Below are 139662 nucleotides of genomic sequence, written 5' to 3'. Positions count from 1 at the left end.
AGCCGAGCAGCTCCTTGAGCTCCGGCGAACCAGAAGCTCGACTCGATCCAAGAGTCCCAATCTCAAAATCAAGCAAGAGATAAGACAGAGACTCAGAAACCTCGACCCCTACGACAGGATAAAGCTACAGGAGTACGAGATCGACGAAGGCAATGACATCGACTCGGACGAACCCTTAGCCTCGCAGACATACCCAAGCACCGGTCACGCCCCGCTCAACCAACGACCCAACGTCGACAAAACGCACAACAACCAAGAAGTACGCTTCTATGGTACAGAGGACGTTGACGCCAACAACAGACCTGAAGTTCAGATTCAGGAGAAACCCCTGTTTGGAGATGACGAACTACTTGAATTGACACACAAACGACACTACAGAATCTTCTGGGCAGACTGCATATACGACGAATGCAAGACTCACCTCCGCTCGAAAGAAGAATATGCCTTCTACCCCCGACGACAAGGACGAGAGCCTATCCCAAAGGCCTACCAAGACTCGGAACTCAACACATGGGAAGTCAAGGAATATCTCACTAAGTGGCTCTGCTTCCAGCCAAGCCCAAAGCATCCCATGCCTTGTGTCAATCATATCACCAAGCACTGGTCAGACTGCATGTTCGACAAATGCAAGTACCATTACGAAGGAAAAGCACAAGCCTGGAGAACACAGATCAAAGGAAAGAACTCCAGTAAGAAGTCAAAAAACTAGGGACGCCAACTGCAGAGGGACCGCAGACGGCGACACAACACAAGAAGTCCCTATGTGCCGCAACCAGGGAAGACGACAGACATCTCTTCCTGGAAGCCATCATCGATGGGCAGCCCACACAGGTCATGATCGACAGTGGAGCCCAAGCAAATTTCATGTCACCACGATTGATTAATCAACGAAAAATTGCATGGAGACTCAAGGACGAGCCATACGCTCTTCAGAATGTGGAAGGAGAAACGGTTGAGTACGACGGAGGCACCATCAGCAAGGAGACCGCGCAACTCTCTATGGTTATCCATGGTCGTCAAGAACAGCTGATCTTCGACATCACAAAGATAGGACAACTAGACGTTATCCTAGGAGTCCCATGGCTACGAAAACACGACCCAGACATCAGTTGGAAGGCCAACCAACTTCGATGGAGAGATTCAGCCACGGAAGCGCGTTGCATGCCGCAACCCCCGGGTGAACACAGACGACAGAGATACGTCGCCTACGTCAAACGGATCGAACCTATGAAAGATGAGCGATTCGAATCCTTTATCAACGATCAGCGGGAAGAGGAACGACTCTCCCCAATCCCCGCAGAATACCGCAGTTACAAGAAGCTGTTTGCCGAAGAACTGGAAACAGGCTTACCAGAACATGGTCCTTGGGACCATGAGATTCCCATCAAGGAAGGGGAACACCCGAAATTTCATAAGCTCTACGGACTTAATGAAAACCAGCGGGAAGAACTCGACAAGTACATCGACGAAAACCTCAGAAAAGGTTACATTCGACCATCGACATCCCCAGCAGGATACCCTATCCTGTTTGTACCCAAAAAGAACGGCAAGCTACGACTCTGTGTCGATTACCGACAGCTCAACGACATCACAATCAAGAATAGCTACCCGTTACCTCTCATCACAGAACTTCGAGATCTACTCTACGGAGCCAAATGGTTTACAGCCCTCGACCTTAAAGGAGCCTACAACCTGATCAGAATCAAGGAAGGGGAAGAATGGAAGACTTGCTTCCGCACACGAAGAGGCAATTACGAATACCTCGTCATGCCCTTCGGACTCACCAACGCCCCCGCCTCCTTTCAAACTATGATCAACCATGTCCTACGAGAATACCTGGATGTATTCGTTGTCGTTTACCTCGACGACATCCTCATCTTCTCGCCCACACTCGAAATTCACAAGGAACACGTTCACAAGGTACTACAGAAGCTGCAAGAAGCCAAGCTCCTGGTAGAACCCGAGAAAAGTGTATTTCACAGTCAACGAGTCGACTACCTCGGATTCACCATTACCCCTGGTGAAATCCGCATGGACGACAAGAAGATCGCGGCAGTCAAGGACTGGCCTCGACCCCAGAATGTCAAGGACATCCAATCATTCCTCGGATTCGTCAACTTCTATCGACGATTCCTCAAAGGATATTCCGACAAAATCAACCCCCTCATCAAGCTCACACGCAAAAACACCACTTTCGAATGGACTGACGAACAAGACAAAGCCTTCGAAGACATCAAGCAGCAAGTTCTATCCGAACCTGTCCTGATGATCCCAGACCCTAGGAAACCCTTCGAACTTGAGACCGACGCCTCGGACTACGCCATCGGTGGACAACTCGGACAACGCGACGAGGAAGGAAGACTGCACCCTTGCGGTTTCTTTTCCAAGAAACTCAGCGGACCCGAGCTCAACTACCAGATCCACGACAAAGAACTCATGGCAATTATCGAAGCCTTCAGAGAATGGAAACCTCAACTCTCTGGCACTAAGCATGAAGTCAAGGTCTACACCGATCACAAGAACCTAGCCCACTTCACGACATCGAAAGCCCTCAACAAGCGACAGATTAGATGGTCAGAATTCCTCTCGGAATTCAACTTTCGGATCATCTACGTCAAAGGAACAGAAAACGGCAGAGCTGATGCCCTGAGCCGAAGACCGGACCACGAAACCCCGGTACCAGACGAAACTCTTGTCATCTTGAAGCAAGACGACAAAGGCGACCTAGTGCCCGCACAGAAACTCATCATGATCGGCACCCGTGTCAATACCAGCACGACTGGCAGAATGACACCTGAACAGATCAGAGAAATTCACAGCGCCCGCGCACACGGACACCAAGGAGTTACGAAAACATTCAAGCGAATTCGACAACACTACGACAAGAAAGTCACACGAGCAGAAGTGGCTTCCGCAATCAAGGATTGCGAGATGTGCAAGAAAAGCAAGAACAGTCCGCACAAACCCTACGGACAGCTACAACCATTGCCAATCCCACCAGAAGCATGGCATTCGATCTCTTTGGACTTCATCGTCAAACTCCCAAAGTCAAGAGAACCACTCACGAAAACCTGGTATGACAGTATACTAGTTATCGTCGACCGACTTACAAAGTACGCCTACTTTATCCCGTACTTGGAATCAAGCACGGCAGAAGGCCTCGCGTACACATTTTTGAAATACATCATCAGCAACCACGGATTGCCGAAAGAAATTGTGTCAGACAGAGACAAACTGTTCACATCCAAGTTTTGGAAATCCCTGATTTCGCAACTAGGAGCTGATCACAAGCTGTCGACCGCTTTCCACCCGCAAACCGACGGACAGACCGAACGGATCAACCAGATCCTTGAACAATACCTACGATGTTATGTCAACTACGACCAAGACAATTGGGTACCACTGCTACCCATGGCCCAATTCGCCTACAACAGTGCTATCGGAGAAAGCACCCTTCACTCGCCCTTCTACCTCAACTACGGATTTCAACCCACCGCATATGGAGAACCTCGGCAAGGACCACGAGCCTTGAAAGCCGTGGCTGATTACAACAAGCTACGAGAACTCCAGGAAAACATCGCCAAAGACTTGGAATTTGTTAGGGCACGAATGAAGAAATACTCAGACCCATCAAGGATGACGGGACCATCCTTCGAAGAGGGAGATAGCGCGTACCTCATACGCCGAAACATCAAGACGAAGCGACCAAGCGACAAACTCGACTACAAAAAACTTGGACCCTTCGAAATCATCCAAAAAATCTCAGACGTCAACTTCAAGCTGAAGCTCCCCGACACGATGAAAATCCACCCAGTCTTCCACATCGCTCTACTCGAACCAGCACCACGCGGATCACACACAGAAGACTGCATCATCGTGGAAACCCACGAACCAGAGTACGAAGTCGAACGAATCATCGACCATAGGAACGAAAATGGTCATGACGAGTATCTCATAAAATGGAAAGGCTACGGACACGAAGACAACTCATGGGAACCAGTCAAGAACCTCCAACATTCCCAGCAGGCCCTTCAGCAGTACCACGAGAAGGACTCAAGGGACCTAGCTCCGCAAAGTCCGACCCTACGCCCAGAGAACTCCAGTCAAACACCTCGCCGGCACCCCAGGAGACGAGATCTTGCTCGACCCTAGCCTCGGCCTCCGCCACCTCCCGATCCTGAGCCTCCAACTCATCCAAAGATTGAAGACCCCGACGAATCAACTCGGACCCACGATCCTTCAGAAATCGCTTCTGCTTCCGCAAACGAGATAAACGACCCAGGGCAGTAGACAACTGCACCTGAAGAACCTCCATTTCCTCCTCCGCCTCACGTTCCTCTTTCTCAATCTTGCGCTGCTCCGACATACAGCGACTCACTACAGAAGTTAGCCAAAGACGACAAAATCAGGAAAGAAAAACTCACAGGCGTTCGCGACATTATTCCCATCGCACTGGCTGCGACCGGTACGGATGCACTCGCCGCATCGCGACGACTCTTCGGCCATTTTACAGACCTTGTTGGACTTGAAACAATGAGTGCAAGGCATGACGTCGACTCCGTGGCGCTCAACCGCTTCGGCAAGAGAACGACGCTCGCGTGTTTTCTGAGAAATTTCGGAATCAGCCTTTCTTTTAGCTACGCGACCGGACATGGTGTCAGCATCATTAAGGAAGCACGATTAACACCTCCCCAACCTGGGAGAGACGACCTACTTATAGCGGTCTGCGGGACTCAGACCTTTGAAGAGGAGACCTGGTGTTACGACCCGAATCCGGTTGGTGACTGTTGCAGCCTGGAACGACCCCTGGCGCGAACAGCAGGGCAGAGAGGCACTCATGTATGCAGGCGCACGGCGCAGGCCGAACGACGGAACGGAAGAACTAGGGAAGGTCACGTGATGGATCAGTCTGGATCACTGGTGATCCAACATGATCCTGCACCAAGGATCAGTGAGCCACTGAACTGATCCAACACCAAGGATCACCAACAACGAGAAGTGATCCAACAACAGGTCAATAGGATATAAGGACATTCATTCCACATAGATAGATTACCTTCCATAGCTCTTCAGCAATCAACTTCGTGATTCACTCTACCATAAGTGACTCTTAGATTATCCTTCTGTTGTGACTACGACAAGTTACCTACGCCTTGAGTATACGACTGATCACCGCATCCTCCCCAACAAGACCTCCAACAAGCCAGCAAGGCCCCAGCACTGTTCATTGAGTACTGACCTCAGCTATCTGTTAGCAGAAACACCACTGTCGGATATCTGACCGTAACAAGTATATATTTTACTAGTATTATACTATTTTTAAATTTATATAGTAAATAAGCTATTTATATAGGTAGATCTACTTTCTTTTAATATAAATATATACTATAATTAAAGTTATTTAAGTAGTTTTACTATAAGTAACGTACACGCATAGCGAGTCGGCCAACATAGCGAGCCGGCCACTCCTTATCGCTAGAAAAAGCCCCTTTTCTAACTATTTATTAAAAAGTAGATTCTTAACTAATAAAGACCTAGTTTTTAGCATTAGATAACGATAAGAGTTAGATTTTAAGAAATAATAGTATTAAAATTATTATCTCTTTCTAGCCTATATTACTAAGCTTACCTCTTATCTAGGCCTCTAGATAAGAGGATTACTAAGAACCTAGGGTTAGGAAGAGACAATAATTTCTACAATATTATTTCTTAAAATCTAACTCTTATCGTTATCTAATACTAAAAACTAGGTCTTTATTAGTTAAGAATCTACTTTTTAATAAATAGTTAGAAAAGGGGCTTTTTCTAGCGATAAGGAGTGGCCGGCTCGCTATGTTGGCCGACTCGCTATGCGTGTACGTTACTATAATTACTATATAATACTAAAATTTAAAATCTTAAAAATAGTATTAGAAAGTAGAGTTTTTACTTTATACTATAAACTAAGTATATTACTAAGCTATATAAAGTTAGAAAATACTATATATATAAAATAGAGATAAAAAACTATTTTATAAGACTTTTTATATTTATTTATCTATATTAGTTATTAATAAAAGGGTGTAGTGAAAAGTAGTACTTTTGGTGTAAAACCCCGGCCGAAATGGGGGGGTGGCCGAAAAGTGGGTGCTTTGACTTATCTCCCATAGTAGAGAGGATCCGACCTGTGAACTGCCTGACCTGCTCATGGGTTGGTGCAAGCCCGTGGGAGGCCTGGATTCACACCCACTCAACCAGCTTAGCCTCCTGACTTATATTAAGTCTCTGGAGGTCAGCAAAGCCTAGTGGTCTTGGTTGGCAGCCCTTGAGTCGACTGCAAGGTGGTTAACGTTGTACACCCTATTCAAAGGATGCTTACCGGAGAGACTGCCCATTGGCAATAGCCTCCAGAGTCTGAACAACCTCATTCTCGGTAAACGCGCTCTTGGGGTCAAGAAGAAGAAGGAAGCTATGAATCGAAGCTATTTGGAGAAGAACTGTGAATGTTGTGGTACTTGGAAAAAGGAGGAGATTAGTGGGTATTACATGTGGTATGAGGGATTTTTGGGTAGGCGAAAAGTGGGTGAGTTGGCTTACGCTGTAGAACGACCGGTTAGTCAGGGTGGCAAGCGGAATATGCATATGTGAGTGAATAGAAAAGAGTGTCTTATTCGTACTAATGAGTGGATGGGATAACCACAGGCTTGTAGGCCTAATGCTATCCTAATAAGTCTTACAGAGCTAGGGCTAGGTGAAAATAACAAGCTGGCCTGGTCAAGTACAGGCAGACCATTCTAGATGGCTTATGTTCATGACTCGCATAGAAGTGGGCAAGGATTCTGTCAATAAGCACAATTGTACTGCTTAGAGTGATCTGCTGGGCCTGCAGTCGATCTATATTCACGAGTGGCATTTATTCCTGTCCTGCCCGACTATGCCTTTTAGCGAGGATTGAGTGTATCGGGTCGTTTTTGCTAAAGGGAGGGTATCCCAGGTCCTGTCACCTGTGGTGATCCCATCCACACTTTAGTACGAATGAGACACTTTTTTCTGCTTACTCATGTATGCAAATTCCGCTGGCCGCCCTGACGAACCGTCAATCATGATGAATGGGGCCCAGCTGCACCCGAAAGTATGGCCAATAGGCTTTAGAGTTCTAGACACTTCAGACGACTTTTTCCCTAATTTATCTTCAATTCTCAGCCATTAAAGAGTTTACGTCGGACTGCTACGTAGGTCGAGCCGAATTTCTATGCTGTTGTGCCGGTTAATGTCGGCACTTATATGAGACTGCACTGAACCATTTGTTTCAGCTTTAGCTAGCTTGAACCTACTATGACATTTACACTCGCTGATTGAGTGCTACTGGTCAAGGTATACTGTATCTCCAAGCTGTTTAACGATATTAAACCCTCTCCACTTGTCATCTTTGGCCCCTCTCGGTTTCCCTTGTTGCCCATCTGATATTTAGTCTTTCATTGAAATGGTAACTGACGAATGTGTCTGTAGATGTCGACATCGACATCTTTAAGCATTGCCGCATTCCAACTGCTTCGATCCCCCGAAGAAGATGATTCAGACTCTGATGGAACTCACCGTAATAGTTAGGCCTCTTCTGAGACTCCTACTGAGGAGAGGATCACTTCAGGCTACGTCAGTCACTAACCAGGTTCGGGTCGTAACAGGGAGATAGCAGGGGCCTGTAAGTGTCTAGACTAAGTTGTTTCAACCTAACTAGTTCTACGCTAAGCACTAAGTTTTGTCAGGATGCCAAGATAGACCCACAACACAATTTAACTTCCACTCTTTAAACCCGGATGGTTTCTGAACCTGGTATTGGACCAATTAGCTCCGATGGGCTTCGGATCCTCCAGGCAGCTTCGGTCCAATGTACTTCTAATGTTCCGCTCTGTTGCAGGTTTCCATTTGTCTGTTACATGAACCAAGCTTAACTATCGTTTTTATCTGCCGAGTCACGTCGGTCTATATCTTAGACAACGCATTACATAGGTTTAACCCTGCTAGATCAACGCCTCTCTACAGATAACAGGTTGCTGAGACCGATCCGAGAGTAGTAGAGCCGATTACCTTCGGAATTTATCTTGTTGATTGCGGGGTCGGTTGTATCAAACTGCTAAGAGAGGAGTAAATCTAACAATGACGACAGCTAGCACCCCTGCCTGATGAATCTTCCATCGACCGATAAGACCATTTGTAGTATTTCTCTAATTACCTTTTTAAATCGAATACTGGAGTTTTCACGGGTTGATCATGTAATAGCATGAGGCTCGGTCTTTCGACCGAACATTGTGGTTTTTGGCCCGTTTTCTCAATGGTAGTAAAGCCAAGTCCTGTTGTTCCGCTACAAGGGCTAGAAAAATGACAATCGTAAAGGAACACGAACAGGTAAAGAATAACAGTCATAGAACGCATTTACATACGCAAGCATATAGGCTTAGGTTCGATTGCCTCCGTCCAAGGAATCTTTCGCCGAAGCAACGTCTGACAATAACTTCCAGAGGTGCGGTTGCTGACGTTGCCACGGCCCTACCACGTGCTGTGCCCGTAGGTAGTAACCCTGCAAGTCGTTTGCGCGGCAAAAAGCCCTGGAGCTCAATACAGCTTTACTAAGCGCCGAATTATAAGTCACTTGATGGTGGATCGAACCAGTTACCGCATCCATCGTCTGACAATGACGGACGCCGCTTGACGGTTGGGAGATCAGCCCACAGATTAGCTCAGCAACTCACTGGGATACAACCGGCTTACCGTCGTCTCGATCGGCCGGGCATGCCTTCTTGTCAACCAATCTCGTCTGATGTCTGTGGTATTCGTAGCTGTGCCTCTAAACGTCATGACTGCTGCGCATATGAAGGGTGAAAACATAACCGTGTTATGCAATCCTGTAGGTTTACCAGAGTGACAATAAGAAATAAGATGTGTTAATATTTAGGATGATAACCGTAGGCACCAACAAAACATGTAAGCCTAACGGTTGAATTTTTTGCTAGTGAGCCCGATACCTATCTCGGTGTCTATACCTAAGCCCAACCTCTCATCTGTCCGTGTTGTGCAGTAGTAGCCTCTGATTCAAGGCCTAATATCGGTAGCTAACAAAATAGGAAAAAAGTAGCCGTTTAGCGTTAAACCCCGCCCTTCTCCAGTACCCAGCCATCTTGTAGGGCTCTACCTTAATACTGCTACTTGGTTGCAGCTTTAAGCGCTTTTTGCATACCCTTCTTCTTCCCCTTACTATCCTTTTTCAGTTCAGTCATGGCATCTGCGACTGGAAGTGCGCGTGGCGGTTTGCGCCCTTCCAGGGAGGCATCGGTTCGGGTTCCGTGGCCAGATACTTTGCACTTAAACCAATGCACCGAGCCATCGTCAACGGAAAGAGCTACAATAGAGCTCCTAATGACGTCAACTCCAGCTTCCTCTTTGGCCTCGCGTACCACACAGTCTTCCATGTTTGAATCTTTGTCTGAATCATATCCACCCTTGGGTAGTATAAGTCCGTCGGCCTTAGAATGAACCATCCATACTTTGCCGTTTCCCTCGAACGCAACAACGCCACAGCGGGACCGGGAGCCGCCTTCATCAACTGCAGCACATCAGTCATGGTCAGTATCCCAACCTTGTTTGCAGGCCTATAATGTAAACTAACCTGAGCCGGGCTTGACCGGGTTTGCTCCAACCGCGAGGACGAAGCATGCAGCAAGGGATAGGAAGGATGGATGCATAGCTTGTTATAGCTACTTGAATGAAGCGTACGGCGGTTTATTCAAGCTTTCTAGGAGAATTTTGAAGTGCAGAACACAGAGATTGTAGGATGTTAGAAACGAATGTGGACAGATGTAGGAGTATTAAGGACTATTATATAGGAAGCCGCCAGGCGGTTTTGTCACCATTTAGCAGATGAACAGAACGTTAGTTCAAGAAAGAAAAACTTATGATTGTCGTTAGTTAAAAAATATGGAGAGAGCTACAAATCGGCATTATCGAGGTCAAAGTTTTTCAGACTGTAACTCAATAAGGAACAAGTAGGCAGCGGGGCTATAAAGCGGAATTAGACGAGAATTCTACACCAGAGTGAAACAAGTCTAGCTTAGGATCATTAACCTATTCAAGACTGTGTCAGAAGCATTCCACAAGGTTTATTGCATCTTTAGGCTTTTCTATTTGCACTAGCTGGTATTGTTAACAATATTTAGTAATGTAGTAATCATGAGTGTTGACCGAAATAACAATAAACCTTGAGCTACAAATTCTTTGTAGCGTATAAACCTTGCAATATAAACTTTTGAGACTTGGTTTTAGGCTGGGACTATGTCTACAACTGTTGTATAGGTTTTTAAGAAGGCTATTTAAATTAGCGTTACAGCACTATTAGTTTGCCACTCTTACACAGCCCTTCTAGCAAATATGAAATAAGGCAATACATCTCTTGTAGAAACCTAGAATAAAAAACATCCAAGGCATCCAAATTGTCGCACTCTAGCTGAAAGTTTACAACAGTTTCACTTACGTAAAATAACTGACTTTGCTCCTTCTAGACTCCACCTACAACATTTTCGGTATTTCCGATGCGCAAGATTACTTCAAATCGGTAGCTTGGTATAAAGTGTAATGACGTGTAAGCTAGGAAGACCACTGCAAGAAAACAATGAGGGGGTGATGCTGGCGGTAGTTAAAAAAGAGTAGAAACGGTTTAATATAAATACACTGAAGCAAACAGCAAGAAAAGAGTGAGCGAATAGAACAAGAATTCATCCTCCTTTTGTACCTCGCTTTCTTCTATCATTCTATCTTTGCTTTGTTTTCCGCATCTGACTCCGCCAAACCCCTTGAACGCACGAAACGAGAGTTTGTCAAAATGACTGGACATCAACGACTCCTTCATCTAGTTTGTTTTGCAACCCTCCTGTGGTCGTTTCTGTGTAACGGAGCCCCCTTCAATGCGGTATCCATCCGTCAGGAGCATAGCAGATCGCCTGCAGATAACAGCATTGCCGACGAGTTTCTCCAGGGCCACACCACATCTGAATCCCCATGCCTGGGCACCAACGGCCAAACGCTGTTGGATAGAACCTTTTGTTCTACGCTATTTAAGAAGGACCTGAAGAGGAAGCCTGGGTTTAGTTCTAATTTACTGAAGGTAAATCTACCCCTAAGAAACTTAGTACCTTACACTTACATTCTAAGGGTCTCCCTAAGCTGGCCACGAAGCGTCGCCCTCGTGTAGAGAAGAACAGCGATCAGTCATCTACTGAAGAGAGGTCTAAGAACAAGGGTTCGAAGAAGGGGTCTACTGACGAGGGGTCTGTTGATGAGGCCTCTGCTGATGAAGGGTCTAAGAAGAAGGCTTCGAAGAAGGGGTCTACTGACGAGGGGTCTGTTGATGAGGCCTCTGCTGATGAGGGGTCTAAGAACAAGGGTTCGAAGAAGGGGTCTACTGAAGAGGGGTCTGTTGATGAGGCCTCTGCTGATGAAGGGTCTAAGAAGAAGGCTTCGAAGAAGGGGTCTACTGACGAGGGGTCTGTTGATGAGGCCTCTGCTGATGAGGGGTCTAAGAACAAGGGTTCGAAGAAGGGGTCTACTGAAGAGGGGTCTATTGACGAGGCCTCTACCGAAGAGGGGTCTAAGAAGAAGGCTTCGAAGAAGGGGTCTACTGACGAGGGGTCTGTTGATGAGGCCTCTGCTGATGAGAGGTCTAAGAACAAGGGTTCGAAGAAGGGGTCTACTGACGAGGGGTCTGTTGATGAGGCCTCTGCTGAAGAGGCTTCAACCAAAGAGGGATCTACTGAAGATGCCCCTACTGAAAAGGGGTCCAACGAAGAGGCCCCTACTGAAGAGGCTTAAATTAAGAGGCTTAACTTAAGAGGAATTCTGTATCACAGTAACTTTAGGGGGATGTGCGAAAGTCAAGCGTATTCCTATTTTGTTATCCGTATTCTCTATAGATCTGCATCCACCCCGATTCGTACGGAGACAACTACAATTACTACGGATACCTGACACCTATCTCTGTGATTACACTTACTTTCTTGCGTACTGCTGCATAGTACTTTCCGTTATACTGGAGTCCTGCATGGCTATCAATTCAATCCTTCTGCCCGCGTTGCTTGACGATCCCACCATGTTTCTTCACGACCACGCGGTCCGCTAAATTAGCGCTACCTTCAAAACAAACGATTTAGTCAAATTAGAGCAATAAAATAAGCAAACACGACAGATCAGGGTTCTCAAATAAATAAACAGACTTGAGGGCTGTATTTGCTATATTTGCTGCATTTGATCAAAGGCATGCTTCTCGAAATGCCCCTCACTTGGGTTGTTCCAAGTTCCAGGCTGACTAACTCAATAGGTAATACTAGAAAGGATTTTAACTACAGGGAGTACTATGTCTAGGTAGGGTTACCCCTTGTTTCGGCGCTTTCTAATTGTAAACCCTCCTGACTTTTTTATTAGCTTGCCCATACCTGTTTCTCAGCTATACATACCCCTGAAACGGTTTGTCTCTTTGCCAACCAAGCTGGTAGACTAGATCGCTAAGGCTCTGCCCTCTAAAAACCTCTTCACCCTACGGCTGACCTGCAGGCGTATAGCATAGATGGCGTCTTGGTCTTGGTACACACGTAGGCGGGCCGGAGTGGTCCTGCTTTCAATCAGGGACTTCTGCAAACAAGGTTATTGAACCTGATAATGGACAACTAGATCCGGCAGGCTTCGGAACTTCGGATCCTTTAGACATACTCCCTCCCATGTATTCTCAACGTTCCATCCCTGTTACAGGGTTAATCTAGGCCTGTTGCATGGATTGAGCCAGATTTCCGTTTCTATTCGCCGAGTTTTGTCGGCTGTTATTTTCAACTAGGCATTACTTAGAGTAAAAACTGTTAGATTGACGCATGTGGGTGGATTAAAGATCTGTGATAACGGGTAGACACATAAGGCCCCAGAATCGTCACAAAAAGCCTTTCTCGAAATTTAAGAGGCATTCAGGATGTGTGAGACACAAACCAACTGGGCTCCAGGGCATCAAGGCAACAAGGGAACGAAGCAGCGGACAGCCTGGCTGAAGAGGAGACAACGCTCCCAGTCCACATAAGCCAAGTGACAACCCTTACGGGCATCAAACGGCTTGCGAAGGAAAACCTACGAATAGGCGACACAGCGATACGCGCAGCTGGGACTTAATGCGAATCTCTCCTGCCCCCCTGAATCGGCCCTACAACCGGCGACGCCTCATCATCTCCTGGCTGCTTCGTCGCGCTACGTAGACTTTGAACACTACTATCAGCGTTTTAACCACACTAAAGCCCTACTGACCTGCTCTTGCAGGGAAAAAAAGGACGCAGATTACCTGGTCTACTGCTAAATAACCTTAGCGAGGAGGCACTGGTGACTGACTCTTCGCCCTTCTGGCTCGCTCGAGCCCATAGGACCTATGGGATCTCCCGAGCGGTACTACAAGGGACTATTCACAGACCCGCGAGGTTTTGAGGCATTTCTTCGCGTGACAGACTTTTTCTAGAAGATCTGTCCGCAATACTAACACGCAGGCTATGGCACGGGGGCGAGCCAGACGGCACGCTCTGCTGAGGGAGAGAGTACCAACGAACGGAACTGGGGCACCAGTGGGAACCAGGGACAGACATAACACAGGCAATATTTGGAGTACGAGAGGGAAAGAAGATGTACTGTAAAATCGCTCATTGCATTAGGAGGTCAGCGGAAGTAGACAGAACAAAGCACAATTAGTCTCTTAGCCAAACATGACTGTGCGTGCCAGCGTACTCGACTATGAGCGCACAATGTAGACCACCTTAGTATTCTCCTTAATCCAAAAATGTTACAAACACCCTCAGTTACGAGGCCCATGTCCACATAACACTCATCGCACAACTCTCCGCTTGGGAGCTTTGTGGCTACAACTGCCATAATCTTAGCCATAAGCCATCATCAACGCGAATGAAGATAGTCCCTCAACTTAGCTCATTAACCAATGACTTCTAGGCATGGTCGCAGTTGAACGTCTGACCACCTGGCTGACCACCCGACTGACAGGCGACGTTGCGAGACTTGCAGTGGATACTGTCCGGCTTCACGTTGGATGCGCAGCAGAAGTCGCACATTGTCCCCTGGACGACGGCACCGCAGTTTGTGGGCTGGGCGCAGTGGCGGGCTACGAGGGGAAAGGAGGCGAAATTGGAAGATGGCATCGCGTAGGCCAGAGGAAGGAGGACAATGAGGCAGCGGAGGGCAATCATCCGGCCAGAGGTTTCGGGGTTTAGTTATAAGTAGAATAGATTTGAGGTAATTACAGGCTGTTGGAGCGTTAAAATTCGATAGGGGCGAGACTCTTGTTCAACTGGCGGGACGAGGCGATCTTTATCACTCCTTCACATTTCCGCTTTCCTAATTGTCATGTATCAAAAAGTGGCGGATTTCTAGAACCTGTGCTGCGTAGGTTATATTTTCTTAAATTGCTGACGCAAGAATAAATCTTCTTCGTGGTGCTGGTGGGACGACTTCCTTACGGTCAAGGCAGGCAGTGGTACGAATGATAAGGTTTGAGAATGTATGCGGAGATGATTGGATAAAGATGAGATTAGAAATATATTTAAATGTCTCCAAGCCGTACATTCGGTTGAGACGCTTTTGAAACGGCCCCGAACCGTCTGTAGTTCTGCTGCTCACGACATCAATGCATTGCAAATTTAAGATATGTTTTATCCCCTCCACCGCCAAAAGGCTACATTCTCCACCCAGTACACTGAAAAATAACCATCAAGAGCCCAATATAACGCCTCAGATGTACAATACTTCTATTTACAGCTATTTTTGCCCATGCCAAAGGTACCAGCATTCTCCCCCTTTGCAAAGGGCCACTTCACAAGTCAGGCAGCCGCGGCGGGATAATTTCCGCCGTGCCCGAGTGAGGTTATTCAGAGCCCCTGCCTCGACTAAGGCCCTCCAGTCTCGTGCCTTTACCCTACTGCAATAGGCGGAAGGCGAAACCTTGCCTCTTACCCCCTCTATATGGTCCTCGTTCGGAATCAAGTTATTCATCCCACCTGAAGGCTCTCAAGGCCTTGCTCTAAGTCGAACTTCTGCTGGTGTTGCAAATCTTTGAATAAGCTGGATAGAAATAGCTTCTCGCCATAGGTATTGGTTTCTGATAGAGGTCCAGCCTGGGTTGCCTAAGCCTTGAAGAATGAAGCTATTCACAAGTACGACTTGGAGGAGAAATTCCCAGGCAAGGGCCTGCCAGCCCCCTCGACGGATAGGGTTATGCCATTGGTAATAGGACCTCATCTGATCACTAATATCTACACCATTCATCCGGTGGGTAAACTGGTCAATAGGCACGGGCAGATCTTTCCGGGTATCCGGGCCGAGGACTGCCCGGGCTGCCTGCTTAGCGGGCGTTTCACCGGCAGGCCGGCGCCGGCAGCGGATAACTTCGTCCTCCGTACGGGCCTGGAAGACTGTTGTAAGGAGGAGCACAAGGGCAATATCCTTCCAGCTAAAATGGTTAACCTATGCCAGCAGAAACATATTGGTAGAGGTTACCTATAGAAAAGACGTTTTGTTACACAAACTAACCCTTCAGACGTCGGAATCGTGTGAATAGTGCCGCAAGGAGACAGTCATGTATGAAGTGATGATGATGATGATGATATTTAACGTCCAGAGTAAAAAGGGACGTGCCGGGCGATGCCGACATGGTCTATCCTAATCTAAACTATTTTACAGGCTGCCGTCTTCACCTAACGTTCCTGTTCAGTGACTTGGGCAGATTTCGGAAAAGAAATTGGTCGCCTCCATCCATTCGCACAGAAGAGAAGCTCCCTGCGTAGTACCTAGCAGAAAATCTATGCTTGCCTTCGCCATACGTCGGCGGAGATGCCGCGGGGTGGCCTTACGGCCACGCTTGCAGAAGTAGAAGTGTACTGGGGTTTTGCGTCTTCCGCAACTGCAGTGAAGCAGTGCGTCTTGGTGGGCGAATCTCTCGTGGTACGCTGCGAAGTCTCCATGATGCGATCTTGCCGCATATAGCCTTCCTAGCAAATGCCGAGGAAGGCGAAGTTCGGGGGGCTTGGGATGAGGACTTATCCCAAGGTCGGCATACTGCCGAGGGCAGATTGACGGCCATCTCCTGGCGAAAGCCTGGAGATCGGCTGCTCTGGACTCCCGCTTCAAGTGCGCCAATGTAGGCTGTGGCTGTGATTCTGGGATTTGTCTGCAGGCCTCCTTGGCAAGAGCGTCTGCTTCCTCGTTTCCTGCTATTCCCGTGTGTCCAGGGCACCACCAAATGTATACCCTGCCAGGCCTCGTCCAGCTCGTCCGTCCTCTCTGTGCCCAAGAGACGGAGAGCTCACTAAAGGCCCTAAACCTAGCCTGGCTGCTTCCTGGGCTCCGGGTGACGAGTCTGGCTGTGACTGCGAGGTTGTCGAGGCAGATGTGAACATTGTCTGCCATCCGCGCCGTGGGGGACCTCATGGCTTCCAGTAGGCCCCGAAAAGCGGCTTGCGCTTCTGCGTCAAAGACCTCCGTCTGGTGGCCGAGCGGCTCTGATCCTCGGAAGATCTGCCGTGTGGCCTGGTACCCGACCCAGCCTGCTCCAGCGGCTGTTCTGCTACCGTCCACCATTTGGGAACCGTCAGTATAGACAACAATGTCCCGCTTTGAGAGTGCTCCCAATCTGTCTGTAAAGGCGGTGGCCAGTTCATCCTTGGTCTTCCTTGGTTCATAGCCGACCATGCTCAGGGCTGTGTGCCAGTCGGCTGAGCGCTCCCAAGGCGGTAGCTCTAGCGGGTCGATGTATTCGGCATGTCTCTCGATAAGGCTTGCCATTCGCCGTAGTCTTGAGTCCGGTCCGGGCCTCTCTCCGAGCCTCGTTCGGAGGGGGTGTCGATCGTCAAGGCGATGGATCCTTACGGAGGCTTTATGGAGCTTCGCATCTAGCATCACCTCTGCTGGGGGCAGGGCAGCTTCACGCTGTAGGATCGATACAGGCGTCGTTCTATACACAGGAAGTGCGGCTCGAATAGCCTTGGCTTGCGTAATGTCGAGTTGGTTGAGTAGACCGTTGACCCCGTTCGAGGCGATGTGTCCGTTCTTGATCCGATTCCTGCCCGGCCACCATGCCTCTGACGCATAGTACTGAATGGGCAATACGCAGGAGGTAATAGCACGGCGCAGCAGGTGTGTCGGCGCGCCCCAGGCGGTGTTCCCTAGTCCCCGTAGTCCGTTGACCACTTGGCATGCTTTGGCGCAGTGGCCTTTCACATGGTTCTTGAAAGTGAGTCTCCGGTCGAAGTGGACCCCAAGCCACCGTAGGGAGGCCCCTTGATTGACAGCCTGAACTGTGTGCTGTCTCCCGTCCAGCAGTCTGACGGTGATTGGCGGGTTTCTATCTTTTGGTCTCTTGGTGAAGTGGATGAGCTCGGATTTATCGGTGTCGAAAGTGATTCCCTCTAACGCCCCCCATTCTTGGGCTTCTTCCCATTCTTTCGCTAGCAGGGCACAATTGTCCTCTAGTGAGGTTGAGCTTGCCATGATGGCAATGTCGTCGGCGTAGCCAAATCGAGATCGCTTCCTGCCTGGATGAACAGTGCCCAGCTTGAATAAGGGTTCGATGTGAAGCATGAAGAGGATGGGAGACACGGGCGAGCCCTGTGGTAGCCCACACTCAAGGTCGAAGACGTCCCCCATCTCTCCGTCTAGCCTTATTCTTGCTCTTCTCCCGAGGACGAAACTCGAGACCCACCGCACGAGGTTCTCCGGCCATCCTTGGCATCGGAGGCGTCGGATCAGCCTCCCTGGCAGCACAGCGTCGAAGGCCCCTTTGATGTCGAGCGTAAGCATAGAGGTGACACGACCTCTTTGCCAGGCACACTCGATATCGTGGATGGCAGCAGCGATGAGGTCGCTACACGAGCGGAGGGGGAGGGCCCCAAACTGTTGGTCGTGCAGTACCTGGAACTTGACTGTGATCCAGGCAAGCCTTCTTGCGACAAGTCTCTCCAAGCCTTTTCCAAGCACAGACAACAGCGCGATTGGCCTATACGAGCGCGGGAGCGCCCTGTCTCTCTTGCCCGGCTTAGGCAGGATGACTAGGATAGCTTCTTTGAAACAGGTGGGATGCCAGCCCTCGCATACGCATCCGCTGTAGAGCCGGAAGACGATGTCCTCGATAACGGGCCACGCTGTCTTGAGGACGGCCGTTGTGATTCCGTCGGACCCGGGGGTGGTGCTTCTCGCAGAGAAGATTGACGTTTGTACCTCGTCTTTTGTAACACGCGGGAAAGGAAGATTGGCCTCCAGGCGAGGTCCTGGGCTCTCTGCTGGTATGTCCGTGGAGATGGCAGCATTTCTGAGGAGGACGCGGGCGAACAGATCCCGCTTCTCCTTCGGTTGTGAGATGAGCGCGGTTGGATTGCTCCCATCCCGGAGTGGAGGGGTCTGGAAGGATCCCTTGGCCTTCTGCCACCCGACCATTTCAAACACATCTTTGCCAGTGGAGGCTGCGGCGATCTTTCCTCTCCAGTACGTGTCCTTAGAGCGCCGCAGCTGATGGAGAAAGTCCTGTTTCAGAGCGTCCTCCTCGTTTCGCTCCCATTGACAATCTATTCCCAAGGCGCAGAGTCTTGCCACAGTTGCTCTCTTGGTCGTGTAGGCTCGGTGTTTCCGCCTGCAGTTCTCGTCCCAGTATGGTCTCCCAGGTCCTCTGCCAAGCGCACGCCTTGTAGAAGCCGTAAGCGCTTCTACAAGGCAATCTGTGAGTTGCTGTGCTAGCATGTCCAGGGCCTGTGGGTCTCTTGCGTTGCTTGCAGTATGGCGCACGGGATGTATACTTCGCTGAAGGATGTCGAGGAAGAGCTTCTCGTCCATTGTGTCAAGCCGGAACCTCCCCGGGGTTGGGTCGACCGGATCGGTTAGGGCCAAGGGGACCCGGGTCAGCAGGCTTTCGTGGTCTGACGTTGTGTGTAGGGACGTTTCTATGCTGGTGGATGCCCCGTGGAGGCTGCCGGACGCCCAGCATAGGTCTAACGTGTTGCCGTCCTTATGTGTGGCTTCACCTATCGGCGACAGGAGGACAAGGCCAACGGTTTCTGTCCATTCCACCAGGTCATCAGCGTCCGAGGAGCTGGTCGCCTCGGGTTGCCAGGTCCAATGACGGAGGTTGAAATCCCCCGCGACCAACACACGTTCCTGGTGTCCGGGTTGCCAGGCTGTTATGATATCCCTAATCGCTTGGCCTGGTCGCAGCGAGCCACAAGGGGCGTTGTACACGTTGATGACTGTGAGAACTTTCCGCTTTCCCGCCAGGAGTTGTAGGAAGAGCAGGTCTGTGGATGGGCTGGGCAGCGGGCGTGTTTGTACGCCCCGTAGTCCCGTTCCTCTGCGGAGGTAGGTGAGCACCCTTGGTCTGTCTTCAATCCAGTTGTCTACTGGGGTGAAGATCTCGAAGCCCGGGTGGCATCTTGTGAGCCTTCTCTCTTCCGAGCGGATAGCGGGCTCTTGAAGTAGCAGTATGTCGACATGGGCCGCGTAGGCTAGATTCAGTGCCGTTTCGTGTGCGAGCGGTCGTCTGGCCACGTTCGCCTGCATGATCTGCAGGACTCTAGAGGGCCGCATTCTCCTGATGTCCCTCATTAGCTTGGTTGCAGTCCATCTCTTCTCCTCTTTCTCGGGATTGTTGATGCGACTGCTGGGTCGCAAGCCTCCACGATCTCTCTCCCTCGGCTCGGATGGCCCGTAGCTGTGCCTTGTTCCTCCTCTGGACTACGCCCCTCACCACTTTTGGTCTGATAGGGCAAGTCACGTCAAAGGCGGCATGGGGCCCGTTACACGACGGACACTTAAAGGGGCAGTCACAGCCATCGTGACCCTCAGTGCCGCCGCAAGGTGCCCGGTGTTGTTCGGTCGTGTGGGAAGGAGAGCTGCACTTGAGGCATCTCTTCCTTCTGGTACACGTTCGTTCGTTGTGAAAGCCGCCGCAGCGGTGGCATTGGGGAGACCTCTTCTCCTTCGGAAACTGCAGGTTGACGAAAACGCTGGCCCCCATCAAACGGAGGCGCCTTGGTAGTTGCCTTACGGCTTCCGCCTTGAACCAGGCTGTCACCGTGCCTAGCCTTTCGGCTTCGTCTTTTCTGGAAAAGTATGCTTTTTCGGGCTTGAGTTTCGTCGTGGCCTGGATCTCTTCAAGGAGCTCCTCGGTCGTGATTTCCAGCTCAGTGTTGGTGAGCAGGCAGTGTCTGGTGTAAGGGACGTTTGCGATATAGGCCCGGATCCAGGTGTCGCGCTGCTCGACCGCCTGTGCCTGGAGAAGGGCAGCAATCTGTTCTCTGTTCTCTAGCAGGACTTTTGCCCCATCTGCTGACGATGGTAGGAGTGCTAATCCTGTCTTGACATGGTCGATCCCCTTGAGGGCTTCTCGAGCTTGGGGACTTAGCTTTTCACGAACGAACGCGTAGATGTCGTAGGCTCTCTCGTTGCGGAGCGGGCTTTCAGGTGGCAGACGTGCGAAGATGCGAAGGTCTTTTGAAGCCGCCCGGTTTGCGGCTTGTTTTGCTGGAGTTGTTTCATGCAGTTGTCTGGTAAGTGGCTGGCTTGCCACCATCGCGTAGGACCGAACTTGGGGCGGCTGGTTCTGGGCTGTGTGTAAGGGATGCCCTTGGAGACTCTGGGCAGACTCGCTGGGTCCTGTGCTAACAGCATGCATGGACCTTGCTAGACCACGTTGGTGCCGGTCTGAATGCTGCTTCTCTTCCTGAAGCTCTTTCTCCAAGGATTCGATCTTCATCAAACAGTCTTTCAGGAACTGTTCCCTTTCGGCGTCCCGTCGTAGGAGATCCTGGACGAGGTTTGAGAGCTTGTTGATCTCGTCTTTAAGCTCCGCATTGTCTTGGTAGCTGACTTGCTCAACCACTCTGACCTTTGCGGTCGGTTTCCGGACACGTCCAGACCGTCGAGATGTACTGGCGTCCCCGTGAACCGTGATCGATGGCCCTGCGTCTAGAGAGACGGCCATGATGGTGAAATTCAGCTCACGTGGGCTGATGATGAGAAATGATAGTGCGGTGGGCCGGAGCCCTCTATGATCTTAACAGCTACTAACAGTGGATACTTTGTGAAGAGAAAGTTCGCGAAAGGTGATAACGCGGTGGTCCGCGCTCACGTCGTGATCAATCGTGCTCACGCATAATCAGTTGCTCACTCCCTTATCTCCACGTGACCTTGCACCATAGTTCTTCCGCGCCGGAGGAGTCACCTTTGTTTCCCGTGTCTGCTTGCTTATAACTTGTCCGTAACCGCCAGGCGCCCTGTGGGGGCGTCCCCTGGTCCTGTTATGTTTGACGGGTCGTAACAAGAGACTTGTAAAACATCATTGTGGGAAAAGGACCAAGTAAGAGGCTTTGTTGCTAGAAAGTGAGATAGTGATACTGAACAGATACTTATACAAATTCAAGGCAGTCTTACATTTTATTCATAGGTGTTCATCTAATACTAAAAGCATGTTACCCTCTTGATTTTTAGCATGTAGCTAGGGCCTGTGCTGCCCGGCGGGCGCAGTTGACTAAAAGTGCAAATGGCCTTCTACTCCAACAGCAGGACTAATTCTGCTGTCATAGAAGTGGTGGTATTAATTGTTATGTCTGTGCGAAAATGAATAGTTATTGGATGTATTATTACAGCGACTTATTTTACCGCCGCCGCCGCCACCTTTGTCCCGGTGGCGACCTGTTCCTCCCTGAGCAAGGGTGCCATCACCGGCATCGCCGTCTCTTATAAGCATAGGGACTTTTGTATAAGCAAGGTCCTAGCTAGAACCGGCGTCTTCCTTATTCAAGGGCTAAATAGATACATACAATCAACAGTTCACAACGCTGCTAGCCTAATTTAGCAGGCTTTCGCAGACATTTTGACAGAGCCTTGAGCAAATCCCTCGGTGGATTCCTCGTTAGCTCCTTCGGCAGATCCCTCGTCGCCTAGCCTGGCGACTGGGCTATTGGGCTAGGCGCTAGAATTGCCGTCTGAATACAGTCTTCTCTAATTACGTGTTTATTATACACGCTTTCCCTTTAACTTAAGGAATTGAAACCTACAGCTTCTAGACAATTTCGCTATGTGGAGAGTTCTACCTCCCTATACTATAGTTAAATGTGCCATCAATTACTCAAAATATGGAAAATTAGCGTAATACTCTGTGTGCTTTCGCATGTCTGTAGATCTTGTGTGAGAGATTTTTTTTACTTGCCCCTATTTCTAAGCAAACATGCTTAGGTAATTTTGATTTAAATCTAGCCTTGTAATTGGCCTAAATGCTAACTAAGGTGGGTCAACGAATCAACTATATCACTGCAAATTCCCATGACATTCCGTTATATTAATAGCTCCTTTCCTAAACCAATCTTTAGACACAAACATTGCTTCTACTTACTGGCACTATTCTCAACCATTCCATTCCCCCTAAATTACACAAATGCTTAAATCATGACGACTTCTTCATTGATTTCAGACGGCATGGAAGGCCTCGACTACAGTCGATCCCCGCAGTTAGTCGCCGAAGATAACAACGGGTCTTTTGGGCCCAGTCACGTCATACAGCCCAAGTCCGAGCACACCCACACTGCAATTATTTTACACGGACGCGGCAGTTGCGGTGAGGAGTTTCTTCAGGAACTTGTTGCATCAACTCTTTCCGATGACTGCACCCTCATAGACAAACTGCCCGGTTGGCGATGGGTATTCCCTTCCTCGAAGAAACTATGGAGCATTGCTTTTCAAGAATATATGCCTGCTTGGTTTGAAGCACACTCTCTAACAGACCCTACCGCGCGGCAAGATTTGCAAGTCGAAGGGCTTTGTGAGTCGATAGACTATATCTCTCAAGTTATGGAAGGGGAGGTTGCGCGACTTGGCGGCAACCAAAAAAGATTAGTCCTTGGCGGAATCAGCCAGGGTGCTGCGGTTGGGATGTGGGCTCTGTTCTGCCAGCGAGATCAAACTACAGGATTGGGGGGATTCTTTGCCGCTAGTACTTGGCTCCCATTTGCGGCTGATGTTGAAGAAATCCTGGCTGGTCAGAAGCCGCTGCCTAAAAAGGGTCCTGATACAGAAAACATGGCACCTAAGGATGTGTTACTTAGCATGATACCAACGGTGGCTGGACGTCTCCGTCTAGGCATTTTGGAACAAACTTCGATCTTCATGGGCCACGGCGTTGACGACGCATACGTGGACGTGAAATTGGGTCGACAGGCAGCACGTGTCCTGAAGCAAGGGGGAGGAAAGGTTGAATGGAAGGAGTACGAAGGGGCGGAGGAGGAGGGGCATTGGTTCAGGGTGCCAGACGAGATGGATGACATCAGTGATTTCCTTGTAGATAAAGTCGCGTCTAAGCAATCAGTAACTGACTGATTAGGGTTATCTAAGTAGCGTGCCCCCATGACCCCCGTGGCTTCAGGTTAGTGCTTGTGTTATTGTTGAATTCGAGGGTATTAGTGGTTGCGAGCCAAGGGCTGAATTAGGTCAACGGCAGTGTGGCATATGCGGAAACACAGGGTACAATGCGCGAACGTGTCAGTTTAATAAAAACATGTCTGAAGAAGAGGATTCTGAGTAGTTGTAATTGATTTAGTGTTGTTGATGTTGATGTATTAATCTTAGATTTGCGATGTGGTTGTAGTTAGGTGGCGCGCTCGCTTATCATTCACGTTAACCATTGTACAATAATTGTTGCAGATTGTGCAGAACACTGAGAAAAAAGGTTCACAAAATGACAATTAAAATTCGCAACAGCTACGTTTATAAGTGTAAGTTTCTCTTTCTTACTTTGAAGAACAGGACAGGTTAATTAAAGTTACATAGGAGTGCGACGTTAAGAGCAAATGCAAAAAGAATAAGAAGTTTAACCCCGCAGAAACCAATGAGGAACCGTCCAGGTAAAGTGCCAGTTTTATGTAATTGGAAGGGGCAAGTTCTAACACCAACAGCCCCTAGTGTGACCGGCTGAGCCCGTAGTGACCTTCCAGGTATCGCAGCTGAGGTAAGATCTACGCTTAGGCTAAAAACCTATGCGCCGGCATAACGATAACCTGATCTCCAATAGGGCTAGAAAGCATTGGTCCTGCTCTCAACTATGCTCTTTAATAGGGCCTATGGAGAGTATGCTATTCGGAGCACCCTTCGACGCCTTGGATATAGGCGATATGTGGCCAGGCAGAAGCCTCTGCTTTCTGAAGCAACCCGTCAGAAACGCCTGGCCTGGGCTCTGGCCCATGTCAACTGGCCCCTTGAGGAATGGAAAAGGATCCTCTGGACTGATGAGACTTGGGTCCTTGGCAGCCATGGGAAGGCCTATGTGACTAGGAGGCCTGAGGACGAGCTGGATCCGACCTGCATTATCTAGACGCCTAAGAGAAGGCAAGGCTGGATGTTCTGGGGGTCCTTTGCAGGCAGCATGAAGGGCCCAGGCATAGTATGGGATATGGAGAGCTGGGGGACTATCACTGCTGAGGCCTATCAGCAGCATATTGTCCCCCTCATCCATGGGTTCATTTCTCTGCTGGAGCAGGAGGGCAGTCTGAAGAGCAGGAGGATTATCCTTATGGAGGATGGTGCCCCCCCTCACTCTGCAGCTAGCACTCTAAAGGAGCTGGCCAGCAGGGGCATAGAGGTCATCGACTTCCCCCCGTACTCTCCAGATCTCAACCCTATGGAGCCATGCTGGAACTGGATGAAGGAGTATATCCAGCTTCACTATGGGCATCGTCAGTCATCTCGTGATATCCTCTATGGATGGGTACAGGAGGCATGGGACGCACTTCCAGAGGACTATTGCGGGCAGCTCCTAGAGAGTATGGGACAGAGATTCCAGGCAGTGATTGATGCGAATGGTGGGATTACTAGATTCTAACTTTTAGCTGGGCTAGACACCAAAAGAATAGGATGGAACATGTACTGTGATCAACTGCGTCATGGGTGTGTAAAAGAGGGTGGACATAACAGGGGGCTTTTACTTACCCCTATAACCCTGTAAGCTGAGCAACAGCAGCCTTAGTTGAGTGAGAGTCATGCTGCCCATACTATACGATGTGAGTCCCCTTGAGGCCGCGGCTGTCTTCTGACCCGGATCGGATTCAACAGGGTAATACTCCATACGCTATACGCTAGTGGAGCCGGCGAAAACATCCATCTTGGTTGCGGGGCAGTAACCTTCCTTGCCATCAGATCTCAGCTTGACTCAGTGTATCATACAGACGAAATCAAGTGGGTGAAGTCACTAAAGACTCCTGCGGGCCGGAAGCTACATAGCAGACTGATCCAGACTAAGCTATTATTGAGGTGTCTAGGGTGCTGGGTGTTTGAAACGGAAGCAATATGCACGAAGCCTCCATGCGGGTGAGTTGTTGGTAGAAATCTATGAATGGAACCAAAAGTGTAGGACGAGCATTGAGGTAAAAGCCGACAAGAGCATGGTTAAACCTAAGAAAGGTTGGTTTGCAGTGACAACTGATAATATACGCACTGCGTATATTCCCAGGTGCTTCGTCTTGTGTACTATTTAGGAGATAGTTAGGGAGAGAGAATACTACAAATGACTTGATCGGTCGATGCAGGTTTAGCCGTTAGAGGTGCTAGCTTACGCCCTTTATTACCTTTATTATGCCCTGAGCAAAACTGACGTAGCTGACCCCGCAATCCATGGCATAAATCCAAGGGTGATCTGTTCTACCAATCCCCCAGACTCATTCTCAGCAGCCTTTTAACCGGACTGAGGCGTTGATCTGACAGTGTTGAATCTAGGCGAAGCCCATCCTCAAATAACGCACAACATAACTCGGCAATAACAAACGGACGTTTAGCTTGATTCATGTAAGCAGCCTACATAAACCCTGCAACGGGGTGGAACGTTGGAAATGCATGGGGGCGAAGTTTTCCGGAGGATCCGAAGCTCCGAAGCCGATCGGAACTATACCATCCATTAGCAGGTGCAATTATCCATGTAGGTTGACAGAGTAGAAGTTGAAATGCCGGATGAGTCAAGAGTGGATGTGTCTCGGAGCCTTTGAAGGGGTCAAGTGCTTGGCGGATAATGATGCCGAAACGAGTTAGCTGGGCGTTTTGCAGGGACCTGCAAGCTTCTGTAGTGTTGTTAAAATAGCGTTTTTACCCGGACCATCAATTTGTTTACGCAGCGAAATTCTTTATGACAATGTCTTGGCGAATTATGAAACCTCATCAGTTTTAGTGTTTACTGAGGTCGTCCACAGTTGCTGGCTTTTAATAGGTCAACACACGCCCGTCCAAACAAAGTTTCACAGCTCCCTGTGAACATGACTAATCAATAAACGCACTACGCTCTCGAGCCAATAAGAGACACAACCTTGTCAAGGTTATTAACAGATTGACTGCGTAGTTACTTGTGCTGTAATGAGTGTTGGACAAGTTGATTAAATCATTCATGCCCATTCAATGCATACACCTAGGGTTCATTGATCAAAGAGTGATTATTGTGCTTAATTGAGGGATTTGTCAGATTGGCAAGGGTAACCGTGATGGGTCAATTGTGCGTATATTAAGTGTGTGTAGTGTGTAACTATTCTTGTGTGCTGCAGCTGCACCCTGCCGCCCGACTAGGCCTTTGGCAGCCCCTTTCTTAGGCGCCTAAGGCCACCACGAAGCCCACTGCCCGGGACGAAGCCTGTGGCAGGCCCTTCGTTGCCGCCGAGCGGCCGGTTATGCTGGCCGATAAGTCCTATCTCCGACGCCCTTCGTGGCGCCCTTCGTGTGCGTTACCCTCCAATTCAACAGGATTCTTCCTATCCCTGTCGAAGCGGGGTTCTGTATTGTACCTACCTGCTCTTACCAGTTCTTGCATCTTGTAAAAATGTAGATAAGCCAGTTTTAGCTGCCTTTTATCAAGATACAGGCGTCTACCTAACACTCACCCCTTACAACCCTGTAAATACTTAATATAATCAATCAGTAGTAAACGTAATTCTTAGCTCCGGACTACTTATACTAGTTAGTGTAAGAAACTCTATTCTAAAGCATAACAAAAGCTGATTAGCGGGGGGGGGGGCCTGCAGAAGTCCAGACTAACTCGTTTCAGCATTCTCATCCGCCAATCATTAAACCCATTCAAGGGAACTAAGATGTCTACTCTTGCGTCAAACAGCATTCCGATTTCCACTTAATAAACTATCTGATTTCTGGATCTGCTAATGGACGGACTAGTTCCGATTGATATCGGATTTTCAGCTCTCCAGACAGCTTCGCCCCCATGTTTTTCTAAAGTTCCACTCCGTTGCAGGTTTTAATTAGCCGATTACAAGAATCACGCTAAACTTCTGTTGTTGTTTGCCGAGTAATGTCGGCCCGTATAATAATGTTAGATTAACGCCTCTGTTTGAATAAATGGTTGCTGAGAAGCAGTAGAACCGACTACCTTCGGAACCTATCCCGGTAGGAATATGGGGCTGTTTCCGTCAATTTTGCCAAGGATGGAGTATTAAAGCTAGTAATGGCTGAAGCTAGCACCTCTGCATCGACCAATCGAGTCACTTGTAGTATTCTCTCGCTTTCTTGGGCTTAATTTCTCCCAAAGAGAGTCAGGAGTACTGTGTTCGTGTTGAGTCTGGATTCCGCTCTGAAGTGAGGGAGCTAGAATTTCTCGGGAGCAAATATGGATGCATGAGTGGAGGCCCAGTCTTCTGCTGTTCGGAGTACCTCTTGGACTTTCTGGCAGATTTCCTCTGTGCTGTCTCCCTAAGCTAGGATAGTTAAAGTATAAAGAGACATACCTTATTACATCTCCCTTTTACTTTTGCTTTGCCTTTACGTTCAGCTTCACTTGCTCCTTGCTTTCTTACACGCACCAGAAGACATTGGACAGAGCCCCGATGAATGAGAGAAAAGAGGAGTGTGATGTCACAGGCTGGGTTCGCACAGAGTGGTAGAGTCGCTGACGGGCGGGTAGGGGTCAGTCGGTTGTGTTATTTCGACCTGCCCCTCCTATCCAGGAGGGCAGAGTTCCCTGCCTTTTCTACCTAACCATCCCCTCCTCGGCCAAATGATCCTCCGGGCCCTTTTGTTGGGGCGCTACTGATCCCCCAGTGCCCCTCCGGTGACCCCCACCTGTAACGTGTGTCCCCCATACCCAACTTCACGGCTATAGGATACTAGCCCGGCCATTCGGCCCTGACATGTGACATGAGTCTGTCCTTACGATTCAGCTCGTTGTTGCACGGATACTGGACTGAGTAAGTTAAGACTGTGGGTTAGAGCTGTGAAAAGTGATGTGGTCAATCGGTGAGTATCGCATGTACGTAACTGGGAAGACCCTGCCAACTGTAAGCTTCCACGGCCGCGCAGGGGATAAAGTTCCCGTACCAGTCCCTGATAACCTCAGTAGATGCTCCATTAACACGTCTAGAGTCAATACGGCGACTTCTCTGGACCTTGATAGATGGGTTTCTCCTTATGAAGGCTTGGATCCATCCTTTCCCTAGAGGATCTGTGTCCCCCATAGCATGAAGGATCCTTTCTGCGAATACCTTCACTTGCTGATGGGTTGGGGCAAGGCCAAGGGCATGTTGAATCCGTACCCACTGGGCCAGCTTATCCTCCTGACTAATAGAGAGTCTTTGATGGTCTGCAAAGGCAAGAGGCCTTGCCTGGGCACCCTTTAATCGATCCTGAAGGGTAGTCCTTAGGATCCCATAGGTAAGGGCAGCCTTCCTTAGGCTGATGCCGTTGGTGCATGCTTCGATAGCTTGATTGATCTCATTTTCAGTATATCCAACCATAAGGTATAGAGGAAGATATGTGCGAGAAGTGAAGGTATTTGGATGAAGGTTGAAAATGTTGTGATGGTTAGAAAGTAGAGGGCAGTCATAGTGTTGAGGGGAAATGAGGCATTTTTGGGTGGCCGGAATGGGGGGGTGGCCGGGAAGTGGGTATGTTGACTTACTCTGTCTAATCTAAGATGGCCAAAGACCTACCTGTATTCAAAATATAAGCATTATCTATTCGAGTCGCGTCCTTCAATTGGCGCTTGAGTTGTAGCAACGATATCCCTTAGTACATAATAATCAACAATACGCTAACCGTATTTATACCTTGTTCTCTTTTCGTTTACAAGCTCCTCTTAAAACCCCTATCATCAAGGACCGTGCTGTTTCATTTAGCCCCAGTTTCAAACTTTAAGGACAATGGCTGACTTTGATTAATGTGTGACAGCCCAATCTCTTAATAAAAGTTACCCTCACGCCGGGCAGCTAGACACCATTTCGATCTCCCGCCCTAGCTTCTGTCCTGGCAAAGATGCGTCCGGCCTCACCTGCGTATTTGGCCTATCTGTTCCTACTCCGACAGTGGCCCTTCTTCGCTTCGTGCTTTGAGGTCCCCGATTCGTCCAACCTGTCTTCCTGGAGCCTGCCGTCCTGTTTTGTAAGCTTGCCGCTCCTGTTCATGCGCGTTGCTTTTGCGACGATCTCCACACTATTCCAGGCACGCATCCGGTTCGCTGACAAGCGCCGAACTCGCTAGGCACCATGCATGCGCACATGGTGCGGCATCTTTCTTGAGGGCGCTGATCTGATTAATAACACCGCGTGCATCTGCAACGAGACAGTCGGCAAAGTCTTTAACGATGTAACCAACACCTGTCTTCAAGACAAGTCGGATTGCAGCAGTCGGGAGTATTGGAGTGTGTTACTATCCCTCCCCGCATTCTCACACATATACGGCACCCTCTTGCATGCCATCACAACAAGTTCGCCTGTTTTGTGCCGCAGACTGACATCGAATCCATTCGACCTCAGCTGGGTACCGCATTGTACGTTTACTCCATGAAAAGTCGGGTTTCAAAACTTCAAATTCTCTAGTGGCTCTCATAATGAGGTACAAGAACGACTAACTTGACGTGATTGTAATCCAGTATGCCGATAAATGCGGTTTCGGGAAAGTGATCGAGGAGTTCAAAGATAACCCTAGCTACGTCCCGCACATTGCCACCATCGTGGGAGTCGAAACTATATGTTTGGGCGTCCGCCTAGCCTCCAAGGTCTATCGCTTTACGTCATGGGGCCTCGACGACTTCCTCATTGTGGCAGCTTACGTAGGAACCCAACCCTAGAAAAGAAGAATGGGACTTCAAGCTAATTCTGCTATCCCTTCTAGATCCCTTCCGTCGCTACCTTACCACTCACAATTATAAGTTCGTCCTCCTCAAGCCGATACACACGCAATCCCCTCTTTCAACTTCACATTGCTTTCCATAAACCCCTATATTTCGTCGACCACAGAAAATGAACCGACACGGATGCTAACCCCTATACAACATCAGAGGCTCGAGTCGGATACAATCCAAACTTCTGGACCCTCAAATTTGACAATATCACGCTCTTTAGCAAAGCAAATATTGCTTACAGCATACTTTGCACTGTATCGCTTGGCCTTACCAAACTATCATTTGTGTTGTTTCTGTTGCGTATATTTTCTACATGCAGTAAAAAGTACAAGTGGGTACTTTGGGGTACTATCATGCTCATAGTCTGCCTCACCCTGAGTTTCATACTCAACCAATTTCTTATGTGTAACCGCGCCTCGTGTTTGTGGGAAAACACAATGGAGCCGTTGCAGGGATGCAGGTGCCATGACGCGTGGGAAGGAACGGGGGGCTTTCCAGCCATGAATGCGGCGCTGGATGTTTGGTGTAGGTGTTTTTACCTACTGTTTCTTTCGCTCCAGAGAAACCATTCTTAACCTGGCCAACAGTGATAATCCTACCGGTGAGTCAGGTGGTTAGAACGGGATGGCACTGGAGGCAAAAGTGTCACGCTGCGGCTATATTCGGTCTTGGGTTCCTGTGAGACTTCTTCCCTGACAGCCATCGACACCGACTTTGGTGCCGGGGATTAGAAGGATCCTGCATGCTGACCTCGACCAGACCAGCAATTGCTGCAGTAATGCGAGTGGTGAGCGTACTTCTGCGCGATAATTCTGCAGGTATGCCCCCCGCCACCCCCCTGCAGCACAAGTAGCTGCTTGTTTTCATCCTCCTGAAGATCTTGTTCGTAAATAACCCTGGCAGGTTCGGATCCTTTGGACTTACAGCTGTGGTATGCTCTAGAGTCTGCTACAGCCTTCATTGTGTATGTTTGTCTTCCCTAAATCGCGTCCGAATGCCAATCCCCAGCTCTATCTAGGGCCTGCCCCTACCACTCTCGATAAGATTTCTTGCGACTCGTAAACGTCTTGCAACTGACATTTTTCTTCTGTCACACAACAGCGTATGTATGCCATCTATACGTTTGATGGTGGTACGGAAGATCATTCCACATCTGTGGCCACAACCTGTCACCCATGCCCTGCCGCCCAAAGAAAACAAAACCTCCCAGCGAAGCATGACCGGACTCAAGATACCTAGCAACATTGACACAGGCAAGGATCCAGTATCGTCACTACAAGAGGACAGTCTCCCACAGTTTGCAGACGTTGGCGGTCTTTTAATGAAAAGGAACGACGTTTATGAAGTCAGAGTATGCTCACCAAGCCACGCCAAGGCAGAATTGAGTAGGGAACAGCAATGTTTTAACTCCATTAGTACTTAATATTATTATGATTCTAATATAGGATATTGGTGAAGTGAGTCTTGAGCTACTAAGTCAACATACCCACTTCCTGGCCCCCCCCCCTTCCTGGCCCCCCCAGCCCCACCAAGCTACACCAAAAGGTACTACTTTTTAGTATACCCTTAATTAATTGCCTAAAAGAGCTACAAAAATAAAAAAAATATTATTTTAAAGATCTTAACTTAAATTATAAATAAAAAAATAAAAAGAATAAATTAATAGTAAGATAAGCTTGAAATAGTACTATAAAAATAAAAGTTAGATTTTCTATATAATTTACTACTATTACTTATTATACTATTATTTTAGTATAGTAGTATAAATTCTACTTTTACTTTACTATATAGATTTAAGGTAGACTATAGTTACTATATTAACTTAATAAAGCTTATTATATATATTAATAATAGTTTTAGTCTAACGTGGCTGATAAGCGAGTCGATCAGACAAGCGAGTCGATCACCCAACCGCGATCATACCATCTTCCCGCTTTCAACACACGTCCATCGACCATAAAGAATGTCGTCATCAAACAAAGAAGCGCAATTGATCCTAGCGGTTCAAGCGATTAAAAACACTCCAAATCTTAGTATTCGAGCTGCAGCACGGATCTATTCAGTACCCTTCACAACATTACGCGACCGACTTAATGGAAAACCTTCGCGACGCGACATCATGCCGAAATTACGGAATTTGACGCTGCTTGAAGAAGAGAAGCTAGTTAAGTACATTCTTGACCTAGATGCCCGATCGTTTCCTCCCCGGATCAGTGGTGTTGAAGAAATGGCCAATCACCTGCTTGCCGACCGTGGCGCGCGACCGGTTGGGAAGCGCTGGGCGTCGAACTTCATCAAACGACAACCACAGCTTCGGACGCGTTTTTTTCGCAAGTATGACTACAAGAGAGCCCAATGCGAAGATCCACAGGCTATTTGCAGCTGGTTTGCCCTTGTGAAGAACACAATCGTAAAGTACGGTATCCAAGAGTCTGATATCTACAACTTTGATGAGACTGGTTTCATGATGGGCCAGATCGCAGCTGGCATGGTTGTAACGAGTGCTGAAAGGCGATCAAACACGAAAATGGTGCAGCCTGGTAATCGGGAATGGGTTACAGTTATCCAAGCCATAAGTTCGTCAGGCTACAGCGTCCCGCCATACATCATCGTTGCAGGCCATTATCACCTCTCAACCTGGTACACTGAAACAGATCTCCCACACGACTGGGTTATCGCAACATCTGAAAACGGATGGACAACAAACGAGATAGGCCTAAATTGGGTCAAACACTTCGATTGTCATTCAAAGCCACGTGCAAGAGGTCCTCATCGCCTCCTCATCGTCGATGGGCATGAAAGCCACCACTCCGCAGGTTTTGAGCTATATTGTCAGGAGAGTAACATCGTCACACTCTGTATGCCGGCTCATTCATCTCATCTACTTCAGCCCTTAGATGTAGGATGCTTTGGGCCTCTCAAAACGGCGTACGGTCGACAAATTGAGGATAAGATGCGGCGAGGTGTAACCCATATTACGAAGGAAGACTTCTTTCCAGCGTTTCGTGAGGCCTTTACACAAGCACTTACGGGAAAGAATATCCAGGGAGGTTTCAGAGGCTCCGGGCTTGTCCCTCTGAGTGCAGAAAGTGTATTATCAAAGCTGGACGTCAAGTTACGCACTCCAACGCCTCCAGGATCACTTCCAACAACACCGCTCCCTTGGGTTTCCAGGACACCAAACAACCCAACAGAAGCAACTTCTCAGTCAACACTGATCAAGGATCGAATTGCCCGTCATCAAAATAGCTCCCCAACACCTATCAATAACGACGTTGACTATATTCTTAAAGGAACACTAGGAATAATGCATGAGAATGCATTCCTGAGGGCGGAGAACAAAACTCTTCGAGAGGAAAACAGCACACTAAGCCGACGTCGGAGAGCTAAGAAAACGCGTCTCCAGCAAGGAGGAAGTCTTACTGTAGCTGATGCAGAGGATATACAGTCGCAGAGGGACGCAACAGCACAGGTTTATGAGGAAACGCGTCGGAGGAGTGGTCGTAAGCCAAGGACTGAATCGGGTCAACGACGGTGTGGCGTGTGCGGAAACACAGGACACAATGCGCGAACGTGTCAGTTTGATGTAGAAACGACTGAGGAAGAGAATTCTTAGTAGCGTTAATTGATCTAGTGGTGTTGATATTGATGTCTTCTTGGGTTTGTAATGTAGTCGTGGTTGGGTGATCGACTCGCTTGTCTGATCGACTCGCTTATCAGCCACGTTATAATAAGTATTTTATAATAGTAAACTTTTACTAGTAAGATCTCTATTATAGAATAACTTTACTATTACTACTATTATAAAGCTATAAAGATAGCTTACTTTCTATATATAGTTTATATAAATATTATTTTAAATAATATAAATTCTATATAATTTATAATAGTATATATAGTAGTTAATACTTTAGTAGAAAATACTATATAAAACTTTATACTATTACTAATACTACTATTTCTAAGTAGTAAGTATACTATACTACTTAATTTATATATTTCTAACGTAGTTCACAAGTGAGTGAGCCACACAAGTGAGTGAGCCACTTTTCTACTACCCGTACAACAATGTGTAAGAGAAATCAACCACAACGCCTTAAATTAATTTAAACTATTTAGAATCCTCTTCTTCAGAGGTAGATTCAACTTTCTGACATGTGCGAGCATTATGTCCAGTCTCTCCGCAGATGCCACATCGTCGCGCGCGCGTTTCTGTCCTCCTCGCACGACCACTACTTTGACCTGTTTCTACCTGTAACTGCTCTGTTACATCAATTTGAGACTTTATATCTTTTGCCTGATTGATTGTAAGTGTTCCACCTTTCTGAAGCTGTTTTTTTTTCGTACGGCGACGGCGGCTCATACGCTCATTTGCCTCTTGATACTCAGTCATTTGTGCCTGCATCAAAACCTGGTTATGGGCTACCACCATAATTCCTTTCTTCAGCTGCTGCATATACCCAATAATTGACGTTGGGGAGCTATTCTGATGTCGTACGATGCGATTCGTAATAAAATCAGAATGTGAATCGAATTCAATTGGGTTGTTTGGCGTCTTTGGGACCCAAGCTGCTGGTAAGCCAGCAGAAGAACCTGGAGGTGATGGCGTACGAAGCTTCACATCTAGCTGTGAAATCACATGTTCCGGATCGTACGGGACAAGGCCAGTTGCTCTAAAGCCTGCTTGAATGTTTGATGTTGTCATTGCCTTGTCGTACGCCTTATAAAAGGCTGGGAGGAAGTCTTCCTTTGCAATATGCGTAATGTGCACCCGCATAAGGACCTCAATTTCTTGGCCGTACGCCCGTTTTAAGGGACTAAAGCACCCAACATCAAGCGGCTGGAGCTTGTGCGATGAATGAGGGGGCATACAGAGCGTAATAATGTTCTGCTCCTTGCAGTATAGCTCAAAATCGACAGAATGGTGGCTTTCGTGGCCATCAAGGATGAGGAGGCGGTAAGCACCCTTCGTACGACTCCTTGTATGGAAATCAAAGTGCTGTACCCATTCTAGGCCTTTCTCATTTGTCGTCCAACCATTTTCTGTAAGTGTAATTACCCAGTCGGGTGGGAGGGGGCTGTTGCACGTCCAGGAGTCAAGATGGACCTTGCCTGCAAAGATGATGTACGGCGGGATAGAATAGCCGCACGACCCAATGCCCTGGATTACTGTAACCCATTCCTGATTCCCTTGTTGTGCTCCTCTTGGCTTGCCACGTCGTTCAGAGGCTGTAACAACCATTTCAGAGGACATCTTGCCCATCGCAAACCCAGTCTCATCAAAGTTATAGATATCGGTATCGTCTATCCCGTACTTCGCAATTGTGTTTCGTACGAGGGAAAACCACGCGCGATACGCGTCCGGATCTTCGCAGAGGACTCTCTGATAGTCGATTCTTCGATTAAAACGCGTCTGGAGCTCAGGTCGTCGTCGTACGAAGTTTGAGGCCCAGTTTGTTCCGACGCGTCGCGCGCCGCGGTCGCGAAGCAGTCGATCGGCCATTTCTCGAACAGCACTAAGGCGTGGCGAAAATGCTCGCGAATCCAGGTCAACGATGTATCGTACAATGGTCTCCTCTTCGTACGAGGTTAAATTCTGGCAGGGTGGTCGGATATCGCGTCTGGCAGGTTGGCCATGGTATCGTCGTTGGAGGGTTGCACGAGATACTTTGTAGTGAGATGCAGCCTTTCGCACGCTTAATTTTGGGTCGGATCTGAGCGCATTTAGCGCTAGGACTAAATCGCTTTCATTTGAATGTTGTACCATAGTTGTAGGTGGAGAAAAATAAAGGGAAAAGTAGGTTGTACGAAATTCTAGAAAAGTGGCTCACTCACTTGTGTGGCTCACTCACTTGTGAACTACGTTATAAACTATACTTAAATATCTACTTATATATAGTTTTCTTTTTATTATAGTCTTTTTAGGTAATTAATTAAGGGTGTAGTAAAAAGTAGCACCTTTTGGTGTAGCTTGGTGGGGCTGGGGGGGCCAGGAAGGGGGGGGGGGGCAGGAAGTGGGTATGTTGACTTACCATGCTCTTGTTGTGTTTACCTACCAAGATTTTTTGCTTTCTAATTAAGAAGTGGAACCGTTTTTTCGGCTATTCTAAATAGTACAAGCACTAAAAATGGGTTGGAAAAAAAAAGATAGGACATTTTGAATAAAATGCAAGTTAAGGGGGATAAAAAAGTACGGAGAGATAAACAAAACCGCGTTTCTAGGTCAGAGGGGTAATAACAAATTTAAGAGACAAAGAATTATTGATGTACTTGCAAACATAAACTAAAGACGCTTTTGAGTCCTTACAGCTCAACGCCTCCGTCGTCCTAGGTCAAGAATATGTACCACTTCTGCTTGAAGGCTGTGGCAACGGACAATACATGTAGTGAGAACTGAGCTGCACGTTGTGGCATCAACAGGGACTGGGGCAGAACGTAATTATCAATCAGGAGACTGCCACATCGTGGTTTTGTTCCAAAATTGCCATGATTAGTAAAGGCCACGATGTGTACTATCCTCATACCTACGTTAGGGCCAAAGTCGTATCTCCATGTGGCGTCACGGATCATCACTTCAGCCCAAACAAATGCCTACAGCTACGGTTACGGCTGCGGTCGACAGGCACGGCGGCTAGCGGGGTGGGTCTCGAATGGGTCCCAGAAGCAAATGTTACCGCCTCTGTTCATGATTTTGATGCCGAAGGAATACTTGCGGTCTTTCATGCCGGCTATATACTGGTAGGTCTCTGTCGGGAGTTTTTAGGCGGTGTTGGCGAGGGGGGTTGGAAAGTGAGGCGAGATAAGGAGTATTTGTGTGTCATGAGGTGTTAATCGTTTTGTTTTCCTTGTCTTGGATTATTTACCGTGCCTGACAACCGACAAGCACTACCGTCAAAGGCGGAGGTGAGGCAGGTAGGGCCAGCAGAAACAGGAGTTCCAGGGAGCGCCTACCAAGAGGTAAAGATTTCATGAGCCAAAGACACAGACCGTCTTCGCCCAACCGAAAGGCCGTAGTCACAACGAGACGTGGAATGAAAGGCACGAAAGCCGGGTGGTTCATCCACTACCGGTGGGGGACGGGCCAAGATGCATGGTCTTTTGGAAGGACGGATCCAAGTGCAACGTCGGCTGTTGCCCCTGGGTCAGATCGAGACCTTGATTCGGATCGCCGTTCACCCCGTCCGGCCAGCCCACTGTCGTCATAGACCACATGTCAACGTAGACAGGTTGGCTGTTGGCCATCGACAGCGTTCCGTCCGGCATAGGCGGGACTAACACATGCGTGCCGTGCCGATTGGCATCCTGGTCCCATATGGGGAAGTACGCGTCCAGGCTCCCATCGAACATGGGGCACCCGGGTATACTCCTTGACAGCTTATTCACCGGCGCATCGATGTTCGCCAAGCGGGCCTCGTACTTGCGCCTGATGACTGCGAACATGACCTTGCTCGCTGACAGCACATCTATGCTCTTGGTCAACGGTGTCAGCTCCTCGTGGTGCGCACAGAGCTTGGCGAGGTACGAGTCGAACTGCAGCTGCTCTCGGGCCCGTGCGTGGTCCCACTCGGGGCACAGCGGCAGCGGGAAGGACAGGCGGATGGCGACGATGGTGGTCTGGATGAGGCGGCCCCAGTCGATGGAGTTTATCTCGAGGAGGGCGGCCTTGTCGAGGTTGACGATGAAGTTGAAGAGGCTGCGGAGGAGCGTCAGGCACCGCTCAAGGCGCGGCAAGGGGGTGGGCGGGCCAAGGTAGGCATCTCCCACTTTCGACGCCGAGGTGAGGCGGTAGACAGGACCGGCGAGGAGGAAGATTTCGGTGAACAGACTAGCAATTTTGATGGAGCCTATAAGTGAATGTTTAGCACAAGACACGCCTGCCTTCATATGAGCAGGGGAGGGGAACGTACTGACGTCAGCTGAACTGCTGGGTATCTGACTCTGCCAATCCCTCAACTGGTTCTCAAGCTTGAGCAATATGAAGTGGGCCTGCTGCTTCGCCTGCTCCGTGACTGGAACGATCTTCGTCGTCTCGAACGCCTCCTCCGTGATGTGCAGCAGCCTCACAAGCCACGCGAGGGTGTGGTCCCCCTCAAGGGCGGAGCCATGCTCGAGGATATCGCAGCATGTGGCTGTCCAGGAGGTATACGAGAGCGAAACCTGCGACATTCTGGCCCATGCCAAAGCTAAGCTGGAATCGGTCAGAGTCGTCTTGCGAAGATACTGCAGGAAAGGCAGCGCGTGCGCCGTAATCAGGTAGTAGCACGACAGATAGGCGCGGATCCCGTCCATCTGGTCCGGTGTCAATAGGACAGAAACACCCACGCTTTGGTAAGGCGGCTGGACCAATTCGAGATCATGGAGAATCTCGCCTGCCATGCGGATGTAGTGGAATGCTTGTCTGCTCTTAGGGCGGAGGTGGAAGGGGTACCTGCGGTCGTTAGGCGAGAGGAGGAGGAGGAGGAGGAGCGATCTGCATATTACCACGCCGTGTAGATGAGCAGGCCTTGGATAAGTTCCAGGGTTCGCTCGCCGGCGGCTACAAACTTGAGGCCCAGGACCTTGCGGAACTCCTCATCGTAGAGGATATGTCCCTGCAACGCACTGGATCCGGACGCCGTCGACAGAATGGCAAGTAGCAGAAACGGCTTGGTCTTGGATAATGACATGACGGTGGCGTCGGGCGGGAGCACCACACAGGGGAAGTGCTTCAGCATGATGCGGAAGGTCTGCAGCAGCTTCTCGGCGGAGTCGAGGTTGAACTGGGGCTTGAGGCCGAGGTTCGATATGGAGATGGACGGGCCTGAGCCTGAGCCCGAGCCGGATGACGGTGGCGATGATAGGGAGGAGTAGGGCCCGCTGCCGGGGTCATCAAGGCCAAACATCACGTCGATGGACTCCATGTCGGAAGAGGGTATAAAGTCCTCAAAGTACTGGTCATATCGTGCGGCGAGGCTCTCGATATCATCGGACTCGTCCAATGAAGACATCTCAAAGTTAAGGCTGAAGGTCTTGGACGGCCCCGGGGGCGGAGGGGGTCTGGGAGCGTCTTGGTTCCTGTTATCGCGTGAGTAAGGCTGCGAGGCATAGAAAAGGGTTGTGGAGGGAGGAAAGCCATCAAGGATAAACAAGGACAACACGACGAGCTTACAATTTAGACTGCCGCGGGCGGCGGGTTCTGGGACCGGTACGGAAGATGCATTCTCTCTTGAACTCGAGACACCTGATTCGTCCGGCAGACTGGTGAGCAAGCATGCAACTCGAATTATACGCCGAACCACGTCGGGGGGTATATGTCTTTGTACCGAGGGTAGGTACACTCAATAACTCACCTTCGACATATTCCGGGCTGCACGCTGGTCCGGCACTTGACCTTGGTCGCCCTGCATGCTTCGCAGGCGTTGGTCACTCTCCGTCGCAGGGGCGCGCCTGCGCCTAGTGCATCGGCATCGACAGCACTCTCCATTCTGAGACAACGGGGATCGAAAATGAGTCAATGAGGAGCGAGGAAACAGAGGCAGGGGCAATAACGAAGTCAACAATAGGGGAGTCAGGTATCTGGTATGGAAAGTTTGATTTTGAGGATTGCGTCTGTGACGGCCAGGTAGTCAGACAAAAAGTTCCCCGGATGCGGATGCGGCTTTGATGACCGCAAAAGACGGACCAAGACGGACCAAGGCGGCAAGTCGACGGTAAAGATTAAGCCCACTTCTCCACCTAATCCTGGCGCCCATGAAATGAAGAGTCGAACAAATGGAGGCAACCAATTTCTTTTCTATAATCTGCCCGACTCATTGAACCGGAACGTTAGGTGAAGACGGTGGCCTGTAACATAGTTTAGATTAGCATAGACCATGTCGGCACTGCGCCCGGGATGTCCCTTGGTACTCTGGACGTTAAAGACATCATCATTATCATCATCGGATGCAGCGAGTTAACAGCAACTTACTGAAACTTTAATGTATTAGTTAAACTCTTGACAGAACCTGGGATACCCTCGCTTTAGTAATAGTAATATCGACCCGATACATTCTTTACTTGCTAAAAGGCATCGTCGGGCCAGGATTTGTTAGATTGTCGATGTAGGAGAGGCTTGACCTTCTGAATTAGGTAGAGTGGGAGTGCTTTTATGAGCCTTGCGAGTATACTCCTATGCACGCTGACATGCAAGCCTTCATTTTGATGAACGACCGTGTATTGGATCGCCTTAACGATCAGAAGTACGCCCATAAGAAGCGCGGAGCGGATCTTGAGGAGAAGGACTGGCTAGAACTTGAAGATTCATATCTCGAATTGTGTGTGAATGCGCAGGGCAGGAAGGTCTGGATGGATGGTGTGATGGCCTCCACCAGTGGAGATTTTGAGTGGGAGGGTGTGTTACAGTCGACAGGTGATATATAGGGAGGGGGTTGGCACTGAGGTGGAATCAGATGTTTGAAGCTAAGATGGCAGAAGACCTAAACTAGGACCTTGAGAGCCTTATTACCTGTGTTGCCTAAAAACGGATTTGCACGGTACGTACTTGTATCTACAATTCCATTGTATCTACGTACAACGGCTAAAACATAGTACGTATTACGTACGTACGTGTATAAGAAATTGCATCACTAGTCTACTAAGCGGTTTAGTAGACAAACCTATAAGCGAAAGGGTTGAGGAAGTTAAATAGCGCAAAAACCTTAGGTATCAGTACAATACATCTCTAAAAGGTAATAAGTAGACGAGGATTCTCCACGAAACAAGGAGATTCAATGTTTAAGATGCCAACATAGAGTTCTCAGTTGCGACGACATGTTTCACTAATTTCAAAAGACGCTTGCTTAGGGCCTGCAAGCAGGGATATGTTAGGGTAGTCAAAACAGGCTACAAAAACCTTTTATAGGTTTCAAACATGAGCCGGAAAGGTACGCCAAGAGAGTTTTGCTCCCGGACTTTACAGGCCAAACATGCAATGCCGAGCATGAGTACCAACACTTGACGCTCCTACGGTATTGCCCAACGTCTACACCAAGGCGTGTTGGGGAGAAAAGGTCCCCAGATGACAAAAGTGAAGTTCTTCAGCTTCAATCGGAATGGCATCATTGATACATGGTAGGTATGCGATGAAACCACACTGCAGTGGCTGGCAGTGGGGTATTATTGTCGCGTGTAACGTAGTCAGAGCACCCACTTCCTGGCGCCCCCCCCCCCCCTCCCCCAACTTCCTGGCTACCCAAAAATCCCTCATTTCCCCTCAACACCATGACTGCCCCCCAGCTTCTAACTATCACAATATTTACAACCCTCATCCAAATCACTTCATTTTTTGCATCCGCCTTCCTTCATACCTTTTGGTCAGATGTTCCAAAGTTGAGCGCAATCAGGCGCTGGAGGCCATCAGCAATGGTCTCAGCCTAAGGAAGGCATCATTGCAGTAATTATGGCGTACCAAGGTCAACACTTCAGCTTCGATTGCAGGGCAGCCAGGCAAGGAGAATTGCCTTTTATGATCTTCAGAGGCTTTCCCCTAGTCAGGAGGCTAAGCTGGCTGAATGGGTGCGGATTCAGCATGCTCTTGGGCTCCCTCCTTCACATCAACAAGTCAAGGACTTCGCTGGAGGCATCCTCCATGCAATGGGGGATACAGAGCCTATAGGAAAAGGCTGGATAATAGCCTTCTTGAAGAGGAATTCATCAGTCAAGTTCCAGAGAAGTCGCCCTATCGATTCTAGGCGTGTTAATGGGCGTCTACTGAGATCGTCAGGGACTGGTTCAAACTCCTCGCCATGCCAAAGATCATCAGCATTAAACCAGGCAACAGATACAACATGGATGAGACTGGTATCCTTGAGGGACAGAGATCTAATGGGCTGGTGCTGGGCATTTCTGAGATGAAGTCTGTCCGCAAGAAACAGCCTGGGTCAAGGGCATGGGTATCCTGTCACAGGCTGGGTTCGCACAGAGTGGCAGAGTCGCTGACGGTCAGGTAGGGGTCAGTTGGTTGTGTTATTTCGACCTGCCCCCCCTCTATAGGTGGCGGCTGTGTCCTCTTTTCTATCAGAACCTCCCCCTCACGGACCAACGATCTTCCGTTCTTCGTTTGTTGGGGCGCTAGTGGGCACCCGGTGCCCCGCAACTGCACCCCAACCCTCGGCCTTCTAGTGTCAGGACTCGTCCGCAATCCGACCCTGACATATCCATTATTGAATGCATCTCTGCCCTGGGCCACAGACTTCATCCCCTTATTATATATAGGGGCAAGACAGTCCAGCAGCAGTGGTTTCCTCAAGATCTTAGCCCTTATGAAGGCTGGCAACTCACAGCAACAGAAAATGGCTGGACAACAGATGCTACTGCAGTTGATTGGCTGCAGAAGGTCTTCATCCCTCAGACTGTCCCTCAGGGCAAGGGGGATAAGGAGGAGGCTAGACTATTAATCCTGGATAGGCATAAGAGCCACACTACAACTGAATTTATGTAGTTGTGCTATATAAACAACATCCATCTATTGTTCTTACCGCCACCCATGTCCTCCAGCCACTTAATCAAGCAGTCTTCAGCCCTCTTAAGGCAGCCTATAGGAAGGAGCTTAGATACCTTAGTCTATAGAATAACTCTACTATTGTAGGCAAGAGGAACTTCCTAGGCTGTTATTTTAAGGCTGCCCTTGCAGGTATGACAATGCAGAACATCAGAAGTGGTTGGAAATAGACAGGGTTATGGCCTGTCTCTGAAGCGAAGCCTCTAATAAGCTCCCTCCCACTCCCAACAACACCAAAGCCATCAGCATCGTTAGATCAGGTCAGCAAAGGGCAGTCTGGAGGCAAGGAAGCTGAGGGATGGGCATCTGCGTCGTCTGCAGTGGCATGGTCGACGCCAAGGAAGATGAAGGATCTGTCTGGCCAACTGAAGCTATTCACAGAGTTGGATAATGATGCGCATACCCAACGCCTCCTTTTCATAAAGGTGAAAAAAGGTTTCAGCGAGCAGGCCTATGAGCTGGCCACTGCCCAGCATAAGCTGGAGCTTCTGCAGTCCCAAGTCACCAACACTGCAGTAAGGAAAAGGAAGGCAGTTCAGATCAACCCAAACACTAAGTTCGCCAACATCAAGGACATCCAGAAGGCTCAGGTTGAGGCTGGCGATAAAGAGGATACCACAGATGTTGAGGCTGAAAGCTGTATTGTGGTGGCATCTAGGTGCAGTCAATAGTTAATTGAACATACTGGTGTTGATGGGAATACCCTCATTTTTGGGTGGCCCATATGTAGGGGTGGCCCAAAAGTGAGTGCTTTGACTTAACGCTAATATCAGACTAACCGGAAAACAATAGGGGGCTAGCTACTGCGTTGGCTTTTAAGCTGCCTTCTGTAGCGTCTGTATGGTTGGTTGCTGGCATTTGTATCCTTATAGTCACAATCCTCCAAACCTTCCGAGCCTTTACTGAGGAGGTCTTTAAAGTCACTGTTATTATTAGTCTTAGTCGCACTTCTATAACTGTCATCATTACTGAGATCTTTAAATGAGCTATGTGAGATCCCAGCTCTGTTATGACCACCTGCTGGGAAGCTAGGAGTTTGAGCAGATGGCATCCCCCTTGTCCTCGTCCTTGTTGTCGTACGCATCACACGGCAGCTGTCTGCATCTGGTACATGTCTATAAGCTGAGGTAGTGCTGGTCTTGGTAGAATCAGCAGCCGCAACATCATCCAGGCATAAGGTGTCCCAGATTTCGTCCGACAATAGTGCCTCAAGCGCGCGCGATTGAGCGATGGTGAGGGATCTCCGGCACTGCCACAGCCGCGTCCCTAGGGGAAGACGCCACAGCCGCACACAGAAGCACAGAAGCCTTTTCACCAGGCGGCGGTACTTGTATGTGGTGGCCTGCCGGCTGACCAGCTCGAATGGGGCCTTGTACGGCCGGTAGGGCTCTGAGCTGCGGAGCCAGCAGCGCATGGAGACGTCCATAGACCGTATCGTATCCTCGCAACGGTCGAAGACGCCGTCCACGGCCGACATGATACGTTGTAACCGGGCTTCGTCCTCTGGGGTGCTTACATAGGGCATGTCGTCCTCGGCGTCCCGGGCGTCCGGGCCGACGGCCGGCAGCTCCGACATCTTCACGAGGAAGTCGCGGCGGGCACCGTTGAACATAAGATCCCAGCCGGTGCGACGCATCCAGCCTGTTTGGAACGCCCTATCGACAGGGCCCGTAGCGGCGGCGGTGGCGGTGGCGCGGAGACCGCTGGCGAGGTGAGCTCCTTCCGCATCATGCGCCGCGGCAAGCAGGGCCTGTTGGGCAGCGGGCGCGTCGTCAGCACCAGGCGTACCTGTCTCGCAGGGCGGCAGCGACCCTGTCGTGGTGGACTGGGCTATCCAGTAGCCCCGCGCACCATTCTGTGACCAGCTCTGGAGTAGGACACCGCTGTGGATCTGGTCCCGTTGCCAGCCGTCCGCCTTCCGCGAGTCCTTGATGCCGTGTGCCTTAGAGAGGTGGCGGCAGACCAGGTCATCGCTTGCCGTCCGATAGCTGCAGTGACGGCAGGCATGTCCGCGGGTGGCCGTTAGTGCTTCGTGCGGCGGGAGGCCGTCGGGACGGAGAGCAACGTCGTTCGGGTCCCCAAGCTGCAGGGACTTCACCAGCGCGCCCAGCCCACGGCGTTGCGTCTTAGGCACGTCGTGTTTCTCAGCCAGGTGGCGGCTTACGCGCTCCCCGAACGGCTTCAATGCGTAACCGCAAGGCTGGCAGATGAGGACCAGTTCAGGCTCGTTTAAGTAAAGTTGCAGGGCTTTAAGGCGCTGGCGCTGCTTGTCCGTCAAGCTGTGCGGCGTCATGGGCTGGGGCGGAGGGGGACACAAGAGAGCTATGTAGCTGTGTGGGAGTAGTGTCTAATTGATGTTCTTATTTGAGAAGATTAGAAACGGCTTGCTGTAGCTAAAGTTACTGACTTACTTCCCTTTGTAGGGCAATACGCAGTTAGGAGAAGAGGTTTGGGAACGCGTCGAGATTTTATTTGAAGTTGGAGACACTGAAGCAGCAAGTGGGGTATATCTGATATTGTTGGCCAATTAGAGGCCTAGGGAACGCGTCGAGATTTCCTAGTCAAGCAGGGGGGCATGGAGTGGGACGATGAATGGGTTCAGCCAATGGTTGTACACGGACGGCCGTATCTCGACGCGTTCCGACGGAGAATACTTGAGTAGGCAAAAAGACGCAACATACAGACAACAATTACAAGCTGCTGCGGGCTCCTGCAGCGCGCAATCGCTCTACGACCTCGATGTGACCACCCTCTGAAGCAGCTTGTAGAGCAGTCCGCCCATCATCTCGAGCAGGGTCTGCGTTGACGTTGGCTCCCGCAGAAAGCAATCGCTCCACGACCTCGATGTGACCACCACCTGAAGCTGCTTGTAGAGCAGTCCGCCCAGTATTCCAAGCAGGATCTGCGTTGACGTCGGCTCCTGCAGAAAGCAATCGCTCCACGACCTCGACGTGACCACCCTCTGAAGCTGCTTGTAGAGCAGTCCGCCCATCATCTCGAGCAGGGTCTGCGTTGACGTTGGCTCCCGCAGAAAGCAATCGCTCCACGACCTCGATGTGACCACCACCTGAAGCTGCTTGTAGAGCAGTCCACCTATTATCTCCAGCTGGGTCTGCGTTGACGTTGGCTCCCGCAGAAAGCAATCGCTCCACAACCTCGATGTGACCACCCTCTGAAGCTGCTTGTAGGACTGACGAGGCGATCTCAACCGCATGTTCACTCTCGAGTAGAGCGTCCACCATGTCTACATCACCATTAGTCGCAGAGCTTTGTAAGGCCTTGGCTTTCTCTGTATCAGGTATCTTGCCGAGACCTCCAAGGTATCGGATAAGAGCAAAATGACGGTTCGTAAAACTCCAAGACAAGATCTTGGAGTTTAGAGCTCTAGGCTGTTGTTGACTTGACCAAGGCATCCTGGCCAGACCATGTCCGCGACTGAGAACCTGTTGCCACATACTCCATGTGGAGGACTTATGACGCCTGAATTGAGTAGTGTGGGAAATCCAGTACACTGACGCGTAACTGAGAAAAGGATAATGGTCTTGTAGCGTGTCGATAGCTTCTTCATCATCCAACCTACTGTATGTAGCCAGCATTTTACTAACGTCACTCTCTTTCAGGACATTCTTGCGCTTGGTGACGATGGCGTCACTGATCGACTTTGGCAGCCTCCATGAGTTCCTTAATGCTGAATGGGCCATTCTAGCTGGGTCAACTTTGATTGGCTGTGGCCGTCGTGCGACAGTTGTCACAAAATCACTAAATTTGAGATAAGTGACGCAAATCTCGCCAGCGTTGTGGTCTGCGTCCTCTGACTTGAAGTGGAACTGAGCGAAGTCAGGTCCTGATAATCCTCCGACGATGAACTCGTGAACTGCCTTATGGGCAAACTCTGCAGTCCTCGATTCTTCGTCAACACGGACGAGATTTTCGCACCACGTAGGTAGACGGTCTATACCACTGACTAGTTGTCCAGGATTGGAGGAAGGTTGGCCGACTTTTGTAGAGATGGCTTCGCGGAGCTCATCTAGTGTCAAAGGGCGTTTCGCAATAGCAATCCATTGAAAGGCTTTGTTTGCGATTGAAGATTTGTCCCGCTTCATGATGCGATGGAGGGCTCTGCTCAGCGTCTCTGTCAGGTTCTTTGGAAGACGTCCGAGAGTGTCTTGAATATCATCGTCACAGGTTTGGGCACAAATTTCGTCCAGAAGGAAAGTGACCCAGAGAAACCTAATCCGTTAGTAGTCGGCATGGAAAACAGACGTTATCAACTTACATTCCGTCCGCGCGATTGATGAGAGCCCGCTTGATATGATCAACAATCGATTGTTCTCGAACCACAAGATCGCCGTTTTGCTGTTTTTCGTGAAGTGTCTCTTCAACAAAAATAGCAATGTCGGTCTTAGACCCAGCAGATGCCATCGACACTGTGTCAATGGTTGGAATTCTGTCTCTAAGTTCGCCTGATAAGCTTTCACGGCTCGAAATGAAAACTCTCAAGCGCGACCCGGAGACAACTGAGGCCAGAGAGTCAAGAAGGGCCCGTCATTCTACCGGTTCAAACTCATCCAGTGCGTCGATGAAGACGTAGAATGTGCCTGACTGGTCGATTATCTGTCGAAGAAGTGATGTTAATTCGACTAGCTCCGAGGAGGGGTTCCGATTCAGCTCTGTTAGACTGGCTTCCCAGTCGCTGGATAGTCTCACTGGGTCAAGTGACTGTCGGATAATCGACCGAAGTGTAGTTTCTGCGGATGGCGGTGTCTGATCGGCGAAATGAGGGAAGAAGAACGTGACATTTTCCCTAGCCCTACGCTCATGCGCATAGATATGTTCGATGGCACTTGCACTTAGAGTGGAGTCAATAGCTACCATAGATGGAGGATCTTCTGATAACAGCCTACTTACGTGAGGATCGTTTTACCAGATCCAACTATTTGGCGTTAGCGTAGTTGAGGTGAGGTAATCCTTTCACTGTAGTACTTTTGCCTGAACACCAGAGCCAAGGCGAGGCAATTCCTTCCTCCCATCGAGTAAAAGCGGTTAATCGGAAAAGCCATTCTGCAGTTCCGGGGTGCCTCAGTTTACAGGCTTTCTTGAACGGTGTAAGGTAGTCATAAGATGATAATGAGTCGAGAAGCTGGCGACGGCTTTCTTCTACAAGACTGTTATATCAGTGTGGTTCGTAGTGCAGTTCGCAGCTAAAAAAAAATAACTTACCCGCTCGACGAATGTCTCGCTGAAGCTGGTCATTCTTGATTGTATGGAGGTCACCTTCTACTCGTGAGAACAACTGTCTGACCTTGTGCCTCTCCTTAGACGCCGCTTTCCTCTCCATTTGCTGCAGTCTTTGGTCCTGGTGGTCGGCCTTCGCCTTTGCAAGCTTGATTTCCTGCTTGGCCTCAAGGCCACACCTTCGAATACTCTCTAGATCGGGGCTAAACTCCTGCTGGAACGACTGCAAGAACGCGTTTCGGAAATGTGTTTGCCCTGCATTGGATTAGCGATACTTAGTTAATGTATTGGAGGCTAGGGATGGGTTACTTACAAGGTCGTTGTATTGCTTCAACCACATGCTTGCAGCAATAGATTATTGAAGCGTTAAAATCGCAGACAGCCTTCTGCAGTTCAGGCGAGTTGGGAAACAGGGCCTGATACTCAGCAAATCGAGGACAATCTTTAGCAAACTGCATAAAGAGGTCTGAGACTCTTTCATAGTATGAAGTGAAGTTTAGTACCACCTAATTAAAGTTAAACAGTCTCTTATGAATAATAGGTAAGATCTTGTTTTACCTGGATTGTCAGCTTAACGCTTCCCCAGACTAGCGCAGCAATCTCTGGATGCGAGGATACAAAGGTATCAATGATAACAGAAGATTCCCGGACAAATTGCAGGACTGAAATAAGCCGGGTACCTTTGTTAGGACACTTTCGCTGAGTAGTAGAACTGTCTAGCTGAGCTGTGAAAACGAGCACAGCGTCAGCATCAGGGATAGCCTTGAGTTTGTTGAGGTCTGAACGCTGATCATCGGTCAAAGTCTTCTGGAACTCGTTGACTGCATCTTGTAGTCGTTTTGCAGGTGGTAACCGCGATTTAGTGGAAGAAGACGTTGAAGCTATTTCCATGGCAGTCGCTGGATTTCGATATGCGTAAGTTCACATTGGAGGTGGAGGTGGGAGGTGGGAGGTTTACGACACTTATCAGAGCGGGGTAATTGATGAGATGTGAAGGTTAGTCATCCAGCATATATGAGTGGGCAGAAAAGAGTGTCTATTCGTACTAGAGAGTGGATGGGATCACCACAGAATTGTGGGTCTAATGTTATCTAAAAAAGGTATTACAGAGCTAGAACCAGGTGGAATGACAGGCTGACCTGTTTTGATTATCATCAGACCATTCCGAATGGGCTGACTGTACTAAAATAGGCCAGCCTGACAAAACGCCTCATTCTGATTCCTTTGCTACCAGTAAATGGCTTGTTAAAATAGGACAGAAACGCTACGCTAGGCACCTTTAACCTCCACCACTTACTCAGGAATCTCGATCGCCTCCTTCGACTGTCCCTTGTCACAATGTATAGTTGCAAATCCAGCCAGCCTTGCCTTATTCTCATTTTGTTCTTGTCTCCTCTACCTGAAACGTTTTCCCAAGCACCTAGCAGCTTCCTTTGTTGGCCCATCTGTTCTGACGTGCCACCCACATGCACCTACACCATACAATTTGCAAATGGAGATAGTTAGGGAGTCTCAGAAGCTGCCAAGCTCTGATGGAGTAGCCTTGGGACGTGCTTGAGGACTTCCGCCACGCGAATCTCCTCTATCCAGCAGTCAAGAATCAGGAGACTTCAGATACTGTGGATACCGCCGCCATGTAGATCCATCAGCGTCAACCATGACGCAAGGAACTAGGTTCTACCCGGGGACAAAGCTCTCAGCGGCTGCGAGACTTCAGACGATAGCTCAATGACGGTGGAACTCGGGCCGGCCCGAATTAACAAACAGTGGAGGATAAGTTGCGGGAGGAGATGCGGGGTAGCTTGGGCTAAGCACGACGAGTCAAAGTCACGTGAGCATCAACCTAGCTGCTTTTGTCAAGCCCCAGGCCGATTTGCGGATGGCCACGTGTCGACTGCTGCTGCCTGCCGTGTCGACTTTCCCTATGAAAGACCTTAACAGCTTCGTGGCTATTCCACGACATCGGCCATCGCTCGTCCGTGTCAATTGCGATGATGGCCCTCACGGATTCTCCGTCCAGCTTTGACTGGGATACCAGGTCTGATATGGAGTCGATCCATAGAGCCAGCCCAGCGCCTGCCGCATTGTCCAGAGCAGCAACGTGGTAAGCTACTTCAGACGGCAGACTTACTCTGCTTCGACTAGATGAATGGAACGAGCTCTGCAATTATGACGAGCAGCCGCCAACCTGTATTTAATTCTGATTAGGACGAGCGCCTGTTTGGGAACGCGTATACAGTTTCATGAGATGTCCTGGTCTGCCCTGTCACTGCTGGGTTGATGACAACGGTTGGAAATACTCCAAGCTAGTAGCGTGCTACCTAACAGGCTTGATTGTCTGTCTTGAGGATAGCGGAAAGCTGTAAAGCCAAAGCGATGTCCTAAGCAGTATCCGTCAACTTCTGTATGCCGAGGACCAGCAGCGTGTGGAGCGTCAAGAGCGATCTAATACAACGACCTATTCGCCCATTGATATCACCAACGTCATGCCTGGATTTGATACATCTGCCGGGGAGCATGTAAGATAGATGTAAGAGCCCTTTATAGCTTAGCCACGACGCTATAAACTCAATGTTTGTATAGCTCTTTAGCAATCGACTATGTAATTATCCTACCGATACGCCTCTAGTTTTTGTACATGTTGCAAAGTAGTCCTGTAAGTAGGCTAATCTATCTTAGCTGTGGAAGACTATGCTGATAAAGTCGCCTAGCCTTTTTAAGGCTGCCTGCAAACCCTGGAGGACCTTTAGAAGCTCCTCCCGCGGACGGAGCTGCAGATTAGTGTTTTAGAGACTGTTGCGTTAGCTCTTTGACGTCACCCAGCCAAGCTCCTGGAGCGTTTGGTTACTGCAACCTTTGTGTTCTGATGCTGCTGCGTTAGTCTCTGGGATGCTGTTGCTGTATACATGCTACCTACTGATCTTTTTTGTCTTCTCCGCTACATTATGCGCTGTTCTGCCTAAGTTGTCGGCAAATGAAGGCTGATTCCGGCGTGATTAGGCATAGACCGAGGACGTCAAGGCGCTGACGTTCAGCCGCCGTCAGGACGTGTGGTTCCATGTAGTAATGTCTGTGGTTCTAGTGCGGTGTAGGGTGACCCTAGTTCTGCTCGAAGACTAGATAGATAGATATATAGATGATTACTTGCTTGGGGGAACGCATCGAGATCTCTGGGTGGGGCTGCGGATGGACAGGACCCCGTGCACGACATCAGCCAATGCCAGAGCGTGGAACGCATCGAGAAAGTCAAGAGCGCAAAAGTGGATCGATTGAGGAGTAGGCATGGCCTTCAATAGTTTTCAACTAGCTTAACCACTTCGATATAGCCGTCCTGTGACGCAAAATGTATTGGCGTCCGTCCATCGTTGTCAGTAACAGCGGCATCGGCCCCTTTCTCAAGAAGTAGCTTCACCACTTCAAGATGGCCATCCTGTGATGCCGCATGCATTGGAGTCCATCCATCTTCGACAGCGATGGTGGCATTGGTCCCATTTTCAAGAAGTATAGCTGCAATTTTTACAGCGCCATTAGAACACGCACAAACCAATGCCGATCTTCCCAAACCGCTGCTTTCATTTACGTCGTATCCCTTCTCTTTAATAAGGAAGCTGACCTCGCTTGTCAATTGATACCTCACAGCGTAGTACAATGGCCCCAGCGGATTGATCTCCACCAGTCTGTTTTCTTGTTTTGAATTTTCCAACTCTATCATTGTCCTCCACGATATCCATGTTTGATTTCTTACGTCCAAAAAATCCCTGACAACCTTTGACACTGCTGTGTTACTATGTAAGCCTAAGTTGATATGTTGGTGCCAGGATGTGGCCGCGTAGTTGCGGAGCGAGACGCCAACAGGGGATTTTGAATTGAGAGGGCTAATATCCCAACATCTCTGTGAGCTGATATAATGGATACATGCTTTTGCAAGAGATGTGTTCTGTAATTTCTCATGGGATGCATGCAGGTATTGGTTTTGCCTCAACCAGGTCGGCAGGGGAAGGTTGGGAAGAAGATATTCCCGGACAGTAAAGTGCACTAAACACACTGTCTGGTGGCCAATGTCTGAGCCTGACGACTCGCTCCGAACCATTAAGAGGGGGCTGCAAAGACCAACAATCTCGGTTTCAATGTAGTCGGCATCTAGGGCGTCCGGGAGTTCCTCCAACAGTAGGTCTTCAGAATCGTCGATAAGGGCAGCTTCAGTGATCTCGCAAACAGTAAGCGGCCGGAGTGCAAATGCTGCCCGACGCAAGAGGGAAAAGGCACGAGCTTTGTCCGGCTCTCCATATTGAGTAATTCTGGTCCAGGCGTGATCGTAGAGATGGTCAAGTCCAGTCGGGCTATTGTTGATGGCCTGCTGCAGCTGTTTTGTGTTCATGCCTTTTCTTAGAGCAGGCTCTTGCATTGTAAGCCAAAGAAACTGGCCGTCACATCGACTGGCCATTGCTTCGGATAGGGATGACCGGACATTATCGCCTTTGTTTGGCAGCTTCCTGTCGATGATCTCTCTTGAAACAACGGTCGTGTCTGGCCGCACGTCGTCAGGCGATATCTTGTGCTCAGTAAAGCTGTTGAGAGCGTTGTCTGTGACCGCGTATCGGATCCTCTGCTCATCGCGGCTTACTAGAAGGACTCTAGTGTTTGTTCCTAACATGGCATCTGCAACAGATCGAAAGAATGCCATGAGCGAGGAGTTTCCTGTATCTAAGGAAGTGCATTCATCTAGTCCATCAGCCACGCAGATGCAGTCAGGAACAATGTGGAGGAGCCGCTTGAAGATCGTCAGGGTAGTGGCACGCGTCACAACAGGATCGCAGTCCGCCTCCCACCTTTGACGGACGTATTCAAACGCATCTTCGTGAGAAGACACGATCTGAGAGACCCATGCTCGTATGATTGAGAAAGGGTCGTCACGGGTCTCGAGATCGGAGGAGAAGAAGTAGTGGGCGACGGGCGTTTGGAGTGTAGAAGACAGGTGCTCGACGATGCGGGCACAGAGGATCGTTTTTCCGAACCCTGGCGGCCCGTTGATCCACAGCAGTTTTGCGTTTGTATTTGACTCTAGGGAGAGCCATTGTGTGAATGCTGGTTGGGAAAGAATCCAGTCGCAGGTGCCCACTAGTCTCCGTTGAAGTGAGTCGTGATACCGGTCGTTTGGGAGGCGTTGACCAAGCCATGAGTGAATTTCTCGTCGCGTCTCAGCTTTGTGACGTTAGCCTAGGCCTATAAAGTACAAGCGCGGCCTTACCTCGAATCTCTCCTTCGATTCGTGCCAGGATCTGTCGCAGCTCGGCAGACAAACTGTTGTTTAAGGAAGTCCCTTGTCTCAATTAGATAAAAGCCTTAATTATACTTGGAGATCCTACCTGACGCATCTGTATGCGTGTCTGCCGGCCTAACGTCCGGGTTGTATATCTGCCGTGAACCCTTTGCGGTGCGTGGCGGCACAATATTATGCAATTCCTGGACTAACCTCTCAAACAGATTGACCTGCTCTGTGCGTTCTCCCTTACCCCAGAAAGCCCATGCCAGTTTACGTCTCCTTGGCTCGGACGACGGGCCGTTTCGAGCCCGCGACTGGTGCGACCCTAGCAAGTTGTCGCCCATCCCGGCGGCTTGGGTCGAGCGTCGAGAAGACGCATGGCTGTCGTCGCAGATGAACTTGATGATGAAGTGTAAGAGGTCACGCACAGATGTTGATATGCCTTTCTCGTCCAGCGCCGGGTGATGATCGTCCAGCAGTCTCCCTTGATCGATCCCTACGCCTCGTCCCCATTGCTCGAAGCGGACTTTGGCGGCATTGAACAAGGTATCTTGCACGTCTGCATCAGCCCGGGCTGAGCGATACGATTGCACCTTGTCGATGGCCTCAAGACAGGAGCTGAAGAGACCAGCGAGCCCGACAATGCCAACGGCGAAACTAGCAGGCTCCATTGTTGTGTGCTGTGACAAGTTGAGTCGGCGAAATGTCGCTTATCTTTTTGCATTCGGCGGGCTTTCTTCCTTTATTAGGCGGTGGGAAGCACTGTTGTAGGCAGCAGCGTGGCGCCTCGCAAGGTTGATTTGAGGGGTAGCGGGGTTTGCAGCCATAGTCGCCTTGGACGTTGTTATCGAACTCTTGCATATGCATGCTGACAGTCATCACTTGCGAGGCAGGGCTAGACAGGGCTTGTAGGGCAGTGTCAAGAGCCAACCAATGCTCTCTATTGGGTCGTGTTGGCGTCTCACGCCAGAGACAAGGAGCCATGTGTTTTTGTGGCCTCCCGTGCAGCCAAGGCGCTAGAAAGGCTGGCGAGTTTCCAACCCACTAAGCAGGTTGTGTGTTACTTTACGACTAAGAATAATGCTTTTGCACGGCCAGACCTGTTTGTGCAATCACGCACGGCCAAGATCGAACTCCGTTGGTGCGTCTTATACGACTGGAAGACTTGGCAGTCGACCATTAGTAGAGTGTCCCGCCAGTGGACAATGTTTGCTTGTCTGGGCGTTTGCCGGAGCCAATCCATATCAGGAACGAATAGGAACAGGTCAGGCGACTGACTTGCTGCCGTTCTCGTCTGCCTCCAGGGCCCACGTAGGGTGGGCTGGCTCGCCTGCCAACTCTGTCGGGAGACCCCACGAGCTTGCCTTGCAGACGAGGCCAAAGGCAATCAAGGCAGCTAGGGAATGGGCAGCGGACCTTATCAAGTAGTCCCTGCCAGCCGTGTTGGCAAGCGATAATTCGGCAGGAATGTCGGCTGCCACGAGACGGACGCCGATGCAGCTGGGATCGTGAGGGTAGTCGGTGTCGTTGAGAGCCTTGACGGCCTCGCCGAGGCCTCTGTGGAAGAAAGTGCGGTAGCAGCCGGCCATACTGGGCCCGCTGTTGAGTGGTGGGGAGGTGGTGGAAACGGTGACGGTGACGCAGCGGGAGTGCTGCACCCGCCGCCGCGGGGGGGCTGCAGCGCCATTTGCCACACAAGGCAGCCTGGGGACCGCTTCTGGTTGTTGGCCTCGTGCCGGCCTTGCCATCCTGACAGTCCTCCGGGTAGAGGCTGTATTTGTACACCTCGTAGCCCCGCCCCCCTGCGAAGATAGGTGAGCACCCTGGGTCTGTCTCTAGCCCAGTTATTTACCGGGGTGAACATCTCGAAAGCAGGGTGGTATCTCGTGAGCCTCCTTCTTTCTTCCGAGCAGATAAAGGGCGCTTGTAGTAGGAGTATGTCGATCTGGGCTGCGCAGGCCAGATTCAATGCGGTTTCGTATGCGAGAGGTCGTCTAGCCACGTTTGCCTGCATGATCTGCAGGGCTCTAGAGTGCTGCCTTCTTCTGTTGTCCCTCATTTGCTGGGTTGCAGTCAATCTCACCTCCTCTTTCTCGGGATTGTTGATGCGACTGCTGTGTCATAATTCTTCACGATCTCTCTCCCTCAGCCTGGATGGCTCGTAGCTGCGCCTTGTACCTCTTCTGGACTACGTCTCTTACCACGTTAGGTTTGGTAGGGTAAGCTGCATCGAAGGCGGCGTGGGGCCCGTTACACGACGGGCATTTAAAAGGGCAGTCACAGTCATTATGGCCCTCGGTGCCGCCGCAGGGCGCCTGGTGTTGATCGGTTGTGTGGGAAGGAGAGCTACACTTGAGGCATCTCTTCCTTCTGGTGCGCGTTCGTTCATTGTGAAAGCCGCCGCAGCGGTGGCATTGGGGAGACCTGTTTCCCTTCGGGAACTGCAGGTTCACAAAAACGCTGGCCCCCATCAGACGGGAGGCGTCTTGGTAGTTGTCCCACGGCTTCCGCCTTGAACCAGGCTGTCACCGTGCCTAGCCTTTCGACTTCGTCGTGAACTGGATCTCTTCGAGTAGCTCCTCGGACGAGGTTTCCAGCTCGTTGTTGGTTATCAGGCAATGCCTGGTGTAAGGGACGTTTGCGATATAGGCTCGGATCCAGGTATCGCGCTGCTCGACCGCTTGCGCCTGGAGAAGGGCAGCAATCTATTCTCTATTATCCAGCAAGACTTTTGCCCCATCTGCCGACGAAGGTCAGAGTGCCAATCCTGTCTTGACATGGTCAATCCCCTTCAGGGCTCCTCGAACCTGAGGACTGGGCTTCTCTCAAACGAAGGCATATATGTTGTAGGCTTTCTCGTTGAGAAGCGGGCTTCCAGGTCGCAGACGCGCAAAGATGCGCAGGTCTTTCAAGGCCGTCGCCGTCTTTGCAGCTTGTTTTGCGGCTTGTTTTGCTGGCGTTTGTTCATCCCGTTTTCTGGTCAGTGGCTGGCTCGCTACCGCCGCGTGCGTGCGGACTGGTACTGGCTGGTTTTGAGCTGTATGTAGGGAATGCTTTTGGGGACTTTGGGCGGTCTCGCTGGGTTCTGCGCCGACACCATGCATGGACCTTGCTAGGCCACGTTGGTTCCGGGCTGAACGCTGTTTCTTCTCCTGAAGCTCTCTCTCCAAGGACTCAATCTTCTTCAGACAGTCTTTCAGGAACTGTTCCCTCTCGGCGTCCCATCGTAGGAGATCCTGGACGACATTGGAGAGCTTGCTGATCTCATTTTTAGGCCTAGCATTGTCCTGGTGGTTGAATTGCTCAACCAATCTGACCTTCGTGGTCGGGTTCCGGACTCGTCCCGACCGTCGAGATGTACTGGCGTCCCCGTGAACCGTGACCGATGGCTCTACACCTAGGGAGACCGCCGTGATCGTGAAGTTCAGCTCGTGTGAGTTGACGATGGAAAACAATAGCGCGGTGGGCCGAAGCCCTCTGTAGTCTTAGTAGATACTAACAATGGGTACCTTGTGCCGATATTTTGGTTGTGTTCGAGTCCCTGCGATGATGTAGAGAAAACCGACCAAGTTTTTTACTCCCGTAAGCCAGTCACGTGCCGGTGAACGTTCGAAACGGGTCGATCAATGGGTCGATCAGCGGAGGTTGGTCGGAGTCATAAGGTTCGCGGGGCAACTACGCCAGATGGGCACATTATTAGCCATGAATCATTGGCTGGCTGGAAATCTAGGGACCAGGGTGGGGCTGCCTTCCGCCTAGCAGCAGATCCGAACCTACTAGTAAACAACCTGACGTGACGTGCCATCAACTCGTACAGTCGCCGAAAATGCCATGAATTCGAATCCGATCAGACGAGCGAACCCACCAGCTTCTTCTACACAAAAACGAAGCGCTCGCCATACACCCAAAACCGTCCTCCCCCCCACCAGTGTTCGCCATCTAGAGGGCGACAGCATGGGCAGTTGCAGTACCCATCGCATCCTCGATTGGTTGGCCTCGATTGAAGCCGGCTCGCTCTCCACCATCTTGGCCATCGAACCCCGCCGCCTACCGCCGCAAGATCCTTGCCCTCCCTCTCGCTCTCGCAAGCGTCCTCATCTTCTCCTCCGACCCGGCGCAGACTATCCTACACCAACGAAGCGATCTCGACCGTCCCTCCCATCTCCATCCACGTCCGCCTCCCAGACACACCAGCCCAATTTGTATCGATGCAAACCTGCCGACGACCCATCAGAAGCCTCGATGCAGGACCCGAGTACGCCAACTCGCGGCGGTCAAAAGCGACCTCTCGAAGCAGACGATGACGATCTGGACGCAAGCATGTCCACCGGTGGGCCCCAGACTCTCGACGCCCACGACATGACCACGCCCAGGCCTGCCTTTACCCTCCGTGACAGCCGTACCCAGTTGTCGCGGGACAACAGCCAGTCCTCTCTATCGCTACGGTCTGGAAGTACCAACCGATCCGGAAACCAGTCCCCGACCAAGCAGCTGAAAGGGGCCGCCCTCGATGAGTCGGGCTTCGTAGTCAAGACTTTCCTCGACACGTCGGTCTCTTTGCCGCCTTCGCTTATGCAATTGAAGCTGGACTTGGACAGGATCAGGTTCGGCATAGACCTGCTGCCGTCGCGATGCCGCACTGAGGTATGCGTACATACACAAAACAAACCCCCACCCAAACCCTTCACGCTGGCAACACCATGTCTAACCGGTTATCTCCTTATGAACAGCTCGGCCACCTGGTCTACCCCCATGAGCGATCTTCCATACCACCGCACGCGTTCCGCGCCGACACCCCGGACACACATTCAGCCAACCAAGACCAGCGCATCCCGTCCCTCGCGTGGGTGAACAAGACTGTGAAGGAGGCTGCCAAGTGCGAGACGCTTCTTGAGGCCGAGGCTGCCTGGAACAACAAGGTGCATGACAGGATACTCTCCTGGCTCTGCCGTGCCGACGACGCCGAGGAATTGCTGGACTATGCCTACTGGTACGGCTTCATACCCATATCTCGAAAATCAACTGTTGTGGAGCCCGGGCTAACATGTGATGCGTCCGGCTGTAGTCCCTCCTCGCACATATTGAAGAATTTCAAGCCCCTGTCAGCGCCATCAAAGATGATCGACTATTGCTTCATCATCCGACCCGACTACAATGTCCCCGATCTGAGCAGTCTTGTTGATGACGTTCGTCATGCCCGGCCCGGCAGATCAATCAACCACACCGACCTGGGCGAGCTGGACCGCAACCCGATAGCGCTCTCAATCGAGACTAAGCGTCTCCGGGAGGATTGGGGCAAGGCGACGCTGCAGATGGGGACGTGGCTGTCGGCCCAGTGGAGGAGCCTCGCCACGCTCGGGTGGCGGTCCACGTCGGCCATCCAGTTTCTCCCGGGCATCATCGTCCAGGGCCACTACTGGCACTTTGTGGCCAGCGTCCGCCAGGGCTCGCAAGTCTTTCTGTTGACTGATGTCTATATCGGCAGCACTGCGGACCATTACGGCGTTTACCAGATTACGTCATCTCTCCACATCCTCAAGCGGTGGTCTCTGGAAGTGTACTGGCAGGCTTTCAGGTCTGAACTGCTTCGTTTGTGAGTCCCCCTTGCACTCACACCCCTGTTCTATTCGAGCATCCAATCAGATAAGGTCACAGCAAATGGCCCATTCCGGCGTGCCCGGGAGCTGACGCAGTCAAGATAGCCGCAGTTGAGCCGGGGCATAGTCTTCTTGACGAGCTTCAAGAGCCGTAATTGGACTGGTAGCAATGCTCAGCAGAGGCCGTGATCAAAAAAAGGCACGGCACATCTTTACTGGCGCCTTACCTTGCCCGCAGACCATTTTGCGATTGCCAATGAGCCTTGGCATATCATGACCGTTTTTGGAGACGCCTAGGATCTTCAGGGTTGCGACCAGGTGCGTCCCCATCACGGCAAGCCAACACAGACCTTTCTCGCAACTTGGTGAATGCAACGAACCTATTTTTGCTGACCGTCCGGTTTTATCCTGTCCAGGTGGCCAGGTGCTAGGTACGCTACTGATGCGAGTGCCGCGACGTCAACAGCAAGGTGGTTTCCAGCGCGCCAGTAATTAAGCGCGTAGATATTAACGCCACATACCCACTTCCGACCACCCCCCCATTCCGACCACCCAAAAATGCCTCACCGCCACATCCAACGTCCCACCTCCTCCTACTTCTAACTATCACAACATTTTCACCACTTATCCAAATCACCTTATTTTTTGCATATGCTTTATTCTAACCCTAATGGGGCAGTATGCCGAGTATGAGATCAATCAGGCTGTTGAGGCTGTAGGAAAGGGTATGAGTCTAAGGAAGGCATCCATTGAGTAACGTCGTGCACCCACCTTTGGGCCACCCAAAAATGAGGGTATTCCCACCAACACCAGTGTGTTCAATTGATTACTGCCCCTATCTAGATGCCACTACAATACAGCTGCCAGCTTCACTAGGTAAATCAGAGTCGCTGGATTCAGCTGCGTTATCCACTTTTTCACCAGCCTTAATTTGCGCCTGCTGGATGTCCTTGATGTTGGCGAACTTAGTGTTTGGATCCAGCTGGACTGCCCTTCTTTTCCTTACTGCAGTGTTGGTGACTTGGGCCTGCAGAAGCTCCAGCTTCTGCTGGGCAGTTGCCAGCTTATATGCCTGCTCGCTGAAGCCTTTTTTCACCTTCATAAACAGGAGGCGTTGAGTACTGGCATCATTATCTAGCTCTGTGAATAGCTTCAGCTGGCCAGTCAGATCATTTGCCTTCCTTGGCGTCGACCATACTACTACAGACGACGCAGAAGCCCATCCCTCAGCTTTCTTGCCTCTAGACTGCCCTTTGCTGACCTGATGAGATGATGCTGATGGTATTAGAACTTGGTTAGGGCTAGCATTAGCGTAGTTGGATGGGGGTAAAGTCGAACAAGCTGAAGAGACTCTGGCGCGGATCGGGTCTATTATTAAAGTGAAATCCAGAGGGTATAGCAAGGAACAGTGGCTCGATAACCAGCAAGAGGGCCAGTGCTGAACAAGCTCATGGTGCTCCCGCAAGTGGCGACATGAAAAAAGTACTAATGACTATAGGACGGTGTATGGTTACTACAAAGGGCATTGGGAACCATGGAGCAGGTGGTCCCCTGCGATGGGAAGGATGGTTATTAATGCTTATCGTCAAGCAGTAGCTGGTGATTTAGGGGCGGCGCAGGTGTGGTTCGATATTTTACACGCTATGCAATCAGACGTTCAAGCTGTATGTACTGACGATAGTTGAGTTAGTTTAAGTAAGGCTAGGGAGATAGAAAAAGAGACCAACATCAAGAAGTGTGTCTAGTGGACGCGATTGTCAATTTTTGAGCACGCTTGCAAGTCGACTTACCCCCTTCTGGAACACCCGTTTTATGACATCTAGCACGCTCGTCTTAGCAACCCTATTTAGGCATGCATGTATTGGGGCTGTCAAGTCAGACCCTCTGCATCCTCCTCGATGTTTTTATCTATCATAGCTTGCGTAAAGGCCTTGTGAAACGCCGGGAAGAAGTCTTCCTTCGTGATGTAGGTATTAGTTACATCATACATGTCCACATTAGAAAGATCCATCCTCGGAGTGAGCTAGATCAGGGGTTCTCCCTGTCAGCGCTGTACAGCCTTTGCCACCTTGGGAGACTCCGCGTCGTTGGTCTCTATTGACCTTTTAGTGGCGCGGGTGCATGGTTTGGGCGAGCCGTTCGGGAAAGGATGCGAACGGCTGAAACTTTAGGCTGGTTGTTTGGATGACTAGACAGGCGGATGCGGGAGGGGTCGTACATGGGTGGGTGAACCTGTCAAGGGCGGCTGCAGGCACATGTGCCGTGTAGACGACAAGATAGTGCCGGTCCTCAGTACCTCCTACGAGGGCGTGGACCTGAGTAAAGAGTGTCTGTTAGCAAATGTGCACCAACGACTAGGGAGCATACACGTACATTGAAGCTCTTGGGCGCGGGACGGGCCTTGTGGCCATCACAGTAGCGGCGGCGCTGGGATTGGGCCAGAGCAATAAGCAGAGCAACGATATACGGATCCCGGACAGGTTCGGAGGGAGTGATGTGGTTGGGGCGGCGATGGTATAGACGCGCAGTGGCCTTGGAGCTACGCGGGAAGTAGATATGTTGGAGAGAGGCCTTGCGATGAGAGCGGAGGAGGCTCTGATCCAGATAAGCGATTGTGGGTACGCGGGATCCGTCGGTCGGCAGCAAGGACGAGCGAGGGTGGGCACGAGAAAACGCTGCAGGGCATGTGGATACTGTGAGATTCGAAGCAAAAGTAAAGACGCTTGCTGTACCCACGACAGCTGTCAGTCAGCGTCTGCGATCTAGGCCAACGAGTAGGCTAGGGATCTAAGGGCGACTCGCGTTTCGACTCGCGTTTCCTGGCGTCTCTATGCACTTAGTAATTGAAATTATTCCTCGAAGTTTTAGAATGCGTGTGGACGAAGGAAGCTGCTGCAGACACCGAAGCTATGGTTCTTACACATTGCTGCAATAGCCGTCTTAAGCACTAAGAAGGCGCTACTAAACGCCTGGGGTCACCAGCTGTCAGGGCCGGATGAGGGCCGGCCGACCGGGCCATTGGATCAGGCGGTAGGATGTAGGACAGGGGACATTAGCTCTTGCCCTCTCAAATTTCTCTGACATCAGCATCAAGCAGCGCAACATCTCTGCCACCCCGGTCGTGCCAGTACTCCGCTACCATGGCTGAGTTTCGGAACCGCGCAGAGCTTTCCGTTATTTCTGTCCTGCCCATGCTGCCCTCCCAAGAAACCTCGACCATTACTTTATTGCTCTTACGCCTGCCCGTTGTTGCTGTCGCAGTCCAGTGCGAGTGTATCGCCAGAAGGTGCCACTTGTTGCGCTGGTCTTCTCCCAAAGAAGCCCGATGATCAATTCTCGATGTATATGCCAGCCACGCTTCGAGGGCTTCAGTCTGGATCACTCGCTCTGGCTCCCACGACGTCGCATTGTCGCTCCACAGGATGCGCAGCTCATTTCGAGAGCTGTCACGTAGTGCGATCCTATGTCCAATAACGGACTTGATTTCTTGGTGTTTCTCGATCAGTTCCTTGCCTTCTATGGGCTCGGTCACGGCGGGAGCACTCTCACGATGCTTCGATGGGCTCGATCGTTTGGACCAGAATGCACTGCTCGACTGCTTGGAAGCGGCAAGAGAGCAATTGACGATTATCGTCTCGTTCGGTACAGCAGCGTGGGGAGCTCGGTTAGGTTCGAATTGTTCTCGTATGCTGGGAGACGCAGCATAAAGTCAGCGCGCAATTGTATCTAGCAGCAAGGGAGGAGAGACCTACGACTTCGAGACACTCCATAGGTTCTGAAGCACTTGACGCAGTAATCCGCTGCTTTTCCGGCTTCGGGTGCGTAAGTGTTTAGGGGGTGGCGCAGCTCTTTTGTGCACTCCCCAACGATGATGCATCGCTGTACGCCTGGATTCCGGTAGCAGTTGGTGACGAAGGGACGTCTTCGGAGCCTGGAAATAAAGCTGAAGGCTTCACCTGGAGGCCCAGTTCGTCGTAGCTCTCGGCAAAAAACGATCACATGCTTTGGGCCAATCAACAAATCGCAGGCACCCCTATTGTGGCACTGGGCACGCTAATGTGATACGTGGGAGACGGCTGTTACAGTTCAGTAATAACAACACAAATTCTCCTCAGTCGTACCTGGGTCGCTCACGTTTTTCCCCCAGTTATGCCTGTGGCTGTACAGTGATCAAAGCTTATGTAAGTAAGCGAATCAATTCTCTTTGACCACGAACCAATTTCCTTTGTCAGCGAATTGATTACCTTTGTTAGCGAATCGATTTCCTTTTAGAAGCCATTCAACACCTCTCTGTCCGCGAACCAGTATGGGCACCCTTGCTGGTTTCCCCGTATGCGTCTCAAGCTTTCTTGTGACACAAACTCAGACTTGTGCCGGAGCTTGAAGTACACACAAGACTGAGGAGGTAAGATGAAGTTGCTGTTTCTCTTGAAAATGCCAGCCAATCAACAACGTCTACAGGTCATAAATGTTTACGGGCAAACGAGCGGCAGGACCTGCACGTTTCCATCAATTGCTACTACTGAATAGCCTCTGGACAGATCCTCACTTGTTTAAGCTTAATAACCCAGTACTGAAACAATAGAACGCGGACGCTTTGCTGTTTGACGGCATCAGTGATGCATGGCCGTCACTTTGCAAGTCTTCTCTCATCCCGCCCCACATCCAGATGGACGAAGCCGCAGTCACAGCGAATAGTGCGGCTGATAGCAGGCCAACTATCATCGTACACTGGCAAAACGCCTTGCTGCATGCCAAACAGCAAGGCCAATTAGTCACTCTGTCATGGCACAACCCACAGGAATGACTGCAAGAGAGTGCCAAGTTCAGTGCGACGCAGGGATGGCAGCTGGACCGGATCATGAATCGTTTTACGAGGCAGAATCCATACTAAATGACTTGCCGAGAGTTTGCCGTGTCTAGGAGAGATTGTTGGGTCGCGGAGCCTTGTCGAATGAGGCCTTCTCTCACGGCGAAATGATCGGTGTTCAAGAGCTCATTGCCGCACGGACTGGGACAGGAGGAGTTTCTGAAGACCCAAGGACTAGTCTTCTGGCGTCTCGCCAGTCGACACTGTTCTTAACCAGGATACTTTACGTCAGGAAGCCGGGTAAGCCAACACGTAAGGATACGGAAGTCCAACCGTGCGCCAAGTAGACACTCAAGAATGCCTGTAGACCACAGATACCTCATGGGCATCTGCTTGCACATCCTTACCACTCACCTTATGAGGGCGTGCCTTTTCAACCAGATTCTTTGATCAGCTGGGGCGAGAAGCAGATGAGTGAGAGCTCGGCATTAGGTTAGACGAGATTGCTTTGCATGATAACGTCACATACCCACATTTCGGCCACCCAAAAAGAGGGCATTCCCACCAACACCAGTATGTTCAATTAACTACTAGCTGCACCTAGATGCCACTACAATACAGCTTTCAGCTTCACTAGGTAGATCAGACTCGCTGAATTCATCTGTGATATCCTTCTTTTCGCCAGCCTTAATTTGCGCCTGCTGGATATCCTCAATGTTGGCGAACTTGGTGTTTGGATCCAGCTGAACTGTCTTCCTTTCCTTATCTGCAGTGCTTGTAATCTTGGCCTGCAAAAGCTCCAGATTATGCTGGGCAGTAGCCAACTTATATGCCTACTCACTGAAGCCTTTTTCACCTTTTAAACAGAAGGCGTTGAGTAGAGGCATCATTATCTAGCTCTGTGAATAGCTTCAATTGGCCAGCCAGATCCTTCATCTTTTTTGGCATCGACCATGCCACTTCAGGCGACGCAGATAACCATCCTTCAGAATCTTTGCTTCCAGCCTGCCCTTGGCTGCCCTTAGACTGCCCTTCGCAGGCCTGATCTGCTGGCCCTGGTGTTAATAGAAGCAGCAATGGGCTCATAAGGGATTTGGCCATGGAGACAGGCCATAGGCCGGTATATTTTCAACCACTTTTGATGTTATCCATCGTCAAGCCTGCCAGACGAGCCTTCTGATAACAGCCTATGAAGTTCCTCTTGCCTACGATAGTAGAATTATTCTACTGACTGAGGTATCTAAGCTCCTTCCTATAGGCTGCCTTCACAGGGCTAAAGACTAACTGGTTAAGTGGCTGGAAGACATGGGAGGTGTCTGGTGGTAAGAACAACAGGTGGATGTTATTAATATAGCAGAGCCACATAAATTTAGTCGTCGTGTGACTTCGATGACGCTGCATAGGTCTATCTGTATTGGGCACCCGGGATTAGCGTCATTGTTGAGTCCGAATAGCCCCACGAAGAAGCAAAACTCTGGATGTCGTCGCTGCTCCGATTCGGCAACTCTAATTACGGCCCGTATTGCTGCCTGAAGGCGCTGCAATGCCGGCTCTTCAACTCTGCCGGCCTCTAGAGTCCTTTGCAGATTAGGCACCCAACCACACCCTTACGTGGTTGGTAAGGGTATAGGAGCCGTGGTACGTGATCATTTTCTTTGTCGACATTGGTCATATTGGGCAGGATACAGAGTCAGAAAGGATGACATGTGTTGCATGCGGTCAGTCTGAATGTCAACGGATGAGACGGAAATGCAAACCGAGAATTACTCAACTTGTTAACGTCAAAAAATGCCAACGGAGCTAGCCATATCCGGATTTACCAACCCCCAGGGTCGCACCTTAAGTTTGGGCAAACGCGTCACCCGAATCAGGCACTTGAAACTTCATCAATGTAACCTGACGCCTATCACGGCTCCCGAGACCACATTCCAACACGCTAGGCGTATCGCTGAGCTGCACGTGCCTCACATGGGGCGGCCTTGCCACTGACATGGGTCTGGTGCTTAACCGGAGAGAGCAACAACGGCCGAAGCCTGTACCAACAGACACCTACAGGATCATGCGTTCGCCCACGGGAACGTCGGAAGGGCAGCCGAATGGGGAGTCCTCGCGCATGCATCACCCTCATCTCTCGTTGTTGGGGTGATGGTACGCGAGTATTGGCTATTCGCCGATTCTGTGGCTATTAATGCAGTTTTGAGGCTGCCATCAGGGCGCCGCTCTCATGCGAGGTCCAGCGCATCACGCTGGCGCTTAATTAAACTATACCCAATGAGGCAAACATTACCCCGTGCACTTCCTTGCCTGCAGCTCTTTACATATATGGTTTGGCTCGATTCTCCTGACTCTGATGCGGGAACGTACCAGAGAAGTTCATCGCCTAGCTTATGTTGGCAAGTTTACTACATCATGGAGAAACTTCGCGACTCAATTTCGAATCTCATCGCCGCAGCCAAACCTATGGAAATCCGCCCGAGACTCATACGCGATTTCCTGCAGGAATCAGAATCATTCAACCAAGTCATACAGGATCCAACACTATATCAGATCACATCAGAACGCGAATGGGCTGCTTGTATCGCTTTATTCGATGGGCTTGCCTCCCGCCTCACAAACCAATCCACTCCATATCCCCAACAATTCCGAGAATGGGATTTGGCACAATACAAGTGGCTTGACATTGGCTATTGCACGCGCCTCCTGTACGAGCTTACACTATCCCTTCACGTTACTGCCCAAGAAAAACTACAGTTAGTTCCCCTAATGATCATGGATCTTATTAGTTCTAATTCTATCGCCCTCAAGACCTGTGCCTACCATCACGCAACAACACTTGCTGAAGTTCAGAGGCAAAATTTTGACGCATGTCGCGGACGATCTGCTCTATCTGCAGCATCAGATACGACATTTGTCCAGCTTGTCGGCGCCGACACTGGTAGCTGAGGATGCAAAAACGGACACGAGTATAGCATCAATCAATGAAGCCCAGCGCGTCCTATGCTAACGGTACTATAGGTGACGAGAATCTCGGGCAGTTGACTCACTGTATATTCGACGCCGGCCTCCATCCCACATCGTCCAATCCAGAAGTGCGGGAATTGCGGAAAGACTTCCTGTCAAAGGTCGCTCCTCCAAGATCGGCAGAATAGATTTACTGCCTAGCACTATGGATAAGGGGGCTTACAACAGTATCGAGGACTACAGGCAGCTGTCTCAAGAATATTTATCCCCTAGTTATGCTTCTGCTCAGCTTCCCTGAGCAAGCCTGGCATTTCCCAAACAGTGGTTCTAGGTTGATTAAAATATTTAATGGAAGTAAACGGTCTTAAAAGCCTGCATACTTATGCAATGGCATACACCACATCTAAAATCACGTCTCTCAAATTCATACTACATATCAGCCTATTAGATGGGGGATTCTCATCCTCTTGGTTGAGCATATTCGGAAGCAGGAAGCCAATCCCAGTGCAACCTCACTCATCTTCATTAATAGCCTCCTGTGCAATGATACTTCCCTGACTATCCAAATACCATGAGCCACAACCTCTGCATAAAAATACCTATCTTTACTCTTCGTCCGAAGCCCCTGAAGGTGAATTTGTCCCGACCTGCATAACCTAAAAGCCTATCCTCCGTCAAACCAAAATCTCGGCTCGATCATGGTCGGTAGCAACCGCGAATGCCCTCGCTGTATCCCCGGTTTTACCCTCAATTGGATCGTCTTCAGGGGAGGGTTCAAGACCTCAAAAGACGCAGACTCCGCTGCTACACACCTTAACATGGTCTGCCAGAAATGGAATGATCTTGACGTGGGCGTCAAGTCCGACTGGATCAAGAACCTAGCGGACAAAACTTTTACCTTGTGACACAGTGGGAGCCGAGGCGGTGTCTTAGCATCCGCATTCTTTCTCAATCCGAATGATATGAGCATGATGCTGGTATAAAGCGCGGCGTTCTCAATGCCCATGTGGAAGGCGAACTTGTGGAAGGTGTTTGCGCACGAGCTGGGCCACGTGATGGGATTGAGGCATGAATTTTCCCTCGATACGGGTCCGCAGACAGGAAAGGCCAAAGAGTTCATGAAGGCTGAGCAACCGGGGCTAATGAACAAGAACTCGGTTATGACGTATGGTAGGGTCCCCCGAGATCCAACAAGCCGAACAAGGCAGTGATTCAGCTTTTGACCTTGCCAAGCCGAAGCAAGCAGCGACTCTGCAGCGACTTCAATTGATCACTGGGAAGAGTTCTACAAGTCCTGGTATTCGATTATCAGCTCGTCATCTGAGGTGATTTTTGAAGAGCGTGTTTCTCAGTTTGAGAAACATTATCTTACTGACCATCTCGGAGAAGACGGCTATTTTACGTCCTTCTAGCTTAATCCATATAAGGAGAGGCTAGTGAGAATCTGGGTTGATCAGCGCATCCATCCATTTTGGCAATGTGACTACTTTGCGGGTTGAGGGCATCCATACCCTGCTCAAGCGCACTTGAAAAGATCCATCGATGTTGAATCTAATCGAAGCTTGGCGAGCGATGAAGCACGCGTTCCTTAATCAGCTGTCGGATCCCAGATCAAATCAAGTCAAAAAGCAAACACGGATACCGATTGAGCTTTTGGGGCCCATGTATGGCGCAGTGCTTGGTTGTGTATCGCAAGAAGCCCTGCGCAAGGTAGAAGAGCAACGGAAGCTGCTCACGAAGGATGATACAAACCAGTCCACGGTCTGTACGGGAGCCTTCTCTCGAGTGTACGGTTTGCCATGTTTAAACAAACTGAAAACTTTACAAGAACAGAATCTTGTTCTTCTACATGAGCACTTCCATGCACATTGGCATTTGAGGCGCGAAGGAGCGCCGCAGCTATTTCTGAAGCCTCGCCAGCGCATTGAGCCCAGGTTGCAATTGGAGAAGTCCAGTAATCCGAGATCAAACAATAGGCGAGAGCCAAGTGGGGTTGAAATCGTTGAAGTCGCGTCACGGACGCCAAACAAATGCAATCGGTGTCATGTGTGGTTGGCCATATAATGACTTCAAAGGCATGCCCTCGGCGATACTCGCAATTATTGCCTGAATCAGCACCTAGACCAGATCCAGTCTCAACATCGAGTGCAAGTTTTACCCCTACACCGAAAGACACTGAGGGCCTTCTGTTGAACGTCGTAATGTACAGTGCTGATTTTATGCCCTGGTCTCCACAAAGACCATAAGTGCTGTTTCCATTTCCTGCTTGCTACTCCGAATATGGGTTTCGCTGCGCATTCCTGTTGTGTAGTTGTTTAATTAGCCTGCCATCTTGAACCTAATCCCCAATTGTCCAACGTCCTATTTCCATACAGCAGTTGAATCACAACTGCGTTGTAAAAGCGGGGGCTCGCCTTGCCTGCAGTTTAACTTGGCCGAGTGCCTAACGCGCCAGAAAAGCCTACCTGAGCTTTTCAGAGTCAATCGTCCTTTGCGTTCCATTTTGCACCAGTCTCTTCACAGAAACAGGAAGATTGCGGGTCACAGTGTCTAGCTAGAATAGCCGAGGTACACTTTTCTGATGGTTTCTGCTTACGGTTAATTTCAACTCACGAACATCATACAGTTCTAATGGTTGAATATCAGGCGAAATGACGGTAACCAGCAAATATGGGCAAATAGGTATTTTGCCTACGAAGAGAGCGAATCTGATGACGGAACTCCTGATCCAAACATGACAGACAATGGGGGTTTCGTGGCCAAAAACAGATTTGTTGCAGCAGGAACTAGAGCATGCCTGATGTTCAGAATCCACAGTCACACGATCTATGATCGGTACAGTCCACCCGCCAGAGGTGTGTTGATGTTAAACCGGAATCAGCGTTTCCGAAGCTGCTGTTGTATCAAACTGAAGGGAATCTTCTTTTTATACTTATTGGGAGTAAGTTGATCTGTTGAGGAGTCAACGCCTGTGAAGAGAGTTCGGTTTAGCTGAACCAACTGACCCGCTTCTATAGATGTATTGATTTTTACCTTCTGAAGCAGGCTGTGGTATTGCGGGATAGAGAGGAAGCCCAGTATGCTTCTGCTTGGAACCCATCCTGCGACCAGGAGGTGATGTTTTGTGGCAAACGGGGTTTTGTGGAATTTCAAGTCGTCCGTGGTGCTGCCGTAGGCAATGCCAAGTCTTTGAAGAACGCGCAAATCGATGACCGCAACCTGCAGGGAGACTTCGGACCGTTGTGCGACAATTATATTCCATAGGCGTCGTGGGGATGTGCTGATGGATATATAATTTGTTGGGGCTTCTTTGCCGAGGATGTGGCTTCTGGCCCCCAAACGTGTAAAATTGTTGGTGATAGAGAACTCTCGCCAATTCCCACATCGAATATCTCCCCTTTTTTCAAAAAATCGGGCATGACTACCATCTTTGAACACTCTCAAGGCGATATCGTTGTCTGATGGATCCTGCAGTATACCTGTTTACTGTGAGATTCACACGCATCGTATAAGGTTTGATCCGTCTACCTGAGGTCAAGCAATGAATCATCGTAGTGAGAGTTTCCCATAAAAAGTCGATTCCCACAAGAGCATCTTCCAGACGACAGTCCAACACCTTCTCTTGAATTTCGTATGGTTGCTCATCGAAACATGTTGTAGGGGAAGCATCGTCATCCCTTGTTGACAAGTTTCCTAGGTCCGGTAAATCAGTGAACTGGATGAAAACCTGATCGATAACATGAAATCGCCGTACTATGTATGTACTGGATATACATCATTGCCCATAATCGCTCGCAGATTTCTTCGTTAATTTGCATGCTCTTTGCATAGAGACGGTACCTGACATTGTATTTGTCCTGATATTCTTGTTCCTTTTGAAGAAAGCTTGTGTCTGGCTCTCGGCTTTTGTCGAACCAAACTGGTAAGCATCTTGTAGGGCGATCGTAACACAAACCGAGCCTCGGATTTGGTGGCATATTGGGTGCTGGCATATGCAGTGATGTGGTTGGAATGCTACGTAGGGCGCAAGCGCCTGGTAGAAAGCAATAATATCTTCATGAGTGATTGATTGCATATGGTCAATTTAGCCAGGCTCTTCGACCGGCTTCCCCCTCTTCTATAAAGTCCAGGTGACGTCTTTAATTTTTTGTTACCTTGTTTGCTGGGAAAAACCTTGTTGTAGTTTGGCGGGAATAAGACCGACAAACTCAACCTTAGGACATCATCGCCGACAACAATAGAAAGCTTGCTGTGTAACCGCCCGACAGTTTGCTGTGGAGCCCACTTTCACTGTTGGTTCGGGTGCCTACACGTTCATGGCGTTTCATCTCAGCGGCAGCGCTGTTCCACCCTCTCACCCTCCAAGAACAGTCAAGAAGAGCTGGTGTGTATACGCAAAAGGGCTGCCTTCTGGGCGTTGTTTCTGAGCTGCCAGGAAAAATGGATAACGGCCAGTCCTTCCTTCGGTTCACTGAAAATTCCGCTGCACATCCCTTTTTTCACCTGTCATTGCGGTTTTCGTTTTTCTTTCCTTGCAACCATCTCATGGCGGCGTGCTTCTTGCGAAATCCAGTGGGAACTTATTTGACTGGAGACCTCAAATACAGATTAACCTACTCTTTCGGCCAACCGGTCTCACGACTGAAAACGTCGCCACTAGCGACCTGAACCATCCACAGGATTCAACCGAGCAATATTTTGGCGAGCTTGGCAGATACTGCCAAGAATCACTTTACCAGTGCCTATCCCAAGGCTGCTGGCGAGGATTGGAATATCATCGTACAGGTAGTCCTCAACCTTAACAGATACGCCAACAAGCTCCATTCCTCCGGTATCGTTTCAAACATTCCAACCGCGAGGACCGTCGCCGACTTTGGACGTGGCTTCGGCCGGGCGCAGCCCCTTTTCAGCTTCATTGACGTCGGCTCAGGCAAATAGTCAGCCGACCGTAAGGTTCGCGAGATGCTCCGCGTCATGATGCGCGTATCTCAACGGCATTGTCGTTGACTGCCCAATCCAGTGAACAGACCAGCCCCTTCAAAAACTCGATTCCCTCGCTACCTGGCACCGTCTTCGCTACCTTTTGCAACATCATCGGTTGACGCCTGAAAACGACATTGTCAGCATCATCAAGGACTACCTACTTACAATGACCCTTACCTGTTCCTCTTATTAATGCGATGTGACGATGAGGACGACGACAATAGCGCCGACTTCTCTACTAGAGACGACAACACTACCTGTAGTACCGGACACGGGCCCTCCTGGTTGTTGCAAAGCAGCCCGATTCAATTCTCACTTATTGATTCCAGGACTAGGACTTTAAAGCGTCCAGTCCATAGGCTGGTCTATTGCAGCGCGGTGATGATGTGCAGGTGCCGGTTATGCTGGGTTTAGAAGTAGTTGAAATAAGCATTGCGGGCGGGTCCTGTCTTGGGGGGCTCGTGCACGCTACAAGAGAATGGGTTTGTTGACTTACAGAAGGAATCTGTGTGAATATCGACAGATCCCTTACCTAAGCCTCCTGTCGTTGCCTTTCTAAGGGTGTCTACGCTCCTAGGGCGCCTAGTGCTAATAGAGCCTGATGCAGCAACACAGGCGTCTGCTTACATACGCCATCAAGCTTCGCTCTGGAGGCCCGAAGCCGAGCCGCAGGCCTCGGCCACGTTAAAGTAGCCCGTCGTGCACGATCCGTCGCACAACGACCAGTAGCAGCTCAATTCAACGGCCTGTCGTCTCGATGTCTCTTTGGCCACCCGGTCCTTGTACCACTTTACGACCTCATCAGAGATCCCGTTGGCCTTCCCGGTGCCGAGCAGGTCGTCCATGCTGTCGCCGACGGCGTTGTCCTGGTCCATCGTCCACTGCATCTATGATCGCTTTGTTCAGTACAGATGCATAACAATGAGGGCCAGACAGTGTGTTGTGCTTGTTAACCCTAAGCGCAGGATAAGGTCCTCGAGAGCAGTCCAGTCCTTGTGTAGTCGCCGGCCAGGGTTGCGTCTGTAACAAAATGTTAGGTGGAGGATTCTTTGGAAGGGGGTCAGGGTGATAGGAGGGACCTTCTGACGCAGAATTATCTCCGTTGGCCTGCAGTGTATCCCCTATAAGATGGGAGCTTCTTCTTCCACCTGTAGAATCAGGGGCTGCATCCTATGATCCCTCTGTGTCTTCGCTCTGTCCGTCCTTTACGTCGCTCTCCTCTATCTTACTTTCATCGCTTTCGTCAAGGTCTTCTTCATAGGGACTCTCCAGTCCGTCGGCCGGACACTCATTGTCTGTTAGGGGCTCATCTAATGGAACGGATGTGGTTGCTCCGGCTCTTGTCGTCCTCCCTGTCTGCATCACGCGGTGGCCGCCTGCGTCGTCTGCAGCATCGCCTCGATAAGGGGCAACAGGTCGCGGGCCGACAGGACCAACAGACGTCCAGATTTCGTCCGACCAGAGGGCCCCAAACCCGGAGCCCCGGTTCCGCATAGAAGGAGTGGCTATGAAAGGCCCGGTCAAAGTGATCCCGCGTACTTGTGGAACCACAACCAGGGAGGGGGTATGGCCACCCAAATAACCCATGTTGACGTTTAGTTGTCCTGCTGCAGAATTGTCTCAGGGCATCACGGAACGCGGCGCCAAATGTCGGCTCAATCTGCGATGCGTCATGTGTAAGTACCTTAATCAAATACTGGTTTCTCCATATGTCAGACATACTCATTGATTCTTTCTTAGCGTGCATGTGGTCCTAACACCAAAACAATTGCGCCGTTAGTCCTGGCCTCAATGATGTTCAGTGATGATTGCCTTGCTGGTACGATATTCGACGATCGATTTTACAGGCGGCATAGCCATTAGAGGATCACCACTAGATATCGACGTCTCTTTCGACGTTTTTTGCAGAAGCTGAAGTAGAGCGAACATGATACATCAGGGAAAAAAAATGTCACAAATTCTGTATCAAACGACTTGATAGTTTGGATCGGGCTCGCCGTCACCATCATCAATCCCCACAACTTCTGATTTATTGGCTCGATGAACTGTTACTGACACGTCAGCAATAGCGTCTGACTACTCTGGCCTACTCGAGTGGTATCAATCTAACAGCCTCTCCACGCCGTGCTCAGGTTGTTCTCAGATGCATGACTAAAGATGGACATTCGTGTGAATGGCCACGATTCCATTGAATGGCTCTCGTTAATCTAACTAGTGGCCTCAATGTCTTACCTGAAACCCTACAGGATCTGCACGATTAGTACGAACGGGATTTTGGACGACTTCATACGGCATTCAATGCCCTTCTTGCACGAAACTATTGATCGAAATAATAACTTCTGTCAAACGGTTTATAAAAATTGTTGCCTCTATGAGAAAAGCATTCATGCTTCGAATGTGCCGAAACCTCTCAAACCCGTCGAGATCTGGCAGCCCAGTCACCTCAGAGACAATGGGTCTTGGCATGGACTTCTGTTTTTGAAAAGAGTAGGAACAATCCAACGGCTCCACACACAGTAAAATATACCCTGCAGCGTCTCAAGACTCATCTTCGGCTGTGGCAGGGGCAGAGGCAGGAGCTGGAGCGGGAGCGGGGGCTGGGGCCGTGGCAGCCGTTTCCTCGTCCTCATCTGTCTTCTCAGGCTTGCGGCCCCAGACTCCGTAGCTGAAGGAGGTTAGCCAGGCCCGGCCGGGTCAACTAGAAGGTTTGTTGCTGGGAACTTACACGTCGTAGTACGCATGAACTCCAATCTTCCTATGCTCGTTCCTGACATAGGCGCAGAACACCCTTGTCTCTTCTGGGCTCCAGTCCAGCACCCGAGTGAATAAACCCAGCGAGACCGCTTCGATGCCGCTCATGGCGGATTCCAGACTCCAAGAACCAAGCTCTCTTAGCTTCTCGTCCTTGGGCCACGGGTTAATAGGCCACATTCTCTTTTTCTCTTCGACGTCCACAAAGCCGGCATCCTCTAGCATCTGCTTAAAGCTGGCAGCCACAGTGACTGGGCGTCCTAGCTTTTCTGTAGCCTCCACAAGCAGATTTGTCCATTTCAAAGGTAGGTAGTCCTCACTCATGGTCCCATCTTGGCAAAATAGCGGAAACATGTTGTCTTGAAGCTCAATGTAACCGCCAGGCTCAAGGTTTCTAACCTAGTCAGTAAAACGAACCTGTTATCAGCGACGGCCATACTCACTCATATGCCTTGGCTATCATATCTGGCCAGCTCTTGAAGCTTGCAATCATGTTTCTAAAGAAGATGAAGTCGAAAGGTTCCTTCCAAGTCCATTCTTTTTCCACGTCGTCTAGCTCAAAACTGCAATTCGGAGGCACGCTGCACGCTGTTGTTAGCTGGTTTCGCAACAGCCCAAATTTGAAAAGTACTCACAAGTCCGGCTGAATTGGGCTGAGGTCAACGCCAAGTACCTACACACAGGTTAGCCACTCACTCAGTCTGAACTATACTCAAATGACACACGATTGCTTCCGGGTGTTCATCAGCTAGCACAAAGTCAGCATTTAAACTGATCAGGTTGATTCACTGGCTTGCCGTAGTCCAGAGCCCAGATTCCTGTGCCAGTTCCAATATCCAGAACCCTTTTGGCACCGTCCTTTTTCGGGCTGATGGCAATGTTGTCGTCCCAGGTCAAGATCCACAGATGATGGGTAATGTCTGCAGAAATGTCAGCACCGATTGGCAACCCTTCTCAAAAATACTTCTACCTAGTCGGTCTTGCTCTCTCTGCAGATTTACTGCGGCATTAGCAAAGCTCATGTGAGTGAGCTACGAGGTCATACCTCATCATTGGGAAGAACGTATTCTGGTACATGGCGGATTGATGTTAGCCATTCGACTCCAAACCCACTTAGTGGCTGATCACTCACTTCCATCGCTCATCCGATGGTACGTGCGACCATTCTCTCGGCGATAGTCGAGGATGCTTGATCGCAAAGACGCTAGCGAGTCGCTGGACTGCGCGGTGTCAGCCCCAAGGACAAAAAAAAGCAGGTCAAAGGTGCAACCAACCGAGTCGCCGATAGAAGATGCACCATCATCCGTTTGAAAATCCTAGTTTTAAAGTCAGCTTAACAACACGCTTTGACGAACAGACGGATTGCGACTGGAAGCTACCTCGGCCTCTTGCTGCTGAGCGTGATCGGCCATTTTTGCGACGTCGTACGTGAGACAGGTATTCTCGAAAATTCGGATGAGTAGGAGAGAATGAAGACAGAAGGAAGAAGAAAAGTCAAGGTGAGGGGGGATCAGGCTTGCTATATGGAATTTGTGTCCTTCCGTAAAGAGAAAGCCCCTTGTTGTTGTCTCCATGCACATGCGTGGCAACCCCGCTTGTTTGTGTCTGTTGGTTCTTCGAATTGCACTTTAGGCAACATGATTGGTTTGCGTCGCTTTATCAACTCATGCCTGCATATGCGAGATGGCCGGAATCAAGGTTCGAGTATTTCCGGTTAGACAGGGTTGTCGCATCGGTCGATTCTTCCCCGAGGTCAGGTTTACCTCCGCATGCGCTGGTCGGGAGTCTATCCAGCCAGGAAACTTTAGGCAAATCATGGGCTGTGGGTGGGAAGTTTCCAAATTTCGATGGAAGATGCACTTATTTTCCTTTCAGCTGGGATATGAACCCGTATGGAATACACAACTGGTAAATCGCTCAACGACTGTGCTGTCCTCCTCCGCTTCCTCTTTCGTCTTCTTGGTTTCTGCCCCCAAAAAGCGCAGCTACAACGCCGTCAACCGGAAAAGCACTCGTATAGCTAATCCAACTTACACATTGAAGTAGGTATGGACCTTTTACTTTCTTGAATCATCCCTCGCCCCAAAACAGAAAAGAAGTGTTTAGGCTCGGGTTCAGCCAACAGAACGGGTGAACAAAGCAAGGGAGATCCCCTCGACACCGTCCGTGGTGCCGGCTTCATACCAGGTGCCCAGTTCCCGCCGCTTAGGTCCGTTTCCGACCAGAGGCCGATGGGCCTCTTGTCTCTTTTCTCCTGTATGTCCTCAGCCCCAGCGCCCTCAAGCAGCGGGTTGAAAATTGGGGCGACAGTGCTTGGTCTTTCGACCGTTTTCGTTAACTCGACGAGGATTCAGATCGACCTCAGTACCTGAGTGTATTCAAACATATTCCTACTGTCTCTCAAGACAGGAAACTTGTAATCCTGAAGCCCAAGATCTCCACCAGGCTCCAAGTTACTGATTGGTTGTTTTAGTGGCTTCGGATCACGGAAACAATGAATACGAAGTCCAGGAGCTTTGACTAAGTCCCCTCTTCCTCGAGGTCGTCGATCTCGAAATGACAGTTGGTAGGGACTCTGTTAGCCACATGTGGTCAAAAGATCGCTCATCGAGATTCGACTCTTGGTTTTCAGTTACTTGTCAGGTTGGATCGGGATCAATTAAACGCCAAAGACCTAGATTTAATTATTAGGGATCCAGGGACATCATGAGTGGGAAGATCAGGAGTTGTAAGGTTGTCTCGGGATGCGCGTCAGCGGGTGACCTGTCAGCCATGCTCAGAACCGAACGGAAGTGACAGTTCTCAGCCACGGTGTGTATGCGATGGCTTCAGTTCGGTTATTTTTTACGTCGTCAGATGATTATGAAAAGAGACGGGAAGACCTGATGTGGGCGATAATGATAGATATTTTTGTTGTTTCGGAGTTGCTGGTACCGAGACGAGCCCTTGTTTGTACTTACAGGCCCGTAAGCGCCTGAACCCCACTTTTTGATTATTTGCATACTGTTTCCACAGCTTGATTGGGTTGAGCCATACTCGTCAATCCATTCCCACATATGTAGACGGGTGGCAGTTCCGGTCAAGTAGGGTCACGGCTACGAACCGATATGCATCCGGTGAATGGCCAAGGCGGCTTGTGTGAGAAAGCGCCAAAACCACGAGATAGAGGCATGCAAATCTCAGCCATGTGCGCTGATCAAGTTTGCTGATTCTCGGATCTCGCCAGACACGTCACAGTTGACTTGCGACCAATTGTGGTGCAAGCAACGACCACAAGCCCCTGGAACTCGGGTCAGTGGGATATTACATCCAACCAATGAACGTTCGCCAAATCTCGCGGCATCGAAGGTTCCAGATCATATTTGGTCGGAATCTCTCATGTTGAGTGCTGGTCTCAAACGTCGTGAGCGTGGTGTGTAGTTGGAAGAACGTCCGTAAGTGAGTTTGGAAAGTGTTAGGAAGGATCCAGTAGCGTCTAGCGGGGTAGTCTCGGGCGCTGCCGCCCTGTAGCAAGCGCACAGAGTGGCCTGTACATATAATAATGTGACCCGCTCGATTGTTCTCCTTGCACGCGCTCTGTCAAATAGCAGCGTTTCTATCCGTAATCCATCGAATTGTGAAACGGTCTTGCTTGCGCTAACAAACAACTCGAGTTCGAGTGCACATTGAGTTTTTTTACGGTAAAGGTTGTGTTTTTAAGGTTTTGTGAAGACAGAGACCAGTGTTGAGAATACACAATGATCGCCGCGCAAGAGGCCGTCTTCCGCGCTGTGTCTGAGTCCGACATTATCCACGAGACAGGGGCACGATTCGAATGTGCTCTCGTCTTTGTCTTTCAATTCGAGTGAATCGATCGCGATTCTCCTCCCGAGCCCCTGGCATTCATGCATCGTAACTTCACGTGGACGACGGGAGTGACATGACCCCCAATCCTGACTTGTCTCAGCTTTTCGTGCCGGCACGCAAGATTGGGGGCTCGTGGCTGGTCAAATCTTGAAGTGCAACATGAAGACGAACAACACGTTAAAGTCTATGACTGGGCATGGCGAGTCTCAAGAGGCAAAGACAGATAAGGTACCTTAGAAGTTCTTGGTGCAGGATGACACAAAGATTGATGTTAGGCGATGGACTTGCAGAAGTGAAAAAGGTGCAGGCAAGCAGGACCTATTGAGAACAACCCTGGATAGACCGCCATGTTGTGATTCCATGAGATCAGATCTCTTACACAGCTGTGGGTATGTTGCAGATGATCCGCTGTAACACCCGTATCGTGGGATAACTCAACCACCCCTCATTTGAACCACCCCTGCACTTGAACCACGTCATCAACAGCTTCACCCCACCCACTTCCATATGACCCTTCTACTTCAAACAACCACAACAATTGCAAATCTAGTCCAAATAACACCATTCTTTCAGCATACCTTTATCTCTATACAATGAGGCAATAGACAGAATATGCAGTCGAACGAGCTCTTGAGGATGTTGCAGACGGCAGCAGCATCCGCAGGGCAGCATTAACCTGGGGAATCCCCTATCCAACCCGTCGTCATCGGATCCAAGGAACCCAATCAAAGCATATTGCTTTTGCTGGCCAGCAGAAGCTCTCTGAGACCCAGGAAAGCCTCCTCAGCCAGTGGGTTAATACTCAGGCTGCCCTAGGCTTTGGTCCTAGTCATCAGCAGCTTAGAGAGCTGGCTAGGCGTGTTCTAGATGTCTTTCAACCACTTGGGAGGAAGTGGTTGACTAGATTCCTTTGCAGGAATCCCTCTGTTAACACTCAAAGGAGCAGAGCAGTAGATGCCAGACGTATTAATAGGGCTACGGCTAATATTATCCAGGAATAGTTCCATCGTCTAGATCTGCCAGCAGTCAAGGGCATCAAACCAACCAACAGGTGGAATATGGATGAGAATGGTATCATGGAGGGCAAAGGGACTAATGGGCTGGTCCTGGGCTCCTCAGAAACTCAGTATATCCAGAGGAAACACCCTGGATCTCGAGTATGGGTATCCCTTATTGAATGCATCTCTGCTGATGGGCAGTCTCTGCTTCCCCTTGTTATATATAAGGGCAAGGCAGTCCAGAAGCAGTGGTTTCCTCTAGATCTCTCTGGATATGCTGGGTGGCAGTTTACAGCTACAGATAATGGCTGGACAACTGATGCTACTGCCCTAGAATGGCTGGAGAAGGTCCTCATCTCCCAGACTGCCCCTAGGCAAGCTGATGAGGCCAGACTGCTTATCCTGGATGGACATCACAGCCATACTACCACAGACTTCATGTGGCAGTGTATACAGCATAACATCTATCTCATCTTCCTGCCAGCACATACATCTCACGTCCTTCAACCTCTAGACCAGTCAGTCTTTCGACCTCTAAAGGCTGCCTATAGGAAATACCTTGGATATCTCAACCTATGGAATGACTCAACTATAGCAGGGAAAAGGAACTTCCTTAACTGTTATAGGAGGGCAAGGAAGGATGCCCTTACTGCCCAGATCATCAAGAGTGGCTGGAAGCACACTGGACTATGGCCTATTAGTCTATTACGACCTCTATCCAACTCCTTCGTATCCAAGGATATACCAGGCAGTCAGGGATCCTCTAGTCAACCAGCAGGCAGTCAGGGCAGCAGTCATCAATGGGAATCTGCTGTTTCCGAAGTCCCATGGTCAACACCACGAAAGTCTGCTGACCTTCAGCATCAGCTTCAGCTGTTTAGTCAGCTGAGGCAGGAGTCCCAGAGCATCTATACCCAGAGGCATCTATTCCGAAAGATCCAGAAGGGACAAGATAACCAGGTCTATAGACTAGCCTTTGTAGAGCATCAGAATGAAGAATTACAGGCCCACATCAACAGCCAGCAACAGGGTAGGAGAAAAAAGGTCCAGTTAGATCCCAACACCAAGTTTGTTAGTATGGGAGACATATAGAGGACCCAAATTGAAGCAGGTAAAGGAGAAGATGATGGAGATGAATCCAGCGGGTCAGAATTACCTAGTGAGCCAGAAATCTGCGTCTAGGTAGGTGGTAGGGTCGAGGAATAATCGATGGGAATAGTGGCATAAGTGATGTTGATGTGGTGGATGAGGTGGTTCAAATGGGGGGTACTTGAGTTAGTTGAAAATAGGTTTCTAGCTTGATTGTCTGTCCAGCTTGCTTATCAACTACGTTATCTCTAATTTTGTACAGCACTAAACACTACTTTTGATACTTTGAACTTAACCGAGTAGTCCCTCAAACTTGGCGGCGGCGTCTCCCTGGGGTAGATCCTTGATAAGAATTCTCAATTTGTCACACGCTTTTTCGAGTTGACTATAAAACCCCTTGAGAGTGGCTTCCGGGTCGCTTTGACCCTCGAGGAGAGGCAGTATGGTATTGCGCGACATGTCCAGACGAGACTGCGACACCTACGACCTTGTTTTCGGGAACGAATTCCAATACAGCGCGTTCAAGAATGTTTGCAGATACGCGAGAGCATAGTCCGCAGGCTCGTTCGGGTGCGGGATCGGTCGGCAGAGCTTGTTCTTAGTCTCGTCATCTTTGTACGCGGCCTCGACGTGCGCAATGAAGGCAGCGCTGAAGACTTGCTGACACTTGCGGACGGACTGGAGAGTGATTTTGTCGTCCTGGAATACGGGCGTTGGGGGAAGCTTCTCCAGTCCGTTTGCAGAGCAGTCGATGAAGAGGGAATCGGGATTGGGCGTGTAGCTGCCGTGCTGTAGCAGCACCTCGTTCCGGCTGATGCGGAGGATGCGGCCTTTTCGGACGATGTTCTTGATTTTCCGCAGCTGTTCCAACTCGGCGAGTGAAACCGTGGAGCAGTGGTACATGGTAGGCCAGACTTTGTCGTCCAGCTGGAGAAGTTGCTGGCAAGCCACGAGACTCTTCAGCATGTCGTCAATCGACGAAGCCGTAGTAATGGAATCCAAAAGGGCGATCAAACCAACGCGGTTTTTTCCGGCGAACATTCTACCCGACTGAAAGTTTCCGCGTTCCATGTAGAACGAGTCCCGTGGCATGACCCAGGTGATGCGGTCCGGGTCGATGTCGTTGGCTAGCAACCAGAGACAAGCATCGGCGCCTGTCTTGCCAGCACCCACCACAGTGTAGTTGATGTGCGGTCGTTGCGCGCTCGGCATGTCGTTGGGCGTGACAACCTCGACATCTTCTGCAACTTCGTAGGGAGGCTTGCGCATGGAAGGGACCACGACTTTCATGTAGGTAGCATCAACAATACGAGTCCCTTCCCCTACTTGATAAGCCTTGCCGGTCATGATAGAATGAAATTCCCGCCCGCCGGTATATTCGTGCTTGGGATAGTAGGCGACGCGTCCGGATGGGAGAAATGTGTGCTGCATGACGGTATCGTAGTAAGCGCAAACCTCATCTCGGGAGGCAAGCTCCAAAAGGCCCTTGTTCCAGCCCACTTTGTCGATGGCGTTCTCTCCAAGGTCTTTGGAATTGACTCCATAGCAGGAGGAAGGTTGGTGGAGGCGCACGTAAGGGTAGGCAACGGTCCAATGCCCGCTCGGGCGAGCATAGCGGTCGACAATTGCCACGGTCTTTTGGGTGTCGGTGAGAATCGTGTCGACGAATGCCATTCCCATGGCTCCGGCGCCGATGACCAGGTAGTCAAAGTCAATAGTCTCGGCCATTTTGAATAGAGGCGTTCTGCGTGGTTGAGTGGTTGGTTGTTAATGTGAATGTTAATGAAGCCTCTCCGTCACGTTCCGTCCATCATCCCTTATATCTCATCGACAGCGAGAAGGCTCAAAGACCACAAAGGCCACGCCGGAGATCGGTGTGATATCAGTCCGTCCATATTAGCTACAACTCTGCACTGGAACCTTGATAGTTTTGATGTCTGATAGTTGATCATTCTTGCACCCGATTTCTTTCGCATGTATCTATCTATACGTGTCAATGGAAAACTCATAAAAACATATCAGTAATCATGGAAGGTAGATAACAACGAAAAAGCCTCGTACAAGGGGATGATTCTCGGTAGGGGTAACGGCAGTTCCGGCACTCGTCGGGCCCGGGCCGTGGTACGTTAATGCCGACGGCTTGTCGGCTCGACGGAAAGCCCGTAGCGCGTTAATTAGTCCGTCCGTCCGCCTATGCGGCCAACCACAGCGTGACTACACACCCAAATAAACGACCAGCGTGCTCGTGCGACGACGTGATAGGTACTATAGTATGATAGGCAAGTTCTGTATCCATATCAGATACTTCTTGCCTTATGATTATTCTCTTCGATGGTTGCTTCCACAAGGTGGTGAAACAGTTAGCGTGAATAGACAACCTAACTGGTTCAGCACTTGCAAATTCCCTGAGTGCGCGAAGTACTGGTGCTTAGATCAGCTTGATTGTGAAGATTCTGAACAGGGAATGGGGTAATCTTTGCCCACAACTATAGTAATCACTAATAGCTCATTTTTCTGCTAAATATTTGGATCGCTGACCGGATTCCGCTGTATGAGTGGAGATGGCGGACGATGTGGGCCAATCATGTCATACAGATCTGCCAGACCATATTACGACCGCCGTCAGAAGCTCCTTTCAGCTGCGATCTCTTCCTTCTTCACAACCGAATAAGACAAATTACAGCATCACCAGTGCAGTTGATTAATCAATTAACCTGTAGCTCCAAAATAAACCTCGTCGATTCTGGAGAGATGCAAGTTGGCATAGCCATTTTCTGACTACCCCTGTCAAAAGTAGTAGCCACTAGCCACCCACACTTACATGACGGACGGGACAAAGATGGCTTTAATCAACAGACTGGCAGCAGCATTGTGTCAGTAATGTGTTTCTCTGGAGTTTTGTGTTAGAGTACGCATCAGTAGTTGTGCCACTTGCGTGTCAGTGCACAGAACCGGGATTATCTACTAATACGTTAAGTCAACATACCCACTTTCGGACACCCCCCACATGCGGACACCCAAAAATGCCTCATTTCCCCCTCATCACCACCACCCTCCTCCAACTTCAACCCATCACAACATTATCCTACCTTATCCAAATGGGCTCATTTTTTCAGCATACCTTCTTTTAGGTATTATGACCCAATATACCGAAGATCAGCTTCAACAGGCTCTTGAGGCTATCAGTCGTGGCCAGGCTATTAAGAGTGCATCTCGCGAGTATGGGATCCCTCGAACAACGATATATCGACGCATGACTGGTGCCCAGTCAAGGGTTATTGCCTTTGCAGATCTCCAGAGGCTTTCCCCTGACCAGGAGGCTAAGCTGGCTGAATGGGTGCGAATCCAGCATGCCCTTGGCCTTGCTCCAACTCATCAGCAGGTGAAGGTATTCGCAGAAAGGATCCTTCATGCTATGGGGGACACAGAGCCTATAGGCAAAGGATGGATCCAAGCCTTCCTCAAGAGAAACCCATCTATCAAGGTCCAGAGAAGTCGCCCTATTGACTCCAGACGTATTAATGGGGCATCTACTGAGGTCATCAGGGAATGGTTCAAACTCCTCGCCATACCAGAGGTCCAGGGCATTAAACCAGCCAATAGATATAACATGGATGAGACTGGTATCCTTGAGGGCCAGGGATCTAATGGGCTGGTGCTGGGCATGTCTGAGACGAAGTCTGTTCGCAAGAAACAGCCTGGATCAAGGGCATGGGTATCCATCATCGAATGCATCTCTGCCCTGGGCCAGAGGCTTCATCCCCTCATTATATACAAGGGCAAGACAGTCCAGCAGCAGTGGTTTCCTCTGGATCTTGGCCCTTATGAAGGATGGCTATTTACAGCAACGGAAAATGGCTGGACAACAGATGCTACTGCAGTTGAATGGCTGCAGAAGGCCTTCATCCCTCAGACTGTCCCTCAGGGCAAGGATAACAAGAAGGAGGCTAGACTATTGATCCTGGATGGGCATGGGAGTCATACAACGACAGACTTTATGTGGTTATGCTATATAAACAACATCCATCTACTATTCTTACCGCCACACACCTCCCATGTCCTCCAGCCACTTGATCAAGCAGTCTTTAGCCCTCTCAAGGCAGCCTATAGGAAGGAGCTTGGATACCTTAGTCAATGGAATGACTCTACTATTGTAGGCAAGAGGAACTTCTTAGGCTGTTATTATAAGGCTGCCCTTGCAGGTATGACGATCAAGAACATCAGAAGTGGTTGGAAATGGACAGGGTTATGGCCTGTCTCTATGGCGAAGCCTCTGATGAGCTCCCTCCTACTCCCAACAACACCAAAGCCATCAGCATCGTCAGATCAGGTCAGCAAAGGGCAGTCTAGAGGCAAGGAAGGCAGGGAAGCTGAAGGATGGGCATCTGCGTCGTCTGCAGTGGTATGGTCGACGCCAAGGAAGATGAAGGACCTGGCTGGCCAACTGAAGCTATTCACAGAGCTGGACAATGACGCCAGTACTCAACGCCTCCTTTTTATGAAGGTGAAAAAAGGCTTCAACGAGAAGGCCTATGAGCTGGCTACTGCCCAGCACAAGCTGGAGCTTCTGCAGGCCCAAGTGACTAATACTACAGTCAGAAAGAGGAAGGCAGTCCAGCTGGATCCTAACACCAAGTTTGCCACTATCTCAGACGTGCAGAAGGCGCAGGTTGAGGCTGGTGAAAAAGAGGATACTGCAGGTGAATCCAGCGAGTCTGATTTACCTAGTGAAGCTGAAGACTGTATTGTAGTGGCATCTAGAAGAGGGCAGTAATTAAGTGAAAATAGTGGTGATGTTGGAGATGGCTTCATTTTTTGGGTGTCCGCATGTGGGGGGTGTCCGAAAGTGGGTATGTTGACTTAACGGAGTACACAAGTGAACGATCCACTTTCACTACCTTCGTACAACAATATATAAGTCAGCATACCCGCTAACGTACATGCATAGTGAGCGGATGTCAGGCGACAGCTTGGCAGCCAGCAATAATGTGTATATTGGTTGTTACGGTCAGATATCCGACAGTGGTGTTTCTGCTAACAGATAGCTGAGGTCAGTACTCAATGAACAGTGCTGGGGTCTTGCTGGCTTGTTGGTAATCTTGTTGGTGAGGATGCGGTGATCAGTCGTATACTCAAGTTGTAGATAACTTGTCGTGGTCACAACAGAAGGATAATCTAAGAGTCACTTATGGTAGAGTGAATCACGAAGTTGATTGCTGAAGAGCTATGGAAGGTAATCTGTCTACGGGAATGAATGTCCTTATATCCTTAGGTCTTGTTGTTGGGACCGACATCTCGAAGTCGGTCCTCAACCTAGGACTGCGATCTGAAAGTCGGTGATGATGATGATGATGATGTATTTAACGTCCAGAGTAAAAAGGGACGTGCCGGGCGATGCCGACATGGTCTATCCTAATCTAAACTATTTTACAGGCTGCCGTCTTCACCTAACGTTCCTGTTCAGTGACTTGGGCAGATTTCGGAAAAGAAATTGGTCGCCTCCATCCATTCGCACAGAAGAGAAGCTCCCTGCGTAGTACCTAGCAGAAAATCTATGCTTGCCTTCGCCATACGTCGGCGGAGATGCCGCGGGGTGGCCTTACGGCCACGCTTGCAGAAGTAGAAGTGTACTGGGGTTTTGCGTCTTCCGCAACTGCAGTGAAGCAGTGCGTCTTGGTGGGCGAATCTCTCGTGGTACGCTGCGAAGTCTCCATGATGCGATCTTGCCGCATATAGCCTTCCTAGCAAATGCCGAGGAAGGCGAAGTTCGGGGGGCTTGGGATGAGGACTTATCCCAAGGTCGGCATACTGCCGAGGGCAGATTGACGGCCATCTCCTGGCGAAAGCCTGGAGATCGGCTGCTCTGGACTCCCGCTTCAAGTGCGCCAATGTAGGCTGTGGCTGTGATTCTGGGATTTGTCTGCAGGCCTCCTTGGCAAGAGCGTCTGCTTCCTCGTTTCCTGCTATTCCCGTGTGTCCAGGGCACCACCAAATGTATACCCTGCCAGGCCTCGTCCAGCTCGTCCGTCCTCTCTGTGCCCAAGAGACGGAGAGCTCACTAAAGGCCCTAAACCTAGCCTGGCTGCTTCCTGGGCTCCGGGTGACGAGTCTGGCTGTGACTGCGAGGTTGTCGAGGCAGATGTGAACATTGTCTGCCATCCGCGCCGTGGGGGACCTCATGGCTTCCAGTAGGCCCCGAAAAGCGGCTTGCGCTTCTGCGTCAAAGACCTCCGTCTGGTGGCCGAGCGGCTCTGATCCTCGGAAGATCTGCCGTGTGGCCTGGTACCCGACCCAGCCTGCTCCAGCGGCTGTTCTGCTACCGTCCACCATTTGGGAACCGTCAGTATAGACAACAATGTCCCGCTTTGAGAGTGCTCCCAATCTGTCTGTAAAGGCGGTGGCCAGTTCATCCTTGGTCTTCCTTGGTTCATAGCCGACCATGCTCAGGGCTGTGTGCCAGTCGGCTGAGCGCTCCCAAGGCGGTAGCTCTAGCGGGTCGATGTATTCGGCATGTCTCTCGATAAGGCTTGCCATTCGCCGTAGTCTTGAGTCCGGTCCGGGCCTCTCTCCGAGCCTCGTTCGGAGGGGGTGTCGATCGTCAAGGCGATGGATCCTTACGGAGGCTTTATGGAGCTTCGCATCTAGCATCACCTCTGCTGGGGGCAGGGCAGCTTCACGCTGTAGGATCGATACAGGCGTCGTTCTATACACAGGAAGTGCGGCTCGAATAGCCTTGGCTTGCGTAATGTCGAGTTGGTTGAGTAGACCGTTGACCCCGTTCGAGGCGATGTGTCCGTTCTTGATCCGATTCCTGCCCGGCCACCATGCCTCTGACGCATAGTACTGAATGGGCAATACGCAGGAGGTAATAGCACGGCGCAGCAGGTGTGTCGGCGCGCCCCAGGCGGTGTTCCCTAGTCCCCGTAGTCCGTTGACCACTTGGCATGCTTTGGCGCAGTGGCCTTTCACATGGTTCTTGAAAGTGAGTCTCCGGTCGAAGTGGACCCCAAGCCACCGTAGGGAGGCCCCTTGATTGACAGCCTGAACTGTGTGCTGTCTCCCGTCCAGCAGTCTGACGGTGATTGGCGGGTTTCTATCTTTTGGTCTCTTGGTGAAGTGGATGAGCTCGGATTTATCGGTGTCGAAAGTGATTCCCTCTAACGCCCCCCATTCTTGGGCTTCTTCCCATTCTTTCGCTAGCAGGGCACAATTGTCCTCTAGTGAGGTTGAGCTTGCCATGATGGCAATGTCGTCGGCGTAGCCAAATCGAGATCGCTTCCTGCCTGGATGAACAGTGCCCAGCTTGAATAAGGGTTCGATGTGAAGCATGAAGAGGATGGGAGACACGGGCGAGCCCTGTGGTAGCCCACACTCAAGGTCGAAGACGTCCCCCATCTCTCCGTCTAGCCTTATTCTTGCTCTTCTCCCGAGGACGAAACTCGAGACCCACCGCACGAGGTTCTCCGGCCATCCTTGGCATCGGAGGCGTCGGATCAGCCTCCCTGGCAGCACAGCGTCGAAGGCCCCTTTGATGTCGAGCGTAAGCATAGAGGTGACACGACCTCTTTGCCAGGCACACTCGATATCGTGGATGGCAGCAGCGATGAGGTCGCTACACGAGCGGAGGGGGAGGGCCCCAAACTGTTGGTCGTGCAGTACCTGGAACTTGACTGTGATCCAGGCAAGCCTTCTTGCGACAAGTCTCTCCAAGCCTTTTCCAAGCACAGACAACAGCGCGATTGGCCTATACGAGCGCGGGAGCGCCCTGTCTCTCTTGCCCGGCTTAGGCAGGATGACTAGGATAGCTTCTTTGAAACAGGTGGGATGCCAGCCCTCGCATACGCATCCGCTGTAGAGCCGGAAGACGATGTCCTCGATAACGGGCCACGCTGTCTTGAGGACGGCCGTTGTGATTCCGTCGGACCCGGGGGTGGTGCTTCTCGCAGAGAAGATTGACGTTTGTACCTCGTCTTTTGTAACACGCGGGAAAGGAAGATTGGCCTCCAGGCGAGGTCCTGGGCTCTCTGCTGGTATGTCCGTGGAGATGGCAGCATTTCTGAGGAGGACGCGGGCGAACAGATCCCGCTTCTCCTTCGGTTGTGAGATGAGCGCGGTTGGATTGCTCCCATCCCGGAGTGGAGGGGTCTGGAAGGATCCCTTGGCCTTCTGCCACCCGACCATTTCAAACACATCTTTGCCAGTGGAGGCTGCGGCGATCTTTCCTCTCCAGTACGTGTCCTTAGAGCGCCGCAGCTGATGGAGAAAGTCCTGTTTCAGAGCGTCCTCCTCGTTTCGCTCCCATTGACAATCTATTCCCAAGGCGCAGAGTCTTGCCACAGTTGCTCTCTTGGTCGTGTAGGCTCGGTGTTTCCGCCTGCAGTTCTCGTCCCAGTATGGTCTCCCAGGTCCTCTGCCAAGCGCACGCCTTGTAGAAGCCGTAAGCGCTTCTACAAGGCAATCTGTGAGTTGCTGTGCTAGCATGTCCAGGGCCTGTGGGTCTCTTGCGTTGCTTGCAGTATGGCGCACGGGATGTATACTTCGCTGAAGGATGTCGAGGAAGAGCTTCTCGTCCATTGTGTCAAGCCGGAACCTCCCCGGGGTTGGGTCGACCGGATCGGTTAGGGCCAAGGGGACCCGGGTCAGCAGGCTTTCGTGGTCTGACGTTGTGTGTAGGGACGTTTCTATGCTGGTGGATGCCCCGTGGAGGCTGCCGGACGCCCAGCATAGGTCTAACGTGTTGCCGTCCTTATGTGTGGCTTCACCTATCGGCGACAGGAGGACAAGGCCAACGGTTTCTGTCCATTCCACCAGGTCATCAGCGTCCGAGGAGCTGGTCGCCTCGGGTTGCCAGGTCCAATGACGGAGGTTGAAATCCCCCGCGACCAACACACGTTCCTGGTGTCCGGGTTGCCAGGCTGTTATGATATCCCTAATCGCTTGGCCTGGTCGCAGCGAGCCACAAGGGGCGTTGTACACGTTGATGACTGTGAGAACTTTCCGCTTTCCCGCCAGGAGTTGTAGGAAGAGCAGGTCTGTGGATGGGCTGGGCAGCGGGCGTGTTTGTACGCCCCGTAGTCCCGTTCCTCTGCGGAGGTAGGTGAGCACCCTTGGTCTGTCTTCAATCCAGTTGTCTACTGGGGTGAAGATCTCGAAGCCCGGGTGGCATCTTGTGAGCCTTCTCTCTTCCGAGCGGATAGCGGGCTCTTGAAGTAGCAGTATGTCGACATGGGCCGCGTAGGCTAGATTCAGTGCCGTTTCGTGTGCGAGCGGTCGTCTGGCCACGTTCGCCTGCATGATCTGCAGGACTCTAGAGGGCCGCATTCTCCTGATGTCCCTCATTAGCTTGGTTGCAGTCCATCTCTTCTCCTCTTTCTCGGGATTGTTGATGCGACTGCTGGGTCGCAAGCCTCCACGATCTCTCTCCCTCGGCTCGGATGGCCCGTAGCTGTGCCTTGTTCCTCCTCTGGACTACGCCCCTCACCACTTTTGGTCTGATAGGGCAAGTCACGTCAAAGGCGGCATGGGGCCCGTTACACGACGGACACTTAAAGGGGCAGTCACAGCCATCGTGACCCTCAGTGCCGCCGCAAGGTGCCCGGTGTTGTTCGGTCGTGTGGGAAGGAGAGCTGCACTTGAGGCATCTCTTCCTTCTGGTACACGTTCGTTCGTTGTGAAAGCCGCCGCAGCGGTGGCATTGGGGAGACCTCTTCTCCTTCGGAAACTGCAGGTTGACGAAAACGCTGGCCCCCATCAAACGGAGGCGCCTTGGTAGTTGCCTTACGGCTTCCGCCTTGAACCAGGCTGTCACCGTGCCTAGCCTTTCGGCTTCGTCTTTTCTGGAAAAGTATGCTTTTTCGGGCTTGAGTTTCGTCGTGGCCTGGATCTCTTCAAGGAGCTCCTCGGTCGTGATTTCCAGCTCAGTGTTGGTGAGCAGGCAGTGTCTGGTGTAAGGGACGTTTGCGATATAGGCCCGGATCCAGGTGTCGCGCTGCTCGACCGCCTGTGCCTGGAGAAGGGCAGCAATCTGTTCTCTGTTCTCTAGCAGGACTTTTGCCCCATCTGCTGACGATGGTAGGAGTGCTAATCCTGTCTTGACATGGTCGATCCCCTTGAGGGCTTCTCGAGCTTGGGGACTTAGCTTTTCACGAACGAACGCGTAGATGTCGTAGGCTCTCTCGTTGCGGAGCGGGCTTTCAGGTGGCAGACGTGCGAAGATGCGAAGGTCTTTTGAAGCCGCCCGGTTTGCGGCTTGTTTTGCTGGGGTTGTTTCATGCAGTTGTCTGGTAAGTGGCTGGCTTGCCACCATCGCGTAGGACCGAACTTGGGGCGGCTGGTTCTGGGCTGTGTGTAAGGGATGCCCTTGGAGACTCTGGGCAGACTCGCTGGGTCCTGTGCTAACAGCATGCATGGACCTTGCTAGACCACGTTGGTGCCGGTCTGAACGCTGCTTCTCTTCCTGAAGCTCTTTCTCCAAGGATTCGATCTTCATCAAACAGTCTTTCAGGAACTGTTCCCTTTCGGCGTCCCGTCGTAGGAGATCCTGGACGAGGTTTGAGAGCTTGTTGATCTCGTCTTTAAGCTCCGCATTGTCTTGGTAGCTGACTTGCTCAACCACTCTGACCTTTGCGGTCGGTTTCCGGACACGTCCAGACCGTCGAGATGTACTGGCGTCCCCGTGAACCGTGATCGATGGCCCTGCGTCTAGAGAGACGGCCATGATGGTGAAATTCAGCTCACGTGGGCTGATGATGAGAAATGATAGTGCGGTGGGCTGGAGCCCTCTATGATCTTAACAGCTACTAACAGTGGATACTTTGTGAAGAGAAAGTTCGCGAAAGGTCGTCGTGAAAGTCGGTCCCTAGCGTGGACCGCTTATCGTCTGTCGGTCCTTCTTATCTTCACGTGACCTTCCTTAGTTCTTCCGTTTCCGAGGAGTCATCCGTATGACCTTGTTTCTTGTCCATACAAATGCTGTGCCGCCCGCGCCCTGCCTTGCCTGGTGGGGCTGCGTCACCTGTAACTTGTCGGGTCGTAACACTTACATGCTGACGCGTTGTGCTTAGACCTCTCGCGCTTCCACCTGGCATATTCATTGACTACCGACGACTAGAAAAATCAGTGGTTTAGCATTTTCTGCAAACCCCACTTTAGCTATACCCCTTCTGGTCTGTCTGGTGAAGAGGACATAGATTGTTAGCGCATAGCATGGATTCAAGATGACGCCTTTACCTCGTAAGTTTCCAGGTCCCAAGTCGGGAAACCTGTTCTAAGGCCACTTCTTAATATTTCTGACCACACCTGCGTCGAGCTACCACCTCGATTTCCGAAGACTCAGCCATTCGTGACCCTCAACGGGTTTGTCGACACCAAGAAGCTCCCCCTTACCAACAATCCTTTCATCGGTCTGGACGTCATAACTAGGAACTCATCCGCCATCTTCAGGGTGCGATTGAAGTTTACTGTCACAGAGGCTGCTCATAATCCAAAGACCGGATGGTATGTCAACTATCTATACGCCATGCTTCCTTAATGTAAACCGCACATCAAGAAGAAGTATGAAGACTATCGTGCGGAGACAAAACCATTCCGAAAGCACGGGAAAAGGCTTATGTCACTGACTGCTTCCATGGGTTCTGTAACAAGAACGTTGTCTTCTCTCAAGGTTGTCCCTACAACCCTCTCGAGTTTATCCCAGTCATCGAGATCCTGAAGATTGACTGGGCTGCTGGTGAGCTAAGGCAGCAGCCGGGAACCAGTGATCAGCTCGCCACACCATCCAAGCATGGACCAGCCTCAGAAGCATGATCGATTGGAAATGTCTCCCAAACTAACTCACCTTGAATAACCCGAGCGGCATCGGGTGAGAAACTAAACGCTACGATCCGTGAGACTCCGGAGTCAAATGGGAATTATGAGTCTGTGGGGACGTCAAGTGCGTCGAACATCTTGGTCTCATCAAGCGCATCAGCTTGCTGAGCACAGATTGAGTAGCCCGGTCGCTTTCGATGCGTATCCAGGTGAAGAGAGAGCCTATCGATCTCAACGTGCAGTACCAAGCGTGGGTAGCATTAATTAGAGGTCCATGATTGGCCGGCGCCCCCAATATAAAGCTGTCACGATATACTTGACTTGATTTCCTACTCGGTTTTGGCCGCTTTTAGTCAGCAGCTATGCCCGGTGAGCGGGGCTTGACAGCCGAGACGCTCCGGATGTTTATCCGTAGCGCCCCACTTCGCCAACGCAAAACATTGACCAGCTGTCCCCAACTTCCCCACTTTGCTCCTCAACCTCTATCTACATTTGGTGGCAGCCTCGTGTGGTTCGCGGTTCTCTACTAATGTACATGTGTATCTAGGCTCTGTCGAGGCGCGTGCCTCATATGACGGTTCTGTATACCTACAGTTTCCCCCCAATGCTCAGCCTTGTCTGGGTTGTGACTCGATCCCATGTTGCCCAAGGATCTTGGTCTGTTCTATGAACCCGATTGCCTTGGCGGCTGCTTTGCGCTCGTTCAGTATGACCCGAAGATTGTGTCGTCCAGGGAGGGCTCCGAGTTCCTGGCGTCAGAGCTGTCGATATTTACGGCATCGCAGCAGGATGTGCGATACCGTTTGTTGTCCTTCCCGGCATGGGCAGTTGGCGTTGGTTATATCCGGCACTCTTCGGTTGAAGAGGAAGTCCTGGAGTCCTATCTTTTCGGTGCGCATCTGGACCAGGAGCGCGCTCTGTCGTTTGCTCAGCCCTTCGTGGAGCTGAAGGATCCTCTTCGTTGGTTTTGGCGTACACCGGAACGAGGCCCTGCCGCGCTCCTCGGCCTTCCATTCGGCGTGCCATTTCTTGGTTACTTTTTTATGTGTCCAAGTCTTCAGTCTTGACCTGAGCTTGTATAAGGTCCTCGGGCTGTCCGCTTTCGAGCCTGCTTGCCCGTCCTTCATCCATCCAGCTGCTTCCTTTGCTGCTACATCTGCGGCTTCGTTGCCCAGGATGCCGGTGTGGGCGGGGGCCCATCGAAGCTCGACTTTGAGTCCTTGGTCTTGAATTGCCTGGGTCTTATCTGCGATGATCTTAAGGAGGTACGCGCCTGATTTCCCCTTTGGTTTGGCTGACGATCTTATGGCGGCCTGGTTGTAGGTGTAGATGAGGACCTTACTCCGATTGCTCCCATTTTGCTTGTCCGTCTGGGCGATTTCGAGAGCCAGGATGATGCCTTGTAGCTCTCCGGCGTACACTATTGATGTGGTGTCATCACCCATGTGTGCTTTGTTAGTTTGTTGTGTGGTCGTGCAGACTGCTGAGGCCCCAATAAGACCGTTGATGCCGCTGCCGTCTGTGTAGATGTGGATCGCGTCGGCGTTCAGTTCAATACACTGCTGATGTTTCTTGTCGGCCTTCTCTGCCGTTTCCGCTATACAGGTGCGCAGACCTTGCCTCCATGGCGGGATTACAAAAGGTGGTATGTGTTCATACTGTTCGCTGTGGGCGGCTTAACCGTTATTCAGTTGTCTTTCTATTCTTTGTCTGGGGCTCGTCCTCTTTCCCGGTCGTGGGGGGCTTCGTTCATACCCATTCGACTGATTGTGGCGATGTTGTGTTTTCTGTTGTTCGACGGGAAGGGGATGCATCTCCACGTCAAGTGCTGGGAAGGATGTTTCTCTGTATGCTCCGCTCATTGCTCTCGCTGCTCTGGCCTGGAGCCTTTGCAGTCTGTGCAGTGTCCGCTTGGTGTACCCCTTCTTTCCCCATCCGCTGTGGACCATATCGAGCATGCGTACATCATCTGTGGCAGTGCGAATCCGGTGTAGATGGTCCTCATTTATCTCGTCCGCACTCCCCAAGCTGGGTTTCCTGGGCTGCTGAGTGCTGTAATCGTGTTTGTGACTTTGCGTTCCGTCTCATGGATATGTTATTTCCACCCGAGGGGTAATCCCATAGTAAGGCCGAGGTATCTGCACGTAAGTTGAAGCTTTATTTCGCCCCATCCGCTTTGGAGTGGCGTGTTGGTATCGATTCTAGATCTCGCTCTTGTGAAGTGAGTGAGCTGAAACTTCTCGGGTGCAAAGACAGAGGCGTGGGTAGAAGCCCACTCCTCTGCTGTTTGGAGCGCTTCTTGTAGTTTGTGGCAGGTTTGCTCGGTGGTGTCTCCTCAAGCTAGGATCGCGACGTCGTCGATGAATTCTGTAGCTGTCGTGTCTTGGTTCGGAATGCAGCTCCCGAGGAGGTCCGCATTGTAGAACAGATAGAGTATTAGGGATAGGGGTGATCCCTGCGGTATCTCAGTGCTGAGTTTGTAGTGTTCTGATCGTAACCCATCCACGAGTATCTCTGTCTCTCGTTCACTTAGAAACTGGCGATCCAACGCACTGTCGCTTCGTTCACGCGTTTCTTCCTCAGGTTGTGAAGGAGTCGGCGGTGTGACACGTTGTCAAAGGCCCCCGATACGTCCAGGAGGAGTAGGCTTGCCATCTTCCCTTTTCCCATGTTCCAAGCTTCGTATATCTTGTCCAAGATGGTATGCAACGCGTGTTACGTGAATCGCTGTTTTCTCCCACCTATATGGTTCTCGGGTAGTAGTTGTGTGTTTCGGCCATGTAGCTCAGTCTCGATCGCGTCCATGATCTTGCCCACCGTGTTTAACAGGGCTATTGGTAGGTATGCTCTAGGCACCGTGTAGTTGTCTTTGCCAGACTTTCGCAGTACCACTGTGGTAGATCTCCTGAAGTGTCGCGGGAAGTGCCGGAGACTCTGGTTGAATATCCGGGCTAAGTGGGGCTTTATCCACGTTTTGGCCAGCTGTAGTGCTCTGTTGGTGGTGATGCCGTCGGGACCGGGTGCTTTGAGCGGCGCTGCTTCATGTATGGCGTCCTTTACTTCGTTTTCCGAGATTGGTAGCAGGTTTAATTGCTCCCTGTACGTTTCGTTCTCCATGTCCTAGAGGTTTGCCTGTGGTGGTGGGGGGCAAGAACGTCTCCTTGAACAGCGTTGCTTTCTCTTCAGGTGTGGTAGCGATTCGAGTTGTGCCGGGGTTTTTTAATTATGGTGTGACGGTAGGTGCTTGGTTTTGTCTGTTTCGGGCCCGTTTTGTGACTTTCCACAGGGAAGTTGGGGATTCTGCTGCTTTTCCCACGGTTTCGCGGTGTGCCTGTCGTAGTGCTATGCGGATTATCCGGCCCTTTTTGTTTCGGGATGCTCTGTATGCTTCCCAGCTCTCCTCCGTGCGCCGTGCACTGTCTGCTCGACGGAGTCGTTTAGTTTCGGCCAGTATTTCTTCGCATATCTCGTTCCAGCCTGTCCTCGACTTCGTGGAGTGGATCCTGGTTGTAACCCCTGCGTCTATGGCGGCTGAAAGGGCTTCGACTGTCTCTTCGACGTATCTATCCATTAATATCTTTGTTCTCGGCCTTTGCAGTCGAGGTAGGGAGTCTCGGAGTGTCTGCATGAACAAGATCTCATCTACAGCTTTCCAGTTCCGTTTTGTCTCCTTTTGTAGCTCTGCTACTGCTAGATTCAGTGACGTCGCTATAGGTAGGTGATCGGAGTCATGATTGATGTGGTTTTCTATCTCGCATCTGATCAGTCTATCGACTAGTCCGACTGTGACGAGGCATAAGTAGATGGCTGACCGGCGGTCTCCTTCCTCGTATGTTATTGTTCCTGCTGGTAATTGACTGGTGAGGTCGAGGTCGTCCATGAGCATCAGTTCGTTTGCTTCAGGGTCTGGTGATCGTATGTCGCTGCCTCCCTACAGTTCATGGTGGAGATTAAAGTCTCCGACGATGATCTGTTCGATGTTTCGGTTCGATTCGAGTGCGTCTTTCAGTTGCTGTACTACTCTTGGCCGGCCTTCCTCTTGCTGGGATGGGCTGTACACTTTGTGTAACGCTATGTGTGATTCCGTGTTTTGGATCAGTCTGATATGAAGAGTGCATAGGTCCCTGTCACGAGATAGAGCGTACAATAGGCATAGGAGAATGAGGATGAAAGATGTTTAATTCTAGGAAATACAAAGTGAGTGAAATGTGGCCTATATATGTACATATAGGCACGTGACAGGACTGTTTCAGTGTGCTGTAAATAGAGGGATTTTCCCTGTGACAGTCTCGGCTGTCGTTCATCATCTGTATGATTGCGTCTAGTGATTCTGTTGCTCGTCGAGAGCGGATTATGGCGCGCTTTGGGCGCGCGTTTTCTGCGCCTACCGTGATGGTCTCCTTATGGTCCTGGGTGCCCGTGAGGTTGGGTCTCTTCTGTATTTTCTTCATCGGCGATCTGCTGCGGTTCAGGCGCGCATTCTGGGACTGGCCGGGTTCCAACGTCGGGCGTCCCATTCTCAGTGTCGGCCTGGCTCGTGCCTCCAGTCCTGAAGCCGGCGGCGGGGCCGTCTGTTCCGAGTGGTATCTCGGACGTTGCTGGTAGGCTTCCTTAACCTTGGCTAGTTCACGTTTCCTGGTTGGGCACTGGCCGTGCCACGCCTCGTGGTCTCCGTGGCATGCTGCGTACTTTCGGGGTGTCGTGGTGTCGTTTTTAGACGGTCACTCTCGGGTCGCATGTTCTTGCGCGCAGTATCCTATGTGGCCGTCTGAGTGACACTGAAAGCATTGCCTCAGGCGGCACTGTCGTATCTTTCGCACTGGAAAGCCTCACCTTGCCAGATGAGTCCCTCGTTGATAATCCTGTTGGCGTCTTCTGCCTTTGAGAATTCGACAATGATGGCTGATGCTGTCTCGTTGCTGGCCAATCGTGTCAGCCAGCCGATGTATTTGATCTTTGATATGTGCCGTCGGGATGAAGGGCTTGTTATCCTGCAGGAGTTCGTCTCGTAGTTCTGTAAGGTGATCCATGTCCATAGAGCTTGTACGTATGCCGTGTGCGAGTATGCCGATTCGGGTCTCCCAGACTTCGGCAAACTGTCGTAGAGCTTCCATGTCTGCGGTAGTGGCTGTTTTGATACTAAGGTCGCCGTTCTTCAACTGGATAGCCGAGATGGCCTTTAGTTTGTCAATGTGTTCGTTGTTGTTTTGCTCGATGGTGCGGTCTACGTGGGCTTTTATGGCGATGGTAATAGGGTCTCTGATGTTCACAATGATATCACGCAGGGTCTGCACATGGAATGTTCTCTGGTTTTGTGGGTTGTGTATGCTTGCTGCGAGTCCTCCTCTAGCGGCCACATTGGCGTACGTGGGTACACCGTTGCCTTGGATCATTGGTCCCGGTGCCTTCATGTCCCTAACCATGTTGAGTGTCATCTTGCCAACCTCCAGTGCTTCCTTCGCGGTGACGTTGGCATCTCTCGCGAGGCTTATGTTTTCTTTGAGTTCAACCGCGTTCTTTTGGAGTGCGACTCGCATGCTGCTTGTCGTTCGGGTGGCGTTTTCGCTCGCGTTCTTCGTTTCGGTAGGGAGTTTTTTGTCACAGGGAAGATCCCCTTATTACAGCTCTCTGAAACAGTCCTAACACGTGCTCTTCCACGTGCCTATATGTATACATATAGGCTACATTTCACTCACTTCATATTTCCTATAATTGAGCATCTTTCACCCTCATTCTCCTATGCCTACAGAGTGCTCTGTCTCATAATGTCTCGTGACACTTTTTGATTGCTTTGTGGATATGATCGACATCGGGGACGCTCTGTAGTTTCGCAAGAAGAGCGAGGGTGCTGATGACTGCGACCCTGGCTCCTTGCGTCTGGATAGTTTTTCAGTTTGCGTTGTCGATAGACTTCAGTGCTTTCTGTAGGTATCTGCTCAATTTCGTGGCGTGCTCTCGGTAGGGCGTTGGCCAGCTTAGGTCCTCAGGCCACGGGGTCGCCATGTTGCCAACGTCGCTTTGGGCTTTAAGAGCCACAGCTCCTAGCCTACATTTTCTTAATTCCAGCACTTTATACACTGTGGACCATATGTCTAGCTGTGCGCTCTAGTTCGTGAAAAAAGCCTTGAGATAACGGTGTCCGTTCTCACCCATCGATCGAAAAGTAGAGCAGTCAGCATTCACTTTCACTCTTAAAGCAGCCAGGCGAGAACGGGATGTGACCGCTCTTTGAGGGTGAGCTCACCCAACAGGCGGCCACACTTCGTGTTCCAGTGCAGTACACCCGTAAGCAGGGCGCTGCTGATGAAGTATTCATGACATACGATACTGTCACGAGCATAGGGCGCAGGAATCGTGTCTATAAGTGCCTCCTCTCTCCTCAACTAACTATACAAAGGAAAGGGTCTGCTGGGATCTATATACCCAGGCGAATGAAGGTATCATGAGTCGAATGAAACAGTGATGTGGCAGGAATGCCTCGATGAGGGCCGGGATAACCCGGATAGGTCCGGGCGGACCCGGACGGGCTAGGGGTATCACGACAGATACATAGCCCAACTAGGGAGGGCGTCTGCCGGTACTAACCAGAGCGAGGTTGCATGTAAGGAAGTAGATCATCTTGTCTACGGTCAAGCGACTTTAGGGAGGAGACAGCAGTGGCCTGCCCTCTGTGTACCTGGCCCGGTCAACCCCATAGGACCTATGTGATCTCTTAGGCCGTGCTTCAAGAGACTAATCACTGATCCCAAAGGCTTTGAGGCCTTCCTTTGCGTGACAGAATTCTTCCGGATGATCTACCCACGCTACTAGGGGTAGAGTTCTGACACGGGACCTGGACAGCCAATTTACTTACCCGAGGGGCTTGATAGGAAGCAATGGAGCTGGGGTACCAGAATGTCAGGGCCGAACGGCCGGGCTAATATCCTACAGCAGTGAGGTTGGGTATGGGGGACACACGTTCCAGGTGGGGTCACCGGAGGGTCACTGGGGGAGCACTCGCGCCCCAACAAAAGGGCCCGGAGGATCATTTGGCCGAGAAGGGGATGGTTGGGTAGAAAAGGCGAAGCACTCTACCCTCCTGCACAGGAGAAAAAACATCTACAACAGCGAGAACGAAATTTTTGAAATCAGAGCAAATAACAGCACCACAACACGATCTAACAGGTCAATTGGATAGCCTTTTGCTCGTCGTGAAGCCCATAGCGACACAGGCATCATGGCAACCCCATGGCCCAAGGATCAGCCCTGGCCAACGCCATACCGAGAGCACGCCGCAGAACTAAGCACATACCTCCAGACAGCACTGAAGTCGATCGACACAGCAAATGGTCAACCTATCCAGCCTCAAGGAGTCAGGGCCGCGTTTATCGGGGCTCTAGCACTCATCGTCAAGATACAGAACATCCCCGACATCGGCCACGTTCACCAGGCAATTGAAAATTTGCGGATGGAGACAAAAGCAGCCAATGAAAACACCACCCGAACCACGAGCAGCATCAGAATCGCGATCCAGCAAAACACAGCCGAAATCAAGGACAACACTAATACTAACAAGGACACTAACACAGCCGCCAAGGAGGCACTGAAAGCCAGCGAGCTGACTGTCAAGATGGTGAGGGATATCAAAGCACTGGGACCGATGAATCAGGGGAGCGCCGCACAGTCCTATGCCAGTGTAGCCGCCAGAGGAGGACTCATAGCAAGCATGCATAACCCACAAAACCAAAGACCATCCCAAGTTCAAACCCTACGTGAGGTCATCGTAAACATTAGAGATCCTACCACCATTGCCAGCATCAGAGCCATGAACCCCCGTAACCTTAAGGCGCACGTAGACCGCGCCATCGAACAGAGCAGCAACGAGCACATCCGCAAACTAAAGACCGTGTCCGCAAACCAACTGAAAAGCGGCGACCTGAGTATCAAAACAGCCACTACCACAGACATGGAGGCCCTACGACAGTTTGCGGAGGACTGGGAACACCGAATAGGCAACGGTGCCACGGTGCGGATCCCAACCTACGGAATCCTAGCACACGGCATACGAACCAGCTCAATGGACATGGAACTCTTTACGGAACTCCGAGACGAACTATTGCAGGATAACAAAGCCTTCATCCCCACCGCAGAGATTAAGTACATCGGATGGTTAACTAGATCCTCCACCACAAAGTCTGCCTCGTCCGTTATCGTCGAGTTCGCCAAGGCGGAGGACGCCAACAAACTCATCGATGAAGGACTCATCTGGCAAGGCGAGGTTTTCCAATGCGAACAATACGACAGACAGTGCCGTCTGAGACAATGCTTCAGATGCCACGCATACGGCCACATAGGAACCCAGTGCAAGGCAACGACAACATGCGGCTACTGCGCGCAAGAACATGCAACCCGAGAGTGCCCCTCGAAAAGCGACACGGCCACACCCCGGAAGTGCGCGGCATGCCACGGCGAACACGAAGCGTGGCACGGCCGGTGCCCAACCAGGATGCGGGAACTAGCCAAAATCAAAGCGGCATACAAACAACGACCAAAGTACCACCCGGAAGCCACAGCAGCCCCAACCGCCACAGGAACGACCCCAACAATCCGGACGACATCGAGGCCAGTACTGGAACCGAGCCAGAGCCAGAGCACACGCCTGGAGCGTAGCAGATCACCCATAAAGAAGAAGATACAGAAACGCCAGCAGCCGACAGGGAGCCAGACACAAGACGAGAACACGATCGTTGTCGCAGCAGAGGACTCTCGGCCGAGACGAGCGATAGTTCCCTCTCGCCGAGCGCTTGAAGCCATAGACGCGAACATACAGATGACAAAAGATAGCCACCCTATGGAAATCGTCGACGATAGCGAATGACCACACAAAGCACACTCACGATACTACAGTACAACGTAAGAAAGTCGAGGGATGTGGTGATGGCTACGCTCCTCCGCGACCCCAGGATCGACGACTACGATATCCTCGCCATCCAGGAGCCATGGATAAATCCCTACAACGCCACAACGCATCACCCGGCGAAGGACCGCTTCCACCTCTGCTACCCGTCGAACAGGGAACAAGGCCCAGCAAGGGTCTGTTTCTTCGTGAACAAGAAGCTAGACCACTCGAAGTGGCAATTCAAGGAACACAGCAAAGATCTCTGTACTCTCACTCTGGGATTTAACGTAGGCCGGAACACTGAAGTCGCCATCCACAACATATACAACCCGCAAAACCAAGATGACGACAGGATGAGATCCTTACAGCAACTACGGAAAACGCTAGAAGCCAACCACCACATCGAACAAATAGTGGTAGGGGATTTCAACCTTCACCACGAGCTATGGGGAGGAAGCGAGATCCGGACGCCAGATGCCGAAGCGAGAGAACTGATAGAACTGATGGAAGATTTCGACCTCATCAATCAACTACCCGTGGGCACGATTACATACATGGAGGGAGTCGGCCGCTCAACAATAGACCTCTGCCTTATCACAGTTGGGCTGGTTGACAGGCTCATAAAATGCGGAATAGACGACAACGTAAACCACGACTCAGACCACCTTCCTATCGCAACATCGCTAGACCTAACAATCGCACAACTACAACAAGAAGAGAAGAGAAACTGGAAGGCTATAGACGAAACCGTCTTTATGAAAGCTGTCAAACGGACCCTTCCCCCGCTAAGGAGGCCGAGGACGAAAGCGGCCCTAGACAGATACATCCAGGAGATAACCGAAGCCCTCACCACAGCCATTGACGAAGGAGTACCAACGAAAACCGGCTCCCCTAAGTCGAGAGCAGGCTGGAACGAGGAATGCGCGGAAATCCTTGCTGAAACTAAACGACTACGTCGACGATATAACGAGGAACACACTGAACGAAGCTGGGAGGCCTACCTCACAGCACGAAACAGGAAAGGCCGGATTATTAGGAAGACGCTACAGAAAACACACCGCGAGGCAGTAGAAACAGCAGCAGAATCGCCAGCTTCGCTCTGGAGGATCGCAAAATGGGCCCGAACACGACAGAACCAAACACCAACCGTCACGCCAGAGATTACAAACCCCGCTACCTCTCAAACAGCTACCACGCCAGAAGATAAAGCTGAACTCTTCAGGAGAACGTTCTTCCCAACGCCCCCAGAGGCCAACCTCGAAGATATAGAGAACGCAACATACCAAGGACAAATCACGCTCCCACCTATATCAGAAAACGAAGTAGATGAGGCTATACAAAAAACAGCACCGCTTAAGGCACCCGGTCCCGACGGAATCACCAACAAGGCGCTGCAACTAGCCAGACCATGGATCAGCCCCCATTTAACTCGGGCATTCAATCAGAGCCTCCAGCTCAGATACTGCCCACAACACTTTAGGAAGTCCACAACAGTCGTATTACGAAAGCCGGGCAAAGACAACTACACAACACCCAAAGCATATAGACCAATAGCACTGTTGAACACCGTCGGAAAGGTTATGGATGCAATCATAGCGGAAAGGCTAAGTTATATGGCTGAAACATATAAGTTACTACCGGAAAACCATATGGGCGGAAGAAAACAAAGGTCGACAGAACACGCACTGCATCTCATCATCGACAAGATATACGAAGCCTGGAACAAAGGACAAGGAAAGGTTGCGAGTCTACTCCTCCTCGACGTGCTAGGGGCGTTCGACAACGTATCACACCGGAGACTCCTTCACAACCTCAGGAAGAGACAGGTCGATGAAGCAATAGTACAATGGATTGCCAGTTTCCTAGGAAACAGACAAACCCATATCCACATCGACGGCTATCGGTCCGAGCCATACACGCTCACCACTGGCATACCGCAAGGCTCTCCCCTATCGCCAATACTCTACTTATTCTACAACGCAGACCTCCTCGAAAGATGCAACCAGGGCCAGGATACAGTCGCCACAGGATTCATCGACGACGTTGCTATCCTTGCATGGGCAGATACAGCAGAAGAAGCCTGCAGCAAACTCCAAGAGACACTAGAAGTAGCGGAAGGCTGGGCAACAACACATGCATCCGTCTTCGCACCTGAAAAGTTCCAACTCGTCCACTTCACAAGAGCAAGGTCACGAATCGACGTCGATACACTGCTGCAGAGCAAATGGGGCGAGATAAAGCCCAAGACAGCATGCAAATACCTCGGCTTAACCATGGACACTTCCCTCAGGTGGAAACAACACATCGATGAAATAGAGCGCAAAGTCTCAAAGACCATAGCAGCCATCAGCAGCCTAGGAAGCTCTACCTGGGGAGTAAGAGCAAGGGAAATGCGGAACATCTACCAAGGGGTAGCAATCCCACAAATGATGTACGCATGCTCAGCGTGGTCGAACGCTGGCTGGGGTGGCAAAGGATACACGGATCGAACCCTAAACAGAATGCGAAGACTACAGGCCAGAGCGGCGAGGGCGATGTGTGGTGCCTTCAGGGCAACATCCTTCCCAGCACTCGACGTGGAAATGCACCTCCTTCCAATAGAGCAACGAATATGGAAGCAGAACATCGACACGATCAACAGACTGGGCTCAATAGAACAAAGAGAAGACGAAAACGTCAGGAACAGAAGACGAAGAGAAAGAAAGAAAAAGAAAACAAGCCCTCGGCAAACAATCGAACGAGAACTACGCAGTAAGCAAGGCGATAGCACAAGACATCAGCAACAACAGGAGACCATCGCCCCCTTTGTGACCCCACCGTGGTGGCAGGGACCGCGCATGTTCATCGCGGACACCGCGGAAAGCGCTAGGAAAGAGCACCAGAAATGCATCGATCGCGAGACTGAAGCCATACACATTTATACGGATGGGAGCGGCATCAACGGCTACATAGGAGCGGCGGCAGTATGTATAACTACATACCAGACCCGTAACTCATACATGGGATCCGACGCCATATCGACGGTGTACGCCGGAGAGCTGCAGGGCATTATCCTCGCCCTCGAAATAGCCGAAGAAGACAGACAGAGGGGAAACAACAGAAGCAAGGTCCTGATCTATACCGACAACCAAGCAGCCATCAGATCATCGGCCAGGCCAAAAGGCAAGTCAGGCTCTTACCTGCTCCAAACGATCGCAGTCAAGACACAGAAACTCCAAGAACAAGGACTCAAAACGGAGATCCGATGGGTCCCCGCCCACACGGGGATCCAGGGCAACGAAGACGCCGACAAGGCAGCCAAAGAAGCCACAGGATGGAGACAGAACGGCGAAACGGGCACCAAGGCGGACATGCCACAGCATCTGTATGCACTCAGATCCACACTCAAAACATGGACGTACAGAGAGGCGAACAAAATGTGGCAAGCCAAGTGGACGGCGGAAACGCGAGGCAGAACCACCTTCCGATACACACCGAGACCGACAAAGAAGGTCCTTCAGCTCCACGAGGGGCTAAGCAAGAGACAGAGCTCAATCCTCGTGCAAATGCGCACGGAAAAGATAGGACTTAAGGACTTCCTCTTCAACCGAAGAGTGCCGGACGCCACGGACGCCAACTGCCCATGCCGGGAAGGACGACAAACGGTATCGCACATCCTGTTGCGATGCCGTAGACATCGACAACTTCGACGCCAGGAACTCGGATCCATCCCAGGACGACACAACCTCCGGGCCGTATTGAACGAGCGCAAAGCAGCCGCAAAAGTCATCAGATTCATGGAACAGACCGAGATCCTTGGGCAATTCAGGATCGAGTCGCAACCCAGACAAAGCTGAACATTGGGGGGAGACTGTAGGTACACAGAACCAGGATACGAGGCACCAGACCTCGACAGAGCCTTTCATAGAAGATCACATTAGTAGGAACCAAAGTCTACATGGGCCGGCCAGCAAATGTAGATAGAGGTTGAAGTGCAAAGCGGGAATTTTGGGGACAGCTGGTCAATGTTTTGCATTGGCGAAGTGGGGCGGCTCGGACTAATGTTTGAACGCCTCGGCTGTCTGCCGAACCCCGCTATCCGGGCATAGTTGCTGACATAAGAGCGACTTCATAACCGTGTAGGAATAAATCAATCAATCAATCAATCAATCAACCTCCTGCACAGGAGGGGTAGGTCAGCAAATTTGTGTACCATTGTGTTCGGTCAGACCCATAAGCATTCCTTTGACCCATGTGTTTGAGTTCCATTCTGATGTGAGTTCCATTTGTTGACAAATGTTTCCACAACCAACTGCGCCTTTCCTTCTGAGCGACATTCTTGGTACATTCGAATTGCACACCATTTGTCAGCTTTTCCCCATTCAGATCCGATATCTCCTAAGACTGAACGAACGGTGTCGAATATGCAAGTCCGAATTCTATCTGTGTCTGGAAAGTTAAGCTCGCGTTCGAGATAGTCTGCTACAGGCTGCGTCGTTAACTCCCGGAGAACTTTTCTGGGACAGCGATACCCGGCCTCGACGATGGTCTGGCATAAGGTCGCTTTATGCCTTCTATTCGTAACTATCACGGCCGTTGAACTTGCTAATACCCAATTGTGCACTGCATCCCAGTCTCGTAAATTTTCGGGGCGTCCGTTCCACCAAAGGTGTTTGCTGAGTAGTGCATCGGTGAACCAGGTCTCCAATAATGGAGCGAGGCTCTGTTCTTCTTTAATTCGTGTGTACTCGCACAAGTACGCAAACATTGTTATGGATGGTAACTCCAATATCATGCGATAGACAATGGCCGACTGGGCTTCTGCAACCTGTGCTATCTGACCAATCGAAAGAATGTCCGATGCTGATTGAGCCCATTCATGAAACATCGAGGCGGTTTGACGAACATCAAGAAGCGTTTCAATCAGGGCTTGATGCTGTTCAGCCAGACGTAGCGTTTCTTGAACCTTATGTTGCACAATCTCGCGGAAGTGGTCTTCATCGCTGCTGTCCACTGCTTTGATGGAAGCATTAACATGAACCTTCCAGATGAGAAGGCGGAGGGATTCCTTGTCTGATTCTTTCCGTGGATCATGCGAGTCGGCCAAATGCTGAATCGCGACGGGTAAGTCTGAAGGTCCCAACCCTGACCGCATAACAGGTCTTGCCCGATTAGCGCAAAATTCAGTTTGAGGTAGACGCAGTATGCTTCGGATAACTCACATGATCAGTTGTTCAAAGTTAAGAGCTGGATCTTTCATGCCCCACGAAACGAGGTCCTGCGGTTCGAACCACGAGGGATTAAGCAGCTCAGCTTGGGCCAGGAGGGCATCAAGCTCTGTGGCTTGCATGTTGGACACTATATAAGTCAGTCAAGGATCTTCCGCAGCGAGGGGCTCGACTGACTGATCGAAGCCGTTGCTAACCGAAGTTCCCCTTTGCCAGCTTTCCGCAAGTTTTCACTCGCTTCAAGCCTGAAAAATTGCACCGCGTTCAGGAACATGAGTCGATCCAAACTGTCAAGGGACTCATCACCGAAAGATTCGTCGGCAGTGTCGATTGTCTGCGCCTGAAGCTCACGGGGCTTCTCGTGTCCGATGCTCGTCGGTCCGGCCTCGTCAAGGGACTCGTCATTCAAGGATTCTTCATCCGTGTCGATTGTCTGCGCCTTAAGTATACGGTGCTGGTCGTGCCCAGTGTTCGTCGGTCCGGCCGGCAGAAGTCTTACGGCGCGAACGAGGCTGTACAAAAATTGCACAAAATATTCATGACGGCTGTTCTTTGACGATTTCGAAGCTGTTGCATACGTTTCGGCGACTTCCTTGCGTAGCTTGATCGACGTTTCAATGTTCCTGATCACCTCGGCTGCTGTCTGCGGATTCACGTACAAAGGCAGGTGACCGTGCCATTGACTGAGCTTCCAGCCAACGTAGCGCTGTTTCGGGAACAACTCACGGAAGGCCTTTCCCTCGGCTTTCTTGTATCGTACGTAGAGTGAATCTGTGGACGGCATTGCTGTTACTGGACATAGGTTACTGGGGATCCGAGTTCGTAAGAAGCAGGTGAATTGGGCAGATAAGATGACATACCGAACTGGCAAGAAATGGTACCAAACGCTCGTGCGCTTGTTTGTGGGCTCTGGCGCGGATCTTTATATGCGAAGCAACAAGGTCCCGTTCTCCCCCGCCCCAATCCACTTATGTAATGTGGAGATTGTGTAACGAGTTGCAGCGTGGTTGTTGCTGGAACCGGCACTCTGGTTGGCCAATGTCCGGCAGTGCGCCTCTCCCAGGGGAAGTGACAGACCGAGAATTGTACCATTGCGCCCCATACGATGTACAAAAAAGGGCCCCCCTCGTGCATTTGGGCTTTCTGTAGGAAGCAAGACCTACTTTCCCTACCATGCGGAGAGCGCCGTCGTACAGCTTTGCGGACCATCCGATTGGATACAAACGCCTGAGGCGGGTCTGTAAACAGGGAAGCCCTGTAAGATTTGAGGGAAACATACAGTTTGACTGGTAAAAGCGCTGGGACGCCTTGGCCACGACTTTGCCGCCAAAAGGTGGCCTTTGATCACATCCCCAGTACACCCGCCGATGAGGCGCTGTTGGACCATCTTTCCGGGCATGGCTGCTGACCAAGGGGCCAACCCCGAGTGAGCCCGAAAGGACGACTTCTTGGCTATCGCCTGGTCTGTAGACAACATAGTTTCCTGTCTCGGAGGACCTAGAAAACAGATCGCAAGGGGGGCAACGGCTTGTGTCATTCAAGCCCTAAGAAAGCTCACGAACAACGAGACCAGCCCGGCCCCAGCCATAGTTACGGCTCCAAACAATAACCGGACTACCCACCTGCAGACCTCAGCCAAAAGGGGAAATCCGGTTCTTTGCGTCATCCCCGAAGGCCTGGTAACCGCCCGGAAATACGCCCCTTTGCCCTACGCCGGGCGATCAACTGAAAAGCCACTCGCTCTGGCCAGAAGGAGCGGAACAAACCTCTGACCAGAACCAACAGCCGCTCTGCAATAACTGCAGTAGAGACCCGGCGAGAGCTTAATCGTGTGCCTCGGTGACCGGGATACCGATAGTAGCAGTATGAATGAAAACGAGCCTGGGGACCCCTGTAGTCCTACTGTGGATATTAACCTCGCTGGGCTGGACGAACCTCCTATGGGCCGTAACCGAAGCACGAACACCGGCCCTGGTAGGTGCCGAGAAATGGTTCCGCACAGTTGGGGATGGAAACAGGTCAAATTGGGCAAAATCCGATGTTGTTGTTCTAGGTTCTCAGTGTTGGCAAAGGGTGTGCACAGATCCCAATGGTTGTCATCTCTCCTCCCCAATTGGGAAACTCCGATTCCCCTTCCAACTTCCCCAATGGCAGTCCACCATTGGGAGAGGTCCCACTCGACCCAATGTATCCCGAGACTTGTGTCAACGCCAGTTTATCTGGTGCTGGTAGCAGAAAACGTGCGTCAACGCCAGAAAACACGTACCGACACTGCACTTCACCCACTCCAGCCACCACAGCCACTCCCTTATGTCTTGTTGCCTTATCAACTTCTCTTCTTTTTTCTTCCTCAGGCTCGCTCTCGCTCTTCATAATCCATCATCAATTCCTTTCCAGCAGTCACTTCTCGTTGCTCTCGGAGAGCCTCGCTTGCAGTATCTTGTTGCACGAGGCCCACAATGTCGAAGTTGCGTCCTGCCTTACTTATACATCTTCGCCCTCACCCATCGCGAACGCATGCATGAACGGACACGGTTGACAGGATGCGCGCCGTGGGAGCCACACTCGAGTCGTTCAATCGTCTTGGCAATTCTTCTCGTGACCGGGCGGCCCGCATCTTGATCCTATGGAACCTTCTACGCGTTGACTTCGAAAATGCTGTTGCGGAAGCAGCTAACAATGGCAACAATAACAAAACGACCGATAACGAGGCCATTGACGACGTTTGCATCTTACAAAACTCCTTCACGACTTTCGCCTTGAAGTATACCGAGCGCGCCATGCTCACCGTCGCCCTCGACCTTGAACTCGCCGACGAACTCACCCGCCTCAATGAAAACAATCCCTCTGAGACCCTTCACCGTCTTTCGGCCAACCTCAAGCGCTGGTCTCTTTCCCAGAGTGTCTTCGTCTTTCTTTTCGGTATCGAGGTCGCACAAAGCCGTGTCGCCCAGGAAGCCCTCAAGGCCCTCCACAAACACTCTCCATATTGCGACATCACTAAGCTCTTCAGCGCCTTTGAGGCAGTCTCCGACGTCAAAACAGTTCGCGGCAAAGCCAATACGAAGCATAGAAAGCCTGTTGACCGCTTCAAAGAGGCAATTGGGACTCGTGAGTCCCGCCGCACCCTCCTTCGCTTTGTATTCCCACCTCCCCGCCTGGTCAAGCCACGTATGCTGACTCGGTTTCAATGTGTTCAACGCCTAGTCTGCTCTACCGCCTGGCCCAATAAGACCACGGATGCAAACAAGAAATCTGCCAAAGCCACCAACAGTTGCAAAGTCGCCAACGAGACTCTTGCCGACGACAATGTTGATGGTGATAACGACGACGATAACTCCGACTACCAGTTGGTCGACGATCTTCCTTCTCACAGTGGCGTCGACGACTCCAGTGATGAGGGGGACACGAGCAGCCCGATGCATTTTCCCGGCCCCACTCACAATACCGACCTGGCTGTGTCTCCTTCAAGCACACGTGAATCTCCAGGCCTGTTGACCATCTCGAAGGGGTCTACAAGCTTGGAACGAGAACCAAACACGCCAAATCCCGTCCGGAATGCACCATCTTCCACTCCGTCTATGGCTACCCATGACCGTTCTGCCGCAGGTGATCTTCAAAGGCTCGGCCCTATCGACAAGCAAAACGTCAATGACCGCAAGCGCCGCTGCTCAACACATTTGGATACCCGACCTGGCCACAAACGCCCCTGTCTCTTGACGTGTCATCCTCTTGACTCCAACGATAGGCTTACTTCTACCAAACCACTTACACTGGACGAAGCACCAACGCCAGAGCATCCCCGGTCGCAGCAGCTTCCGCAACAGGTCTCCCTGGACGATTCGTCTTTTGAGCAAACGTCTGACATCCAGTCGCCAAAGGACGCCAGTCTTGTCAAACCCGTGAACGAACTCCCGCCTGTCCCAACGGATTGCCGAGTGTTGCTGTTTTCATCCTCCGACTGGTCCTGCAATTCGCTGCGCCTCGACCAGAGCCTCATTACACCACAAAGAGCAACCAATGTTGACGGAATGGAGACCCAGACTCGGACCGCGTCGTTTATCGACAGCGCGGCGTGGACCTCAGGCGACTGCCTAATGAAATGTCTTGCCATGATCACGAGCTCGTCAGAACTGCAGCCTGGGCGGCCGGGTTGGCTGCTGGTAGACTCATCCGTTACTGAGGACGGCAGCAAGGCGAACAAACAACTCTTCCGGCTCATAGCGCGGTCTAGTACCAATCTCATTTTGCCCCTGTTTTTGAACAAAAACCATTGGGCACTTGGAATTATGCGACGCGATAGGCCTGTATCGATTGAGGTCGACTTTTACGACTCGTTGAGCATGAAAGCACATGATGAGGCTGCCAGAGAGCAGCTTGATGGATTCTGCTGTAAGTACCTATCCGGATCCACACGCCTCTCCGGCTACGTCGCCAGTATCCCCTGCGCCCAGCAGAGCAACGGTAACGACTGCGGTGTCTATGTTATCGCATTTGCGGCATACGTCGTTACGCAGTGCACTGTCATATCTATCGACCCAAGGCTTTGGCGTTTCATCGTTCGGATCATGACTGATCTCGGCGATTCTCCGCCGCCGCCCAACAGGCGACAGGCAGTCAAGGAGCATCTACGACAGTCGTTCCATGCCGAATTCGTCGATCATGACCTATTGGCCCTACCGCGCGTTCCCGTTCAGCCACCTGTGTTCACGCCCACCACCGCCAACATACTTGAGTTCGAAGAATACATTGCCCTCGTATTGGCTTACCAGAGCCGCTTCCATGCAGAAACAATTCGGGCCGCTAAGTCTCGCCTCCCGGTGTGGACGTCGGCGCATCAGCAACTTATACGAACGAGGGCCGTTTTAGAGAAAATGGCCAATATGGCAACCATGGGTTTGGAGGCTGCGCGGTCCTACGCGCGGCAGAAGGAAGAGGACTGCAAGTGGTCTCAAACCCTCGAGGGTGTAGATCAGGAGACACTGCGAAAGGTTGCGCTAGCTGAGGAAGCGCTAGAGCGCGCGCAGTCACGCTCCAGTAAGCTACAGGTGTACGTGGAGACATGGGAGTTCCTGGTCGATATCACCGAGGAGGCTCGTCGAACCTTGGAGGAGCGTTTGAAAATCGCACAATCTTGATCAACCACACATTATCGCCAGCAGAGATTGGCATGAGGAGTGTGGTTTGGCCATCAGGCCCTGGCTTGAGGAAATTTCTGCCATACCCAGACGCTGTCTCGAAATCCTGCGTGCCCATCTCGCATCCCCTGCAGCTGCCAACATTGCTGGGGATAGATGGCGTCTTCGGAACAGGCGGGCAGTGGGTTTGAGCTTCAAAAAAATACCTTGGCTGATTACGTCGGGAGATGGATGCGGAACTGTTGGTCTCGCAGGTGGTGATACTCGTACGAGTGATAGCAACGGTCACGTCACAATGGTGGTATTGCTGATTGATTGTATGGAGATGGGAAGTCCAACTGCGTGGCCAGCGGCGTGGCGAAATGGGAAATGCCCCTCGTTGTGGCTGAGTGGCTGACTAGCCTCTTTGAATTCATTGCTCTTCGGCGCCTTGAGGAAAAAGTCGTGCCATGAAGGAAAATTCGTCAAAACAGTTCGTCACTAGTGCAACTTCAGCGGGGTCTACGTCTAGACTGCGCCTTCGTCAGAGGGCCTGATCCGGCAAAGGTGCATGGGGAACTCCCACAGTGTCGGATGGGAAGCCACATGACTTGTGTTGCAATAACGGAAGCGAGAAACGCACATACTGGCTTTCTGGTGCTGTCGAGGGGAAGGATAGAGTGGTACCAGGAGGCTGAGAGCAAATAACCAGGCGCGAGGTTTCTAATGTGCTCCACGGCAACATCCAACTGTTTGTCGACGGACAACCGACGACAGGCAAGTATGCCCAAGCTTCAGCCACCGATACCGGAATCAAACACTGCCGACTTTTACTTTTCACCCGTCACTTTGAGTTTCTCAACCTCGACGCTTGACCTCTATGGTTCAGGCAAAAGTGTTTCCCGTGGGGCAGGTAGATTGTGAAGGTGCAGCCACAGTTAACTAAGTATCAGACACTGGCTGCTCACGGACGTACATAGTAAGCCATTGTCCCAACGGACACACTTTCACCCCATTCGCACACGTCAGACACCCTCGCAATATCTGCACCGAACCACACCGATGTATTTACCATAATACCGGTATGTCACTCTTCACAATGTCAAGGTTCCACGTGCGAGAAAGGCGATTGATTCATTGCATTCCTATCACCCGCCATGTTCCTCATCCAGGGTCCGCCTCTCACTTCCAAAAGGACAGCCCGCATCCACATTCTCAATGGCATACAGCTTTACCGCACCCCACGGCTGTCGGATATGGTTACGATGATATGCAACCCACTCACAGTGACTCAGGATAGACAGCTCGAGTGCGCATAATCAGATATACAATCTATAATGCCCTTCTAGTGAAATTTGACCCAAGGCGGCAGGACTCATCCATCTTCGTCCATGGTGTGTGATCCTGGCCTCAAGAGCGATCGGCGTCGGCCAAGTCGATTCCCTTCCCCGCCCAAAGTAGCTCGTCGCATTCTCTTCTTGGCTCGACTCGGGTTGTCAGCTTGTGACTCATCAACATTCCTTGCCGTCGTGTCCTCCGCCATATCCCATCCACCCCCCTCTCTTCGCAGACTGGTTCAGCAGAACTCTTCGTTGGAGCCGGTGTGCTTGAGCAAAGGCCGCTTGTGCAGGCATCGCTTGCGGACGGTCGTTTCGAGGTGCTCTCGGTCTCTGTCGATGATGGCCACTCGAACCGACATGACGAGATGGTCGAGGATGGTGGTAAATGGGATTCGAATGGGAGCGCGCTTGTCGTTACGCGAGGCCGCCTTGGGCCTGCGGATAAAAAACCATGTTAGCTGTCAGGTTTCTGGTCGCTGTGGTTAAAAGCCTTCATAGCCTATTGAGGGGAAACGCAGACACGGATGAAGATGGAAACACACCTGCGGCATCGCAAGCCCGTCGTGTCGTCGCCAAAGTCGGACGGGTAGAGGTTCAGGTACATGCCTCCCTCGACCAAGGGCGTCCACTTCATGACGCGTCTGACTGTGTCGTCTTGCTCCACCTAGAGGCCGACGAAACACTGGTCGAGATGTCTGAGGATGTCCTCGTACTTTCTTGGGTTGCTTGGATCGTAGTAAACCTTGATCCCGACAGCGGCGCGCACATGCCCGGACGCGATGATGTATTCCTCGAGTTTGTAGGCAACTTCGTCCCGCGTCTGTGAGACGGCTACTTCAAGTACGAGTCGTGGTCGATGGTCCAACTCGTTCACGTTCCAGCCGCCATCGGGAATGAACTGGCTCTCGTGGCCCGCTTCGGATATGATAGGGACGCTTGACCCGGCTGTGTATCGGACATCCGGAAGTGTTTGCCGCGCAGCAGTTTCGAATGATTTCGAGACTCTGTTGATCAGCTCGGTATGAATAACGGTCGGTGGCATTTTCAGTCGGATGCGGTTCAGGTCGGGGTAGTACTCGAAGCGAAGGTCGCGGGGGTCGAGTCCGCTGGAGCGCAGGGCGGACTCGACGAGTTCGAGGGCTCGATGGTGAAAGAAAGGGAAGTTGTACACCCTTTGGACTGAGTTTGCTGCGATATCACAGCTGCAGGCGCTGTCGTTGTCGGCATGGCCAGAAATAATGTGTCGCGCTGTTTGCACAATTTCTGCAAGGCTTTTGACGGCCTTGTCCGCTTGTAAGGTAGTCATGGTCTCGCTGCGTATATTCAGGGCTGTGATCGTGTGGTGTTGATTGCGATTGTGATTTTGATCGGCCACAATAATAGCGTGCTGGCCACCACGCGTGAATGGAAACCCTTTGTAATGATATGTCCAGGCCTTGTTCTTGTCCTGTGCAGTGAATAAATCCGAAGAAAAACGAACAGAGTAGATAGATCCCCTGCGCTTTGTGCCTTTTTTTTGATGTTGCTAAAGTGGGAAACAGCTGGTAAGGTGAATGGCAGGTGAAGGCAAAGGGGACTGAAAAGTGAACTTACCTTGCCCAAAGAGACTTGCTGGGTGTGTGGGGCAGTTGAGTAACCCGAGGGAAGGAGCTGCTTGTATTATTGACTTCCAGGTGAGTCCATAGGAACCGACCTGAAGGTAATCATGCTTAGTTCGCCCAAAACATGGGTGACGAAGTACAGGGTCACTGTCCTTTGTATTCAATGACAAGATGTTGTTGCTCGGACACCTGACCGGCAGTCTACCAGACAACAACCCAGAGTCAAGTATTGATCACTCTTCGCTCCCAACTCTATCCAGCACTATCGTCAAGACATAGCAACATGGAAAGTCATCCATAAGCCGGTTTAGGCGCCCGCATGGCCGGTAATTATTACAAACAACCCCAAATTGCTTTCCAGTGCCTGCTGATAATTCAATCATTCCTCAAAATACCAAGGCTTAGTCTGCAGCAACATCCAGGCCACTTTTTAAGGAAGACTGTTACAATCCTAAAAGCCATCGTGTCCGCAATGCATAGATTTCAGCATCATGTCCCCAAGTACAGTGATCCCACTGGTGATGTTCCTTCTCTAGGAGACAGAGAACAAACATACCTCGACGAGCGAGCTTGGAGGAGGGAAGCGGAATCGGATCCATGGGGATGCAAGGTAGAGGGTCTACGTAGGTAGACACGTCTCGCCTCTACGAAGTATTATCAATACAGATCAACACTTGATGAGAGACGGAAGGGGAGTGTCCCCTTAACAACCCAAAACCGACATGGTCCTAACCAACCATCAGCCCGTGACAGACAGCAGGCACTGCTTCCGCCGTCGTAGATAGGACGTTGAGGCACATTTGCTACCGGTGAGGCAGCAACTCGAACAATCGGCACTGGAAGCAACAATGCACATCAGAACATCACCTCTGTATGATGATATGGCTCCTTCTCAAAGTTAAAACGGCCCTCCTATAAGGAACAGTCAACAGCCATACGCGCAGAGCCCCCTGGAAAGAGTTTTAGGCGTCCTGAGCAACAAACACAACATAACGTCGGGCACCCGCTTGTGGGCACCCCAAATATGAAGCCGCCGTAACCATCAACTTCAATCAATTACTGCCCTCTTCTAGATGCCACCACAATACAGCTTTCAGCTTCACTAGGTAAATCAGACTCGCTGGATTCATCCGTGATATCCTATTTTTCGCCAGCCTCAATTTGCGCCTCCTTGATGTCCTTAATATTGACAAACTTGGTGTTAGGATCCAGCTGGACTGCCTTCCTTTTCCTTGTTGCTGTGCTGTTGACTTGGGCCTGGAGGAGCTCCAGGTTATGCTGGGCAGTTGCCAGCTTATTGATGGACCGGGACCTTGCGGCTGTCTACTTTTGAGGCTTCATCGTCACCGCGATGCCGGGCGTCAGTTTCCTCAGCGGTGGTCCCCCCTGGTCTGCGAGTTGAAGAAGAGGGGCGGCTGATCGGGGCACGGTTTCGCCGACTGACAAAGTCCGGGGGCGTTCTCGTCACAGGAACAGGGTACGTTCTTTCCACCACGAGCAATGGGATTGTTTTGGAAGTCTCTGCGACAATTTTGCAGACAGAAAATGACATACTACCTGTTTTTGGCGGGTATATGGCATCCAGACGGATGCAACATTGCTGCATTTGTCACATTACTTTCGACAAAAGTTACGTCTGCCTTGGCAGTAAGTGTTATCATTACCTGGCCCCATCGTGGCCGCATTTACGCGCCCAGTCCTGTATGTTGGTTACCTTGCACGCAGCCCTTTGATATCTCTACTGGCCGAGGGGCCCAGCCACAACCTGTTGTAACAGACTTTTGATTGTGCCATACGTGCATGAACCAGGGGAGGACGCAGCCGGTGTAATCAGTCCAGAGATGGTTGGCATGGGCAAATCACTCACAGGTTTTAATAGTTTCCAGCCTTCCGTGTTAACGGTTTGTCGCATTGTGGGCTACGTAACTAGCATTCCAACGGAAGGTCCATGCATGGACGTGTAATGTGATTGCTTCTTTGCCAAGTCCACATTCTGGTTTGGTGCGTAACGACACAGTCGTATCTTGTCGCCACAGCGTCTGGCATCCATGTCGATATAACTGTTAGTTAAGACTTTGCAGCACTGCTGTAACTAACTAATTAAGTAATTAACATGCTAGAGATAAAAAACTGTTTTACAATAAAGTCTAGTTACACGGTACTTAACTAAGCGTGTTATATAATTAAATAGTTCCTTTAGTACCATTTTATTTCTAGCTTTGGCTGCAAATCAGCCACAAACCCGGACGAACAGGGCTCTCACCTGATCCGCTCCTCCACAATGGCTCTCCACACATCCTTGCGTTCGGGGAGACATCCGGCTTGGAAACCCTTGTCTACATGACCTGTCTGTCTGGGCTCAGATAAATTGCTCTCCAGGGGGCGCAAAAGTCCAGACGCAGGTGAAAGAACTCACTGCACACCATCATCTGAGGTCTTCCGCCGCTGAGCGCCTGTGAGCAGCCCGAGCCGCACACACCCACTTAATGAATCCATAGCGTCTTTTAGCCTTACTACTGTGAATCGAAATGCCCAGCTCAGTCAACCATGGCCAGAACCTTGAGGAAACATCCAAGTATCAGGAAGCTGAACGGGTTGGGATTTGGACTGTCATTGTTGGAAAGCCTTCGGCTTTAGATGGTCTGCATATGGGAAAAGTGAGTTGACAAGGCTAAATACTTGATCTGCGAGCACAACACCCGTTTGGTGACAAATGATCTAATTCAGATTGACAGTCCATCAACAACCAACCATAATCAGGATGTCCATAAAGCCGAAAGCCCTTTTAACCCCTTGCCGTTGCTGCCTGCTGGTCAAGAAAGTACCGCGCATGTCTATGATGATCAGGCTGCCTTCATCTATGACTGCTCTGTTCTGGACCCTCGGGAAGCTTTCCTGTTGATGTTCTGAAGATCGCTACGCGCGCAAGTACTGGCGCATAGCGGTTACATCTTGCTTTAGTCTTGCCACGGGTTCCTAGGGAGCATTGTGCTTGTGCGCCGTAGGCAAAAACGACGATGATGGTAGTGACAGTGAAAAAAACCTTCTTTGTTGAAGCTGTGCGGTCTGCTCAGCAGCTCCTACACAAGTCCTAGGTTGCTGAAGATTAGATTTCCTGATTTTTACTCTGTTGTCTCTTATACTAGACTGCTGTTGCTATTGTTGTTGCGCTTGCTCAGGCCAATCGCAGCAAGCACATCGGTAGCGTTGCAAAGTGGACTACGAATAAGGATCGAAGCATTTCGTTCTCAGTGATATTCAGATTGGCAATCATACCCCCAAGCCCCTCCCGTGGTAAGTCAAACTACCCCCATTTCGGCACCCCCCCATCTCGGCACCCCCAGCCCCACCAAGCTACACTAAAACCTACTACTTTCTATACATACTATATAACCCTACTTTTAAGACTAAGAATTATACTAAAATTATTTATAGTAATTAAGTACTATATATACTAAAATTTACTATTTTTATATATGTTTAGCTAATACTTACTATATACTAGTAGTTAGAAAGTAAAAGTAGTATTTTACTAGTAATATACTATATTTCTTTTTATAAGCTTTATAACTTAAATTTAAAGCTAAATAGTATATAATAACTACTATAAGTATTTATAGAGTACTACTATAGTTATATAAGGTTTAATTTAATATTACTTACTTAATAGCTTTTTTATAGCTATTTATAAATTTTCCTTACTAAATTAATATAAGTAGAAAACTAACTTCTTTATTTTAAGCTTATTAATAGTAGTATACTATATTGCTCTATATTATAATACTAATTATATAGAAATATACTATAATAAGTAGTTTTTATATTTTAATATAATTTCTTTAAATTATAAAAGATGTTTTAAAAAATGTTAAGGTTTACTAGTAAAATACTAGTAGATACTAACATTAGTATTTATAGTATAATTAGTATATAGTAGATAGAAATAATAGCATATTTACTTTTTAAAGATACTATATTACATACTATTTACTTAAATATATAATTTTATATTAAATATAATAAGTAGGTTTATAGTTATAAGGGTGCTAGAAAGTAGTAGGTTTTGGTGTAGCTTGGTGGGGCTGGGGGTGCCGAGATGGGGGGGGTGCCGAAATGGGGGTAGTTTGACTTATGCTGTCGTAGAAAGGATAGATTGTACTGTAAGGCAGGGAAAAAAGAATCAGGGGAGGAAAGAAACAAAAGACAACATGGGGGAGGGACTGCTAACTACTTGGCATATCCTTGGAGACCCGAAAAACCAAAACCCGGCCTGAAGCACAGCCGATGGCCATTGTAGACCCTATTACAGCCACAGCAGCCGAGTGCGCCAGCCGGTACTCTGGCGGTAGCCACAGAAGGTTGACAGAGTTTCTTGTAATCCACACTTTCAGTACTAATTGCATAGCCGTGAAAACGCGACGATTTGGTCGCACTGGTCAGCGGTAATGGTGCTATTGTACTTATAGTGGATGTCCTTTCTATATCAATAGAACCTATTTCCGTGCAAAGCTGCAAGCCGGTTTCTGAAAAGGAGATGTGCCGAAGCCATCGACCTATCTCAAGTGTCTGGACACTGGCCCGTCGCGCTGTCCCCGATCTTGACGGTGTTGTCGTCTGAGGCCGAAGCCAGCCGCGTGCTGTCGCCCGAGAAGGTCACCGCCCAGACGGAGCCGCTATGGCCCTCCAGCGTCCGGAAACACTGGCCCGTGGCCCCGTCCCAGACCTTGACAGTGTTGTCGTACGACGCCGACGCCAGTTGCGTGCCATCGCCCGAGAAGGCCACCGAAGCGACAGGGCTGTTATGGCCCTCGAGCGTCTGCAGACATGCATTCCACTCGTCTTCCATACTCGGCTTTGTGACTATCCATCTAGGCTCCTCCTGATGAAAGAGCTCCCTCGTGATGCTACGCATTGGACTGAATACCAGTGCTGAAGCATACGTCTGAAGGGGATTGCTTTCTATGCTGGCTCTATGCGTTCGAATGAACCGTAGTGCATCCCGAGATAGCTTCGTCAGCGTAAGCATTTCTGCTGAAACCTACTGAGTGTTAGTACTATTACATAGTCCTGATTAAACCCACAGAGACGAACCTGAACTAGGTGCGCCAACGTGGACATTTGAAGGATTCCTTCTGACATGCTCCCGAGAAGACTCAGCGCCTCCAGCCAGTGAAGGTAGTGTTTAACTAAGAATGCATGAACCGGTCCGCCATCCTGGAGGTCTTGGCTGCTCCGTTCCTGTCCGGCAGGATTCCCGGCCGCCAGATGGCTGACCCAGTAGACGCAGGAATACCGGGCCGACGCTATTGGATCGGGGTCGCGCGGCCCAACTTGATTGATAGGGAATCCGGGCGCGCGTAGGTTGTATATGTCGCGTCGGAGCATTCCTGACATGACCTTGAGCGATCTCAAGGCGACGTTACGGTTTTCCTGTGTAACGCCACACGGGTAGATTCTCTTGGATTCGTTCTTCAACAGGAAGTCTTTTGCCGACTGATGCACAAAGTAGACAACCTCCTCCCGAACAGTCGGTAAAGACCCGCAGGTAGCAATAATCTCCTTCAGAGAGTCGGCATCATCTTCAAAGTCTTCAAGCGACTCAGCAAGAGATGCCAGCTCCGTCAAGCTAAGCGGGCGATATACAACTGATACGAGGCTAAGCACCTGTCTGCAACGATCCGCATCATCCGCGCGTACAGCGGATCAAGCCCTGGCGGAAACGTGTGCAGCCTTGCGCGGGTGTGCCATTTCCGGACCTTTGGATCTGCTAGCTCTTGACAGACCAAGGCTACCCAGAGAAATGTGGCATTTGCGTTAGACGTCAAGTGTTGCTGAACAGCATCCCGTGTTACACTGTCGTTCAGGCGCACTTCGGTCGCTTGGCAAAAGAAGTAGGACAGGATGTGAGTGTCTGCAGACATCTTCTCCAGCTCATTGACGATACCGCAGAGCAGCATGGTTTTGCCCTTGCCGGGATCGCCCTTGATCCAAAGCAGCCGGCTCTGTCCGTCGTCGCGCCATCGGCGGAAGTCGTCGTGATCGAGGATCCAGCGGTACGAGTCTCGGAGCAGGCCGCCCTTTGTGCGCTCGATGCGTGCCTTGTCGTCTCGCGGGTCGGTGACATACAGGTCCTTAAGAAATTCGCGATCGCTGTCGGATGTTGGACCTTCATCGATGATCAGTCAGGTCAGGTAACACCTATAAGAGGGCAGAGGGCCTACCAAAGTAGATATCGCGAGCACTGAAACTACCGGAGCCCGAGTGTCGGATGCCGGTGCCATGCAACTCCGACCGAGCGCCAGGCTCTATTGTTCTGCGGAATGCCCAGCCGTCATTTCGAGGCACTGCGTCTGGTGTGGCCTGTCGCTTTCTTGGTCTGTCATCCAGATCAGAGAAGTGTTGAGGCCGCGGCCGTTTAAGATTGTCCTCCATTGCATAGGCCGTCTGAACTATGTAGAATGGCAAGAGTTGGGGCGACCATTTTCGTTGAGCTTGCCCTCGCCTAATCAGGCGGAGCGAATGACGGCTGACAGTTGAGAGGATTTCGCTAACGTGCGCCTGGTGTTGGCTGGATCACGGACCCTGGGCGGTTAACGTACGGCCCAGTAATCAGGTGACGATTAGGCAATCGGAACGCGCAGCGAGAGCGTCTTGTAGCAATGTCGAGGGTCGCGGTTGAGGACTTCACAATATCTATGGTTCGGGGCGTTAGCTACGGCAATGTCAAAGGCAAGCCCACGTCGTCCTTACAAGCGCCACTGCTCCTCAACATTATCTAGTAATGCCGTTGTCGAAGGACTGTAATCTTGACCCTCGAATTCGCTTTCGTTCATTTCCTCTACCGCCCTCCGCCAGTAGTCGGGCGGGCGGAGATTCCCGCCAAACAACATGATCTGGTCTTCGACGTCAAGTTCGGCTTCCTCGTGGAGGTCTTCAACGTCCGTCGCGTCGGTGCTCGGGCCGTCTTCATCTTCGTTTACGTCAAAGACGTCCTCGTTGGCATTGGAGGTGTCATCACTGATGTCGTCATCGCTAGGCGAAAAGGAATCGTCCGAGTTGGAGGCGTCGACATGACAACGCTGGCGGGGTGGCATGGTGATTTGTTGGGGAGGGGGAGACACAAAGAGCTGACTGCTTCGCGGCGAGCGTTCGTCGGGAAAGGAGGGATGATGAAGGATGCAAACAAGATACATTGTTGGAAAGCAGCAGTCGTGGCTTATTTACCCCCAGTGCGTAAGCCATTTTTGGAGCTGTGGTGAGAGCCAAACGAAAATAGCAGCCTCGGGAAACATTGGCATGGAAGAGTCAAACGGTACCTTGGATGATACCCCGCGGTACATGCCCCACCTGGGACTGAGCTTGGATCGCTGGGTGGGCCCTCCTGTCTAAAAGCGGCGTCAGGTTTTTGGCAGATATCAAGTTGAATGTGGAGGCAGAACCTGCCGAAATAGGCGGCAAAGAAGCCGTTTCATTCTTTCAGAGAGTAAAGTGCTACTATTAAAAATAAGAGAAGTAAATATAGGAATCTCTTCTAACTTTGCTGTAAAAATCCAATAGACTAAAATTACTAATTGTTTGTATACTAATAATTTTAAAAATAAAGCTTTTAGCAAAAGGAATTAAAAAAAGAAATAAGTAAAAAAGTATCTATAACGTACACGCATAGCGAGTCGCGGATCATAGCGAGTCGCGTACAGGCTTATCATACCTTAAAGGGCACTTTTTCAACTATTTTTTAAAAATCTAATTCTTAGCTAAAAAAGATGTAATTTTAAGCGTTAAATAACGATAAGACTTAAATTCTAGGAAAGAATATTATTAAAAATATAACCTCTTTCTAACCTTAGGTTCTTAGTCATCCTCTTATCGATAAGGGATAAGCTTAGTATATATATATTAATAATAGACAATATTTTCTACACTATTATTTCTTAGAATCTAACTCTTATCGTTATTTAAGACTTAAAACTACGTCTTTTTTAGCTAAGAATTAGATTTTTAAAAAATAGTTGAAAAAGTGCCCTTAAGGTATGATAAGCCTGTACGCGACTCGCTATGATCCGCGACTCGCTATGCGTGTACGTTATACAGCTTCTTGTTATAATAATTATAATACGTTACTTACTTATAAGTATTAGTCTCTAACAGACTATATAAAGGCTTAGTAATAATTACAATAATATTAAGTAAGTGTTTATAACGATTTTATAGTAGTAAGTCGTTAAGAATAATTTTATTTAAAGTAGTCCACAATGAAATATATACTTATATAATAAATCTAAACTCAATAGAGTAACTAGTAGTACTAAGTAGAGAAAGAATTAAGGCCGCTAATTATTAATTTATTCTTTAAATTATAAGTAATTACATAAGAATTAAATACTTTTATAACTATTACAACTTTAAATAATAAATTGCAATTTCTTATATAGTATAGTAGCTTTGTTCTTTATTCTTTCAATAAATTCCAACTTAAAACCTCTAACACTATTATGTTCACTTGTATTGTATAGTGGAAGTTCTAATATACTATAGTTAATAAAAGTATGAAGTTTCTAAATTGTTAATTACTTGAAATTTGCACTAGCAGTAGTAATAATACTATTGTAAGAGTAATAGAAGGAGGGTAATAAGAGGTAAAGGAGGTAAATAGGTTAAAAGGTGGCTTTATTGTTATGTGTAGTAAAAGTGATGATCTATTATTATTGACAAGAGGGATATTTAGTTTATGTATACTTTTTAATGTCAAATCGTAAGTATTAAGATGTCTCTACTTCATTAAGTATTTTTAAGCTTACTTAGACAACGCTTAGATAATTTAAGCCTTAAGAAATAATAAAACTACTCTAGGGTACTTATTTTATTATAAGTACTATAGGATACTTAAAAATAGTATTATAGGGTACTTATTTCTACAATAGTACTCTCGGGTACTTACTACTAAAATCTAATTATCTTAGTAGAAATTCGCTACAATTATCTAATAAGATAATAATAGTAATAGATTAATAAGGTTAAAATACTAGTAACTAAGGTTAATAGACTAGAATAAGCCTTTAGTCTAAGCGTTAACGTTAAAACAACCTCCTTAGTCTATTAAGGTTAAGATAAACCCAGATCTAAGAAATCCCTTAACGTTAATATAAGATAAAACCAGATCTAAGGAATCCTTTAACGTTAATATAAGATAAAAGAGAGTAAAACCAGATATAATGAATCCCTCAAACGTTAACCTTAATTTTAACCCTTAAAAGGCGGGTAACTAGAAATCCGTAAAGTATAACGTTAAATATATTTTTATATTAAAGTTAGTAATTTCTTAAACTTAATTTTATCTTAACTTTAATATGCTAAGCAGGTTATTTTAATTTTAATAGTAAGACTAAAGGCTTATTCTAGCCTATTAACCTTAATTAATAGTATCGTAATCTTATTTACCTATCGCTATTATTACCTTATTAGGTAATAGGAGTAAATTTCTACTAAGTTAATTCGATTTTAGTATTAAGAACCCTAGACTAGTTTAATTTACTTTAGAGCTTATAGGGAGCAATACTCTATTTAACTTTTTTATATTTTAATTATCTCTTTTACTAGATTTAGTATAAAATTATAAGAGGATAATAAGACTAAGAAAAACTACTTTAATTAGCTGTAAAACTTTCCAAAAAAAATTCCCTTCCTACTAATTATAATTATTATAACTACTACTTTAAATATTTTACTATTCTTTTAATTAATTAGCCTTCTCTACTTCTTTTTCTATATTATACTCTGATTAATACTTCTTATAATAAATAAGAGAATAATTATCTAGAATACACTTAGTACTCTTATACTAATTCTTATATTAATTAAATACTTAGTAAGTAGTTCTCTTAAAACAATTAGAGAGTATATAATACTTTGTAGAAACTACTTTAATAGTATAAGGAATTGGAAATACTATATTGTTACTACTTATGTTGCTTTAATAATACTTACTCTTTGATATATGACTATTCAAATAAACTATCTCCTACTAAGACTTATTTATTTTAGACCTATAACTAATATTCTTATTATATAATATAATTGGTACATAAACTATGAAAGAAAGTTAGTAAGTCAAAATGCATTTAAAATAGGAACTTATACTTATAACTTTATTCTCTAATTAACCATTAATAAACTTCTAAAGATTATAAGTATAATAATACTAAGAGGCTATATTCCAAATACTATAAATTTAAATTAAAAGAGAATTAACTATAGAAGTATAACTTATAGAATTCTAAATTAAAGAATTAAAGTATAACTAAAGTATTCTCTTAATTAATAAAAACTAAGTACTATTAAGTAAATTATATATTTATAGCTTAATTATTACTAAGTATATTCTTAATAATAGTCTAATTCTTAATACTTATTGAAAATTAGTAAGTTACTTTTTTATTTATTTACTTACTAATATATAGATTTACAATATTAGATTCAATATAGAAATATTCTATGGAGCTAAAAAGAGTTACTTGAGTAGTAGTCTTTAGAATTTAGAGAAAGTACTATAAATTAGTACTAAAAAAAGGAATTTATTAAAGGAAACTACTTACTATTAAATATTAGTTCTCTACTTTTTAAAGGTTTTATTCTTAATTCTAAACAAATTTAGTTTTTATAGGAAGTGTTAAGAAGTACTACTATAAATAAACTTCCTAAAGGACTAATTAAATTAAGTAATACTTATCATTTTAAATAATAGTAAATATATTAAATATAGTATTATGAAAAACTACTAAAATAAGAAAAGAAATACTATATATTTACTATTACTTTTATTCTTTTATTAAGTGGAAGAAATTAAAAGAAATAAAGAATTAAGAAAGTAAGAGTTTTTTATTTCCTTTAAATTAGAGTAAGAGTAAGTAAGTTACTATAGATAAGTTTAATTGATAATGATTAAAGTATATTAATTTTATTTAAAGAATATATAGTAAATTATTAATATTACTCTCTTTGTTATTTGTAGAGTAGCTCTTTCTTCTTTTTATTAAAATATTCTGATTGGTAATTAACATAGAATTACTAATTCCTAAGCTTCTTAACTTTTCCCCCTCTTTATCATAGTAAAAGATTAATAATAAACTTCTTAATTAAATAACTATTTTATCTTATTTTATTTTATATACTCTTTTTTATCTTATATAAGTACTTTGTTTACTTTAAATATTTATTTTACTTTTATAATTATTCTACTACTTAATATACTACTTTCCGCCAATTATACTATATAAATTTTAATTCTTACTTATAATAGCTACTTCGTCTACCTGTTCCTCTTCTTCTATTTAAAGCTATACTTCTACTACTACTTAGATCTAAAAGACTTTTACTATTTAGAACTTTAAGGCTTAGATTAAGGGCTAAATTAGAAAATAGAATCAAAACTATATTATTAATTATAAGTATACTCTTCTAATTAGTCCTAATACTACTTACTATTTATAATTTCCTAATTCTAGTATAAATACTTATTGCTTCTAATAAATACTCTCTTACTACTTAATTATTACTTACTTCCTAATTAAACTTTCTATATATTATTCCTACTTTGAACAATGTTTACTTCTCTAGTTAATTCTAGTATAGAAATACTAATATATTCTTTAAATAGTACTCTACGGCTTTTACTAATTAAAAAGAAAATAAATAATAAGAGAATTAAGAATGGTATAGAATTAGAGATATGTTTAACTAATTACTATAACCTTTAAGGCTAATTATTTCTTAGAGACTAAATTATAAAATTTAAAATTAGATTCATGCTTTAAATGATAATTTAAGACTTTACTTTGGTATATAGTATATCTAGTATTCTAATTAATTAGTAATTAACTAAGGACTTAAATATTACTTCTATACTACTCCCTTAATAGTTTATATAGTACTTTTTCTTCTCTATACTAATAATTCAACCTCCTTTATAAATTTAATTATAAATTAGAGAAATAGAATAGTATACTAGTATAATTTAATATAAAGAAGTAGATTATTAAAAGTACTCTTTTTTAATAATATTAGAGCTCTAAAGAGCTTTTACTATAATACTCATATTCTATTATTTAAGAATACTAATTTAACTATCGTAGAACTAATTAGATCTAGCAGTAAAGATTAGTCACACAATGGGGAAAAAAAGAAAACCATTAGTAAAAAGCCTAATATAAGTACTATACCCTATTCTTATACTATTAACCTAGTAAGGTAGTTTATTTAAGAATTTACAGTAATGTAGGATTACTATAGTCTTAATACTAAATTAACTTACTAAAAATAGTTTTACTATTATTAAATTGTATGCTATTAAAGTTAAGAACTCTTAACTATAGAGGTATTAAACCTTAAAATATAGGCCTTTTAAGTATATCTAATTAAGTAAGTATAGAATCTCTATACTTACAGCCTATAAAGCTTACAATTCAGATAAATTATCCCTTAGCTGTACAAAACTAAATTAATTAAATTAAATCCTTGTTTCTAATTTAATTAAGCTATATTCTATTTAATTATAGTAATACTTAATATAGACAACTCCTTTAACCTACCCTCCCCTCTTAACTATAACCCCTTAGAGCTTGTATAGTAGTTAATAGTAGCTTAAATAAACACTATTATTAAATAATATAGAGGGAAATTATTATATAGTATAATTACTATCAATGTTAAAATAAATAATTATACTGTAATTAATATTATAAGTATTAAATTAGTACTTTTTCTTCTTAATAGCCTAGTAGTTAATTTAGGCTTAATTATTAGAATAAGGTAGGTTCTATAGTAGAGGCTCTACTTCTTTATTAGTAGAATAGCCAAGTAGTAGGAGGATACTTTAAGGATTACAATAATTAAGTAGTACTTAGGCTAGCTGTAGGCTGTAATTTGCACTATTCAGTACGTATAGTACAATTAATACGAAATAGAAGTAGAGATATCATTAGAAGCTTAACAGTTAAAGACTTAATGCATTTATTATACTTAATACACTTTAATAAATTCTAGAAAATAAAAATACATTTATATAATGCGTAGCCTAGAAGAGCTTATATTCTATTATATATTAGAGACTTAAATGACGAAAGTACTTATATCAGCAACTCTATTTAATAATTTGGTAAATAGAAGTATAAGTTATTGTAAGACTAATAGAAAGGAGGTAAAAAGAGGTAAATAGGGTAAATAGGTTAAAAGGTGGCTTTATTGTTGTTTTTTGTTGTAATAGTGATAAGGATAATAATTCTAAGTCCCTTAGGTAGGGAGAAAAGGTCTCTATATATAATTAAAGTCCCTCTAAGTCGCAATAATGCCCTATTTAGGATTATTATTATACTTTAACTAGAAACTGCCCTTAAACCGGCATTTATTAGATCCGTAGTATATTTAACGTTATACTTTACGGATTTCTAGTTATCCGGCCTTTTAAGGGTTATAATTAAGGTTAACGTTAAAGGGATCCCTTAGATCCAGTTTTATCTTATATTAACGTTAAGGGATTCCTTAGATCCGGTTTTATCTTATGTTAACGTTAAGGGATTCCTTAGATCCGGTTTTATCTTATATTAACGTTAAGGGATTCCTTAGATCCGGTTTTATCTTATATTAACGTTAAGAGATTCCTTAGATCCGGTTTTATCTTAACCTTAATAGACTAAGGGGGTTATTTTAACGTTAATACTTAGACTAAAGGCTTATTTTAGCCTATTAACCTTAGTTACTAGTAATCTAACCTTATTAACCTATCGCTATTATTACCTAATAAGGTAATAGTAGCGAATTTTTACTAAGTTAATTAGATTTTAGTATTAAGTACCTTAAAGTACTATTATAGAAATAAGTACCCTATAATACTGTTTTTAAGTACCCTATAGTACTTATAATAAAATAAGTACCCTAGAGTAGTTTTATTCTTTTTAGAGCTTATAGTTATATATTCTTGAATAATTTTATTTACTTACTTAATATAAGTAAATGTACTTAATAAAAAACTTAATTTAGAGAAAACAAACTTTTAAAGAGACTTTTAGTAAAAAACTCTATTTAGATATAGTAAGCAATTATTCTTATAAATAGTAACAGTAAAGTGTAATACTTGAAAAGTATATAGAATAAATATACAGTATTAGTATACATTCTATACATAATTTTATAAACTATTATCTCCCTTTTAGAATACACTATTAATACAGATATAGTAAATATTAACTTTTTAACTTCCTAATAATTATGGTAAGTAATAGCTATAACTACCCATAAGTCTCTCCTAGTAGTAAAGTACCTTTTTAGTATACCTATAAACTACTGTAAAAAGATTATAAAAGTAGTCAGTTAGCTTTATAACCTTAATAGAGATAGATAGCTTTATTATTAATCTTAAATACATAGCTATACTAATAGCTTTCTTCCTTGTTCTTAAATCCTCTATAAACATAAAGCTTAGAGACTAAGATTATACTTCTTATCTTATTGTACTATTATTATATTTAAAACTAAATTATACTATTAACTTTAATCCCTAGTAGTAGTATTTTGGTATTCTAACTATATTCTAAAAGTTAAGTTAATATACTTAAACATAATAAATTAAACCCTCTTAAGTAATAAAGTATTCTTACTAACTATATTAAAATACATAATTTAATTAGAATAATAATACTAAAATCTTAATTATAGAAGAATAAAATTAAATAATATAGTACTAAAAATATAAATTTAAAGAAAACTATAATTTAAATAAGATTATAGTAGTTTACTATTATAATTACTAGAACTAAATTACTATACTTATAATATAGTAATAGAAATAAGCTAAAGAGTATTATTAATAAGTTAATAAGAAAGTAATGGAGAATTATATAGTGGAAGTATAAAATACCAGCAAAAGGGGCTTTAGAGAAATTAACAAAGAATTATGATAAGTATAGTAAATTAACTGCAAAGTTAATTAGCTTGAAGGCTATAAGAATAGTTTACTTAATAGTAAAGCACTTATAGATTTATAAATAAAAAAAGCTATTAAAATAATTAATTAGTATTTAGGCTAGTACTAAGGCGTCCTTCATATTATATAGTATATACTACAGTAAGCGCCTATAGGAAGAGGAAGAGGGGATAGACTTAGTTAATGATAGAGAGGTAGTAGTGCGTAGAAGTAAGCTAGATAGAAGGGAGTAATAAACACTAGTTTTAAATACAGCAATTTTCACATAATAGAATACCCTAAAGGGTTTAGAATAAGTATAAAGTTTAAGTAATTAGAATAATTAAAAGTTTATTAATTATAAAGAGTATTAGTAGAAGTAATTAGAGAAGTACAAGAGTTTTTACTACTCTTAGTACTACTATTCTCCAAAGGCTAAGTTAGTATATATAAGAAATTACTAAGAGGGCTATTTAAATCTAAAATTATAAGAGAATAAGTACTAGTAGTAATTTTTAGAATTAATTATATAAGTAGTACAGTTAATTAGGAATTTATAGAATTAAGTAGAAGTCTAATTATAGGAGTTTTACTTATATTAACTTCATTAATAGAATTATTAAAAAGTATATTAGTATTTTAAAAGAGGCAAATTTTATATATTAATTAGAAATTATAGAATTCACTAGTAGTTTAATTTATTTAATGATTTTATTATAAGTACTATAGGGTACTTAAAAATAGTATTATAGGGTACTTATTTCTATAATAGTACTCTGGGGTACTTAGTACTAAAATCTAATTAACTTAGTAGAAATTCGCTACTATTACCTAGTAAGGTAATAATAGCGATAGGTTAATAAGGTTAAAGTACTATCAACTAAGGTTAATAGGCTAAAATAAGCCTTTAGTCTAAGCGTTAATGTTAAAATAACCTCCTTAGTCTATTAAGGTTAAGATAAAACCGGATCTAAGGAATCCCCTAACGTTAATACAGGATAAAACTGGATCTAATGGATCCCTTTAACGTTAACCTTGATTATAACTCTTAAAAGGCCGGATAACTAGAAATTCGTAAAGTATAACTTTAAACATACTACGGATCTAATAAATGCCGGTTTAAGGGCAGTTTCTAGTTAAAGTATAATAATAATCCTAAATAGGGCATTATTGCGACTTAGAAGGACTTTAATTATATATAGAGACCTTTTCTCCCTACCTAAGGGACTTAGAATTATCATCCTTATTACTTTTATCTACATAACATTACCTTTTTATACCCCCTTTCTATTAGTCTTACAACGTTAAAGTAGGTAATTCTTTCTCTTTGAGTATAGAAACTATGAACTATAATTTAAAATAAGAATATTAGAGTAATAAGTCCCTCTTAAATAAAAACACTAATAAGTTTAATTATAAAGAGACTATAATGTTAAGTATTTTCCTACAATAGAGTAAGTAAAACTTGTAAGTTAGACTTAAGAATATTAAGAAGATCATTTAGAGCACTATAATTCTTAAATAAGTTAATAAAATTAATTATATAAGTAGTAAAATAAGTATTACTATTATTTCTGAAATTAGAATTAAATTAGTTAATATTATTGTATAGCTAATCAATTATTAAATTTATTTGGTACTAACTATTCAAATTAATTTAGAGAATAAAGACTTTATAAGTCTAAACCTTTTTGATGTTTATGAAGTCCTTATTAATTTAACTCATAATAAGAGGGAAGTAATAGTTCTAAAAGTAATATATAATAGGAAAGTAGATTATTTATATAGAGGTTTATAATAATAGAATACTTATGCTCTAAACTTATTCCTAAAGTGCTAAGAAGTACTATATTCTAGCAATAGTTATTAGTAAAATTACTAAAAGTATAATTTCCTCTATAATAGGATAGTTAAAGTATAACAATAATCCTAAATAGAGTATTATTGCGACTTGAAAGGACTTTAATTATATAAAGAGACCTTATCTCTCTACCTAAGGGACTAAGAAATAATATACTTGTTACTTTTTACTACATAAGAACAATAAAGCCGCCTTTTAACCTATTTACCTCTTTTTACTCCTTTTAATTAGTTTTACATTTATAAACTAATTTATAAGCTAATATGGAAGTAAGTTATATAATTCTTGATATTATATTATTAATAGAGATTTATCAAAGATATAAAAGTTTATATAAACACCTAGACTATCTCTTATATTTAAATGATATATATTCTCTTCCTTGCATAAGCAACTTCTACCTTAGTAGATAGATATATTTACTATATTTTCTACTTATAAGCCTAGAGGATAGCTATATTACTACTCTTTTACTAATGTATTCGTACTTTTATAATAATACTTTCATAAAGAGTGTATGTACTTATTCTTTATATTATCTCTATGAGCTAATACTACTGATATTCTTTCACTTTAATCTTTTAAAAAAGTCAGTATAGATTTAAGATTAAAAGGAGTAATAAGCTTCTTAAAAGTATATTAAGACTTATAGTAAGCAAGTACTAAAGAGCTATTTATATTACTAAATTATAGTTTGTAGTTTTTATAAACTAGATTACCATATTATTAAATAGAATATAAAGTATTCTTACGTTTATTTAACTAGAGAAGAATTTAATTTATTTATTGTAAAGGTTTTTAAAATAAGTTTCTTCTAAAGAAATAATAGTTTTAAATATATAGTATAGTTATATAAATATTATATTCTTTAATAATTATTTACTAGTACTCTACCTTTGAACTAAAAGTATATGTAAAATATTAAACCTTAAAAGTAAAATAGTAGTATTTATAATATAGTTAACACCTGCGTGACGCAATGGCAAGCGTCTGGCAGCGTCTGTGTGCACTATGCGCGCAGACGGTCGGCTCGATTCCGACCGCAGGAACCCCTATTGCAGTGGTCTGATTGGTCACCAGGTTACCCACTGCAAATGGAGCCCTGGGCCCCACATGCACAATGGGGCTCTGACAACAGTGCACGCATTGAGTAAAAAAGGCATCGTGTCAGTAGGAAAAGGGCAGACAAAAACAAGATCCCTTAATAAGTATAAGAATATAAGGGGGTTTTTCCTTTAACCCTTTAAAGGGGGGTTTACCTCTTATATGTATAGGTTAAATATTAGTATAGGGTATTTAGTACTGTGTGAGAAGTCTTTATTATATAGTCTCCTATTAATAAAACTTCCCTTATAAATAATATAGTTAACATAAATTACAATACAGTTTTTCATAAGGTAAAGTATTAGAAAATATAAATAGTAGTGGTTTAATTATAAATCTTAAGAGTTATTACTTTAAAAGTTTATTTCCTGCTTAGTATAAAAGCTATTTTGATAGAACTATAAGAAATATTTACTTTCTTATTATAAAATTATTTAACAAAAAGACATTTAGGGCTATTTAATATAAAAGAAGTAAATCCTAAAGAAAATGTTAAGAACTTTGTTAATTGTAAGGTCTTATATATATATATATATATACATAGTTAAAAGATTATTTCTTGCAGCTTATCATTAAAAAGACTTTTTACTTAATTAAACTAAATAATTTAATATGCTACTTGATCTACTTATACTAAAGAAATATTAGTTACCTTATAATAAATTAGAATATTAGACGTAGAAGGTAAGATACTCTTAATTTATAGACTAATACTTCTGGACTAAAATTTATACTTAATTTTAAAAGCTAATTACTATATATATACCTTACTAAACACCCTAATTAAAACAATTTAATAGCTTTTATACGTTAACTATTCTACTTTATATTCTATCTTAAGAGTCTCGTTAAATATTTAATATATTTGTAAGACTAATAGAGAGAGAGTAAAAAGAGGGTAAAAGAGGTAATAGGTTAAAAGGTGGCTTTATTGTTGTATATAGTAAAAAGGTAATAATTCTCTCTTTTCTAATAGAGGGAAGATTAAAGGTTATGTATACTTTTAAATACCTAATAGTATTTATTAAGGTATTTCTACTCTATTAAGCCCTTTTTAGCTTAGTTAGATAACGCTTAGATAATAATATCTAAGCTTTACAGTAGTTAACTAACGCTTTATTAACGCTTAGTTAACGCTTAGATATTGCTAAGATAATTATATCTAAGCTTTGCAGTAGTTAACTAACCTTATTAACCTTTCTATTAATAATAGTATTATTACTACTTTTAGTAACAAAGTTAATTAGATTCTAGTATTAAGTACCCTAGAATACTAAAAGTAAGTACCCTAGAGTACTTTAGGGCTTATAAAAGGGTTATAGTTAAGAGGGGAAAGTAGGTTAAAAGGGTTATTTATGGTAAGTATAGCTATAACTAAAGTACAATATAGCTTAATTAAATTAAAAAGAAGAATTTAATTTAGTTACTTTAGCAGTGATAGGTTTTATATAGCTAAAAGATAATTTATATAAATTATAGGTTCTATAAGTTATAAATATAGTTAATAGAAGAATTATAGGAGATTCTATTCTTACTAACTATATATATCTAAAAAGTCTACATCTTAAAGTTTAATACCTTAATAGTTAAGAACCCTTAACCTTGATAGTAATAAAGTTATCTCTAATAGACTATACTAATTCTATAGTACTATATATTCTTAAATAAGCTACTTTACTAAGTTAACAGTATAAGAATAAGGTATAGTACCTATATTAGGCTTTTTACTGCTATTTATTCTGCATTATATAAATAGTCTTAACTACTAGACTTAGTTTGTTCTATACTAGTTAAATTAGCGTTCTTAAATAAGGGGTTAGGCTAGTTAGTAAGATGCTAGCACCTAGACACTCTACATAAGGATATATATAGTGTAGTCTAGGCACTAAGTACCTAAACTAGTAGATCTTTAAGTAGTATACTAGATTAGTCTATTGCAGAGTATAGCATACTACCCTAGTCCTTACAATTATTTAGGTACTTAGTAGGTCTTTTAGTTAAGTATAAGGCTATAAGCCTAACTTAGGATGCATTCATTATATTAGAAGGGGGAGTAACTATAAGAAATTAGGCTAGTTAGTAAGATAATAGCGCCTAGATGCCCTACTTAAGAATATATGTAGTATAGTCTAGGTACTAAGTACCTAAACTAGTAGATCTTACAGCAGCATACTAGAATAGTGTATTGCACGGTGTAGCATACTACTCTAGTCCTTATAGATCCATAGTACTTTAATTATTAATAAGGGATAAAAGAATTTAAGGCTATTATATATCTTAATTATTACTACAGTTTATAGTAAAAAGTCATATTAACTTATAACTTTTATACTAATAGACTTCTTAAGAAGGGTTGTTAACTAATTATATATACACTTTACATTTAGTCTAACTAAAATAAGAAAGACATTTAATTCTTCTCACTTTTTTAAGTATTCTATTATAAAAGAATTGCTAACGTACTCGCATAGCGAGTGGGCCAACAGAGCGAGTGGGCCGCTTCCTTATCGTACGTAAAACCCCTAGTTTTCAACTATTTTTTAAAACTCCATTTGAAACCTACACTACACTAGACTCTAAAGGTAGTATTCGATAAGACTTAAATTATAGGAAATAATACTTGTAAAAATCTAGCTTTAACACTATACCTAGATCTCTTATCTAGAGAGCTAGATAAGCTAGCTTTTATAAGGTTGTATAATAACTAGAGTAAGATTTTCTATAGTATTATTTCCTACAGTCTAACTCTTATCGAATGTTAACAATTAAAATCTAGTGTATTTCAAGTTTAAAATGGAGTTTTAAAAGATAGTTGAAAACTAGGGGTTTTACGTACGATAAGGAAGTGGCCCACTCGCTCTGTTGGCCCACTCGCTATGCGAGTACGTTATATTTAAAACTAGTAATTATTATTTCCTTCTATTTAGCTTACTACTATAGGAATAATACTACTACCTCTCTATTATTAACTAAGTCTATCCTATGAGCTTCTTCTTCCTATAGATACTAGCTATATTGTATATACTACATAGCGCAAAAAATACCTTTAAGTTAGCTTATAAGATAATTAAGGTAAATAGAGCTTTATCAAGTATCTGTTACTTACATAATATAATAGTAAGTATTTAGTAGTATCTGCGTATACTATATCTAGATAGTTAGTTTAATTCTGATTGCAGGAAAGTTATTCTTATAGTGACCTAATTAGTTGCTAGGTATACTTTACCATAGTTAAAGTAGAGCCCTAAGCCCTACATATATGATAGGGCTCTAATAATAGTATATACATTAAGTTAAAAAGTATAGTGTAACTAGGAGAGGGTAAGATAAAAATAAGATCTCTTAACAAGTATAAAAATATAAGGGGGTTTTTCCTTTAAACCTTTAAAAAGGGATTTACCTCTTGTATATATAGGTTAAATCTCTATAGGGTATTTAGTATTATATATAAAGTCTTTATTATAAAGTCTCCTATTAATAAAACTTCCTTTGTAAATTAAGTATTTACTAGTAGCTACACCTTACATTAACTACTTAGCTAGTATACTAAATACTATATATCTTTATAAGCTGTTTCTATTACTTAGCTAGCTAGTATAGGTATATAACAACCTTAATAAAGTTAAAAGTAGCATTTTGCACACGGCTAAATAGCTTAGTCATATTAAGTATTTACATTATCTTTCTAAGTAATTACTATTCATATACTTTAGGAATTACTATTCTATATATTAGGTAGCTAGTAATAGGACAATAAGGAAAATATATACTAGCTTTACAGTTAGTAAGATATATGGTTTTTCTAGTTATACATTTATTAAAATTTACATTATTAATAGCTACAAGGTTTCAGACCTCTGTAACCTAAAACCTCTATAGTTAAGGCCTTTGGAAAATTAATTGCTAGTGCTATTAAGTATAGGCTTAGTTTCATATTATATTTATAGCTAAAATAGCTTTATGGGGTTATTAGCATAAGCTTAAGGTATAGCGCTAATTACATTAAAGTCTTATCATACTAACTATAATAAGTTATATCTTTATAAGGCTAGTTCTTTAGTGTAGAGAGAAAATAATACTATATAATATAATTCTTCTTTATAACTAGTTTATTTATCTCTTTTACTAAATTTAGTATAAAGATATAAGAGGATAGTAAGGTTAAAGAGAATTACTTTAACGACCTATAAAATTTAAAAAATAAAGTCCCTACTACTAACTATAATTATTGTAATTACTACTTGAGACGTTTTAGTACTCTCTTATTTAGCCTTATTTATATTCTGCTCTATATTAAACTCTAACTTTATTCTTTATTTAGAAGCTAATAGACTTATAAAACCTACAAGTATAGTAATTATAGCGGGTTTTATTTCAAATACTATAAGCTTAAATTGAAAGAAACTTAACTTTAGAAGTAAAATTTATAAAATGCTAAAATAAGAAACTAAAGTATTTAGTAATTTCTTAAGTATTGAAGACTCAGTACCACTAAATGAATAATGTATTTATAATATAACTATTACTAAGTATATCCTAAAGAATGGTTTAAATGTTAATACCTTTTCAAAATTAGTAAGTTACTTTTTTAATTATCTACTTACTAATATATAGATTTATCATTTTAAGCTTAGTATACAAATATTCTATAAAGCTATAAAGATTTAATCAAGTAGTAGTCTATAGAATTTAGGGAAATTACTATAAAATAGTACATAAAAAGAAATTTATTAAGAGACTTTACGTACTATTATACAATAATCCTCTACCTTCTAAAGATTGTAATCCTAATTTTAAGTAGATTTAGCTTTTGTAGAAGGTATTAATAAGTACTACTATAAGTAAACCTGTAAGTAATAATTGCTTGCAGAATTAATATGAAGGATAAGTGTACATATCATTTATACGGATATTGTTATGGAAGCAAAAATATAAGAATAAAGAGGTAGTAATATAGCTATCCTTTAGGAATAGAGTAGATATATTTATCTACTAAAGTAGAAGCTGCTTAAAGAAGAAGAAATATTCTTTGAATATAAGAAAAAGTAAAAGTTTTTATTTAGACCTTTTTACCCTTAATAAATCCCTATTAATAATATAATTGTAAGACTAATAGAAAGGAGGTAAAAAGAGGTATATAGGGTAAATAGGTTAAAAGGTGGATTTGTTGTTGTTTTATTGTTAAAGTAATAAGGATAATAATTCTTAGTCCCTTAGGTAGGGACAAAAGGTCCCTACATATAATTGAAGTCCTTCTAAGTTGCAATAATACCCTATTTAGAATTATTATTATACTTTAACTATAAACTACCCTTAAACTAGTCTTTATTAGATCTATAGTATATTTAATACTATGCTTTACAGATCACTAGTTATTTAGCCTTTTAATAGTTAAAATTAAAGTTAATATTGAAGGGATCCCTTAAATCTAGTTTTATTCTATTATAATATTAAGGGATTTATTAGATTTAGTTTTATCTTATATTAGTATTAAGAGACTTCTTAGATTTAGTTTTATTTTAACTTTAATAGACTAAAGAGGCTATTTAATATTAATGCTAAAACTAAAGGCTTATTTTAGCCTATTAACCTTAGTTACTAGTATTTTAGCTTTATTAACTTACTACTATTATTACCTAATAAGGTAATAGTAGTAAAATTTTAATAAGTTAATTGGATTTTAGTATTGAGTACTCTATAGTACTATTATAGAAATAAGGACCCTATAGTACTATTCTTAAGTATCTTATAGTACTTATAATAAAAGAAGTACCCTAGTGTAGTTTATTCTTTTTAGGGCTTATGTTAACCCTTATTAAACCCTAATGTAGAAATTACACTAGATTTTAGGCTAACAATAGATTTTCAATAAATAGTTAAACAAATAAGGTTTTAATGTGTAATAAGAAAGTAGCTAACTTACTATATATATGTATTATTTAGAAAGACTATAAATATGAATATTTCCTTTAGAAGTATTATATATCATGTTATAAATATGCTAATATATTTTTTATTTTCCCTACATAATGCTAATAAACTTGAAGTATGCTTGAATATTATAAATGGTATTATAATTTAGAAGAATAGACCACCTATTTTAGTTATATAGAAATAAGGCTACTTATTATGTAACTTTAGTACTATAGAGAACAGTATATTCTTTACTAAAGAATAGTTTTAATACTTTTATAAAAAATATAAATATCCTTATATAAACTACCTTTACTAAGTTCTAACGAATACTAAGTATAATAATGTTAATTTTACTATTTTAGAATGTAAAGATATTACTATTGGTATTAATCATTAAGTATAAGATAGTTGTTAATATTATATAATTAAATAAGAAAAATATCATTTGCATTTTTAATAAAGAGACTAAATTTTAAAAGGCTATGTTCCTAAAGTGTTTATATACATAAGATACTTAAATTAAAATACCTACTACCACTATTAGATTAGTATATATATTAGTCTACTAAACCATGTTATATATAACTTGAATACTAATTTTACCTTAAAAAGGGTTTCAAAGTATATAAAATCAGTAGGGATTGTATATAAAGAAAATACTAATAGAAGCTTCTTAGGCTGTTAGTCAAGTTTAAAAGTATACATACTTTTTTAAGTATATTTGTAATATCTTTTACTACAAAATTAAATAGAATATGAATAAAAGAATAATCCTCTAAATAGCTATTAAAGCCTTAAATGCAACTACTAGTCTATATAGTACTATACTAATACTTCTTATATTAGGTATATTTAGACATAGTAAGCTCCTTGTCCTTCTAAGTAGTAAGGGCAAATTGTGACGCCTGGAAAGGCACACAGTATGGACACACAGTATTAGCGCACATCCCGCACTCAATCTCCTTGTATTAGGTATATACTTAAGGATTAATAAGGATTTACTACTTCTACTAAATAATATATAAATAGTAAAAGCTATTCAAAAATTGATAAAAATACTTTAGGGTATTTAAGTAGAAATTATAATCAATTATAAAATTAATATGAAAAAGAATTTTAACCTTTAGAAAGTCTTTTCACTCTTTATCTAAAGTAAAGTTTATTTATAAAGAGAAAACAAAGACTAGACTAAACTACATAAAATCTAAAGTACAAATAAATATATAGTAATAGTTAAAATAATCAATAGCCTAACTTAATTTTATAAAACATGTATTAAGTTTTACTTTTATAAATAACCCTTATAAGTAGAAGATAATTTTCATATTTAGTAAAGAAGTATTTATTTATATTTTACATGAGTAAAGTAATAATATATGTATATGGTAAGTTACCTATTATAGTAAGCTACTTACCTTTCTCTACTCTTTTACTTTTTATTCAAGTTGATTTAGCTATAATATATATAATTAATTAAAACTACTTATTACTTTTTTTCTTATTAGTATTTTAAACTACTTTATAGGTTTATATATTATATTTAGTCTTTTATAATTACTATTTTATTATATATATATAGTGTAGTATTCTCTATATAACCTTCCTTTTAAAAAGTTACTTTCTTTTCTAATATTAAT

General features: G+C 47.3%; 29 protein-coding genes across 29 annotated transcripts; 10 read left to right on the top strand and 19 right to left on the bottom strand.

Moving 5' to 3' along the window:
• Positions 1-9179: 9179 nt before the first annotated feature.
• CH63R_14511 (Nudix domain-containing protein) lies at positions 9180-9719 on the bottom strand (the record flags this gene model as incomplete). Its single annotated transcript, XM_018309485.1, has 2 exons — positions 9180-9580; positions 9644-9719. 2 exons carry the CDS (start codon positions 9717-9719, stop codon positions 9180-9182), a joined length of 477 nt encoding a protein of 158 aa, XP_018150728.1.
• Positions 9720-10852: 1133 nt separating this feature from the next.
• Positions 10853-11838, top strand: CH63R_14510 (uncharacterized protein; the record flags this gene model as incomplete). Its single annotated transcript, XM_018309484.1, has 2 exons — positions 10853-11134; positions 11182-11838. The coding sequence occupies 2 exons, from the start codon at positions 10853-10855 to the stop codon at positions 11836-11838; spliced, it is 939 nt and encodes a 312-aa protein (XP_018150727.1).
• Positions 11839-13991: 2153 nt separating this feature from the next.
• Positions 13992-14201, bottom strand: CH63R_14509 (EC7 protein; the record flags this gene model as incomplete). Its single annotated transcript, XM_018309483.1, has 1 exon — positions 13992-14201. One exon carries the CDS (start codon positions 14199-14201, stop codon positions 13992-13994), a length of 210 nt encoding a protein of 69 aa, XP_018150726.1.
• Positions 14202-22485: 8284 nt separating this feature from the next.
• On the top strand, positions 22486-24910 carry CH63R_14508 (Beta-1,4-glucosidase; the record flags this gene model as incomplete). Its single annotated transcript, XM_018309482.1, has 5 exons — positions 22486-23362; positions 23794-23807; positions 23863-23936; positions 24148-24355; positions 24404-24910. The coding sequence occupies 5 exons, from the start codon at positions 22486-22488 to the stop codon at positions 24908-24910; spliced, it is 1680 nt and encodes a 559-aa protein (XP_018150725.1).
• Positions 24911-29322: 4412 nt separating this feature from the next.
• On the top strand, positions 29323-31233 carry CH63R_14507 (EC21 protein; the record flags this gene model as incomplete). The annotated part of the gene is made up of 10 exons (XM_018309481.1): positions 29323-29448; positions 29548-29836; positions 29858-29901; positions 29939-30118; positions 30181-30217; positions 30347-30715; positions 30778-30868; positions 30950-31008; positions 31094-31154; positions 31209-31233. The coding sequence occupies 10 exons, from the start codon at positions 29323-29325 to the stop codon at positions 31231-31233; spliced, it is 1281 nt and encodes a 426-aa protein (XP_018150724.1).
• A 6013-nt stretch (positions 31234-37246) lies between these two features.
• On the bottom strand, positions 37247-38566 carry CH63R_14506 (Zn 2cys6 transcription factor; the record flags this gene model as incomplete). The annotated part of the gene is made up of 2 exons (XM_018309480.1): positions 37247-38034; positions 38098-38566. The coding sequence occupies 2 exons, from the start codon at positions 38564-38566 to the stop codon at positions 37247-37249; spliced, it is 1257 nt and encodes a 418-aa protein (XP_018150723.1).
• A 101-nt stretch (positions 38567-38667) lies between these two features.
• Positions 38668-39653, bottom strand: CH63R_14505 (Zn 2cys6 transcription factor; the record flags this gene model as incomplete). The annotated part of the gene is made up of 2 exons (XM_018309479.1): positions 38668-39226; positions 39520-39653. 2 exons carry the CDS (start codon positions 39651-39653, stop codon positions 38668-38670), a joined length of 693 nt encoding a protein of 230 aa, XP_018150722.1.
• A 4082-nt stretch (positions 39654-43735) lies between these two features.
• Positions 43736-45000, bottom strand: CH63R_14504 (uncharacterized protein; the record flags this gene model as incomplete). The annotated part of the gene is made up of 2 exons (XM_018309478.1): positions 43736-43811; positions 43907-45000. The coding sequence occupies 2 exons, from the start codon at positions 44998-45000 to the stop codon at positions 43736-43738; spliced, it is 1170 nt and encodes a 389-aa protein (XP_018150721.1).
• Positions 45001-45435: 435 nt separating this feature from the next.
• On the bottom strand, positions 45436-45921 carry CH63R_14503 (uncharacterized protein; the record flags this gene model as incomplete). The annotated part of the gene is made up of 1 exon (XM_018309477.1): positions 45436-45921. One exon carries the CDS (start codon positions 45919-45921, stop codon positions 45436-45438), a length of 486 nt encoding a protein of 161 aa, XP_018150720.1.
• Positions 45922-47611: 1690 nt separating this feature from the next.
• CH63R_14502 (uncharacterized protein) lies at positions 47612-48282 on the bottom strand (the record flags this gene model as incomplete). Its single annotated transcript, XM_018309476.1, has 4 exons — positions 47612-47640; positions 47796-47864; positions 47928-48165; positions 48256-48282. 4 exons carry the CDS (start codon positions 48280-48282, stop codon positions 47612-47614), a joined length of 363 nt encoding a protein of 120 aa, XP_018150719.1.
• A 1654-nt stretch (positions 48283-49936) lies between these two features.
• Positions 49937-50223, top strand: CH63R_14501 (uncharacterized protein; the record flags this gene model as incomplete). The annotated part of the gene is made up of 2 exons (XM_018309475.1): positions 49937-50046; positions 50151-50223. The coding sequence occupies 2 exons, from the start codon at positions 49937-49939 to the stop codon at positions 50221-50223; spliced, it is 183 nt and encodes a 60-aa protein (XP_018150718.1).
• A 1008-nt stretch (positions 50224-51231) lies between these two features.
• Positions 51232-53876, bottom strand: CH63R_14500 (Ankyrin repeat domain-containing protein 52; the record flags this gene model as incomplete). Its single annotated transcript, XM_018309474.1, has 3 exons — positions 51232-53144; positions 53191-53262; positions 53309-53876. 3 exons carry the CDS (start codon positions 53874-53876, stop codon positions 51232-51234), a joined length of 2553 nt encoding a protein of 850 aa, XP_018150717.1.
• Positions 53877-54470: 594 nt separating this feature from the next.
• CH63R_14499 (uncharacterized protein) lies at positions 54471-54794 on the bottom strand (the record flags this gene model as incomplete). The annotated part of the gene is made up of 1 exon (XM_018309473.1): positions 54471-54794. One exon carries the CDS (start codon positions 54792-54794, stop codon positions 54471-54473), a length of 324 nt encoding a protein of 107 aa, XP_018150716.1.
• Positions 54795-57036: 2242 nt separating this feature from the next.
• CH63R_14498 (uncharacterized protein) lies at positions 57037-58802 on the top strand (the record flags this gene model as incomplete). Its single annotated transcript, XM_018309472.1, has 2 exons — positions 57037-57849; positions 57936-58802. 2 exons carry the CDS (start codon positions 57037-57039, stop codon positions 58800-58802), a joined length of 1680 nt encoding a protein of 559 aa, XP_018150715.1.
• Positions 58803-61341: 2539 nt separating this feature from the next.
• On the bottom strand, positions 61342-61488 carry CH63R_14497 (uncharacterized protein; the record flags this gene model as incomplete). The annotated part of the gene is made up of 1 exon (XM_018309471.1): positions 61342-61488. The coding sequence occupies one exon, from the start codon at positions 61486-61488 to the stop codon at positions 61342-61344; it is 147 nt and encodes a 48-aa protein (XP_018150714.1).
• A 381-nt stretch (positions 61489-61869) lies between these two features.
• On the bottom strand, positions 61870-62679 carry CH63R_14496 (chromo domain-containing protein; the record flags this gene model as incomplete). Its single annotated transcript, XM_018309470.1, has 2 exons — positions 61870-62491; positions 62555-62679. The coding sequence occupies 2 exons, from the start codon at positions 62677-62679 to the stop codon at positions 61870-61872; spliced, it is 747 nt and encodes a 248-aa protein (XP_018150713.1).
• Positions 62680-66021: 3342 nt separating this feature from the next.
• CH63R_14495 (uncharacterized protein) lies at positions 66022-66761 on the top strand (the record flags this gene model as incomplete). Its single annotated transcript, XM_018309469.1, has 3 exons — positions 66022-66362; positions 66418-66575; positions 66628-66761. The coding sequence occupies 3 exons, from the start codon at positions 66022-66024 to the stop codon at positions 66759-66761; spliced, it is 633 nt and encodes a 210-aa protein (XP_018150712.1).
• A 510-nt stretch (positions 66762-67271) lies between these two features.
• On the top strand, positions 67272-67478 carry CH63R_14494 (uncharacterized protein; the record flags this gene model as incomplete). The annotated part of the gene is made up of 1 exon (XM_018309468.1): positions 67272-67478. The coding sequence occupies one exon, from the start codon at positions 67272-67274 to the stop codon at positions 67476-67478; it is 207 nt and encodes a 68-aa protein (XP_018150711.1).
• Positions 67479-70312: 2834 nt separating this feature from the next.
• Positions 70313-71511, top strand: CH63R_14493 (C-x8-C-x5-C-x3-H type zinc finger protein; the record flags this gene model as incomplete). Its single annotated transcript, XM_018309467.1, has 3 exons — positions 70313-70330; positions 70842-70957; positions 71253-71511. 3 exons carry the CDS (start codon positions 70313-70315, stop codon positions 71509-71511), a joined length of 393 nt encoding a protein of 130 aa, XP_018150710.1.
• Positions 71512-72191: 680 nt separating this feature from the next.
• Positions 72192-72431, bottom strand: CH63R_14492 (glycosyl hydrolase family 18; the record flags this gene model as incomplete). The annotated part of the gene is made up of 1 exon (XM_018309466.1): positions 72192-72431. The coding sequence occupies one exon, from the start codon at positions 72429-72431 to the stop codon at positions 72192-72194; it is 240 nt and encodes a 79-aa protein (XP_018150709.1).
• Positions 72432-74094: 1663 nt separating this feature from the next.
• CH63R_14491 (TAM domain methyltransferase) lies at positions 74095-75719 on the bottom strand (the record flags this gene model as incomplete). The annotated part of the gene is made up of 7 exons (XM_018309465.1): positions 74095-74221; positions 74282-74701; positions 74751-74888; positions 74943-74980; positions 75097-75227; positions 75440-75623; positions 75687-75719. 7 exons carry the CDS (start codon positions 75717-75719, stop codon positions 74095-74097), a joined length of 1071 nt encoding a protein of 356 aa, XP_018150708.1.
• A 5001-nt stretch (positions 75720-80720) lies between these two features.
• Positions 80721-81968, bottom strand: CH63R_14490 (uncharacterized protein; the record flags this gene model as incomplete). Its single annotated transcript, XM_018309464.1, has 1 exon — positions 80721-81968. One exon carries the CDS (start codon positions 81966-81968, stop codon positions 80721-80723), a length of 1248 nt encoding a protein of 415 aa, XP_018150707.1.
• A 17296-nt stretch (positions 81969-99264) lies between these two features.
• CH63R_14489 (uncharacterized protein) lies at positions 99265-99748 on the top strand (the record flags this gene model as incomplete). Its single annotated transcript, XM_018309463.1, has 2 exons — positions 99265-99660; positions 99728-99748. The coding sequence occupies 2 exons, from the start codon at positions 99265-99267 to the stop codon at positions 99746-99748; spliced, it is 417 nt and encodes a 138-aa protein (XP_018150706.1).
• Positions 99749-105479: 5731 nt separating this feature from the next.
• CH63R_14488 (uncharacterized protein) lies at positions 105480-106917 on the bottom strand (the record flags this gene model as incomplete). Its single annotated transcript, XM_018309462.1, has 5 exons — positions 105480-105510; positions 105570-106067; positions 106128-106263; positions 106311-106645; positions 106712-106917. 5 exons carry the CDS (start codon positions 106915-106917, stop codon positions 105480-105482), a joined length of 1206 nt encoding a protein of 401 aa, XP_018150705.1.
• Positions 106918-108676: 1759 nt separating this feature from the next.
• CH63R_14487 (Ulp1 protease family protein) lies at positions 108677-111271 on the top strand (the record flags this gene model as incomplete). The annotated part of the gene is made up of 1 exon (XM_018309461.1): positions 108677-111271. One exon carries the CDS (start codon positions 108677-108679, stop codon positions 111269-111271), a length of 2595 nt encoding a protein of 864 aa, XP_018150704.1.
• Positions 111272-112826: 1555 nt separating this feature from the next.
• Positions 112827-113224, bottom strand: CH63R_14486 (uncharacterized protein; the record flags this gene model as incomplete). Its single annotated transcript, XM_018309460.1, has 2 exons — positions 112827-113025; positions 113133-113224. 2 exons carry the CDS (start codon positions 113222-113224, stop codon positions 112827-112829), a joined length of 291 nt encoding a protein of 96 aa, XP_018150703.1.
• A 30-nt stretch (positions 113225-113254) lies between these two features.
• CH63R_14485 (uncharacterized protein) lies at positions 113255-113896 on the bottom strand (the record flags this gene model as incomplete). The annotated part of the gene is made up of 1 exon (XM_018309459.1): positions 113255-113896. The coding sequence occupies one exon, from the start codon at positions 113894-113896 to the stop codon at positions 113255-113257; it is 642 nt and encodes a 213-aa protein (XP_018150702.1).
• A 4853-nt stretch (positions 113897-118749) lies between these two features.
• Positions 118750-120623, bottom strand: CH63R_14484 (WD domain-containing protein; the record flags this gene model as incomplete). Its single annotated transcript, XM_018309458.1, is given in 4 exon segments — positions 118750-119229; positions 119283-119847; positions 119856-120357; positions 120413-120623. Coding segments are annotated over 4 exon segments (1758 nt in total).
• A 188-nt stretch (positions 120624-120811) lies between these two features.
• CH63R_14483 (C2H2 finger domain-containing protein) lies at positions 120812-121384 on the bottom strand (the record flags this gene model as incomplete). Its single annotated transcript, XM_018309457.1, has 2 exons — positions 120812-120884; positions 120942-121384. 2 exons carry the CDS (start codon positions 121382-121384, stop codon positions 120812-120814), a joined length of 516 nt encoding a protein of 171 aa, XP_018150700.1.
• Positions 121385-139662: the final 18278 nt, after the last annotated feature.

This window comes from Colletotrichum higginsianum, chromosome 11, assembly GCF_001672515.1.
Source record: "Colletotrichum higginsianum IMI 349063 chromosome 11, whole genome shotgun sequence".
In the NCBI taxonomy this organism is placed as follows: domain Eukaryota; kingdom Fungi; phylum Ascomycota; class Sordariomycetes; order Glomerellales; family Glomerellaceae; genus Colletotrichum; species Colletotrichum higginsianum.
This window is presented reverse-complemented; position numbering and strand designations above follow the sequence as displayed.